This window comes from Leucopleurus acutus (assembly GCF_964270905.1).
Source record: "Leucopleurus acutus genome assembly, chromosome: 5".
Lineage (NCBI taxonomy): Eukaryota > Metazoa > Chordata > Mammalia > Artiodactyla > Delphinidae > Leucopleurus > Leucopleurus acutus.
Genome location: NC_139147.1, coordinates 72,068,211 through 72,170,149, shown reverse-complemented (window position 1 = coordinate 72,170,149; position 101,939 = coordinate 72,068,211). Strand labels below are relative to the sequence as shown.

At 38.6% G+C, this 101,939-nt stretch overlaps 2 protein-coding genes across 3 annotated transcripts; both read left to right on the top strand.

Moving 5' to 3' along the window:
* The first annotated feature begins 14,045 nt into the window (after positions 1-14,045).
* Positions 14,046-82,467, top strand: UBXN7 (UBX domain protein 7). Of its 2 annotated transcripts, none has more exons than XM_082840144.1 (11): positions 14,046-14,142; positions 34,700-34,847; positions 37,540-37,607; positions 43,345-43,410; positions 44,643-44,755; positions 55,393-55,539; positions 56,885-56,975; positions 57,625-57,752; positions 72,080-72,473; positions 72,603-72,682; positions 74,361-82,467. In XM_082840144.1, the coding sequence occupies exons 1-11, from the start codon at positions 14,070-14,072 to the stop codon at positions 74,520-74,522; spliced, it is 1,470 nt and encodes a 489-aa protein (XP_082696270.1). In that variant the 5' UTR covers positions 14,046-14,069; the 3' UTR covers positions 74,523-82,467. The 2 variants fall into 2 exon arrangements, with proteins under 2 accessions (XP_082696270.1, XP_082696269.1); XM_082840143.1 differs by lacking the exon at positions 14,046-14,142 and adding an exon at positions 17,576-18,740.
* Positions 82,468-94,343: 11,876 nt separating this feature from the next.
* Positions 94,344-97,544, top strand: TM4SF19 (transmembrane 4 L six family member 19; the record flags this gene model as incomplete). Its single annotated transcript, XM_082839476.1, has 4 exons — positions 94,344-94,535; positions 94,941-95,018; positions 96,944-97,113; positions 97,364-97,544. The coding sequence occupies exons 1-4, from the start codon at positions 94,356-94,358 to the stop codon at positions 97,542-97,544; spliced, it is 609 nt and encodes a 202-aa protein (XP_082695602.1). The 5' UTR covers positions 94,344-94,355.
* Positions 97,545-101,939: the final 4,395 nt, after the last annotated feature.

The window sequence follows — 101,939 nt, the reverse complement described above, 5'->3', positions numbered from 1 at the left end:
TCAGCCCAAATAAAGACTCTCTGGGCTGGTAGAGGGGCGAAGAAGGAGAAGCATTACAAGTTCAGGTGCAGTATGTGTCCCTAGAGAAGGAGACCCTTTGCCCAGATCTATGCATGTCTCAGAAACATATCCAAAACAACATGAAAATAGAGCAGACAACCTTAGAGCTTGCTTTGCCCCATTGTGGAATAGGAGCAGTAAGGCATTTCCTGTATGCTCAAGAGTGACACAGACATGTAGCCCTGAGGGCCTCTGGACCCGAAGGAATCCTGCAGATGGGCGCAAGGGAGAACCCTACAATGCCTGGGGGCCACTAAGCACCAGACAGGCTGTGCCAATATCTCAAAGATGGTGGTATGAATAGATGACAACCAAGGACCACATATATCCCCTGGGGAACTAATCAAGACACTCTAGAACTTAGGCACAACTTGGGTAAAACATGAGGAAACCAACTTAACTGAAACTTGCCATCCCAGATGACAAGGGCTCAGTAGAAATTAAATTAAATTATAGAAGAGTAAAGATATTGTACAACTACTTCTCATTCAAGATTAGTATCAGGGCTTCCCTGGTGGCGTAGTGGTTGCGAGTCCACCTGCCGATGCAGGGGACGCGGGTTCGTGCCCCGGTCCGGGAAGATCCCACATGCCGCAGAGCGGCTGGGCCCGTGAGCCATGGCCGCTGAACCTGCGCGTCCGGAGCCTGTGCTCTGCAATGGGAGAGGCCACAACAGTGAGAGGCCCGCATACTGCAAAGAAAAAAAAAAAAAAAAGATTAGTATCAGCTTAAAAAAAAGATTAGTATCAGCCATTTGTGGGGCTCATCTAGGATGTCTTAGAATTCTGGGGTAACCCGTATCTGCTTAAAGACTGAGTACTAACCCTAGACTAGGATTAGAGCTGAGCCATCCTGAGACAAAGACCATGATCTGGTTGGAAACTTGGTGTGTAGAACTGATGTGACCCCTCAGAAGTCTCTGCTGATTTCAGAAATACCAGTGGACAGTGATGAGACCAAGTATGAAAGAGGCCTACAGAATGATTAAATTCCTTGACAGACACAGGGTGATTGATAAAAGAGGGCTCCTTGTTAGAGTTTGCATTTATGATTAAATTTCCTAAATCAGAGAGGAGTGAGGTCATTGTTATGGATTGAATTACATGCCCCTAAAACATACATATATGTTGGAAGTCCTAACCCCCAGTACCTCAGAATGTGACCTTATTTGGAAATAGGGTCATTGCAGATATAATTAGTTAAGATGAGATCATACTGGATTATTTCAAGCCCCTAATCCAATATCACTGGTTTCTTTACAAGAAAACGGCCATTTGAAAATGCAGAGACACACAGAAGAACGCTGTGTGATGGGAGAGGCAGACATTGGAGTTATACAGCTCTAAACCAAGTGCCAAGGATTGATGGTGAAACCAGAAGCTAAGAGATAAGCAAGGAATAAATTCTGCCTTAGAGTCTTCAAGAGAGCATGATCCTGCTGACATCTTAGACTTCTAGCCTCCAAAACTGTGGGAGAATACACTTCTGTTGTTTTAAGCCTCCCACTTTGTGGTAATTTGCTGCAGCCCTAGGAAACTATTACAGTTATTATAATGCCCTTGTCCCAGGGGGAATTTCTAAAAGACTGAGCCTCTTTTTAGGAAAGGAATAGTAATTTCAATGGCACTAACCCCAGTTGCCAAAGTAGAGAGGCACTCAAAACCCTTCCAGAACTGGTGTACCTCTTAATCTGCTGTAAAATTGGTGGCCTGGATAGGTGGTGAGAAACTGAGTTTTGGAGGATGAAGCTAGTCTCTACAGTACTGTCTAGCCCCTGGCACCCAGGGGAGGAATTATTTAGGACCTTAAGATTGCTGCTAAGAGTTTAGGGAAGTGCAAACATTTCTCTCCCTGGCCCCCACCACTACTACTTTGTGGTAAAAATGGACAATTCCTAAATTCACAAAGAGAACCTACAGCTATTAATGCAGAAGCTAAGCGTTATCAGGCCTGACTTCACTGAACCAGTACCAGCCTGCTTACCCCTGGACATCTTGTTATGTAAGAGAAACAACTTGCTATTACTTAAGCCACTTGTAGTCAAGCTTTGTTATTGATAACTTTTCCTAACTAATGCCAATGACAAAGTAGGAAACAGGATAAACAAAACCACAAACAACCTCAGGGTATGAGCAATACGTTTGGGAGATTAAATGATGGCTACCCAACCCCTAGACCACATAAATATTCCCTGGTCTGGAAATAATAAAAGTTAAACTGAGTTATGGAAAAAATAAAATTGCATTTTTCGTTACATGAGTTTGTACACTAAGATTTATACTTACCAAATGGTAGGGAATTCCCTGCTGGTGCAGTGGTTAAGAATCCGCCTGCCAATTCAGGGGACATGGGTTCGAGCCCTGGTCTGGGAAGATCCCACGTGCCGTGGAGCAACTAAGCCCGTGAGCCACAGCTACTGAGCCTGTGAGCCACAACTACTGAGCCCGTGTGCCACAACTACTGAAGCCTGCACGCCTAGAGCCCGTGCTCCGCAACAAGAGAAGCCACCACAATGAGAAGCCCGCGCACCGCAACAAAGCGTAGCCCCGGCTCACTGCAATTAGAGAAAGCCTGTGCGCAGCAGTGAAGACCCAACGCAGCCAAAAAAAAAAGATTTATACTTACCATGTGGTAACTGTCATCTGACTGAAAATGTTATTCCTGTCTTACCCTTTGAAGTCTTACTACCACTCTAAACAGTACTCATGGTCATTCTCGGAAAATTCACTTCTATTCTACATTTCTTGATAGAAATCACCATTCTTTCTCCTCCCAAACTTGAAGGCTTGAGGTTGTCCTTCACTTTTCCCTCTTTTGCATCTCCTTCCCTCTTTTGACATCTGATCTATTATTTCTTGCTTTTCTTTCATATCTCTCTCCTCTCCCACTCTCTCCCCACCCTCTTTGTCCACTTGCCTCCCTCTCTTTCCCCCTTTCCTTCTTGAAGCCTTCCATTATTGGGACTGTTGACATTTTTAGTACATTAACTCCTCCCCACAATGGAGCTGCAGCTCCATCATACCTGATCTGTGGAGGGAGGTGTTTGGACAGACTGTCCCAGAGAAAACGACTAAAAATGCTGGATACTATTTTAAAACAAACACAACTTCTTAAAACCATCAAAGAGATGACAAGATAGTGAGGAATTACTGGGCCAAAGCCAAAGAGAATGTGGAATCTCAGAAAGGAAGAGGGAGCTCTGAAGTCTCCTCTTTTCGAGGGCATATGCCAGATGTGGCAAACATGAGCTGCAATTTCACAGCCGCTTGGGGTCTAGAGTAAAGAAGTCAAAGGTCAGGGTCATGCAACGTGGGAAGTGGTATTAGTTTGCTCAGCCTTCCATAACAAAATGCCACAGACTGGGTGGCTTAAACAACAGAAATTTATTTTCCCTGCAGTTCTGGAGGCTAGAAGTCTAAGATCAAGGTGCCCATAGGTTTGGTTTAATTCTGAGGCCTCTCTCCTTGGCTTATAGCTGGCCACCTTTTCTCTGTGTCTTCGCACGGTCTTTCCTCTGTGCACGTGCATCCCTGGTGTCTTCTTTTGTGTCCACATTTCCTCTTAATAAAGACACCAGGCAGATTGTATTACAGCCACCCTAAGGACTTAGTTTTAACTAAACATCTCTTTAAAGTCCCTATCTCCAAATGCAGTCACATTCTAAGGTGCTTGGTGTTAGACTTCCAACACACAAATCTGAAGGTGACTCAGTTTAGCCCAGGAGTATAGTATAAAACACTCCCATAACACCAGGACCCCTCTGATGAGGGAGAACCAGAAGTAAATAACCCTTCCACCCCATGTCACCGTGGGGCTGCCTGCGTGGAAGTTTGCCTGAGTGATGGGTAATGGGGTGTAGGAACTGTCTCTGAGAAGCCATAGCCCCAGGCCTGCTCTCACATGTTGATTAGCAGCCCCAGTTCATATCATCTGCATGGTTCAGAAAGCCTCATGAGCTTAGTTTAAATTGTTCCTGGGGCTTCCTTGGTGGTGCAGTGGTTGAGAATCCGCCTGCCAATGCAGGGGACACGGGTTCGAGCCCTGGTCCGGGAAGATCCCACATGCCATGGAGCAACTAAGCCCGTGCTCCACAACTACTGAGCCTGTGCTCTAGAGCCTGTGAGCCACAACTATTGAGCCCATGTGCCACAACTACTGAAGCCCACGTGCCTAGAGCCCATGCTCCGCAACAAGAGAAGCCACTGCAGTGAGAAACCTGCGCACTGCAACGAAGAGTAGCCCCCGTTCACCGCAACTAGAGAAAGCCCACACACAGCAATGAAGACCCAACACAGCCAAAAATAAATAAATAAAATTAATTAATTAATTTTTAAAAAAGAGTTATAAATTGTTCCTGGCATGGTAGTGTTGACGTAAAGCAAATAGACTGCCAGATATTTCTCCAACAAAGATGGGTTTATTCAGGATCACCAGAGAACTGCTACTGGGGGCCTATGAATATGGTGAGCCATGTGTAAGTTCCCACACAGCAAGGGAAGGAAAAGCTTTTATAGAGAGGAAAAGGAAGTTGGAAGAGCTAGAGTAAACAAGGAGTCCATGGCTTTTCATTGGCTGAGTCATAGCTAGGAAAGAAATCTTTCCTCTTCCTGTTGGGCTCTGCTATGGACACAGTAAATGAGAGCTCCCCCTTCTGGTCTCAAGATTCTTATTTAATTGAGGTTTCTATTTATTAATTTTTTACAGTAGTGCCTCTAAATGGTTGGCAGGAACAAAGGTAAATCTTCTTTAGAGAAATGTGATTTCATCTTAAACTTCAAAGAATTCCCATAAGTCATTTTGCAAAAAATAAGCACCTCACATTAAAAAAAAAATCTAAGCATACACAGAGAAATCCAGTCACAGTGGATGAGAAACAGGATAAATAACAGACAGAATGAACAGACGTGCAAAGTCTTCAGATATTGGAATTACCAGACAAGGATTAAAAAATAACTATGATTATCATGTTTAGAGAAATAAAATACTAGCTTGAAAGCACCTGCAAGGAACAAGAAATGCTTTTTAAAAAAAATACCTAACTGGGAATTCCCTGGCGGTCCACTGGTTGGAACTCAGCGCTTTCATTACCAGGGCCCTGAGTTCCATCCCTGGTCGGGGAGCTGGGAATCCCACAAGCTGCACGGCGTGGCCAAGGAAAAAAAAAACCTAACCAGATTTGAAATATAAATAGAACTTATAGAAATAAAAAATACAATAATTAGATTTTTTAAGGTATTTCATGTTTTAAACATACAGAAAATTTGAAAGAACACCTGTATACTACTACCTAGATTCAACAATTGTTAACATTTTGTCATAGCTCTGTTATAGTTTTTAAATTTGCTGAACCATTTAAAAGTAAATTGCAGACATCATAATATTTTACCCCTAAATATGTTAGAATGCATCTCTGAGAAATAAAAACCACTTTTTCATAACTACAATGTTATCTCATCTAAGAAAATTAATAATTGCCTAATGTCATCTCATATTGAGTCTGTATTAAAATTTTCAGTTTGCAGAAAAAAAGTTTTCTTTTTAAAAAATATCTCTACCTTTATTTCCCAAAGATGCCTTAAACTTATTTTATTTTATTTTACTTTTTGGCTGAGCTGCGTGGCATGCGGGATCTTCCCTGACCAGGGATGGAACCCGAGCCCCCTGCAGTGGAAGTGCAGAGTTTTAACCATTGGACCACCAGGGAAGTCCAAGAAAAAGGTTTTTATAGCTGTTTTCTTTTCGTTTTTTGTTTTTTTATAACTAGGATCCAATGAAGACATTGATTTTGGTGTTTTCCTTTTCACTCCCTTTTCATCTAGAACAATCCCCTTGCCTTCTCCCTCTTCCACTACCTGCCTGCCCCCGCCCATGACATGACATTTTGAAGAGACCAGTATGGTTGTCTTGTGAATGCCCATATTCCGGATTTGCCTAAGTGCTTCCTTATAGAGTCCTTTAACTTATTTCTTGATCTTTCTTGTAGTCTGGAAATTAGGCCTAGAAGTTTGCTTAACAATTTTGTCAAGAATGTGTCATAGGTGACGCTGTGTATTTCCTAAGATATCACACTAGGAATATAAAATATCAGGCTGCCCCATTCTTAGTAATATTAATTAACTTTGATCTCTCGGTTGAGGTGATGATTGCCAGACATCTTCCCCAAAATGAAATTTAAAAATCCCTGGACAGTTTATCAGCTTCTTATAAAGTCAAACATGCACTATACAATCCAGCAATTCTACACCCAGGTATTTTCCCAAGAGAAGTGAAAACTTAAGTTCACACAAAAACTTGTACATGAGTTGATAGTAGTTTTATTCATAATGGCCCCTAGCCGGAAACAACCCAAATGCCCTTCAACTGATGAGTGCAAAAATGATTGTGGTACATGCTTACAACTGAATTATATTCAGCAATAAAAAGGAATGAAATACTGATACAGGCAACAACATGGATGAATTTTAAATGCATTATGCTAAGTGCAAGAAGCCAGACTCAAAAGGCTCTACCCTGTATATTCTATTTACATAACATTCTGGAAATAGCAAAAAACATAGGAACAGAAAACTCTAACCCTAAACCAAAATACCAGTTTTTTTTTTGTTGTTGTTGTTGTTGTTTTTTTGCTGTACGCGGGCCTCTCACTCCGGACGCGCAGACTCAGTAGCCATGGCTCACGGGCCCAGCCGCTCCGCGGCAAGTGGGATCTTCCCGGACCGGGGCATGAACCCATGTCCCCTGCATCGGCAGGCGGACTCTCAACCATTGTGCCATCAGGGAAGCCCCAAAATACCAGTTTTTAAATCTCATATTGAGAGACAGAAGTTTCCAATGACCAACATATTCCTACACCACTCTCCTTGTATGAAGGAACCTGGAAAGTTTAAGTATCACTCAGAAGGATTCTAGGTAAAGGTAAAATCAGAACAAAGGAAGTAGAAGAATATTTCATCATGCTCAGAGTAAAGCTTTATGAATGAAGCAGATTCTGACAATTACCTAATTAACACCCGTTCCCTTCCTTCTTCCTAAAAGCACCAGACTTTAGGGAGGTGTCCACCTTCCTCCACAAAGCCATATGCTTTACTAAACCAGTTATGTTTATCTCATATCCCTTGGCAGGGACAGCTTCAGGAACAGAATTGTGACTCAATTCAGACCGATAAATTTTGAAGGAAAGTCTCTCAGGGGACTTCTAGGAAATGTTTTCTTTCTAAATTAAAAAAAAGAAAAAAAAGGAAGAAGAGATAAGTTGGCTCTTCTTCCTCTGGATGTTATTGTATCTGGATGTGATGCTTGGAACTGCCGCAGCTTTCCTGCCTACAGCTTAAGACAAAGCTCAGACAGATGAGGGAAAGTCAAGAGAGAAGCAGACCTGGAGCCCTGTGGTACTGGGCATAGACACTGCCCTAACTTTTATTATTTAAGCCAGCTGAGTAGGAATTTCCTGATAGAATACATACTACTTAATGCCTGTCCCACAACGTAATATACCTTTTTTGGTGACAGTAACACTCAGCCCACCTGAAAGATGAAAAAAATAACTAGATATTTTTATTCTTTGGATTTTCTTTTTATATTTGCAGTATACACCACTCCTCAACCTTCTTGTCAGCTCCTTTTGTTTAGGTTCAAATCTCATCCCTTACATTACAGACAGTTCTAGTTTAAATGTAGTCAAATTCATCACTTTTTTGCCTTTATGGTTTGTGATTTTATGTTTTCTTTAAGAAAATTTTTCCCTTCCTTGATCAGAACCTCCTGCTCCACAACTTCAGGGCTTTCCAATCACCTTCTGGCCTATGTGAATGGCACCCCCTGGAGTACTAAGTGCATGGCATCCCCTCCTTGAGTTGTGCAAAGCAGTTGGACTTAAAGTCATTAAGAGAAGGCCCTATACATATGCTATTATGAAAATTGCAAAGTTTTGCTCTTCTTACTTGATCTTGAATAAATCTGTAATTTATTTTTGTATCTGATATAGGGTTAGGATCTAATTTTATTTGGTCCCAGGGTCATTGATTGTTTAGTCCATCTTTCCCTCACTGATCTGTAATGTTGCTTCTGTCACAGTGTCCATATACGTTTGTGTCTGTGTCTGGAATCTCTATTCTGTACTCTATTTGTCTATTCCCCACCAATACCACACAGTCTTAGTTACTGTACCTTTATAATAATTCTTGATATCAAGATAATATCTTGATAATATATAATATTATCAAGATAATATATCTTGATATCAAGATAATAATTCTTGATATCTCGTAGGCAAAACTTCCACCTTGTTCTTCTACTTTAAAAGTGTCTTGACTATTGTTGATCCTTTGTTTTTGAATTTTAAAATCATCTTCTCCCACTGGAGAAATCCTGTGGGATTTTGATTGGAATTACATTGAATTTATTGATTAATGTATAGAAAATTGGTATCTTTATAACATTGGGTCTTCCTATACATGAATATAATTTAATTATTTAATTATATAGACATTTAATGCCTATCAATAAAGTTTATTATTTTCTTTATAAGACCTTGTGATTTTTTCTTGATCTATACTTAACGTATTTTATATTTTTAGTTGCTATTGTGAATGGGATTTTTTTTTTAATTTGTTTTTGACTGCGTTGGGTCTTTGTTGCTGCGTGTGGGCTTTCTCTAATTGCGGTGAGCAGGGGCTACTCTTCGTTGTGGTGCACATGCTTCTCATTGCGGTGGCTTCTCTCATTGGGGGGCACGGGTGCTAGGCTTGCGGGCTTCTGTAGTTGTGGCACGCAGCCTCAGTAGTTGTGGCATGCGGGCTCCAGAGAGCAGGCTCAGTAGTTGTTGCGCATGGGCTTAGTTGCTCTGTGGCATGTGGGATCTCCCTGAACCTGGGTTCTAAGCCGTGTCCCTTGCATTGGCAGGTGGATTCTTAACCACTGCACCACCAGGGAAGTCCCGTGAATGGGATATTTTAAAAATTACAGTTCCAAACTATTTGCTGCTCATCTTTAGGAACACAGTTTTAAAATATGCATTTTAGTTTTATATCCAGAAATGTCCCTGAACTCTTTTATTGGTTCAAAAATTTGTCTGTTTGCTTAGATTTTTCTATGTAAATAGTCATAGAGTATATAATAACAATTTTTTTCTACTTTAAAAATTTTTAATATATTCTTTCTTGTCTTACTGCTAAGGCTAGGACTTCTAGTATATCACTGAATAGAAATAGTGATAGAGTGCATACTTATCTTGGTTTTTTTTTTTCTTTTTGTGGTACACGGGCCTCTCACTGTTGTGGCCTCTCCCATTGCAGAGCACAGGCTCCGAACGCGCAGGCTCAGCGGCCATGGCTCACGGGCCCAGCCACTCCGCAGCATGTGGGATCTTCCCAGACCGGGGCATGAACCCGTGTCCCCTGCATCGGCAGGCGGACTCTCAACCACTGCGCCACCAGGGAAGCCCACTTATCTTTTTTTTGACTTTAAATGTTTTATTATTAACTATAAAGCTGTTTACTCTGTGTTTTTAGTAAATATACTTTATTAGGTTAAGCAAGTTTTTTTCTCTACCTAGAGCATTAAGGATTTTTTTGGTTTTGTTTTGTGAAAGGATATTGATTTATACCAATGTTTTTCTGTATCTGATCACATGGATCAAATGGTTTCTCATATTTAATTTATTCTACTATCGTGATTGCATTGAAAGATCTTTTTACTGTAAAATTATACCTTCATTCCTGAATAAATCTGATTAAAAACTAAATGTGTACATGTATGTACATATGTGTCTGTGTTATTGGATTTCTAAATTTTGGTTCAGTATAACATTTTTATCTCAGTTAATCATAAGTGAGGCTGAGCTTTCATTTACTGCTTTGTTTTCAGAAAGAGCTATTTGTCCCTTTTGTTTCTTTTTCTGGAATAATTTGCATAAGTTTGGGATCATCTGTTTCTTTTCTTCTTCTTCTTCTTTTTTCTGTTTTCTTGGTAGAAGTCACCTGTAAAGTCATCTGGGCCTCGTTGTTTATTTGTGTGGTGAAGTCAATTTTGTTAATTGTTATAAGTCTACTCATAGTTGAGTCAATTTTGGTAAATTTTATTTTTCCAGGAAACTGCCATTTATCTGTTTCCTAATTTATTGGCATAATGTTCATAATATTCTCTTAGTTTAAAAATCACTGCTGTATCTGCTATGTTCCTTTTTTCTTAATCTAATTTGTAAAAGGATTTAAATTTTACTTGTTGTTTCAGAGAACCAGCTTTTGTATTTTGTTTTCTATTTTATTTATTTCTGCATTTTCCCCTTCAAATTTCCCTAGGTTAACTCTGCTGTTTCTTTATTAACTTCTTGATTAGTTATTGAGCTGTTCATTTTCTAGCCTTCTCTAATATAACCAGTTAAGGTTATAAACTTTTACTTTAGGCACTGTTAAAACTGCATTCCACAAATTCTGATATGTATTTCCATGACAATTCAGTTTTAAATATTTCTCACTTTCCATTTGTTTCTATCAACTTCCCTTTGCCCCTCCAGACCCACTCACTTCCTCCCCTCTCCACCCTGCTCTCTGCCCCACGGGCTGTTGTGTCCTCTGTCTTCCAGCTGGGTTCTGCTAGTGGGAATTCCTGGCAAGAGATGGTAGAGGAGAAGGAAAACGAGGTCAGGGTATTTATTTTCCTGGTCTCTTCTCTGTGAGATTGCTGGTTACATCCCTTGACAGAAGGTCACTGCTTCTTAAAAGATGGCCTGTTCTGCAAATAAGATTCTTTTTTGGTATTCCAGTAACTTCTCTATCTCTTGTCCCTTTGGACCTAGAGGTTGTGACTGTTCCACTGTTTCTAGTCCCAGATCCTCCATTGTCCCTTGATTCCCATATATCCTGCCCACATCTTTAAAATTTGTTTTTTAAAAATTGAGTGACCATCTGTTATCTGTTGGAACCCTGAATGATACACCACTTTTATTTTGTCTTTGGTCCATGACTTATTTAGAATTTTATTTTTAATTTCCAAGTATGTGAGTTTTTTAAAAGTTATTCTTTTAAAACTAACTTCTAATTTTTAACTGATCAATATTTAGAGAACATGTTCTATATCATCATAATTCTTTGGCATTTGTTGAGAATTGCTTTGTGGTCAATTTTTATTTTGTTCCACAGGTGCTTGAATAGAATAATTATTTTCTGTATCTTTACTACTTTTGCCTGATAGATGGGGGTTGTATAATTGTATGTTTGTCATTTCTTCTTTAAAAATTAATTTTTCTTTATACACACTTGAGATCATGTTACTAGATGCATACAGATTTAGAATTATTTTATCTTCCTGGTGATTTGTTCTTTTTGTCATTGACCGCCCCCCCCTTATCTCTAATGATACATTTTGCTTTAAAGCCTATTTTGTCTGAAATGAATATAGTTACTCCACCTTTCATTTCCTTAATAGTACTTCTGCATGTCTTTTTTACTTTTCCCTTAATTTTTCTTTATCCTTATGTTTTAGGTATATCTTGTATCAACAGCATATAGTTGGATTTTTTTTAAGCTACATAATCTAATTATCTGGTTTTTAAATAAAAGAAATATTGTCATTTTAGCTTACAATCAAAGTATAGTACATTTAGGATTCAAGGGATTTGGATTCCAGTCTCTACCCCACCGTTGTGTGACCTTGAGCAACTCTTTCAAACTCTCTCTCAGGACAGTAGTGATAAAATAGAAGTGTTGAATCAGATTATCTTGAATATCCCCTCTAGCTCATTTACTGTCATTCCCTTCACTTACAGTAACATGTTACAAATTGATTTGCGACAGGGACTCTTAAAACCAGACCTAAAAATAAAAACAAAATCCTAGTGTAATTTGGTGAAAGAATTCAAATAGTAACTGATGTTTAGCTTTGGGTATTTGCTCTTTGTCATCTAAAACTTTAATTTTCCGTCATTCAATGTATAATACTTTTGCAGTTCAATTTTCTGAGGATAATCCATGTTTTTTAAAGAACATATTTTCCATGATTTGGGGGATATATATAAATATATTTTCTTGTGATTCTAAAGGTCTTTCATATTCTTTTCTTTTTTTATAAATTTATTTATTTATTTTTGGCTGTGTTGGGTCTTCGTTGCTGCCCACGGGCTTTCTCTAGTTGTGGAGAGCAGGGGCTACTCTTCGTTGCGGTGCACGGGCTTCTCATTGCAGTGGCTTCTTTTGTTGCGGATCACAGGCTCTAGGTGCGCAGGCTTCAGTAGCTGTGGCTTGCAGGCTCAGTAGTTGTGGCTCACGGGCCCAGTTGCTCTGCAGCACGTGGGATCCTCCTGGACCAGGGCTGGAACCCATGTTCCCTGCACCGGCAGGTGTATTCTTAACCACTGTACCACCAGGGAAGTCCCTCTTTCATATTCTTTAACAATCCAAAACTGATCTTCAAGGTTTTGTTATTAGTTTCCTGCCTCCTTTTCTTTTAGGCTACATTTTAATTTCTACAAAATCTTTTCTAGAGTTGTGGATACCACAATCTTTACCAGTTTTTCAAAAGATTAATCTAAAAATGACATTACTATATCTGAACCCTAAAACCTTGGAAATAAACCTACAGATCTCATTGTTAGTCTCTCCATTTAATGGAGGTACAGAAATAACTGCATCTAGTTTTTGTAGAGAGACTATTTTATTTGGAACCCCATTTTGCATGGTTGGCTATAGTGACACAGACTTTAGGATTAAGGCCTTTAGGAAGGAAAAGGTCACACTGTTTCTTGCTTTGGTTTTCACCTCCATTTTTGCACCTTTGTGTTAATGTGAACCAAACAGCTTCCCAAATCTACAACTGGTTCCTGGGCTTCCTCAACCCACCTAGAAAACTGCAGCAACCTAGGAGGTTGTCATTTAACTGACAATACTCTTGGTTAGGAGTCTGCTTTCTTATACACCAATCATATAACCCTATGGTTACTTTGATTTAACTTGGTTATTTTTTAATTCATCCCAATAGCGCATTTACAGACTCTTAGGATGGGTCAATTCTCCAGATGACTCATCTCATCTTTTATTGGGCCATTTTTCTGTGTAGATGCAAAATATGTGGGTGGGAGGTGGGAGGCTAGAACCTAAACTGAGTCTCTTTATGTTCAAGGTGGGTGGATCACCAGATTTGAGTGTACTCCTGTAATTGTTTTTTAAAGTACTTTAAATCATATAGTTAACATACTAATATCACCTCTGTTTAAAAATAAAGGATAAAAAACCCCTCAAGGTCCGCTTTCACCATGCCCTCCATTGCTTCCCTCTCTTAGAGGTAACCATTATTGTTTTGAGGACACCTTTCCAGTGACCTTTCTATACATTTCTTTCCTATACTGTATATACATATACACATTTTTTTCCTTACATAAATGACACCTTCTCATTTTATAGGTGAGGAAACTGAGACCTTGAGGGAAGATGTGTTGCAAATTTATTGAAGGAAAGTGGACTGGACCACGGGTTCTGGTATTTTATTTCTGATGCATGGGCTGCCGCACTAATCAATTAGTTTAGAGGCTGGGGAGCAGGTGCGAAAGTCGCTTTAGTGCAACGATGTAGGATTTGTATTTTGATAGGAGTTGCAGGAAACCTAGCAGAGGGCTCTGGAGTTGCAAAAACAAAAAATATACTGTCATCGGCAGTTGGGTCTGTTAATAAAGCTTGTGAAGCTGAAACGCAAATAGCCTACTACCTACCAAGCCCTTCGGAAACTTAGGAAGCAATTTCGCGTCTCTGAGACTAGCCTTAGAGCTTGGAGAGGAAGGCACCAGAGGTTGCAATGAAGGATGCGGTGGCGGACAGCAACCGAGCAGCCAACCCAGAGAGCAGAAAGCTCTCCCTGACCGATCTGGAAGTGCGCCTGCGCAGGCCGCCACGGGGGGCCGGGGTGGGCGGGGCGGAGCTTGGGGGCGGTCAATGAGCCTGCGCAAACCGTGCGGCGAGGTGGGGGAGGGCGTTCCGTGTGTGTCTGTGTTGTTGTTCGGCGGCAGCGGCGGCGGCGGTAAGATGGCTGCCCACGGGGGCTCCGCGGCGTCCTCGGCGCTGAAGGGGTTAATTCAGCAGTTCACCGCCATCACCGGTAAGAGACGCGGTTACCGGAAGGTGGAGAGTGGGGTCTGGAGCGGGCGGCCGGTCTGCCCTGGGCTTCCCTTTACCTTCATGCATTCCTCCCTCGGGCTTTACCCACAGCTCTCGTCCTCCCTCCTGAGGAAGAGGCGACGACGGCGTCGGGTCTCCGGGTTCAGGCGGGAGACACCCCCTTACCCCCCGCGCACCCCATACCCTCGTTCTTGGTCTTCTCGCAGTGTGGAGGGAAACCTCCCCACCCCCTTTCAGCCCAGACCCGGGGAATGGGCCGAGCTCATCCTCCCCCGCCGGCCCGGGGACCTGGGGGCGGGAGAGGTGGGGGGCCGCACCCGGGCCACCGCCCTCCTCCTTCATCATCATCGCCTCTTCTCTGTGCAGCCTTGGGGTGCAGTGCATCCCCTCACCTCCTTATTCCGTTTTTCCTTGGCCAGGTCATTCTCCCCCCCGTCCCTGGCCTGCCCTTCCCCTTTCTGGGCCCCTCGGAGCCATCGCTGTGGCCCTGGCGTGTTCGGGCCCTCCCGCCTTAACGGCGAGGCTGGTGGGTTCGGCAGCGCCTTTACCGATCTCGGGGGATAGGCCGCCAGAAAGGGGGGGCGTGCTGAGGAGTACCCTCCAGACTGAGGTTTTAAGAGAAGAATGAGGGGGAACCCCCCCAGACCTTAATAGGAAAGGCCTGGAGGAATCCTCGGTGGCGTTTCCCACCTCCCCATTAAAAAATAATAAAGACTGAGACGATGGCGCCAGGGCCTCCTGCTGATAAAATAGGAATGACGGCAGAAACTTCTTTGAGACAAAATCAGTTTCTGGATGTCAGTATACCCCAAACCCACGGTTTTTCTTTTCCTTTGGACCCCTGCGAAGGGCACACGCAGATCCTCTTACTGCCTGGAGGAAAGGCCCTAAGCCGTTCTATGAATTCTCTCTGTCTTGTTCTCTGTGATGGTGCTGAACTTTTTTTGCATGAGTTATTAGAGGGCGGAGCAAATGATGAAGTTCTCTGTGGAGTGATTTGAGAGAAGAGTACTACATGTGCCTGAGTGTAATTTTGCCGTTCTAGTTTGTCATTTTGTAAGGAGGTCAGAATGTTAGCAGATCTATACATTATTTGGTAGTTTGTTAGATGCAGAGAACATTTCCATTTTCAATGTATCCAGAGTTTGACGTGCAAGATCTGGTTAAGTGAAATTTTATATTTTAACCACTGCCGGTTGTTTGCGAGTTGTCGTTTTATAGTTAAAGGTATTTTTATTTTTTACTTTGCAGCGATAACTATATGTTTGATGCATTGTCTAGCTTGTGGGCATGAAACATCGAGTCAAAGTTGATAAAGTAAAATTTGTAACAAAATTGGGGTGAGAACTGGAATAACTTTTCTTAATATTTAAAAATTGTGATTGGACTATTATATTAGAGATGTAATGCATTTCCCAGTGTCTAAGCAGATCATTATTGGGAAAATCAGAAAATTATTGTGTATATAAGTTAATACTGCTGTATTATGTTTATATAGAAAAATCTTTGTAGTGAATTACATATAGAAGTGATTATCATTATCTTTTCTTTAGATTTTCTAGAGGTGGTTTAAGATGCCACCTATTTCATTCCAGTTTTTTTATGCTAACTACCACTTTAGGAACTCGGATTGTTTTAGTCTCACATTATTCCTTCTAATGCAACATTTTTGGTAGGTGTAGACAAAACCCAAAATGTGGTGAGATGAAGTGACTCACTTAATTGTTTTAATTCTGTTTCTGTGTGCTAGTCTTCATGGCTTGTTTCCTGGTCACAGGCCCTTCTATTCCTGAATCAAGTTGGAGACCCTCAGTAGACAGTGGTATCTGGAGGTCTGTAAAAGCGAAAATACCTTAGATTCTTCTTAATGTATTATGGATTTATAATAATGATTTTTTTACAAGATAGTAATTAAATATTAGAAACACATGATTGACCTCTTTATTCCCTTTCATATATCCTAAAAAAATTTGTGTGTGTGTGTGTATATATATATATATGTATATATATATGTATACGTATATATATATTTTTGGCCGTGTGGCATATGGTATCTTAATTCCCCGACCAGGGATGGAACCCGTGCCCCCTGCAATGGAAGCGCAGAGTCTTAACCACTGGACCACCAGGGAAGTCCCCACTAATATTTTAAATTGTAGTATTTATGACAAAAAGGTATTTGAAATTTATTTATTGCTAGATGAATGAAACTGACCTTAAGAGTTTATGCTCTCATTTCAAAAAGATTTTACTTACTTGGAAGCCCAACATTGTGGTAAAAGCAATGCATTTTCAAAAATGTGAGTCTTACCTTTTCTGTGGCATTTAGAAGTAGAAGAGAAAATTGAAAGAATTTTAACTTTTATTTCTCACTAAATAGAACAGATCTCTCTCACACTCTCTCTCTATATGTGAGTATGAAGTGATGACTCTGACTTTTAAAAAACATTAAAAAGATATCACATGAAATAATTTTGAAAAAAACACTAATTCATTCTCAGAATAGCAATATTATTTATTTCACATATTATCTTCCAGTTCTTGTTTACATACTTATTTTTATTTTTTAAATTACTTTAAAATTATTTTTACATTGTGGATCATAATGTACATAATTTAGAATTCTGAAATTTTCAATTAACGTTACATCGTAAACATTTTTCCTATGATTAAACCCTTTGATAAGCAGATAGCCAAGGGAAGTGATGGTCTTTGAAGTGGTCACACTGAGAAGCTATGTACCTTTACCATTGATGCCATTAGCATTATTTCAAGCTACATAGAAATCCAGTCCTGTTATTTTATAGTCTACCACATTTTACAGTATTACTCAGTTTGATCTCCCTTGATGCTCTCATACATGGCTTAGACTGCTGATTGCTTTCAGAAGTTATATCAGTTCTCAAAACCTGAGGAAAGAATGTGCCACTGGATCTGAAGGTAATTCCAAAAGAGCAGTTTTTTAAAATGTTTTGAACCACGGCAGTATCCCATTAACACCAACTTGGACTGACATCCAGCCACATGTATACAAAATGCATAGATGTAATCAGAATAATTCATGAGATGAGGGATATATAGATGCTATAGAATAGGTAGAAGTAAATACACAATCAGAAGGTAAGGCCAAAAAGTGAGGGAATAGAAAGTGAGGCTGAGAAGAGTACAAGTGGTTGCTAGTGTAGCATTCCATAAAGCTTTGTGTATAGTAGGCATTCACGGACTTAATGAAATTATAGAACCCCTTTAGTTTAATCTTTTTTAAAATTGTTGAATGAATGCATATTTGTTAAATTAGAAACTCTTGGTGTTTGTTGTATTTGGATTTGTAGTCAACTTCCATTTTCTTTCTACAATACATTTTTCTTGGGTTAGTATTAAAGTGTATTTAAGTTCTCTGTGTCAAGAAAGGTAGTTGCAAGTGATCTAGTTATTAAAACTCTTCTGGAATTTTAAGAACTATTTCAAAAGGTGTTAATGAAGTTTGAGCAGAAATTAGGGAGGGAATAAATTTTTTTGAGTTGCGAGTAGACTCTTACTAGTAAACTCAGTATTTATTAATAGACTACTATGTGCCAGGCATGGTTCAGATCTTGGGGATACTACCATGAGCAAGACATGGTGTCTGTCCTCAAAAAGCTTAAAGGTTAATGGGAATACAGACACATAAATGGGTATTGTAATACATTGGGATAATGGTAAGGAGCTGTTACTGTAGCATAAATGAGGGAGGTCAAGAAAAGCTTCCCAGAAGAAATAATTTCTTAGCTAAAACCTGGAGGGGAGCTGTTTCTGGCAGGAGAAACATGTTCAGAGACCTGGAGGAAAGAGGGACAGGCATACATATGGAGACAAGAAAGGAGAGACAGTAGGCTGAGGGAATTGATGATAATTCCAAATGAAGAGAGCATAGCTTGTGTGAGATGCAATAAATGGGGCTGAAGAGATAAGAGGGTACCAGATTAGGAAGGGCCTTGTAACTCATGTTAAGAAATCTTGGCTTTATTCTGAATGTAGTGGGGAGTCAGTGAAAAGTTTTAATTAGGGGAGTGACACAATCATACTTGGTTTTTTCAGAAAGAGCTACTTGGCCATAGGTGAGAAGAGGTAGGCATAGACATCTATAGAAGACTGTTGCAATAATTGAAGAAGCTGATGTCCTGAAATAAGTTAGTGGCAGAGAAGTGGACTCTGAAAGGTAAGGGGAGAATTCAGAGGAGTCAGAATGAAGCTTAGGATTCTGTTTTGGATGTCTTAAGTGTATAATAATACAATTTGTGAAGGTATGGAATAGTAGCAGAGGTTTGGGGAGATCATTAGTTCAGCTTAGGTAAGTTGCTGCCTGTGGGACTTCCAAATGGAGCTGTTCAGTAGGGAAATGAATATTTGGGTCTAGAAAGAAGAGTGACATCTGATGAGTCATACTGATGGCAGTTGAAGCTATAAAAGTGGATGTGTCCTTTGTTCCAGGACACAAAGCTGAAGGAACACTAACATCTAACAGACGGTAAAGAAGAAAGTACAGAGAAGGATCGGAAGAAACCAAAGATGTAGGAGGAAAACCAGGAGAATGTGATGGTACTTCAAACATTAGGAGTAGGGTAATATGTCAGATATTATATAGGCACTTTAGGAAACCAGAAATCATTGAATATTCACAGATTTTTCTTGGTTAGGGTTGGAAGACATCTTAGAAACCATATTGACCCATTTCTGAGTTAAAATGAGAAATTGAAGGCCCAGAGAAGTAAAGTGAGTTAGGGTTATATGTATAGGTCAGTGCTTCTCAAATTTATTTGTAGGAAAGGACCGCCCCCCCCTTAAAAAAAAATCTTCATAGACCAATACTTTTAATTTTTCTTTTTTTGGGGGGGTGCTACGCCACACGTGGCTTGTGGGATCTTAGTTCCCCAACTAGGGATCGAACCTGGGTCCTCAGCAGTGAAAGGAGAGAATTCCCCAGAGACTAATGCTTTAGTAAAAATGCAATAAAAATTAATTGTTTTAAAAAATGAAATAAAAAGAACACATACAAAATGTAAACCCAAATTCTGTAAAATAAAGGGTATAATTTGCATACAGTAAAATTTAACCTTTTTAGTGTAGAGTTAAAGTTTTCATAAGTGCATACAGTCGTAAAACCACAATAAAGATGCAGAACAGTTCTTTTTTTTTTTAAAATAAACTTATTTATTTATTTTTGGCTGCATTGGGTCTTGCTGTGTGCAGGCTTTCTTTAGTTGCGGCGAGCAGTGGCTACTCTTCGTTGCAGTGCGTGGGCTTCTCATTGCGGTGGCTTCTCTTGTTGCGGAGCTCGGGCTCTAGGCATGCAGGCTTCAGTAGTTGTGGCACATGGGCTCAGCAGTTGTGGCTCACAGGCTCTAGAGCTCAGGCTCAGTAGTTAGGGCACATGTGCTTAGTTGCTCCGCAGCATGTGGAATCTTCCTGGACCAGGGTTGGAACACATATCCCCTGTATTGGCAGGCAGATTCTTAACCACTGCACCACCAGGGAAGTCCCCAAGATGCAGAACAGTTCTATCCTCAAAAATGTCCCCCCGCCCCTTTGTAGTCAATCCCTCCTCTCACCTGTAGCCTAATCTTTTTGTCTATTCTTTTCCAGAATGTCATATAAATGGAATCACAGTATGTAGTCGGGCTTCTTTTGAGTCTGGCTTCTTTTACTTAGCATACTGCATTTGAGATTCATTCATGATGTTGTGGTATGAGTAGTTCCTTTTTATTGGTGAATAATATTCCATTGTATGGATATACTACAATTTGTTTATCCATTAAATGAATGGATAATTGTGTTGTTTCTTGTTTGGGAGATTATAAATAAAGCTGCCCAAAACATTAATGTACAAGTGTGTGAATATATGTTTTCATTTCCTTTGGATAAATAGTTAGGAGTGGGATCATATGATAGGTGTGTGACTTTAAGAAAGTCATACTATTTTCCTAAGTTACTATTGATACATACACCATTTTGCATTTTGTCTTTCTCTGACTGACTTACTTCACTTGGTGTGATAATCTCTAGGTTCATCCATGTTGCTGCAAATGGCATTATTTCATCCTTTTTTATGGCTGAGTAATATTCCATTGTGTGTATATACCACATCTCCTTTATCTGTTCCTCTGTCGATGGACATTGCTTCCCTGTCTTGGCTATTGTCAGTAGTGCTGCAGTGAACAGTGGGGTGCATGTATCCTTTCAAATTATGGTTTTATCCGGATATATGCCCAGGAGTGGGATTGCTGGATCATATGGTAGTTCTATTTTTAGTTTTTTAAGGAACTTCCATAGTGTTCTCCATAGTGCTTGTATATAAATTTTTAAAAAAATATTTTCTATTCCTCAATACTTAAAAACTCCAGGATGGGAGACCAGTGAGGAGGTTGAACTTTCATCTTACTTCTTGCAACTGTCACCGACTCTCATTTCCTTGGTGGATAGTCTGGCTGGCTTTATTATCATTTCTAGGGGAAGTGTAGAACCAAAAAGTAACCACTTTGTGTCCCTGTCATTTCTGTGCTCTATCCCTGTGGGGCAAGAAAGGGTCTGTAGAGGGATTTTTTTCTTTTTAAAAAAAATCTCTGTGACTACCATACTTAGGTTCCTTGATAATAGTGAAGAGACTGTTCTTTCAGCATTGAAAATAGTGTAGAGAATAGGTATAAAGGACTGCTAAAGTTTGAAATGTCTCTTGATTCTTCTTTCCAGCTGTGGTGGAAACAGGCATTACAGGTTTGGGGCTATTTTCTATATGAAGTCATTAAAGGAGAAAGAGTGTGAACTAAGAGGCAGCAGCAAGAAGATGGCCACTGATAAATTGGGTGCCACAAGCTGGCTTAATGCCTTTGGTGCCATTAGCAAGCTAAAGCAGATGGAAGAAAAGGTAGTGGATAAATAAAAAGTGCATGTGGTGAGAAACAGTAAAGTGGGACTTTGGCCATAGATATGGATTATGGGGTGTTATGGACTGAATTTTTGTGTCCTTCCCAAAATCTGATATTTTGAAATCCTGAGCCCCCAGTGTGCTGTTATTAGGAGGTGGGGCCTTTGGGAGGTGGTTAGGTCATGAGGGTGGAGTCCTTATGAATGGGATTAGTGTACTTAAAAAGGAGACCCCAGAGAGCTATCTGGGCCCTTCCACCATGTGAGTACACACGGAGAAGACAACTGTCTTATCAACCAGGAAGTGGGCCTGCATCACACACCAAATCTACTGGAGCCTGATCTTTGATTTCCCAACCTGCAGAACTGTGAGAGATAAATGTTCATTGTTTAAGCCACCCAGTCTATTGTATTTTTGTTACAGCAGCCTGAACAAACTAAGACCCTGGGTTAGATTAAGCTATCCTGCTGCTACCTATAATATTGAGACCTCAAAATAAGCCCATGAACAGGTTTACAGGTAGTTTAAACCTGCAAGTTTCTTTTAAAGGCCCCCCTCCCCCTTTTAAAAAGATTTGTTCTTCATTCTGAATATAATAAGAGAGAAGTTCAAATTTTTTACGGCTGACTCATCAAAAATTGTTATTACCTCTAAGTAAATAGGTAAAACTTGTAACTTGTTTAAATTTGTGTATCACTGTTCCTGTCCTCTATATCATTTAGCCCTCCTTACTTTTCCTTTGCCCTCTCAGTTAACCTTCTGTTCCTCTGTTTAGCTAAGTGGAAGTGTTATTGGCATTTTGGCTAGGACAGTTTCTTGTTCTGTAGGACTGTTCTGTTCATTGCAGAAGATTTAACACTTGTATGAGTTTCCTGTGGCTGCTGTAACAAATTACCACAAACTGCATTGCTTAACACAGTTATTCTCTCAGTTCTGGAGGCCAGAAGTCTGAAATGAAGGTGTGAGAAATCTTTAGGGGAGGGGAGACATTTTCCAAGCTACTAAGGCACCCCTGGCTTCTCTCCACTAAATGCCAGTAGTGCTCCTATCCCCTAATAATGAAACACTAAAAATGGTGTCTCACATTTCTAGATGCCTCTACTACTTCCTGACATTAAGAACCACTGGAACCTTTAATTATCCTTCAGTGATCTTCTGTTTCTAAAACGATACACTTGGGACGTCCCTGGTGGTGCAGTGGTTAAGACTCTGTGCTCCCAATGCAAGGGGTCCGGGTTTGATCCCTGGTCAGGGAACTAGATCCCACATGCATGCTGCAACTGAGAGTTCACATGCCACAACTAAGGAGCCCATGTGCCGCAACTAAGGAGCTGGTGAGCCATAACAAAGGAGCCCGCGAACCACAACTAAGGAGCGCTCCTGCTGCAACTAAGACCCAGCACATCCAAATAAATAAATAAATGTTTTAAAAAATGGCATATTCCTGGGCCCTACCCAGACCCTTCCAATTGGAGTGGGGGCAGGATCTACGTTTTAAAAGAGAAAAAAGATACACTAAGTGATAAAACAAGTGATAAACTAAGAATGCCTGATTATACAAGCACAGATAACTCAGATAATTTGGCTTTATTTAAGAAAGTGAATGGTGTATTTTGCTTCTTGGGCCCCTCTCTAATACTGCCTTCTTCAGTCTTGCCAGGATTTAGCATGTGCTTCTTTTTTAAAAAATCTCATAAGTAGAGACCCCTTTTATGGAAAGCTCTTAGGTCACTATACTGACAAGCTCCAATGATGGAAGTTATCCTGTCAGATTGTCAACAGATATATGATACGCTGCCTATAGTTTAGATTCTAGCACTAAATGGTTAAGTGAGGATTATAGATAAGAATGGCAGTTCTCACTTTGTTATACAGCAGAAACTAACACACCATTGTAAAGCAATTATACTCCAATAAAGATGTTAAAAAGAGCAATTCTGAGCCTTGAGTGTTGACACCTTCTGCCCCCCAAAATATCACAGTTATTATTTCCTTTATTATAGCTTTATTTTTGTCTTAAAGTCATTCTCGGTATAATCCCTTTTAATAAATTCTATTTTAATCTATAGTTCAGTAGATCTCTGGAATACTCACCTATACTTTTTTTACATTTTCCTGTGTTTCTACATCAGCTCTTTTTTGGGGGGGCCACTTGCAGCACCTTAGTTCCCCCACCAGGGATTGAACCTGGGACTTGCAGTGCAAGGGCCAAGTCCTAACCACTGGACTGTCAGGGAATTCCCAGCAGTGGTCATTTTTAAGTTGAATTTCCTTATGAACAAATTTCAAAAGGAGTGAAGCAGCTGGGATTGGTTGCTATTATAGCAGAAGGGAGTTTCGATCCTGCATCAGCATGTTCTTTTTTTTTTTTTAATATTTATTTATTTATTTGGTTGTACTAAGTCTTAGTTGCAGCAGTCGAACTCCTTAGTTGCAGCATGTGGGCTCCTTAGTTGCAGCTTGCTGGCTCCTTTGTTGCAGCACACGGGCTCCTTAGTTGTGGCATGTGAATTCTTAGTTGTGGCATGCATATGGGATCTAGTTCCCCGACCAGGGATCGAACGTGGGCCCCCTGCATTGGGAGCGCGTGGAGTCTTAACCACTATGCCACCAGGGAAGTCCCAGCATGTTGTTTGTCCCTTTTGTGGTGCTTTAGTGCAGTGTGGTGAGCACCTAGAGAGACAAGAGCCCAAATGGTATAAACTCAGCCATTTAATTCTCTGAAAAGAAAAAGATCAGTAGGTGTCATTCAGAAGCTAGTTTTAGGGTTTATTATGGGGCAAAGATAATAGTTCATGTATCTCTTGCTGGAATAAGTAGCCAGAGTAGTTTACATACAGGAACCTTTTAATTTTCAGAAGGCTGCTGTGTAGATAAATTAAAATGGTGGAGTACAATAGACACTGAACTTTTAGACTAGCATTTAAGAAATACAGTAATGTAACCAGTATAACTGGACACAATGTAAAAATATTAGAAAAGCACTGAAAACTTCAGGTTTTATGAGTAATGATATGGAAAATTTTCATCAAATTTGTGCTGGTTTTGCCCCAAGAGTCTGTATTTAATTACCTAACATACAGTTGGCTACTGGGATATTTGAACAACTCCTTTCCCTCAAAAAGTTGAATTTGTTTTTATTTTTGTGTGTTGGGTCTTTGTTGCTGCGTGAGGGCCCCCTCTAGTTGCGGCAAGCAGGGGCTACTCTTCGTTGTTGTGCACAGGCTTCTCATTGCGGTGGCTTCTCTTGTTGCAGAGCACAGGCTCTAGGCACATGGGCTTCAGTAGTTGTGGCACACGGGCTCAGTAGTTGTGGCTCACGGGCTCTAGAGTGCAGGCTCAGTGATTGTGGCGCCTGGGCTTAGTTGCTCCGCGGCGTGTGGGATCTTCCCAGACCAGGGCTCGGACCCATGTTCTCTGCATTGGCAGGCGGATCCTTAACCACTGCACCACAAGGAAGTCTGAGATTTCACTTTATTAAAGTGTTTCCTAATGGTGAGAATGTAAGTCTGTATATACTAGAACTTGAGAACTTTTTATTTTTTTAATTATTTTATTTTTATTGAAGTATAGTTTTTACAATGTTGTGTTAGTTTCTGGTGTACAGCAAAGTGATTCAGTTATACATACGTATATATATATATATTTTCTTATTCTTTTCCATGATAGTTTATTATAAGATATTGAATATAGTTCCTTATGCTATATAGTAGGACCTTATTGCTTATTTTATATATAGTATAGAATTTGAGAACTTTTGGTTCAGCTTGACTGAGGACTTATGGAGAGAGAACTGGTTTGAGAAAAGTGAGAACTGGCCAGTTCAGTGAGTTTTTAAAGTCTGTAAGATAGAAGAGCTAGCAGAGACAAGGATAGAGATAAGGCCCTGTGGAAAAGTAGTATCTGTTCCTGTATATACTTTAGGGTGAGGAGGGAGGGGGAAGGTCCACAACTTAACAGGTGGGTATTTGGTGTGTTGTCAAGAAAAATGAGGGGACTGGGACTTCCCTGGTGGTGCAGTGGTTAAGAATCCACCTGCCAGTGCAGGGGACACGGGTTCAAGCCCTGGTCCGGGAAGATTCCACATGCCGCGGAGCAGCTGAGCCTGTGCACCACAACTGCTGAAGCCCACACCCCCCGGAGCCTGTGCTCTGGAAAGAGAAGCCACCGCAGTGAGAAGCCCACGCACCGCAACTAGAGAAAGCCTGCATGCAGCAACGAGGACCCAACCCCAACGCAGCCAAAAATAAATAAATAAATAAAATTTTAAAAAAAAAAGAGAAGAAGAATGATGGGACTGATTTTACTGCTGTCACTCTCCATATCGTACAGAGGCATGGCATTGTAAAGTACCACCAAGTGATCTGCCTAGGTTACAAAAACATCTGCACCTGGAGGGAGTGGTACAGAGGTGAGATGAAAGCAGAAGGGTATAAAATAGGAGCAGTTTATAAGGGCCAAATCTTGTGTGCAGCTCAAGAGAGATGAAAAGTTTTCCAGTCAGCAGTGCAGAACTGTTGAAACAGGGAGATAATCAAATTTACATTCTTTTGCAATATAGAAGGTATATCAAAAGGAGCATGACCAAGAGCAAAGAAATGTGATAGTTCATGTAAGAGATGTTGAAGGCATGAACAAAGAGTATAGCAGTGGACATAGAATAGTATGGATAGGGATGTTGTTAATTAGATGGAAGCTGTAGGATTTGTTGGTTGACTGATGGGCTGTTTGCAGTTGAAGAGAGAATAGTGGAGGAAAGTTTCTCAATTTTGAGTAATATATGAAGCCCTTTTTTTTTTTGCGGTACGCGGGCCTCTCACTGTTGTGGCCTCTCCCGCTGCGGAGCACAGGCTCCGGACGCACAGGCCCAGCGGCCATGGCTCACAGGCCCAGCTGCTCCGCGGCATGTGGGATCTTCCCGGACCGGGGCACGAACCTGTGTCCCCTGCATCGGTAGGTGGACTCTCAACCACTGCGCCACCAGGGAAGCCCATATGAAGCCCTGGCCCTATGTAACTTAAATTACCATATATACCCAGATATATATATATATATATATATATATATATATATATATATATATACACACACCCAGATATATATATAAATTACCAGTGTCCCCTGCATCGGTAGGCGGACTCTCAACCACTGCGCCACCAGGGAAGCCCATATGAAGCCCTGGCCCTATGTAACTTAAATTACCATATATACCCAGATATATATATATATATATATATATATATACCCAGATATATATATATATATATATATATATACCCAGATATATATATATATATATACACCCAGATATATATATATATATATATACACCCAGATATATATATAAATTACCATATATACCCAGATATAAGGCACACCCCAAATAAAAGGCAATTCTGTATTTGTCCAGTTCCCAAAAAAGATTTTTGAGTAACATAAATATGTAAATTTCTGGAGATTTAAGTGAAATGATTGATGCTTTTTTATAATGTTACTTATTGAGTTAACATTGAATCACAACATTATATATTAATGCTTTTTTCCTGTCATGTTCCATGAAATAATTTTGTTCTGTTTTTGTTTTTTACTAGCATTTAGATATGTCTTTGTCAGCTTTCTGACAAAGCTGTAGCTGCTCAATATCATCTGAGAGTTTTTTGGAGCGTGTGATTTTCACTTTATGTTGTTTGAGATATAGCACATTTAAAATTTGTATATGATGCTTTCACTGGACATTTTATCTTAAGTTCATTTATCCTAAATACCCATTTGCTATTTGTGATTTCCACAGTGTAACCATATTGCTTTGTAAATGAAATTTAAAACATAAATATATGCGGTTTAAAATTCAAAGGATAGGGGAATTCCCTGGTGGTCCAGTGGTTAGGACTCGGCGCTTTCACTGCCAGGGCCCGGATTCAATCCCTGGTCAGAGAACTAAGATCCCACAAACGTGTGGCGCAGCCAAGAGGAAAAAAATTCAAAGGATATAGAAGGGTTGTTTTGGCTGAAGTCTGGCCTTTCTTTCCCCAGTGTACTAACTGGTTAGCTGAAGTACTATGAGATAGTTTTAGATCAGTTTATTAGATATTGATCACATGCAAGCGAACATGACATTAGATGCTGGGGTACCAAGACAAAAATCAACCCCAGTGTTCAAGAAGCTCCTGCTCTTTTGGAGGAGCTAGAAAGTAAACAAGTATTTACTGCTTAGTAGTATGTCCATGTATGTAATAGAAGAGTATCACAGTGGTGTGAGTGGGGAGGAGGTAGTGTAGAGAATGCTTAGCACAGGAATTGAAAAAAGTAACACTTATGGTGATTCTTGAGCATGCATGAACTAGACGAAGGGAGAGATAAGGGGAATAAGGACTTTCCAAGCGTGTAATTTGGTGTGACTGTACTGAATTGCATAGGATGGAGAAGAGGAGAGGAAAAGCCAGAGAGATAAGCTGACGTCTGATCACAGAGGACTCGCCAGATCATAAGAACTTTGGAATTTATACTGTGGGTGTCAGAGAGCTATTAACTTAAACTGTGTGTGTGTGTTTGTATTTGTGTGTTATAAGCACACTTGTATTTTGGAACATAACTTCAGCAGCAAAGTGGAAGATAGAATGATGATCAGTTAGGAGCCTATTGTAGTAATCCAGGTAAGAAGAATTAAGGACTTGATTTTAAAGTCTTAGAGATAATAATAGAGAAGAGAAAACAAATGAAAGATATTAAGAGTCGAGTCAGCAGTTCATTTCTGGCAGTAGGACTAAACTAGAGAGATACCATGAATAACCCTCCCAAGTGAGGAAAATCCTGAATAAAATATTTTAAAAAATCTTTCAAAATGTATCATTGGGCTGGCAAGAAAGTAAAGAATATTCAGAAGCTAAAAATGAAATGAAATTGGAAATGAGATGTTAGCATGGTTTAAAGTAAGCTTTCACCCTGGTTGAATCTGCCCGAACTGGATGGCTTTGAACTTCTCTTTTGATGGCATCAGAGGGCACAGGAAACAAGCTTGCAGCCTTCCTAAGGAGAGGAATCTGAAAGGAGAACCTTCCCATACATGAAGCGGGGACCTTGGCATTTGGGGTGTGGCAGGAGAAATCTTCACTGAGAATTTATAACAAGGGTCCTTACAGGGTCACATTTCCCATGTGGTTTCATAAAACTTCAAGTAAAGAATGTATTTTATTTTATTTAAAGAAATTTTTTTTAAGAACTAACATTTATTATTTTTGGCTGCATTGGGTCTTCGTTGCTGCTCACAGGCTTTCTCTAGTTGCGGCGAGCGGGGGCTACTCTTCATTGTGGTGCACAGGCTTCTCATTGCGGTGGCTTCTCTTGTGGAGCATGGGCCCTAGGCGCGAGGGCTTCAGTAGTTGTGGCACATGGGCTCAGTAGTTGTGGCGAGCAGGTTCTAGAGTACAGGCTCAGTAGTTGTGGCTCACGGGCTTAGTTGCTCCGTGGCATGTGGGATCTTCCCGCATCCAGGGCTCGAACCCATGTCCCCTGCATTGGTAGGCAGATTCTTAACCACTGCACCACCAGGGAAGCCCCAAGAATGTATTTTAAATAGTCTCTGTTTGGTGATGCCATCAGGTACCTTACAAAATCTCTCAAGTTACCTTCTCTTAGGAGGGATGTACCTTCCCCAGCCTTCAAAAATCTACAGATTAAAATTCCAAGCCACTTGAGATCATAGTCAAAAAAAAATCACAAAGTGCACAAAAAAACATTGCATAGTGAGCAAGAGCCAGCAGAAATGAGACAGTGACCTCTAGAGACTGCAGAAAGTTTATATTTTGTCTTAGTAATTCCAGTAAGTTTGATTAATATATTAGAAGAAATGAAAAGAAATGTGAGTATGAAGTAAGGGTCTCTGACCAGGCAGATTAGGAAACAAAAACCCCAGAACTTCTAGTTATAAAAAATTAACTAAAATTAAAAGCTCATGAACAGGTAAAAAACAAATTGGCACAGCATAGAATGAAGAGTTCTAACATACATCTAATTGGAGTTCCAGAAGGACATAAGTGTGAATGAAGGAGTAAGGCAATTTTTATTTATTTATTTTTAACATCTTCATTGGAGTATAACTGCTTTACAGTGGTGTGTTACTTTCGCTGTATAACAAAGTGAATCAGCTATACGTATACATATATCCACATATCTCCTCCCTCTTGGGTCTCCCTCCCACCCTCCCTATCCCACCCCTCTAGGTGGTCCCAAAGCACTGAGCTGATTTCCCTGTGCTATGCGGCTGCTTCCCACCAGCTATCTGTTTTACATTTGGTAGTGTATATATGTCCATGCCACTCTCTCACTTCGTCCCAGCTTAACCTTCCCCTTCCCCGTGTCCTGCTTAACCTTCCCCTTCTCCGTGTCCTCAAGTCCATTCTCTACATCTGCATCTTTATTCCTGTCCTGCCCCTAGGTTCTTCAGAACAGTTTTTTTTTTAGATTCCATATATATGTGTCAGCATACGGTATTTGTTTTTCTCTTTCTGACTTACTTCACTCTGTATGACAGACTCTAGGTCCATCCACCTCACTACATATAACTCAATTTCGTTTCTTTTTATGGCTCAGTAATATTCCATTTTTTATATGTGCCACATCTTCTTTATCCATTCATCTGTCAGTGGACACTTAGGTTGCTTCCATGTCCTGGCTATTGTAAATAGAGCTGCAATGAACATTGTGGTACATGACTCTTTGAATTATGGTTTTCTCAGGGTATATGCCCAGTAGTGGGATTGCTGGGTCATGTGATAGTTCTATTTTTAGTTTTTTAAGGAACCTCCATACTGTTCTCCATAGTGGTTGTGTCAGTTTACATTCCCACAAGCAGTGCAAGAGGGTTCCCTTTTCTCCGCACCCTCTCCAGCATTTATTGTTTGTAGATTTTTTGATGATGGCCATTCTGACCCGTGTGAGGTGATACCTTATTGTAGTTTTGATTTGCATCTTTCTGATGATTAGTGATGTTGAGCATCCTTTCATGTGTTTGTTGGCAATCTGTATATCTTCTTTGGAGAAATGCCTCTTTAGGTCTTCTACCCATTTTTGGATTGGGTTGTTTGCGTTTTTTTGATACTGAGCTGCATGAGCTGTCTGTATATTTTGGAGATTAATCCTTTGTCAGTTGCTTCGTTTGCAAATATTTTCTCCCATTCTGAGAGTTGGCTTTTCGTCTTGTTTATGGTTTCCTTTCGTGTGGAAAAGCTTTTAAGTTTCATTAGGTTCCATCTGTTTATTTTTGTTTTTATTTCCAGTTTTCTAGGAGGTGGGTCAAAAAGGATCTTGATGTGATGTATGTCGTAGAGTGTTCTGCCTATGTTTTCCTCTAAGAGGTTTATAGTGTCTGGCCTTACATTAGGTCTTTAATCCATTTTGAGTTTGTTTATTTATTATTTATTTATTTATTTATTTTTGCGGTATGCAGGCCTCTCACTGTTGTGGCCTCTCCTGTTGCGGAGCACAGGACCCGGACATGCAGGCCCAGCGGCCACGGCTTGCAGGCCCAGCTGCTCCGTGGCATGTGGGATCTTCCTGGACCGGGACACGAACCTGTGTCCCCTGCATTGGCAGGCGGACTCTCAACCACTGCGCCACCAGGGAAGCCCGAGTTTATTTTTGTGTATGGTTTTAGGGAGTGTTCTAATTTCATTCTTTTACATGTAGGTGTCCAGTTTTCCCAGCACCACTTACTGAAGAGGTTGTCTTTTCTCCATTGTATATTCTTGCCTCCTTTATCAAAGATAAGGTGACCATAGGCATGTGGGTTTATCTCTGGGCTTTCTATCCTGTTCCATTGATCTATATTTCTGTTTCTGTGCCAGTACCATACTATCTTGATTACGGTAGCTTTGTAGTATAGTTTGAAGGCAGGAAGCCTGATTCCTCTAGCTCCGTTTTTCTTTCTCAAGATTGCTTTGGCTATTTGGAGTCTTTTGTGTTTCCATACAAACTGTGAAATTTTTTTGTTCTAGTTCTTTGAAAAATGCCATTGGTAGTTTGATAGGGATTGCATTGAATCTGTAGATTGCTTTCGGTAGTATAGTCATTTTCACAGTGTTGATTCTTCCAATCTAAGAACATGGTATATCTCTCCATCTGTTGGTATCATCTTTAATTTCTTTCATCAGTGTCTTATAGTTTTCTGCATACAGGTCTTTTGTCTCCTTAGTTAGGTTTATTCTTAGGTATTTTATTCTTTTTGTTCCAGTGGTAAATGGGAGTGTTTCCTTAATTTCTCTTTCAGATTTTTCATCATTAGTGTATAGGAATGCTAGAGATTTCTGTGCATTAACTTTATATCCTGCTACTTTACCAAATTCACTGGTTAGCTCTAGTAGTTTTCTGGTAGCAGCTTTGGGATTCTCTGTATAGTATCATGTCATCTGCAAACAGTGACAGTTTTACTTCTTCTTTTCTGATTTGGATTCCTTTTATTTCTTTTTCTTCTCTGATTGCTATGGCTAAAACTTCCAAAACTGTATTGAATAATAGTGGTTAGAGTGGGCAGCCTTGTCTTGTTCCTGATCTTAGTGGAAATGGTTTCAGTTTTTCACCATTGAGAACGATGTTGGCTGTGGGTTTGTCATATATGGCCTTTATTATGTTGAGGTAAGTTCCCTCTATGCCTACTTTCTGCAGGGTTTTTATCATAAATGGGTGTTGAATTTTGTTGAAAACTTTTTCTGTATCGAGTTGAGTATATGGTATTTCTCCTTCAATTTGTTAATATGGTTTATCACATTGATTGATTTGCATATATTGAAGGATCCTTGCATTCCTGGGATAAACCCCATTTAATCATGGTGTATGATCCTTTTAATGTGCTGTTAGATTCTGTTTGCTAGTATTTTGTTGAGGAGTTTTGCATGTGTGTTCATCAGTGATATTGATCTGTAGTTTTCTGTGACCTCTTCATCTGGTTTTGGTATCAGGGTGACGGTGGCCTCATAGAATGAGTTTGGGAGTGTTCCTCCCTGTGCTATATTTTGGAAGAGTTTGAGAAGGACAGGTGTTAGCTCTTCTCTAAATGTTTGATAGAATTTGCCTGTGAATCCATCTGATCCTGGACTTTTGTTTGTTGGAAGATTTGTAATCATAGTTTCAATTTCAGTGCTTGTGATTGGTCTGTTTATATTTTCTATTTCTTCCTGGTCCAGTCTCGGAAGGTTGTGCTTTTCTAAGAATTTGTCCATTTCTTCCAGGTTGGCCATTTTATTGGCATATAGTTGCTTGTAGTAATCTCTCATGGTCTTTTATATTTCTGCCATGTCAGTTGTCACTTCTCCTTTTTCATTTCTAATTCTAGTGATTTGAGTCTTCTCCGTTTTTTTCTTGATGAGTCTGGCTAGTGGTTTATCAATTTTGTTTATCTTCGCAAAGAACCAGCTTTTAGTTTTATTAATCTTAGCTGTTGTTTCCTTCATTTCTTTTTCTTTTATTTCTGATCTGATCTTTATGATTTCTTTTCTTCTGCTAACTTTGGGGGTTTTTTGTTCTTCTTTACTCTAATTGCTTTAGGTGTAAGTTTAGTTTGTTTATCTGAGATGTTTCTTGTGTCTTGCGGTAAGATTGTATTGCTATAAACTTCCTCTTAGAACTGCTTTTGCTGCATCCCATAGGTTTTGGGTCATTGTATTTTCATTGTCATTTGTTTCTAGGTATTTTTTGATTTCCTCATTGATCTCTTGGTTATTTAGTAGTGTACTGTTTAGCCTCCATGTGTTTGTAATTTTCACAGATTTTTTTCCTGTAATTGATATCTAGTCTCATAGCATTATGGTTGGAAAAGATACTTGATACGATTTCAATTTTCTTAAATTTACCAAGGCTTGAATTGTGACCCAGGATAAGATCTATCCTGCAGAATGTTCCATGAGCACTTGAGAAGACAGTGTATGCTGTTGTTTTTGGGTGGAATGTCCTATAAATATCAATTAAGTCCATCTTGTTTAATGTATCATTTAAAGCTTGTGTGGTAATTTTTAAATAGAAATGTCTGAGAATTTTTCAGAACTGATAAATGAAAACAGTCCTTATGGTGGAAGTCCAGTGAATCCCAAGGAGGATAAATAAAATCAGCCCCAGGAAATAGAGTGAAACTGCAGAAGACCAAAGACAGAGAAGATCTTAAAAGCAACTAGAGAGAAACAACAGATTGGTGTAAAAATGTTCTTCTTTAGTCTGGCAACTTACTTCTCAGAAGCAACAACAGAAGACACTGGAATGCTGTCTTCAATGTACTGAGAGAAAATAGCTGTCAGCCTTAGAAACGAATATCCAGTGGTGAAACTGTCTTTCAGGAACAATAGCAAAACAAAGGCGTTGTCAGACCAAAAAAACAAACAAAAAACCACACCCACACCCACAGCCTTCACTGCAGGAGACTCTTAAGGGACACAGTTGAGGCAGAAGGAAGGTCATCCCAAGTGGAAAGCCCAAGATGGTTTTTTTTTTCCCTTTTTATTTATTTTTTCTTTTTCATTGTGGTTTATTACAGGATATTGAATATAGTTTCTTGTGACCTGAGATGCTTTTTTTTTTTTTTTTTTTGGCGGTACGCGGGCCTCTCAGTGTTGTGGCCTCTCCCGTTGCAGAGCACAGGCTCCGGACGCGCAGGCTCAGCGGCCATGGCTCACGGGCCCAGCCGCTCCGCAGCATGTGGGATCTTCCCGGACGGGGGCACGAACCTGTGTCCCCTGCATTGGCAGGCAGACTCTCAACCACAGTGCCACCAGGGAAGCCCCTGAGATGCTTTTTAATGCCCACAAAATGTCCCACCAAATAGATTTACAATTTAGACTCTACTACTATTAGACATTTATGTTATCTATAATTTTTCAGTTTTAACTGAAGCTATACTGGACATGTGTATAGATATGTTTATGCATGTGTTTTATATAGGTTTATTTAGACTAGATTTATGTAGATTTATTTAGACTTTATATAGATTTATATAGATTTATTTAGACCACACGCCCAAATTATTGGGTCAAAAAATTAACAGGCATTATGTTTCTTGATACATGTTATAAAATTGATTTGTTAAAGGGCTTTACCAGTTTACATTGCATCAAACAGATTATGCTTGCTTTACTGTACAAGTGAGTGTATGATAGGGCCAGTTTTAAATGATGAAGATTGACATTTCTTACCAAATTTTGACTTAGTTATATCTTTGACAAAAAGTCCCATCTCCCTTCTCTCCCGTTGTTATTAAAGTGTTTCCTTTCTTATAGAAGTAGAAATCGGTAACTGAATGCATTCTTTCTAACAAAATATTTCTAACTTTCTAGAGCATAGTCTTTCATTTTCTTTTTTAGTTTATTAACAAATATATAGTCGGCCCATATAAAGAAATGGCAAATAATGCTTTATTTAGTTTTTGTTTTATTATGAAGGAAGACTACTATTTTTAATGCTGCTGCTTTCTTTTCTAACTCTGTATATTTCACAGTAGTCAGCCAACAAGCATAGAAGTAAACAGTTTTTGTTTTAAAAATCATTCATTCTAGAGAGGGAAAAGTACTATTTGCTTGGGAATTCTGTATTCTAATGTGAACTGAATGTAAGAAGGTGTCTTTTTTTAAACTTTTTTCTTGTTTTTATACTATTTCAGGTGCAAGTGAAAGTGTAGGGAAACATATGCTTGAAGCCTGCAACAATAATCTGGAGATGGCAGTCACTATGTTTTTGGATGGTGGAGGAATCGCTGAAGAGCCAAGTACCAGTTCAGCAAGTGTCTCCACTGTCAGACCACACACAGAGTATGAATTTATTATTTATTATTGGGAGCTACCCCCTGCCAAAATTGAGCAGTTACATTTTTACATGTTAGGTTAATTCTCTGTTTTGAACAAATTAAAAGTTGAAAGTATCTGAAAGTGTCAGGTGAAAATTTTTATACTTATATGCTTTAAGTTCTCTACAGCACTGTCAAGTCCGTTATTTAATCCTCAGAAGAACCCTATAGGGTGGCATTATTATCCACATTTTACAGAGGAAGCAGAAGGATAGCCATTTCCCCAAGCTATACAGCAATTAAGTAGCAGATATGGAAGGAAAGCCCAATAAAGCTCAGATTTCGCAATTCTGGATTTTCCTACATTGTCCCAGGAAAGTTTTGAGTTGTCATGAAAAAATTTTTGAAGAAAATTTATGCCCTAAATAGCTACATGTTGCTAATCTTTAGAGGCACCTTCAGCATATAGAACTGTAATATATAGAGCATAGTAACATGATAAATACATTTGGTGTTTACTGCCCTTTACATTTGATACCAATGAGAGTTTGAAATGAGTATCTGTTAAGCAAAATTCCAGTAGTCTTTGGAAAATATTAGAGATAAATTTTACTCAAATGAAAAACACTGATTTTTGAGTCAAAATTTCAAAGATCCTTAAATAAGATTTTAATACTCATAGCCATTTATAACTTTTCAGTGTTTACAACATGAGATACTAAAAAAGAAGAATCCCCTTAAATAGGAATAGGCAAAAACATGGATTTTATTTTTACTAAATTAGATTTAAAAAGCTAAATAAACATTCAGGACATGATTGCCTCTTTTTTTTTTTATCTAGTTCCAGATTCTAGAGTAATATTGTTTCCCCACAAAGTGTGAACTCTAGAGGTTATATAAGTTTTCTCCTATCGATGTTGGCTGTGTATTTCAAGTTTGATAGCCCATTCTCCACCAACATAACTCAAATCTTTAATGGAAATTAATATGAAAACATGATTTAGTTTACATTCACTTGAATAACAGGTATTCATAGCTGATTTCTGGGGACATATCAGTCCTCACTGTTTAAAACATGTTTTCTTAATTGTACTTAAAAATAGTTTTGATTAATGAATGTCTTTTCCTGCTGAATTACATTATAATTTTACTTAGATTATTTGTATTACTAATTGATTAACATTTGATAGTGGCACCTACTTCCTAAACTAAAATTTTCTTTCTTTACAGTTCACCTTCTGTTCCATTCTTCCATTTTGCTGGGTAGCTAGCAGTCTTGGAATAGATGACCTCAAATATGTAGTAATCAAGTCTTTCTGTATAGGGACTACTAATTAAGCCATCACCCTAATTGATGTATTTCATCAGATTAAGGCTTGTTTTTTGAGTAATTAAATTGCCTTAGATTGAGATAACTTTGTACACACACACACACACACACACACACACACACACACACACAGTAAGGTGAATTATACCAATAATGGAAAGATCTATTCAGGTAAAAGATGTGTTTGAAGTTTTTAGTTTTGCTAAGATAATGGCCTGTTTCTCTTTGGTGAAAGAGATTTAATAGAGCTTCCTCTTAGAGACACATTGTCTGTTTCTTTAGAGTATTGCAGTTCTGTGTGTGAGCAGTGACTGAAATCCAGTAGGAAAGAGTGCTTAACATAATTTTGAATTATCCTTTATCCTTCACTCATTTGGCTTATTGTAGATTTCTTTGTTTAACTAGTTCTTTGATTACAGGATGTTAGTTTTTGTTGACAAATTAGTATTGATACTGTATTAAATAAAGTATGTTTTGAAGTTTCAACTTTCAGGTGTCAAAAACAGGGCCTTAAGCTCAGTTATTAGTATTAGAAACACCTGAATGAAAAACATTAGGCCTAACATAAATTAATATTTATTATAAGGGGAGCATATTAAATTTGAAACTTACTCTTACTTGCTATGAGCATTAATCAGCAGAATTTCGTATTTGAGTTAAAACTAAAATAATTAAACTGATTTATAAAGGGATATACACCATTTTTACAGCATATTTTAAATGAGAATTGTTCACTGGAAGAGATGGATTATTAGTAAACCCTCTGGAGGTAAACTTTGAAGAGTTTTTAGGCTTTTAAAAGAGTATTTTTTCTGTTTTATATATGTTAGTGTCTATTTAATAAATAATTCAAGGGTACTACCTTTGTTAGCCAGCTTCATAACTAGCATAAAATTAATTGCCTGTTTAAGCTTATTTTAATATATCTGATTTAATTATCTATTATTTGATGTAGTGTTGATGTAATATTGTTTTTATTAAGCTCATATTTTCCATTAATTTTTTGCCTGAATTGTGTGTGTGTGTGTGTGTGTGTGTGTGTGTGTGTGTGTGTGTGTATTTGTAAATTTCCTATCTTCTTTTTTTTCTAAAGAATTTAGGGCAGGGAACTTAGAGGAGAGGAGAAATATTTTTTATTTTTCTGTTTGTTCTCTTTCTTTATGAACCCATTTGCACTATCTATGCCAGGTACTTTATTCCAGTTCATCTCTATATGGAAATCATCTGACAGTCATTTATCATAATTTAATGTGGTTCCTATAAGTCACTAAATCTATTGTTCATTTTATATGTTAATTTGAATGTGTTCACAATAGTTACGGTAAGAATAGGTAGCAGAAAACAGTTTTCATTTGGATATTTTCCCACTTTTTTTTTTTTTTAATAGAGAGGAAGTCCGTGCCCCAATTCCTCAAAAGCAGGAAATATTGGTGGAACCAGAACCTTTGTTTGGTGGTAAGTTTACCTTTTTTCCTTAGCTTTATTTGACTTTATTGTTGTCTTCGGGATTTTAGTGAAGCTATCAAAAGATATGAAGGCTTGCTCAGAGATTGTTACTTCAAGTAGAGTTGATTCTTATCTTGTAATTCTGTACTCCCCTCAGGAAAGTTGCACAATTGGCTCTTTCCGAGGAGTGAGCCAGATTAAAAAGTTGATAGTTGTTGCAGAATGCCAAAAGGAGGAAAATAAGCAAAAAGAACTGCTGCCTTAAAATGGAAACAAATCTATCATTAGATAAAAGACTATGATTATATTTTGTTTTTTGGGTACCCACTTGACTGCCATATCCTTACTGTCTTGATATGCTGTACCTTCACTCTTTTTTAATTTCTAGAAGTGCTGTTCTTGTATTGAAAAAAGGAAGAAGTAATCCCTAATCCATGCAAAAAATTGTGATATCAATCTGGGGTGCATAGAGAAGATAGTAGAAAATGGAACATTTAATCAAATTTAAAGAAAATTTATAGTTTTATTTTAATAAGCACTTATTTACCTTTTGTGAGCCAGATATTTTAGGCATTAATAGGTATATTAAATAACAGAAGAGGGCTTCCCTGGTGGTGCAGTGGTTGAGAGTCCGCCTGCCGATGCAGGGGACATGGGTTCCTGCCCCGGTCCGGGAAAATCCCACATGCCGCGGAGCGGCTGGGCCCGTGAGCCATGGCCGCTGAGCCTGCACGTCAGAGCCTGTGCTCCGCAACGGGAGAGGCCACCACAGTGAGAGGCCCACGTACCGCAAAAAAAAAAACAAACAAAAACTGAAGATAGGGGACTTCCCTGGCGGTCCAGTGGTTAAGACTCTGCGTTTCCAGTGCAATGGGCAGGGGTTCAATCCCTGGCTGGGGAACTAAGAGCCCGCATGTCATGCGGCATGGGCAAAAAAAAAAATTTAAAAAACAAAAAAACCCCCCAGCAGATGAAGTTATGATTTGGTTGGGTAGACAGAGACATAGAAATGTATATTGTATATATTGAGAACAGCAGTGCAGAGAAATAGGCCTATAAAAAGTTACGTAGGTAAACTAAAATAAAGAAGAAATAAATTGTAAGAAAAGGATGAAGAAAATTACATAAACCATATCTTTTGATTTGAAAAAGCAACTTAGTTGAGAGTTATAAGATTGATTTTTAACTTGGGAGCTTTGGAGTTTACTGTAGAAAGGAATAAAGAATATACTTTCCAGTTTCAGAAATAAAGATGGGAGGAAGAAAACAATAAGGTCTAAATATTGAAATATGTGTGCTTTCTGAACTGTTCAATTTAGCTAGTCATTGTGCCTTTAATATACCAGAGGTAATAAAGCATTGTTCATGTTTTTTTTTTTTCATATAAATGTTATAGATTTTGGAGCTGAGGAATGCCCTTGGAAGCTTTTTCTTTCTTTTATTGCAAGGAATAAAGGCAAGATCTTTGAGTGGGGAAGACTACAGCAAATGGATTCTGTGCTATTTTACTGTTTAACAGAGGCAAAAGAGTTCCCATTTGAAACTCCACTTTCTTCCTTCTACATCTGGTTTGGTGAGGGGGGTGAGAATGACTTTATACAGTTAGGGAGTCATTCCTAACTTTCATTATTAGACCTTATTGTAACTTTGAAAAGGTTTTTGGAGAACTATTTTCTTCTTTGGGATAGTATCGATTTTTAAAAAATTAATTAATTAATTAATTTTGGCTGCGCTGGGTCTTCGTGTGGCGTGCAGGCTCTAGAGCATGCGGGCTTAGTAGTTGTGGCATGCGGGCTCTCTAGTAGTGGTATGTGGGATCTTAGTTCCCTGACCAGGGATCGAACCCAGGTCCCCTGCATTGGGAGAGCGGAGTCTTAACCACTGGACCACCAGGGAAGTCCCAGGGATAGTATTGATTTAAAGTGTGATTCTCAAAGTGTGGTCAGGGAGTCCCTGATGCCCTTTCAGTGGGTCTGTAAGATCAAAACTGTTTTCATAATAATACTAACAAGTTATTTGCCTTTTTCACTGTGTTGACATTTGGGCTGATAATTCAGAAGCAGTGATGGGTCATACTGCTGCATCTTAATTGAATCAGGACAGTGGCACCAAACTGCTACTATTTGTTGAATTCTTCACTGACACACACTTGCAGTTTAAAAAAAAAAAACCCAAAGCAATAAAAATTAATTTCATTTGATCTTGATCCACATTTTTAAACTATTCTGTTTGATGACATAGGATGTGTGCATAAAGCACTTCTGCATACTGAAGTACTCTGGTTACTTTTTTTTTTTTTTTTTTTGGTCTCTGGTTACTTTAAGGTGAAACACTTGTACAGTTGTTTGAGGTGAAAGCAAAACTAGCTGCTTTTTTTATGGAACATTATTTTCCTTGAAAGATTACTGACAAACTATAGTTATTTAGACTTAAACATTTGGCAGACATTTTCTTGAATGTGAACGAAGCCTGTTAACTGTTTCAAGGCAAACAACTAACGTTATTTGTTGCCAGTGATTTAAGAAAAGAAAAAAAGGCTTTCAGGCAGAGCTTAGAATTTTAGAAAGTTTATGTGCATGATTGTGAGCTTGATAGCTTCCCAGTACTTAAAGGCTTTCTGATGAGGTTAGCAGTGACATTAACAGATGGTGATTTTTTTTTTAATATCATATGATGAAATGGTCAGTATTTGGAATATTTGCATAACTCAGTGAACAAGTATTTTCAAATGACCAAAGCAGAATATTACAAAATTGTGCATGGGTGAAAGATCTATTCGGATCTATATGTAAGTATCTGTATATGCAATATAGGTTAGATATCTATTGCTGTTTAACAAATCGCTTCAAAATTTAGCTTCCTGAAACAAACATTTGTTATATCACCATTTCTGTGGGTCAGGAATCCAGGTGTGGCTTAGTTGGGTGCCTCTGTTTAGGGTCTCTCACAGGGTATAATCAAGGTGTCAGCCAGGGCTACAATCATCTCAGAGCATGACTAGAGGAAGATCTAAGTTTACTCACGTGGCTGCTGGTTGGCTGGAGACATCAGTTCCTTACTGCAGAGCAAATGAGAGAGCCAGAGAGGGCAGCCCAAGATGGATGGAAGCCACCATCTTTTTGTATAAGTACCGTGCGCTAACAGATTGCACCACTAGAGCTCCATCCACTATCTTTTTGTAACCTAACTGTTGGAAGTGACCTCCCATCACCTCTGCCACATTCTATTTGATCCTGCCCATACTCAAGATGTTCACACACAGGTTATGAATCCCGGGAGATAGGGATAATCGGGGGTCATCACAGAGCCTGCGTAGCACATAAGACTAATGGATTTTAATGGAGCAGAATATGAAAAGTTCATTGATAAGATTTCAGATTCCATGTTGCAGCCAACCTTTAAGAAATTACCACTGGTTGAGCTTTGGTGTAGTAGCAGGGGAGAATGTTCACAATTATCTTAAAACACTATTAAAATACTCTTCCCTTTTACAACTACATGTCTGTGTGAAATTGAATTTTAATTTTCTTCATATACATGAACTAAAGGAATAGCAGCAGATTGAATGCAGAAGCAGATCTAAAAATTCAGGTGTCTTCTCTTATACCAGTTATTAACAGAGATTTGTGAAAATGTGAAACAGTGTCGCTCTGCTCATTAAATTTTGTTCTCTGTTCCTCCCCTATTCTGACTATGAAGCTCCTTTTTGAATATCTTTTAGCTCTTTGTAGCTTAGTCTCTTTGACCTCAGTGAGCAGCACTCCTATTATGTGGACAGTGGAGTGAGAGTACAGAGGACTGATGTTTACTTATAGCGTATGGTTTGGAAGAGTGAGGAAACCACATATTGAAGAGGCAGGCAGGAGTAATAATGATCCTAGAGCTAGAGGTGTTGTGGCTTGAGGAGAGATTCTTGGTTAGACTTAGGATATATAAGGGGGAAACAAATGGGAGCAGGTGATGAGCCCAAGAAATAAAAGAGAGTGGTTGGAAAGCTAGCAATAAGAGGAGCTAGTATGAATCTCCAGGAGATCAAGTGTTTAATAGAGAAAGGCTAAATTGGGGGGTGGGGTGGGGGCAGGGAGTGAGAGAGAGAGAGAGAGAGAGAAGAATGTAGAATATTGACCGGCCTGCCTTTGGCAGTTTAAAAGTAGAAGAAAAGTACCTTTTATATACTATGTACTACCTCCCCAATAATAATATGCTTTCTTAGGCAGCTGTTTTATGTCTTATCCTAAGATAACCTTACTTTCTTAATTGTTATGGTTAAGTAATATCTGGTAATGAGTTTTAAGAAAGCATTATTTGAGCAGTTAATATTATTGCTGCTAGAAACATGTACATTTAAGATGGGAACTCTTGATTAAAAATAGTTCCAAGATTGAAAAGAATAACATTTCTTGCTTCGTGTTTATAAAGGGAGGGAGGAAAAATAATGCAGTATTTAAATTTTATAAGTTTAAATAATAAAATTTAAAATTAATAATTTATATAATTATTTAAATAAAACAATTTATATGTAAAATTCAGTACAAAGCTAAAATATGGAAGTCTCTGATTTTTACCAAATTTCCTTTTCCTAGAGATAATATTGTGATTCTTTAATATAAATGCTGATACACATATGTGCATAAATGATATACTGACCTGATAATGCTTTAAGCAAATGTGGGATTTTTTTAACATGTGGTTCTGCATTCTTTTGTTATTTTTTTGTTTGTTTTTTACTCAGTAGTTCTTAGATTAAAAGAATTACCCTATATAATGGCAAACACAGGCTGTTGGGAAAGATGCTTTGACATGGGATGGGAGACTTTTATAGTTTCTGTCTAATCTTACTATGTAATCATCATCTGTTAATGTGTAGCACTGTTCTGGTTACATGCTGGCAGTGCTCGTGGGGCTTGCCATAAACCAACTGAATAACTGTTACCCATATTGAAAGAATCATTAAATTTCCTTATTTACTGTGATGTATATAAATGACCTGATAACTTTTTTTTTTTATTGGAGTATAGTTGGTTTACAATGTTGTGTTAGTTTCAGGTGTACAGCAAAGTAATTCAGCTATACTTATACATATATCTATTCTTTTTCAGATTCTTTTCCCATTTAAGACCTGGTAAAATTTTTGTGTTTAAGAACATACAGGAAGATAACGTGTTGATGATTGCTTTTTCAGCTTTATCTGTACAATACTTAAGGACTGGGTAATAGACGCTATACAAGGGTATCAAAGGACGTTGGTTCTGTTCATTTTTCTGTTCACTGTAGGAAAAATTTTTCTTCCGAAATTACAGTTTTTTGGTGTTTATAATTCTGCATGTGTATGCACTTACTAAGAGGTAGTTCTTAAATATTATGGTTTAGAACTTACTCAAGTATTATACTATAGGGTAGGCAGATCATTTAGGCTAACCTGAATTATGTATTTGCAGCATGTATGTAGCTTCATCGCCATGGGAAGTCATCCTCAAAATCTTTCTTCCTATCTTTTTACACAAGTTTGGCCAAGTTTTTTAACTGGGCCTTAATTTTCTTTTTTGTATAATATGATTGGGCTCAAGATGGTTAATTATATATGAATGCCTTGAAGGTTTTTGAAGTATTTTATATTTTGAAGGAGGGCACCATTATGAATCTGAGTGTCTTAATATAAGAAATTGCTATAGATAAGGACATTTTTAGAATTGTTACAAAATTAATGTTTAACTTTTTGTATCAATTCTATTTTTTCCTCCTATAGCTCCTAAAAGACGACGGCCTGCACGTTCAATATTTGATGGTTTCCGGGATTTCCAAACTGAAACTAGTAAGTATCTATGAACCAGTTTATCATCTCTTTTTCCCTCCCTCTCCCTCTCTCATTGTCTTTCTCCCCTGTCTCCTCTCCCACAGATTAAAACCACAAGGTGGAAAAGCACCCACACACTCCCCTTCAGGTCAAGATCCTAGTTTGTTTTATATAAGTTTTTTTCTTAAGAAGATGATTAATATTAGGCCTAGTAACTTTGAGAATTCATCTTATTTAAAAACTAAATTATGAATTCAGTCTGTGATTGTTATTAACTCCCCCTTGAGCTGAATTGTTCCAGATTCTAACCTACTTGGTTATAGAAGAATAAGGGAGATGGATATAATGTGAGAAATATGGTAATTTACAAACTTAGTCTGTTTCTGAATGAGCACTTAAATGCTGACTATAATAAAATAAAAAACTGATTTTCCTCAGGATCCTGATATATGTCAGTTAAAGGAATGACCACAATGAAAATGGTTATTATAGGGATTGGAAAATAGAAGAAGAAAAGGCCATACTACCCAAAGCAGCCACTATTAACATTGTGGCAACAGTTGTTTGGAATAGGTTTATATCTTTCTGTTGAATAAGAATGAGTCTTGGCCTTCTCCTTTTAGTGGAATTAGTACTGATTTAGCAATGGAATCCTAGAGAAAAGACAGTTATGTTTAGAGAATATATGAGAAACTCTTGAACCATATTTGATTTTGTAATAATTTATAATGAGCTCATTGAAGCACAGATAGGTCTTGTAACTTGAGAGTTGATGTGGAATCCAGACTGACTCAGGTCATCCAGGGAATCCTGTGCCCTTCCAGGAGAAGATGACAGCAGTAGTCATTCTGTCTCACTGCCATAATCTTTCAAGATTGGGAATGTAGCTAGAAACAACTAGAATGTAGCTAGATAAATTAGGATGAGTTTCAGAAATAGATAAATGAAGATGAAAGTTTTCTCCTGTGCTAAAGTTAGTTTTGAGTATGTGAAGGAAATATTTTGAATAAGTGACTCTTACATAATTTCCATTTTTATCCTTATCTTTGGATAGAGAGCGCCACGTCTTAAGACTCCCGCCCCACCTGGCTTTGTATTTTTTTTCAGAGTCAGCCTTAGATCTTTGCATTTGCATTTGAGGTCAAGCACATTGTTCGTTAGTTCTTGCAACTGATACATTTTTTTTAAAATGCAAGATTCATGACTTATTTTATGGCTAATTGAAACTTTCTCATCCTCCTGTGTTGCAGTTCGGCAAGAACAGGAATTAAGAAATGGAGGAGCAATAGATAAGAAACTAACTACCCTTGCAGATCTCTTCCGGCCACCCATTGATTTGATGCATAAAGGCAGCTTTGAAACAGTAAGTTGTTGGAGATTCTAAGCCTGAGCTATGAATCTTCTTGCATTTTTAGTGGCGTTTTTCTTTCTAAGAGCAAAAAAAAGTTTTCAGCATATAGAGAATTGGCGTCATAGTAAGTATGAAATACCTAGAAGGTTACATTGATTTATATTTCTTAAAAGTTTATATATTTTTAATTACTACTTACTGCTGAGAATATTGTGTGTGTGTGTGTGTGTGTGTGTGTGTTTTGGCCATTTGTGAGTTGTTTGTAGGTATCTTTTACCCATATTTTTATGAGGATCCTAGTGTGTTTTAAAAGAATATCCCTATGGTTGCGGAGTATGTTCTCCCTTAGTTCTTGTTTTAATTTAGCTGAAGCCAAAGGAAAACTTTCCGGAGCAGGTTTATATGATTGTCTGCTAAATTATAAGCTTACTGAGGGCAGGGGAACCATGTTTCTTTTTATTTTGGTGATCCGTGGGACCCAGTCTCTAGCATTTAATAGGAACACGGTATTTGGTAAATGAATGCGTTTAGTTAGGATTTTAAATATTCTTCTGTTGAAGTGTTCAAACAACTTGCTTTTGTGTGTTGACTATCATGTTAACTCTCTTTTGAATCAGAAGAGCATTTCTGTAGATGTAAATCACTGAAATTTCAGGTAAGTCTTTTCTGTTAGGATAAAGTAGGCCAAACAATAACTGTAAAAATGACGTTAGTAGCTACATATTTAGAAGTGAATTTTGATTGTTTTTTAAAAAAAATTTTGTCCTTAGACATACTCTTAAACTAGCCTAAATGAAATATTTAGGTTAAGAAATTTAACTGTAAGCTTTTTCCTTCTGAATTCTTTAATTTTCTGAATTGTAATTTCTGAATTTCTGTAATTTCTGAAAGTGTTTGGCCACGTGTAACAAAATCCAGATGATGGAGATTTGATTAAATGTGTTTCTTTTTGTTGTGTAAATAAAGTTCAGGGAGTCTGGTGTTCATTTATCAGCTCAAAGATGTCAGGTTAGATGTCTCCTCAGTTTTCTTCATCTTTCGTTCATGATCTTTAACATGGTAACTGCCTATCCTTTCTACTGTTCTGGTGATAATATAACCATTGACAGAATAGCGCAATATGTAAGACAAAAAGGAACTGAGTTTGTTTTGATGTGCTTTCTGTTTTCATTAGCTTCTGTGTTGCTCTGGGGCTTAACTAAATAACTCTGAGCTTGATTTAATTTTGTCACTTTGGGCTCATAAAAAGCAGTTACTCTGCTGCTTGTTATTAAGGGAAAATGTGAATCTTTTTTTTTTTTTTTTTTTTTTGCGGTACACGGGCCTCTCTCTGCTGTGGCCTCTCCCTTTGCGGAGCACAGGCTCCATGGCCATAGCTTATGGGCCCAGCCGCTCCGCGGCATGTGGGATCTTCCCGCACCAGGGCACGAACCCATGTCCCCTGCATTGGCAGGTGGACTCTCAACCACTATGCCACCAGGGAAACCCATGAATCTTTTTTGATACTGTCATCTGAAGTTTGATTCATTTTGTTAAGTGTCACCTTTTTTCTTTGAATTTTGTGACCTATGTTGTTTTCAACAATCTTCATTTTTTTCACTAATAATACTCAACTTTATCATTTACAAGCCTTTAAATGATATAAACATTCCCAGAAAAAGTAGGCATTTCATTATGACTAATGATATATCCATTAGTTTTATAGAAATTAGGGAAGTAATATACAAAATTAAGTTCACTGAAATTTAGAGAGGTGAATATTAAAAATTAAAGGAATAGTCTGGCTGCTCAGGCAGGACCCACAGGTTTGAATTAGATATAGATCTGAGCCACAGTTTTATAGGTGTAGAAACTAGACTTCCTTCTTTCTTTTTTTTTTAAATTTAATTTAATTTATTTTATTTTTGGCTGCGTTGGGTCTTCCTGGCTGCACGCAGGGGCTAATCTTTGTTGCGGTGCAGTGGCTTCTCTTGTGGAGCACTGCTCTAGGTGCATGGGCTTCAGTAGTTGTGGCACACGGGCTCAGTAGTTGTGGCTCACAGGCTGTAGAGCGCAGGCTCAGTAGTTGTGGCGCATGGGCTTAGTTGCTCCATGGCATGTGGGATCTTCCCAGACCAGGGCTCGAACCCATGTCCCCTGCATTGGCAGGTGGATTCTTAACCACTGTGCCACCAGGGAAGCTCATAGACTTTATTATTTCTTAATGTAACTAGAGGTAGACCATGTTCAAGGGTTCTGGCTTATGCTAACCAGATGAGAGATTGATTAGTTCACTTGTTCATTCAGTAAATATTTAGTGAGGCCTCCTGTTGCAAGGCCTTGTTCTAGGGGATGGGGATTATGTGTATTGGGATAAAGATTTAACTAAGTGTGAGAGAGACCAGGAATAAAACAAACATTAACTTAAACAAGATAGAAGTCCATGCTGTTAGGATGGTTCTGCTCTATGAAGTTATTAGGAATGCAGTTTTTTTCTGTCCTATTCTGCAAGGTCTTGCTTGCCCTTGTCTACATGATTCAAGGTGGCTTACTACCATGTTTGCTTTTCAGTTAGCATGAAGGAAGGGAGTGACCGAGAAGGGTACACCTTTTCCCTTTAAAGGCACAACCTAGAGGTAATACACATCACTTCTCACATTCCATTGACCAGAATTGTAACAGGGAAGAGCCAAATCTGACTACATGTTGAATCTGTTGCTTTTACTTTAATCGTTGCTTTCTGCTGCTTTTGCTCACTAAAAGGATACTGTTTATATATAATGGCCTGCCTCAGGGAACCGTGCCCCTCTGTCTGAAAGCTAAACCAAAGTGCCTTTGTTCAGGGAAGCATCCTAACCCTGTCCACCTGTGGATGGCTGCAAGAAAGAAGAAATTAACACATCCCCTCCCCAAGGCTGGCCATTCCAGGGGATATTTGCAAAAATTAACGGCCTTTTTACTTTACTTCCTCATCTCCTCCCCCTTTCTGTTCTATAAAAGAAACTGGCATCCAAACCACGATAAGGTGGTTCTTTTGAGACACTAGTCTGCCGTCCTCATGGTCCACCGGCTTTCTGAATAAAGTCCCTTGCCTCAACACCTCATCTCTGGATTTATTGGCCTGTCGTGCGGCGAGCAGAGCAAGCTTGGACTTGGTAACAGAACTTAGCAATGTGGCCACACCTACTTGCAAAGGACACTGGGAAATCAAGATGCTTAGCTGAAAATTGGAGATTCTATTTTATTTTATTTTATTTTTTTGGTACACGGGCCTCTCACTGCTGCGGCCTCTCCCGTTGCGGAGCACAGGCTCTGGACCCGCAGGCTCAGCAGCCATGGCTCACAGGCCCAGCCGCTCCGCGGCATGTGGGATCCTCCTGGACCGGGGCACGAACCCATGTCCCCTGCATCGGCAGGCGGACTCTCAGCCACTGCACCACCAGGAAAGCCCTCTATTTTTTTTTTTAATTTTTAAATTTTATTTATTTTTTTATACAGCAGGTTATTACTCATCAGTTTTATACACATCAGTGTATACATGTCAATCCCAGTCACCCAATTCATCACACAACCACCAACACCCCCGCACCGCTTTCCCTGCTTTGTGTCCATACGTTTTTTCTCTACATCTGTGTCTCATTTTCTGCCCTGAAAACTGGTTCATCTGTACCATTTTTCTAGGTTCCAAATATATGCGTTAATATACGATATTTGTTTTTCTCTTTCTGACTTACTTCACTCTGTATGACAGTCTCTAGATCCATCCACGTCTCAACAAATGACCCAGTTTTGTTCCTTTTTATGGCTGAGTAATATTCCATTGTATATATGTACCACATCTTCTTTATCCATTCGTCTGTCGATGGGCATTTAGGTTGCTTCCATGACCTGGCTATTGTAAATAGTGCTGCAATGAACATTGGGGTGCATGTGTCTTTTTGAATTGTGGTTTTCTCTGGGTATATGCCCAGTAGTGGGATTGCTGGATCATATGGTAATTCTATTTTTAGTTTTTTAAGGAACCTCCATACTGTTCTCCATAGTGGCTGTATCAATTTACATTCCCACCAACAGTGCAAGAGGGTTCCCTTTTCTCCACACCCTCTCCAGCATTTGTTTTTTGTAGATTTTCCGATGATGCCCATTCTAACTGGTGTGAGGTGATACCTCATTGTAATTTTGATTTGCATTTGTCTAAATTTGCATTTCTCAACAATTAGTGATGTTGAGCAGCTTTTCATGTGCTTCTGGCCGTCTGTCTGTCTTCTTTGGAGAAATGTGTATTTAGGTCTTCTGCCCATTTTTGCATTGGCTTGTTTGTTTTTTTAATATTGAGCTGCATGAGCTGTTTATATATTTTGGAGATTAATCCTTTGTCCGTTGATTCATTTGCAAATATTTTCTCCAGTTCTGAGGGTTGTCTTTTCATCTTGTTTATGGTTTCCTTTGCTGTGCAAAAGCTTTCATGTTTCATTAGGTCCCATTTGTTTATTTTTGCTTTTATTTCCATTACTCTAGGAGGTGGATCAAAAAAGATCTTTCTGGGATTTATGTCAAAGAGTGTTCTTCCTATGTTTTCCTCTAAGAGTTTTATAGTGTCCGGTCTTACATTTATGTCTCTAATCCATTTTGAGTTTATTTTTGTGTATGGTGTTAGGGAGTGTTCTAATTTCATTCTTTTACATGTAGCTGTCCAGTTCTCCTAGCACCACTTATTGAAGAGACTGTCTTTTCTCCATTGTATATCCTTGCCTCCTTTATCATAGATTAGTTGACCATAGGTGCATGGGTTTATCTCTGGGCTTTCTATTTTGTTCCATTGATCTGTGTTTCTGTTTTTGTGCCGTACCATATTGTCTTGATTATGGTAGCTTTATAGTATAGTCTGAAGTCAGGGAGTCTGATTCCTCCAGCTCTGTTTTTTTCCCTCAAGACTGCTTTGGTTAATCGGGTTCTTTTCTGTCTCCATATAAATTTTAAGAGTTTTTGTTCTAGTTCTGTAAAAAATGCCATTGGTAATTTGATAGGGATTGCATTGAATCTGTAGATTGCTTTGGGTAGTATAGTCAGTTTCACAATGTTGATTCTTTCAATCCAAGAACATGGTATATCTCTCCATCTGTTGGTATCATGTTTAATTTCTTTCATCATTGTCTGATAGTTTTCTGCATACAGTTCTTTTGTCTCCCTAGGTAGATTTATTCCTAGGTATTCTTTTTGTTGCAGTGGTAAATGGGAGTGTTTCCTTAATTTCTCTTTCAGAATTTTCATCGTTACTGTGTAGGAATGCAAGAGATTTTTGTGCATTAATTTTGTATCCTACAATTTTACCAAATTCATTGATTAGCTCTAGTAGTTTTCTGGTGGCATCTTTAGGATTCTCTACGTATAGTATCGTGTTATCTGCAAACAGTGACAGTTTTACTTCTTCTTTTCCAATTTGTATTCCTTTTATTTCTTTTTCCTTGGAGATTCTATTAAGGAGTAGGGAAAAATAGATATTTGTTACTTATAAGCAGTTTCTGCCACAGGGAGGTTGTGGTAAACAAATTATACAAAGTCCTTTGCCATCAAAAAATTTATAATCTAGAGGGAGAAACAGACTACCAGCAAATAAAAAACAATACCTATATAACATATTTAGTGTATATATATGTATATATTTTTGTATGTATGTGTTTGACACAGAGAAATTTCAGGTTACAGTAGTTGCTGGGAGAAAGAATAAAATAGAATAAGGGAAGGACAAAGAGAGGACTATTCTGTTTGGGGACATTAAGGTGCATGTGCTCTTATAGGCAAATGAAAAGCAAGGTTGATTTCATAGGTTTCACACACTTTTATAATTGTGATGAGAGAGGACTGATTCAGATAGGAAGATGAGGATATATTTCTGAAAGAATGAGATTTGAGTAGAAACCTGAAAGAAGTGAGGGAATGTAAACCATAGAAGGGTCTCAGGGAAGAGCAGAAAAACAGTTAAGTATATAGGCACTGGTGTTGGAAAGAGCTTGGACAAATTTCTGGTACAGCCCAGGAAACCAGTGTAGCTGGAGCTGAGTGAGCATGGGACTTAGGATGAATAATCTGACCCGGGCAAGGGAACATTTCTTAGGTTTTCTTCTTTCCCATTAGCATGTAAGTTCCATGAACACAGGGATTTTGTTTTATTTATTGTTGTATATTCACAGTGCATAGAGGGGTGTCTGGCACACAGTTGTCCCTCATTAAGTTTTTGTTAAATGATTGAGTGGTATAATCTAGCGTATATTGTACAGAAAGAATCAGAACAATTTCCATAATATTCCTTATTTTCATAAGAAATACATGTTTATTTGTTAAAATTGCCATTCAGGGCTTCCCTGGTGGTGCAGTGGTTAAGAATCCGCCTGCCAGTGCAGGAGATGCAGGTTCAAGCCCTGGTCCAGGAAGATCCCACATGCTGCGGTACAACTAAGCCCATGCTCCACAACTACTGAGCCTGCACTCTAGAGCCTGCAAGCCACAACTACTGAAGCCTGTGTGCCTAGAGCTTGTGCTCCGCAACAAGAGAAGCCACCTTAATGAGAAGGCTGCGCACCACAACGAAGAGTAGCCCCCACTTGCCGCAACTAGAGAAAGCCCGCATGCAGCAACAAAGAGGAAATGCAGCCAAAAATAAAATAAGTTTATAAAATATGAAAATAAAATATAAAAATTGCCATTCAATTGCACATGCTCCTAGTCCTACTAAGAGTACTTTGTTAACTTCAAAAGTACTTGCTATAAATACAAGTAAAAACATTTTAGTTAAAATATAAAGAACTGATTCAGAAACAAAATACATAAGATGAAGTTTTTTTAAATAAACTATACATAGCTTATATTTTTATTCAAATTAGGCAAAAATTATAGAAAAAAACAGCAAGGAAAAATAATAGTAGTTTCCATTTACATAAGAAAGTATTGTGCATATTTTAATATATTTCCTTTTTGACTTTATGCATATATATTTATTCAAGCAAATTATCTTTTCCTCTGTATCCTCTTTTCATACTTTCCTGATCTGTTTGGGACTGGGAGAGACGTTACTCTCTCACTGTTCTCCCATTATCACAGATAGACCCTGTCACATACCTCTCTATTTGGTATAGCCACACTTGCTCTTGGGTTTCTCTATAATGGCTTTTGAATATTGATTCAGAACAACCTAATGAATTCCAAGAGGAAAGGTTCATCATTTGTCCCATGGCCCACTCTCACCTCTCGTCCTTGACTCATATAACTAGTATACTTAGTGAGATTATATAAGATTCTCTTATGTTCCCTCCAGACATTGCTGCTTTGCATGAAATTTGTGTCTTTTTTGGGGCCCTTCTTTCTAGAAGTAATTTCTTTTTTTTTCTAAATTTAATTGAAGGATAGTTGATTTATAATGTGTTAATTTCTGCTGCACAGCAAAGTGATTCAGTTACACATATTTATACATCCTTTTTCATATTCTTTTCTATTATGGTTTATCACAGGATATTAAATATAGTTCCCTGTGCTATACAGTAGGACCTTATTGTTTATCCATTCTATATATAATAGTTTGCATCTGTTAATCCTAAACTCCCAGTCCATCCCTCCCTCACCCACTCTCCCCCTTGGCAACCACAAGTCTGTTCTCTATGTCTGTGAGCCTGTTCCTGTTTCCTAGATTAGGTTATTTGTGTCATATTTTAGATTCCACATATAAGTAGTATCATACGGTATTTGTCTTTCTCTATCGGACTTACTTCACTTAGTATGATAATCTCTAGTTGCATCCATGTTGCTGTAAATGGCATTATTTTGTTCTTTTTTATGGCTGAGTAGTATTCCTTTGTATATATGTACCACATCTTCTTTATCCATTCACCTGTTGATGGACATTTAGCTTGTTTCCATGTCTTGGCTATTGTGAATAGTGCTGCTATGAACATACGGGTTCATATATCTTTTTGAATTATAGTTTTATTGGGATATATGCCCGGGAGTGGGATTGCTGGATCATATGGTAGCTCTATTTTTAGTGTTTTTTTTTTTTTTTTTTGCGGTACTTGGGCCCCTCACCGTTGTGGCCTCTCCCATTGTGGAGCACAGGCTCCAGACGCACACGCTCAGCAGCCGTGGCTCATGGGCCTAGCTGCTCCGTGGCATGTGGGGTCTTCCCGGACTGGGGCACGAACCCGCGTCCCCTGCATCGGCAGGTGGACTCTCAGCCATTGCGCCACCAGGGAAGCCCTATTTTTAGTTTTTTAAGGAACCTACATACTGTCTTCCATAGTGGCTGCACCAGTTTACCTTCCTACCAACAGTGTAGGAGGGTTCCCTCTTCTCCACACCCTCTCCAGATTTGTAGATTTTTTAATGTGGCCATTTTGACTGGTGTGAGGTGGTACCTCATTGTAGTTTTGATTTATATTAGAAGTACTTCCTTAACAACATCTTCCAGTTTCTTTTGCTTGTATAAGGTTTCTCCCAATGTAAGCTTCATGAAGTCAGGGGTTTTTTGTTTTGGTAACTGCTATAAATCCAGCATCTATAACTGTACCTGAAACATGATAGATCCTCAAATATTTGTCAAATGAATGAATCTGAATGAATGAAAGTGTGAATGTGAATAAATGAATTTTTAAAAACAATAGCAAATGACTCTCCATTGTTTTTGAATTCTGGACTTTTATTATTCTTCAGTGTTATCCTTTTTTTTAAAAAAAATATTTATTTATTTGGCTGTACCGCGTCTTAGTTGCGGCATGTGGGATCATTGTGGCGGCATGCGGGATCTTTAGTTGCGGCTTGCAGGATCTTTAGTTGCGACATGTGGGATCTAGTTCCCTGACCAGGGATCGAACCTGGGTCCCCTGCATTGAGAGTGTGGAGTCTTAGCCATGGGATCACCAGGGAAGTTCGTTATACTTTTTTTTGGTCAGTGTTGTAGTTGAGGCAGACTTAATAAATTTACTTTATTATAGGGATTATGTACTCTTCAATCTGTCTCTCTAGAGTGTGTTTTTTTTTCTTCATTCTCAAATACTTTTTCTTCAGTTAAAGCAATATAATTACTCATTTATCTCCCATTTATCAAATCTATGTGCTTACTATAGGCAAGGAATTAACTGGAATACTATTACTTTCTAGAAGCAGAGAGTTATTTTATTAAATTTGTATACTTAAAAATAAGCTTTTGACCAGTTAATTGTAGCTTTCTGGCTCAATATAGGACTATTTCCTTTTAGAACTTGGGTTTTCACCTGTGGAATCAGTAATGAATATTATAAAATTATTTTCTCTGGCGGATTTGTACAGAAAAATAGGATAACAATTTTTGTAAGACTGTGTAAACTTTGTTATAAAACAAGATATTCTTATATTCTCCAGTACCTTGAAAATGATGTATGTTCTTCAATTGTTGTTAACCTGAGTTAATTGATTCTTAAGATTTTCCCATGTCAAACTGATTTGGAAAAAAATATTGTTCCAGGACAAAATTATTCAAAACTATAGCTTTCATTTCATTGTTTCTGTGCAAAGGTTTGAGGTAGCATTTGTTCATTTGCTTTTCTGCCATTCTTTTCCAGTTCAGCAATATTTCTTAGGTCATTATGGTGATGAGGAAATGTGAGGCAAAAAAGAAAGTGTACACTCACGCACTCGTGATTGATAATTGTGCTATAAATTGGGGAGTCTTTTGGAGATTATTCTGAAACATTCTTTGATCTGTAATCTCAATTTGACATATGAAGAATTTGAAATCTCAATTTTGAAATACACTCCTAGGAAAACAACCCTGAGAGAAAAAATCCTCAGCAGCTTTTACTGAAAGATTTAGAGTGATTCTATGAAATACCACATGCCTAATAATCGAGATGAATATATTTGGAAATGTTTATAAAAAATGATATTGAAGAAAATAAAATAACATAAACTAATATGCACATACTAGTTACAACTATTAAAAAGGAGAGATATATTTGTGGATAGGGGTTGACAGCACAATAGAATTATGTGACTTGTTGTCCTTGTTTGTGGAATCTTTTTCAGGTAAAGATGTTTACATGTACAATAAAAATCCAGCTACTATAACAAATAACAGTGAATAAAAGGAAAACAGTTCATTTAAATTTGAGAAATGCTTGCAAATGGACAATATAACTATATACATATAAGCAAAATAATGTAATTAATTTTTTTTAATTTTAAATTTTATTTATTTTATTTTTGGCCGCTTTGGGTCTTCGTTGCTGCGCGTGGGCTTTCTCTAGTTGCGGCGAGCGGGGGCTACTCTTTGTTGCAGTGCGTGGGCTTCTCGTTGCAGTGGCTTCTCTTGCTGTGGAGCACGGGCTCTAGGTGTGCAGGCTTCAGTAGTTTTGGCACATGGGCTCAGTAGTTGTGGCTCGTGGGCTTAGTTGCTTCGCGGCACATGGGATCTTCCCAGGCCAGGGCATGAACCCGTGTCCCCTGTGTTGGCAGGTGGATTCTTAACCACTGAACCACCAGGGAAGCCTGTAATTAATGTTTAGACACTGAAAGCTATAGATGCCATACTTGGGGAAAAAAACTTAGTATTTATATGGAAAAAGGACAGCTTCTGAATTCTGAAACATACCAGTTACCAAGTAGAAAATCTTTCTAACAATTGTTATGTAACTTTACTCTTACAGGCCAAAGAGTGTGGCCAGATGCAGAATAAGTGGCTGATGATAAACATTCAGAATGTACAAGACTTTGCATGCCAGTGCCTCAACCGTGACGTATGGAGCAATGAAGCTGTGAAGAATATTATCCGAGAACATTTCATTTTCTGGCAGGTGGGGAGAGTTCATTAAAAATTTTGTAGTATTTTACTTTGGTACATGGGATGTCGGGGAAGAGGAATTGGGTTATAAACTGGAAATAATTCATAACTGGGTTAAATTTTGACATATGAAGAAGTAAAACCACCCATAATGGCTGAAATAGTAAGGATAAGTGAAAGGGCAGCAATGAAGGGAAGGAGGAAAAAAGGAACCAAGCCGTGTAAACCGTATAGTATTCATATCTCAGAAGAGTTTGAACGTCTTGATAGAGTGTGCAGCTGTACTGTTCAATAGAAATGTAATGTGATTCAAAATTTTCTAGTAGCCACATTTAAAAAGGTCAAAAGAAACAGGCAATTGATTTTAATATATTTTAAAGATCAGTATCTCTAATATAAAACTAATATTAAAATATTGATGAGGTGTTTTGATTTTTTTTTTTGGTGTTAAGCCTTCAGGATCTGGTATGTATTTTACACTTACAGTACAGCTGTTAGGACTAGTCACATTTCAAATGCTTTAGTAGCACATGTTCTAGTGGCTACTATAATTGATAGTGGGAACTGTAGAAGATCTTGAAGTAATCAAAAAACATTTGACTAAGACGTGGATTTTAGCTTGAGTTTGATAGTCTTTAATTGTATGTCCTTAAACTTGTCACTTAGTCTTACTGGCTCTGGTTTCTTTTTATATAAATTACCAAGCTAAGGGTAGATGATTGTGCTCCAATTGTTTATATTATGAAAAATTATAGGGAATTCCCTGGCAGTCCAGTGGTTAGGACTCTGTGCTTCCACAGGGGGCATGGGTTTGATCCCTGGTCAGGGAACTAAGATTCTTTATGCTGTGTGACACAGCCAAAAACTTTTTTTTTATAAAATCAATACTTCTGAATGAACTTAATCTTTTCCCCACTGTAAGACATGCTATTAATGTTAGTAATTTGCCTGTTCATGTTTTACAGGCCCCTAAATTCAGTAAATTTTTTTCTGAATGGTAACCTTTTATTCAGCGACTGTTGATTGAGCATCTCTTTGCCTAGCAGTATGCTATGCACTTGAACTTACAATCTTAATATATTGTGATTTATTAAGATATATGTGGTTGAGAGTCAGGAATGAAATAGGTAGACAGATAACTTGAAAAGGAAGAGCAATACATCTTTGAACTGGGAAATGAGGAAGAATGGATTGCTATATTTATGTAAGTTTCAGAAGTGACTGAGGGCAGGAAGTGGAGGGAGTTCACACTAGGTGGCCTTCATTTTCTCTTTAATTGCTGTTGGTATATAACAAGAATATAGCTAGTACTTTTCTAAGAGGCTGATTTTTTTTTTTCAATATCAATGATTTAACAGGTTTATCATGACAGTGAGGAAGGTCAGAGATACATACAGTTTTATAAGCTAGGGGATTTCCCCTATGTTTCCATCTTGGATCCACGGACAGGTAAGGGTTATTTCAGCTTATGGTCTTTAACCTATTATTTAACTTTCAGTTACCTAAATTATCTTTAGTATTTGACTGGTTTCAAAATTGTTTGTAGTAATTTAGTTGAAGGGTTCTTGTTCATGCCCTTTAGAATTATTTAAACATCTATTGATGTGTGTATTTAGGGAATATGTTTCCAACAACTGTGGGAGATGGTAGTATTTTATGTTTGTGCAGTTCTGTTCTTTCAAAGAATAACTGTTTATCTTCCTTATGATTTGTAAGGAATCCCCTTAGGTCACTAAAATGTTAAGATTGTTCAGGTACTGGTTGTAATCCCACCAAAGAAGCAGAGGGTAGAGCTGGGTTTATTATTAATTGATTGAGTTTTATATAAGTATTGCTTTCTCTGAATCTCTTCTTCCTAAATGGCAATAAATGATATCAGTAGATAAAGTAGTTCCTCCATCATGATGGCTGGGAATCTCTTAGGTTGGTTATAATTAATGTATCCCCTAGGTTATGAAGACACTATGTAACTTAAGCTGGTGTTGGGTGGGGATATGTTCCCAGTAAATTTTAATTATGTATATGCTGAAAGAAATACTTAGTGAGAATTCAGAAAGAGTGTTGATTTTATTTCTATATCCTGGTTTTTAATCTTTAGGTCAGAAGCTAGTAGAGTGGCACCAGTTAGACGTATCTTCTTTCTTGGATCAAGTAACAGGATTTCTGGGTGAACACGGGCAACTGGATGGACTTTCTAGCAGTCCCCCCAAAAAATGTGCCCGTTCAGTAAGTATGACTAAAAAGTGGTGATGGGCAGTTAACTGTCACTGTGTAGAAGTGTCTTGTGTGAAATGTTTCAGGTAAAGATGGTAAAGATAATAATGTAAGTGGTGGACAGTTACAATTTGTGGCTGCACAACATCTTACATTTTGATAGTTTCCTACGTAAGGGTTCTCTCTTCTCAATGAAATTACAGGATTCATACTTCCCATCTCCTAGGATCAGGCATGTGACCTAAGACCTGGATTTAGAAGTAAACAATATGAATATGTAGCAGTGAGCAGGAAGACTGACCAGCAAGCCTGGTAACAGAAAAACCCACTTCTTCAGGGGCAGCACTGCTTGGACTTTTGGAATCCAGGTCTGAGCAGCAGCGGAAATGGTATTTTTGCTAGAACAACTCTCATGGTGTAATTGGGCATTATTGCTGGTTACATACCTTTAGGACCTGGGTCTCAGGCCCACCCAAAGATTATTTCTATATTTGATTTCTATAATATGCTATTACTAGGCAGACCTGTTTGATAATTGATAGCAAGATTATTTGCAAGTAGGAGACCTTCAGAGGTGTGGGAATCTCACATTGGTTGTAGCAACTGTTTGGGTTTGATGGCAGTGAGGATAAAATTAGTTACAGAGGATGTGACTTTAGCAGTCCAATATCATGCAGTGATGAAACAGTTCCTTAAGTTATTACCTAGAATAAAGTGCCCACTTAAGGAGAGGCTATGGGTGCTTGCCAAGGATTTGTATAGAATTCTTTTTCCCCCCCTCCATTACTTAGAAATTTTACTTAAGTAGAATTCTTTCTTAAGGCATTAAAAAACCCAGGAAGTTTCTGTGATTTCCCTAAGAGAGTTTTCTCATCTTTTACAGTCATAGGCTGATACTGTCAAAACACAGAGCCTGAGCTTGTGAGTTGATGAATTACAACATAAATTGAGTTTAAAATCTCACTAGATCTCTTATAAAAGTTAAGGGACTTAGTAGGGAAAAGAGTGGGACCATAAAATTGGACAGTGACATAGGGCTGATTTGGGTGACTAGTACCTCAGACCCCACTTCTGAACTAAATTCTCTGAATGTTACAAATTTTGATCAACTATGTACAAGAGACACAGCAACAAATAATGGCTTAAACAAGGAAGACATCTTTTCTCAACAAGAAGTTCAGAGGCAAGCAGTCTAGGACTTGACTCATGTGGATGTCATCAAGGAACCAGGTTCCTCCCCGTTTTTTCCCCCCTCCATCCTTAGTATTGGCTTGTGTCCTCGTGGTCACAGTACAGATGCTGCACTCCCGTATTCCAGCATGGACAAGGAGGGAAGGGGGTGGCGTCTCTATTACAAAGGTAAAACAGCCACAGATAAAGAGTTCTGCTTGTTTTAGCTGGACATATTTTCTTGTACACAGTTGAGGTTCTTTTAATAAGGAAGCAAAGAAGACTGGGTATAAAATAGGAAACTAACAGAGTCCATCATAATGTCATTCTTTAAAATCAGCCTTCATGATACACAGTGTTATTATCTGTAGTCAGTCCAAGCCATTGCATGTCACGTGAGCACATCTGTTTGCTTTCTTGTGAGTGCTATTTAAGTTTATTTTGAAAATTTCAAAATAGCTTTGTTGAAGTATAATTAATGTCTAGTAACTGAGTATATTTAAAATTTGCAGTTTGACAAGTTTAGATATGAGCATCTTTTCATGTGCTTTTTTACCTTCTGTCTCTTTTGGTAAAGAGCCTATTCAGATCTCAGGCTCATTTTTCTCTTACTGGGTTGTATATCTCTTTTTTTGTGGGGGGGTGGGGCCCGTGCTGTGCAGCGTGTGGAATCTTAGTTCCCTGACCAGGAATGAAACCCGTGCCCTTTGCAGTGGAAGTGTGGAGTCTTAACCACTGGACCGCCAGGGAAGGCCCCTGGGTTGTATATCTTTTAATTGAGTTGTAAGGACTTAAGATATAAGTCCTTTGTTGGATATATGGTTTGCAGATATTTTTTTTCAGTTTGTTGCTTGCTTATTCATTTCACGATGGTGTTTTTGAAGAGCAAATTTTAAAATGTTGATGAAATCCAATTTATCAACTTTCTTTTTTATTTTAACGTTTTTATTGGAGTATAATTGCTTTACAGTGGTGTGTTAGTTTCTGCTTTATAACAAACTGAATCAGTTGTACATCTATCCCCATATCTCTTCCCTCTTGCGTCTCCCTCCCACCCTCCTTATCCCACCCTTCTATCTGGTCACAAAGCACCGAGCTGATCTCCCTGTGCTATGTGACTGCTTCCCACTAGCTATCTATTTTACATTTGGTAGTGTTTATATGTCCATATATAACCTACCACTCTCTCACTTTGTCCCAGCTTACCCTTCCCCTACCCCGTGTCCTCAAGTCCATTCTCTAGTAGGTCTGCGTCTTTATTCCCATCTTTCCCTGGGTTCTTCATGACCAGTTTTTTTTTTTTTTAGATTCCATATATATGTGTTAGCATACGGTATTTGTTTTTCTCTTTCTGAATTACTTCACTCTGTATGACAGACTCTAGGTCCATCCACCTCACTACAAATAACTCAATTTTGTTTCTTTTTATGGCTGAGTAATATTCCATTTTTTATATGTGCCACATCTTCTTTATCCATTCATCTGTCAGTGGACACTTAGGTTGCTTCCATGTCCTGGCTATTGTAAATAGAGCTGCAGTGAACATTGTGGTACATGACTCTTTTTGAATTATGGTTTTCTCAGGGTAAATGCGCAGTAGTGCAATTGCTGGGTCATGTGGTAGTTCTATTTTTAGTTTTTTAAGGAACCTCCATACTGTTCTCCATAGTGGCTGTATCAGTTTACATTCCCACCAACAGTGTATGAGGGTTTCCTTTTCTCCACACCCTCTCCAGCATTTATTGTTTGTAGATTTTTTGATGATGGCCATTCTGACTGGTGTGAGATGATATTGCATTGTAGTTTTGATTTGCATTTCTCTAATGATTAATGATGTTGAGCATTCTTTCATGTGTTTGTTGGCAATCTGTGTATCTTCTTTGGAGAAATGTCTGTTTAGGTCTTCTGCCCATTTTTGGATTGGGTTGGTTGTTTTTTTGATATTGAGCTGCTTGTAAAGTTTGGAAATTAATCCTTTGTCAGTTGCTTCATTTGCAAATATTTTCTCCCATTCTGAGGGTTGTCATTTCATCTTGTTTATGGTTTCCTTTGCTGTGCAAAAGCTTTCAAGTTTCATTAGGTCCCATTTGTTTATTTTTGTTTTTATTTCCATTTCTCTAAGAGGTGGGTCAAAAAGGATCTTGCTGTGATTTATGTCATAGAGTGTTCTGCCTGTGTTTTCCTCTAAGAGTTTGATAGTGTCTGGCCTTACATTTAGGTCTTTAATCCATTTTGAGTTTATTTTTGTGTATGGTGTTAGGAAGCGTTCTAATTTCATTCTTTTGCATGTAGCTGTCCAGTTTTCCCAGCACCACTTATTGAAGAGGCTGTCTTTTCTCCATTGTATATTCTTGCCTCCTTTATCAAAGATAGAGTGACCATATATGCATGGGTTTATCTCTGGGCTTTCTATCCTGTTCCATTGCTCTATATTTCTGTTTTTGTCCCACTACCATACGGTCTTGATTACTGTAGCTTTGTAGTATAGTCTGAAGTCAGGGAGCCTGATTTCTCCAGCTCCGTTTTTCTTTCTCAAGATTGCTTTGGCTATTCCAGGTCATTTGTGTTTCCATACAAATTGTGAAATATTTTGTTCTAGTTCTGTGAAAAACGCCATTGGTAGTTTGATAGGGATTGCATTGACTCTGTAGATTGCTTTGGGTAGTATAGTCATTTCCTTTTTCTTTTTGTTTTTTTTTAACGTGGTACAAACGTTTTTTTCTAATTTAATTTAATTTATTTTTTTATACAGCAGGTCCTTATTAGTCATCAGTTTTATACACATCAGTGTATACATGTCAATCCCAATCGCCCAATTCATTACACGACCACCCCCGCTGCTTTCCCCCCTTGGTGTCCATATGTTTGTTCTCTACATCTGTGTCTCAATTTATGCCCTGCAAACAGGTTCATCTGTACCATTTTTCTAGGTTCCACATATATGTGTTAATATACGATATTTGTTTTTCTCTTTCTGACTTACTTCACTCTGTATGACAGTCTCTAGATCCATCCACGTCTCTACAGGTGACTCAATTTCGTTCCTTTTTATGGCTGAGTAATATTATGTTGTATATGTGTACCACATTTTCTTTATCCATTCGTCTGTCAGTGGGCATTTAGGTTGCTTCCATTACCTGGCTATTGTAAATGGTGCTGCAATGAACATTGAGATGCATGTGTCTTTTTGAATTACGGTTTTCTCTGGGTATATGCCCAGTAGTGGGATTGCTGGATCATATGGTAATTCTATTTTTAGTTTTTTAAGGAACCTCCATACTGTTCTCCATAGTGGCTGTATCAATTTACATTCCCACCAACCGTGCAAGAGGGTTCCCTTTCTCCACACCCTCTCCAGCATTTGTTGTTTGTAGATTTTCCCATGATGCCTGTTCTAACTGGTATGAGGTGATACCTCATTGTAGTTTCGATTGGCATTTCTGTAATAATTAGTGATGTTGAGCAGCTTTTCGTTTGCTTCTTGGCCATCTGTATGTCTTCTTTGGAGAAATGTGTATTTAGGTCTTCTGCCCATTTTTGCATTGGCTTGTTTGTTTTTTTAATATTGAGCTGCATGAGCTGTTTATATATTTTGGAGATTAATCCTTTGTCCGTTTATTTGTTTGCAAATATTTTCTCCCATTCTGAGGGTTGTCTTTTCGGCTTGCTTACAGTTTCCTTTGCTGTGCAAAAGGTTTCACGTTTCATTAGGTCCCATTTGTTTATTTTTGCTTTTATTTCCATTACTCTAGGAGGTGGATCAAAAAAGATCTTGCTGTGATTTATGTCAAAGAGTGTTCTTCCTATGTTTTCCTCTAAGAGTTTTATAGTGTCCGGTCTTACATTTATGTCTCTAATCCATTTTGAGTTTATTTTTGTGTATGGTGTTAGGGAGTGTTCTAATTTCATTCTTTTACATGTAGCTGTATAATTTTCCCAGCACCACTTATTAAAAAGACTGTCTTTTCTCCATTGTATATCCTTGCCTCCTTTGTCATAGATTAGTTGACCATAGGTGCTTGGGTTTATCTCTGGGCTTTCTATTTTGTTCCATTGATCTATGTTTCTGTTTTTGTGCCAGTGCCATATTGTCTTGATTACTGTAGCTTTGTAGTATAGTCTGAAGTCAGGAAGTCTGATTCCGCCAGATCCGTTTTTTTCCCTCAAGACTGCTTTGGCTATTCGGGGTCTTTTGTGTCTTCATACACATTTTAAGGGTTTTTGTTCTAGTTCTGTAAAAAATGCCATTGGTAATTTGATAGGGATTGCATTGAATCTGTAGATTGCTTTGGGTAGTATAGTCATTTTCACATGATTGATTCTTCCAATGCAAGAACGTGGTATATCTCTCTGTCTGTTGGTATCATCTTTAATTTCTTTCATCAGTGTCTTATAGTCTTCTGCCTACAGGTCTTTTGTCTCCTTAGGTAGGTTTATTCCTAGGTCTTTGATTCTTTTTGTTGCAATGGTAAATGGGAGTGTTTCCTTAATTTCTCTTTCAGAATTTTCATCATTAGTATATAGGAATGCAAGAGAGTTCTGTGCATTAATTTTGTATTCTGCAGCTTTACCAAATTCATTGTTTAGCTGTAGTAGTTTTCTGGTGGCATCTTTAAGATTCTATAAGTATAGTATCATGTCATCTGCAAACAGTGACAGCTTTACTTCTTCTTTTCCGATTCGGCTTCCTTTTATTTCTTTTTCTTCTCTGATTGCCGTGCCTAGAACTTCCAAAACTATGTTGAATAACAGTGGTGAGAGTGGACATCCTTGTCGTGTTCCTGATCTTAGAGGAAATGCTTTCAGTTTTTCACCATTGAGAATGATGTTTGCCTGGGTTTGTCATATATTGCCTTTATTATGTTGAGGTAGGTTCCCTGTATGCCCACTTTCTTGAGAGTTTTTATCATAAACGGCTGTTGAATTGTGTCAAAAGCTTTTTCTGCATCTATTGAGATGATCATATGGTTTTTATTCTTCAGTTTGTTAATAGGGTGTATCACATGGATTGATTTATGTATATTGAAGAAACCTTGCATCCCTGGGATAAATCCCACTTGATCATGGTGTATGATCCTTGTAATGTGTTGTTGGATTCTATTTGCTAGTATTTTGTTGAGGATTTTTGTATCTATATTCATGAGTGATATTGGTCTGTAATTTTCTTTTTTTGTAGTATCTTTGTCTGGTTTTGGTATCAGGGTGATGGTCGCCTCATAGAATGAGTTTGGGGGTGTTCCTGCCTCCACAGTTTTTTGTAAGAGTTTGAGAAGGATGGGTGTTAGCTCTTCTCTAAATGTTTGATAGAATTCACCTGTGAAGCCATCCGGTCCTGGACTTTTGTTTGTTGGAAGATTTTTAATCACAGTTTCAAATTCATTACTTGTGATTGGTCTGTTCATATTTTCTATTTCTTCCTGGTTCAGTCTTGGAAGGTTATACCTTTCTAACAATTTGTCCATTTCTTCCAGGTTGCCCATTTTATTGGCATAGAGTTGCTTGTAGTAGTCTCTTAGCATGCTTTGTATTTCTGCAGTGTCTGTTGTAACTTCTCGTTTTTAATTTCTAATTTTATTGATTTGAGTCTTCTCCTGCTTTTTCTTGATGAGTCTGGGTAATGGTTTATCACTTTTGTTTGTCTTCTCAAAGAACCAGCTTTTAGTTTTACTGATGTTTGCTATTGTTTTCTATTTCATTTATTTCTGCTGTGATCTTTATGATTTCTTTCCTTCCACTAACTTTGGGTTTTGTTTGTTCTTATTTCTCTAGTTCTTTTAGGTGCAAGGTTAGATTTTTTTATTTGAGATTTTTCTTATTTCTTGAAGTAGGCTTATATAGCTATAATCTTCCCTCTTAGAACTGCTTTTGCTGCATCCCATATGTTTTGGATTGTCGTGTTTTCATTGTCAGTTGTCTCTAGGTATTTTTTGATTTCCTCTTTGATTTCTTCAGTGATCTCTTAGTTATTTAGTACCGTATTGTTTAGCCTCCACGTGTTTGTGTTTTTTACGTTTTTTTCCCTGTAATTGATTTCTAATCTCATAGCGTCATGGTCACAAAAGATGCTTGATATGATTTCAATTATCTTAAATTTACTGTGGCTTGATTTGTGACCCAAGATGTGATCTATCCTGGAGAATGTTCCGTGCGCACTTGAGAATAAAGTATAATCTGCTGTTTTTGGATGGAATGTCCTATAAATATCAATTAAGTCCATCTTGTTTAATGTGTCATTTAAAGCTTGTGTTTCCTTATTTTCATTTTGGATGATCTGTCTGCTGGTGAAAGTGGGGTTTTGAAGTACCCTGCTGTGATTGTGTTACTGTCAATTTCCCCTTTTGTGGCTGTTAGTATTTGCCTTATGTATTGAGGTACTCCTGTGTTGGGTTCATAAATATTTACAATTGTTATATCTTCTTCTTGGATTGATCTCTTGATCATTATATAGTATCCTTCTTTGTCTCTTGGAATAGTGTTTGATTTAAAGTCTATTTTGTCTGATATGAGAATTACTACTCCAGCTTCCTTTTGATTTCCATTTGCATGGAATATCTTTTTCCATCCCCTCACTTTCAGTCTGTATGTGTCCCTAGGTCTGAAGTGGGTCTTTTGTAGACAGCATATATACAGGTCTTGTTTTTGTATCCATTCAGCCAGTCTATGTCTTTTGGTTGGAGCATTTAATCCATTACATTTAAGGTAATTATCGATATGTATATTCCTATTACCATTTTTCTATTTGTTTGTGTTTGTTATTGTAGGTCTTTTCCTTCTCTTGTGTTTCCTGCCTAGAGAAGTTCCTTTAGCATTTGTTGAAGCGCTGGTTTGGTTGTGCTGAATTGTCTTAGGTTTTGCTTGTCTGTAAAGGTTTTAATTTCTCCGTCAAATCTGATTGAGATCCTTGCTGGATAGAGTAATCTTGGTTGTAGGTTTTTCCCTTTCATCACTTTAAATATGTCCTGCCACTCCCTTCTGGCTTGCAGAGGTTCTCCTGAAAGATCAGCTGTTAACCTTATGGGGATTCCCTTGTATGTTATTTGTTGTTTTTCCCTTGCTGCTTTTAATATTTTTTCTTTGTATTTAATTTTTGATAGTTTGATTAATATGTGCCTTGGTGTGTTTCTCCTTGGATTTATCCTGTATGGGACTCTCTGTGCTTTTGGACTTGATTAACTATTTCCTTACCCATATTAGGGAAGTTTTCAACTATAATCTCTTCAAATATTTTCTCAGTCCCTTTTGTTTTCGCTTCTTCTTCTGGGACCCCTATAATTCGAATGCTGGTGCGTTTAATGTTGTCCCAGAGGCCTCTGAGACTGTCCTCAGTTCTTTTCATTCTTTTTTCTTTATTCTGCTCTGAAGTAGTTATTTCCACTATTTTATCTTCCAGGTCACTTATCCATTCTTCTGCCTCAGTTATTCTGTTATTGTTCCCTTCTAGAGAATTTTTAATTTCATTTATTGTGTTGTTTATGATTGTTTGTTTGCTCTTTAGTTCTTCTAGGTCCTTGTTAAATGTTTCTTATATTTTCTCCATTCTATTTCCAAGAGTTTGGATCATCTTTACTATCATTATTCTGAATTCTTTTTCAGGCAGACTGCCTATTTTCTCTTCATTTGTTAGGTCTGGTGGGTTTTTACCTTGCTCCTTCATCTGCTGTGTGTTTCTTTGTCTTCTCATTTTGCTTAACTTACTGTGTTTGGGGTCTCCTTTTTTCAGGCTGCAGGTTCTTAGTTCCCGTTGTTTTTGGTGTCTGTCCCCAGTGGCTAAGGTTGGTTCAGTGGGTTGTGTAGCCTTCCTGGTAGAGGCGACTAGTGCCTGTATTCTGGTGGATGAGGCTGGATCTTATCTTTCTGGTGGGCAGGTCCACGTCTGCTGGTGTGTTTTGGGGTGTCTGTGACCTTATTATGATTTTAGGCAGCCTCTCTGCTAATGGGTGGGGTTGTGTTCCTGTCTTGCTAGTTGTTTGGCATAGCGTGTCCAGCACTGTATCTTGCTGGTCGTTGAGTGGAGCTGGTCTTGGCCTTGAGATGGAGATCTCTGGGAGATTTTCGCCATTTGGTATTACGTGGGGCTGGGAGGTCTGTCGTGAACCAGTGTCCTGAATTTGGCTCTCCCACCTCAGAGGCACAGCCCTGATGCCTGGCTGGAGCACCAAGAGCCTGTCATCCCTATGGCTCAGAATAAAAGAGAGAAAGAAAGAAAAAGAGAGAGAGAGAGAGAGAGAGAGAGAGAGAGAGAGAAAGGAAGGAAGGAAAGAAAGAAAGGAAGAAAAGAAAGAAAAGAGAAAGAAAGAAGGGAGGGAGGAAGGAAGAAAGAAAAAGATAAAATTAAAAAGTTATTAAAATAAAAAACAAAAAATTATTATTAAAAATTTTTTAAGTAGTTAAAAACAGAAAGAATGAAGAGAACAACCAAACCAAAAAACAAATCCCCTAATGATAACAAGCACTGAAAACCATACTGAAAAAACAGAAAAAAACCAGATAGAACCCTTGGACAAGTGCTAAAAGCAAAGCTGTACAGACAAAACCACACACAGAAGCATACACATACGTACAGAAAGAGAAAAAGGGGGGAAAATATATATCATTGCCCCCAAAGTCCACCTCCTCAATTTGGAATGATTTGTTGTCTATTCAGATATTCCAGAGATGCAGGGTACATTAAGTTGACTGTGGAGATTTAATCCGCTGCTCCTGAGGCTGCTGGGAGAGATTTCCTTTTCTTTTCTTTGTTCGCACAGCTCCCGGGGTTCAGCTTTAGGTTTGGCCCCGCCTCTGCGTGTAGGTCGCCTGAGGGCGTCTGTTCTTCACTCAGACAGGACAGGGTTAAAGGAGCAGCTGTTTTGGGGTCTCTGGCTCACTCAGGCCGGGGGGAGGGAGGAGTATGGAGTGCCGGGTGAGCCTGTGGCGGCAGAGGCCGGCGTGATGTTGCACCAGTCTGAGGCGCACTGTGCATTCTCCCGGGGGAGTTGTCCCTGCATCACGGAACCCTGGCAGTGGTGGGCTGCACAGCCTCCCAGGAGGGGAGGTGTGGATAGTGACCTGTGCCTGCACACAGGCTTCTTGGTGGCTACGGCAGCAGCCTTAGCGTCTCATGCCCATCTCTGGGGTCCACGCTGATAGCCACGGCTCGCGCCCGTCTGTGGAGCTCCTTTAAGCAGCGCTCTTAATCCCCACTCCTCGTGCACCAGGAAACAGAGGCAAGAAAAAGTCTCTTGCCTATTCTGCAGTTCCAGACCTTTTCCCAGACTCCCTCCTGGCTAGCCGTGGCACACTAGCCCCCTTCAGGCTGTGTTCACGCGGCGAACCCCAGTCCTCTCCCTGGGATCCGACCGAAGCCGGAGCCTCAGCTCCCAGCCCCCGCCCACCCTGGCGGGTGAGCAGCCAAGCCTCTCGGGCTGGTGAGTGCTGACCAGCACCGATCCTCTGTGCGGGAATCTCTCCGCTTTGCCCTCTGCACCCCTATTGCTGCGCTCTCCTCCTTGGCTCTGAAGCTTTCCCCCTCCGCCACCCTCAGTCTTCGCCCATGAAGGGGCTTGTAAGCCTCGTGTGTGGAAACCTTTCCTCCTTCACAGCTCCCTCCCAGAGGTGCAGGTCCTGTCCCTATTCTTTTGTCTCTGTTTTTTTTTTTTTTTCTTTTGCCCTACCCAGGTACTTGGGGAGTTTCTTGCCTTTTGGGAGGTCTGAGGTCTTCTACCAGTGTTCAGTAGGTGTTCTGTAGGAATTGTTCCACATGTAGATGTATTTCTGATGTATTTGTGGAGTGGAAGGTGATCTCCATGTCTTACTCGTCTGCCTTCTTGAAGCCTCTCTCAGCTTTCTTTTATACTTCATGCTTTTTGTGTCTTATTTGAGAAATCTTAGCCTAACCCAAGATTTTATCTCATATTTTTTATAGTTTTGGCTCTTCAGTCAGTGATCCACTTTGAATTAATTTTTGTATATGGTATTAGGGTGGGGTTGAGTTGGGGTTTTTTGTTTATTTGCCTATGCCTGTATGCTTGTCCCAGCACTATTTGTTGAAAAGATTATCCTTTTCCCATTGAATTGCCTTTGTACCTTTGTCAGAAATTGATCATGGATGTGTGGGTTTATGGCATCTATTCTTTCCAGTGATTGATTTGTCTACCTTTATGTCATTATTTTACTGTCTTAATGATTACTATAGCTTTGTAATAAGTCTTGAAATTGCATGGTGTAAGCCCTTCAACTTTGTTCTTTATAGTTGTTCTGGCTATTTCAGGTCCTTTGCATTTCAGTATAAGTTTTAGAATCAGCTTGTCACTTTCTTCGAGGAAAGCTGCTGGGACTTTGATTGGAATTACATTAGCTCTATGGATCATTTTGGAGAGAATTGACATCTTAGCAGCATTGAGTCTTCATATCCATGGACATGGCATATATCTCTCCATTTATTTAAGCCTTGAATTTCTCTCAGCAATGTTTTGTAGCTTTTGTATATTGACCTTGTAGCCTGCAGCCTTGCTACACTCACTTATTAGGTCTAGTAACTTTTTTGTAGATTTCTTAGAATTTTCTATATACATGGTCATGTTGTCAGCAAATAAAGACTGATGTACTTCTTCCTTTACAATCTCTATTCCTTTTATTTCTTTTTCTTTTTCTTTCCAGTACAAAGTTAAATAGAAGTAGTGAGATTAGACATCCTTAACTTGTTTCTGGTGTTGGCGTGAAATTATTCAGTATTTGACCAATAAGTTTGATGTTAGCTATATGTTTCTTATATATATACTTTATCAGATTGAGGAAGTTTCCTTTTATTCCTGATTTGCTGAGGTTTTATGAGAGGTTTTTGTAATGTGATTTTTTGTATCTATTGAAATGATAATATGGTTTTCTTTTTTAGTGAATTCCATTGGTTGGTTTTCTAATGTTAAACCAACCTTACATTCGTGGGCTAAAACCCACTTGGTTATGATGCATTGCTTTTTTATATATTGTTAAGTTTGATATACTAAAATTTTGTCAAGAATTTTTATATCTCTGTTTATGAGGGTTATTGGTTTATAGTTGGTTTTTTTTTTTTTTTTGTCTTTTGTTTTCTGTGTAAGAGCTTGATCTTGTCTGGCTTTGGTATCAGGTTAATGCTGGCCTCACAATGAACTAGGAAGTATTTCTTCCTCTTTGATTTTCTGGAAGAGTTTGTGTAGAATTGGTATTATTTCTTCCTTAATAATTGATGACATTTACACGCGAAGCCACCTGGGCATAGAGTTTTCTTTGTAGGAAGTTTTAAACTACAAATTCAATTTCATTGATAGATATAGGACTATTTGGGTATCTGTTTCTTCTTTAATGAGCTTTAGTAGGTTGTGTCTTTCCAGGGATTTGTCCATTTTACCTGAAGTGTCAAAGATGTAAAGTTGTTTATTGTATTTATTATTCCTTCAATGACTGTGGTATCTGTAGGGATGGCCCTTTTTCCAGTCCTGTAACTGGTAATTTGTGGCTTTTTTTCCCCTGACAGTCTGACTAGAGGCTTATCAAGTTTATTGACTTTTTAAAAACCCAGCTTTGGGTTTCATTGATTTTTCTTTTGTTTCCTAAGTTATTGGTTGATTTCTGTCCTTTTTCCTTCTGCATAGTTTGAGTTTAATTTAATTTTTTTCGTATGGGGTACTTTTTAATTTAAGATGGAAATTTAGTTATTAATTTGAGACTTTCTTTTCTAATGTAGGCATTTAGTTCTATACTTTCTCTGTAAGTGCTGCTTTAGTTCCATTCCACAATTTTTTTTAGCTGCAAGGGGAACTGGTAAATAGAATTTTTTAGTAGGACATATTTCATTTATAGATATAATTAGGATTCTGTAAGTAAGGATTCAGAGGAGAAAGAATGTTGGGTAGGAAGCCAGCAGTGTCTACCATGGCAGCAATCTTTAAAAATCAAGCTACACGTTATGCAATATCATTATTATAAACCTACAGTTCACCTAAGCCATTGCAGGTCACATGGGCACATCTACTTGCTTTTTGTTTTTGTTTTTTTTGGTGGTAAATTAGCCTTAAGTTTCTTTAAAATTTAAAAAAGTTTTTTTGCTATATGATTGGCAGATAGGGAAAGCCAAATTGAGGGTCCTTTAGTTTTTTGTTAGCAACCTAAACTTTTTATGGTGGAAAATTTTTAAGTACAAGGAATTTATTGAGCTTCTGTGTATCCATTAACTGATTTCAATAATTAACAACATGTGGCCAGTCTTATTACAGTTATACCCCATCCTTTGAGCATTATTTTGAAGCAAATCTCAGAATTCATTGTTTCATTCATTAAATACTTTGGCATGTATCTTTAAAAGATAAAGGTTCTTTTTATTTTTAAAAAACAGTCACAGTACCATTAACATAACCTCTAAAAATTAACAATAGTTCCTTTATATTATAAGGTATCCAGTGTTCAATTTTTGGCTATCATAAAAAATTTTTTTTGTATAATTTGTTTTGAGTTAGGATCTAAATGAGTTCCATTCAAGCAATTCATATTTTGTGACTCAATAAGTTTAGTGAAACCTGTGACATTAGAACTTTTCCAAGGCAAAAGCTATTGAAAATTGTTTTTCATGATCACAGTGAAAACCTTCATTGAAATTAAGCTTGGGAAAATATAGTTGTTTTTTCATATTTTTTTTTGCGGTGTTTTGTTTTGAATGTTAAAGATCTGACTGTTAGATTTTTTGAAAAATGATCATTACTGAGTTATTGATTGATTGATACCCTTCTGTGCGCCAAAGCAGTGCTAGTTGAAGTATACAATGGTAAGCAAGATAGACATCTTTCTCTGTGTTTAGTCATTTTAAATACTGATGTTTTGGTTTTATATTTGAAATCTTAATTCATGTCTTGTTCTGGGCAAGGAATAAATTGTTTTCTTGATTCCTCTCCCCTACCACCAAATCTTGTGCTTGCAATCATTGTGCCAGATGGTATGACAGTTTTTATTTTTGTTTTTAAAATTCCATTCCAACTTGGCTGTGTAAGACAAAGTTGTTGCCCTCAAATAGCTTAAAATTTAATAGGAGAGATACATCCAGCAGAAAATAATAATGGCAAGCTGTTACATTTCCTGTGCCCTATTTGACTTGATTATTTTTTGGTTTAACTGTTTTCTTTTTCTTTCTACCCATGTTTTATGACTGCATCTTGCAGGAGAGTCTTATAGATGCAAGTGAAGACAGCCAGCTAGAAGCTGCCATCAGAGCCTCCTTGCAGGAGACACATTTTGATTCCACACAGACAAAACAGGATAGCCGCTCAGATGAAGAATCTGAATCTGAACTTTTTTCTGGCAGTGAGGAGTTCATATCCGTTTGTGGCTCTGATGAGGAGGAGGAGATAGAGAATCTTGCCAAGTCTAGAAAGTCTCCCCACAAAGATTTGGGGCATAGAAAAGAGGAGAACAGAAGGTCACTGACTGAGCCCCCTGCCAGAACTGAGCCTGGAACAGCCACAAACCACCAAGGATTGCCAGCGATGGATTCAGAAATATTGGAGATGTCACCTGAAAAATCAGATGGAATAGTGGAGGGCATTGATGTAAATGGTGGGTTACATTTTAGATTTCCTTTACTTAATACTTGAATATTACTGAAGGGATTTGTTTATTTGTTTAAATTAGTCTTCTATCTTAAGCAGCTATATCTCTCTCTATATTTTTTAACCCTTCCTTTAGGACCAAAAGCACAGCTGATGTTGCGGTATCCAGATGGAAAAAGGGAACAAATCACTCTTCCAGAGCAAGCTAAACTACTAGTAAGTATATCTAATTGGAAGCATTTACTCGAAGCAGAAAAACTAATTGGCATAATTAGCTTGATGATTCTTTGAAATATGTGTTAGGTCTGACCTCTAACTGGAAACTTCACTGTGGTGAATCTTAATTCCAACTGCTTTATTTCCTTCCCAAATTATCTTGGGCAACTCACATAGTCCATTGTAGCCAAGGCATTTCTGTTCCATGGCTGCATGTAATAGAAACCCAACTGAAATTATTACCTGGAAAAGGGGAGTGGGGTTATTTGAAGACTGTAGAGGGGCCTCCTGGGTTTCCTAGTAGCTGGAACTGCAAAGTAGTTAAGAACCAAGACTATTTTCCTGTGTGTTTCTCTTGTGGGGCCTGTTGGGTTTTCCCCTTGTGATTCTCTACTTCATACCATTCTTCTCTCTGTATTCTGGTGGCTTTTGTTTGCAAAACAGCTTGTACATAGTCTGTCATACCGGTGCTTTGAGGGCCTTTTCCTCCAGAGTCCACAGCTGATGGGCCCTCCCTCCATATTTTTCAACTTCTAGAAAAGAGAATGAGTCTGACTTGCTTAGATTAGCCTATGAATGGATCCTCCTTGAGTCAGGTGTTCATACCTGGCCATTTGCTGTGGCTAAAAATAATTAGAATCTTGAAGACTGTGACTTGAATGCAAGTAGGCTCTGGCCTCTGGTGCTAATATCCAGACTGTCTCCCTAGTCTAGTAATTGGAAAGGAATGGGAGATGAGACAATGAATACAACAAGTATAGACCACTTTTTTGAGAAGGTTGGTTGTGAAGCTAGAGTGGGGAGTGAGCAGTAATCAGAGGGGAAAAGATGATCAAAGGAGAGACTGAGCATGTTTAAGTCTTATGGGAGGTATCTGCAGAGAAGATGTTGAAGATACCTGTAAAAGAGTGGTATTCCGTGGTGGCAGTTTCTGAGATGACAAGAAGGGATTCAATGCACAGGTGACAAGATAGGATGAACGACATATCTTCCCTGATAAATAGAAAGAAGGAAAACTGATAAAATGTTTAAAAATTAGGACAATAGTTTTTTTGGTTTTTTTTAAGGGAACTTTATTTTTATTTATTTATTTATTTATGGCTGCTTTGGGTCTTCATTGCTGCACAGGCTTTCTCTAGTTGTGGTGAGCGGGGGCTACTCTTCATTGTGGTGCGTGGGCTTCTCATTGTGATGGATTCTCTTGTTGCGGAGCACGGGCTCTAGGCACATGGCTTCAGTTGTTGTGGCACAAGGGCTCAGTAGTTGTGGCTTGCGGACTCTAGAGTACAGGCTCAGTAGTTGTGGCGCACAGGTTTAGTTGCTCCGCGGCATGTGGGATCTTCCTGGACCAGGGTTCGAACCCGTGTCCCCTGCATTGTCAGGCAGCTTCTTAACCACTGCACCACCAGGGAAGAAATTGGGTTTGTTTATTGGAGAGACAGTAATAACCCTGTATATTTCAGTATCACTTAATGGCTCTAAATTATTGGGTGCAGGTTTAGTATCTCCCCATCCAGAGGGTTATATTGGCCCTTCCATAAGAGTAAGCTTCAATTATCTGAAAGAATAACTTAAACTTTTATCTGATTTTAAAATGAATGTTATATTTTTAACTCTTCAATATGCTCTTTCTTTTTGTTTCCATCTAACAGCTTTGTCTTTCTGTTATTTTTCATAGGCTTTGGTGAAGCATGTCCAATCTAAAGGATATCCAAATGAACGTTTTGAACTTCTCACCAACTTTCCTCGAAGGAAACTCTCTCATCTGGACTATGATATTACATTACAGGAGGCAGGCCTTTGTCCTCAAGAGACTGTCTTTGTACAGGAAAGAAATTAACATCATGGCCTGACCTCTCTCAGCTTACCCCTTTTTTTCCCTTTTTCTGTGAGATACCATGTCACTGAGTATGTATTTTGGCTCATAGGACCATAGAGCCAAAGTTGGGCAAGCAAGTCACCTGCCTTCTCTTTTATTTCTTGTTCTCTCCTATAATCAGTCTCACATACCCCACCCCACCCCTCTTTTTCTCTCTTCTCCCATTTTCTTCTTTTTCCTACTTTTCTCTCTTTCTTACCTAATCTGGTGACCAAATGGAAGTGTTAGGATAAGACCTCCTAGTACTGGCAGCAGGAAATGTATGTTCCAATAAGTGGTCTCTTACACAGCACTTTTTTGGGATCAAATGATAATGTTACTCCTCAGACTCCTTTGGTAAAGGAATGGCTAGATTCAGAATAAGAGCAGCCTCCTTTTTTTGTAAGCCCCATGTTTAGTAGGGAGAAGAAATTCTCTAACACATGTTTTGTTTTATTATTCATGTAGGAAATAATCGTGTAACAGTGTCCAGGGTTTTGTTTACATGGAAAAAGCGTCCTTTATAATTATTGCTCATCATATTTAAAATTTTTTTCAAAGGATTCCCATCTTCCCAGCTAGAATTGTTTCCATGATATGTGTTATTGACAGAAAGAATGTTAAACTAGGGTGAGTAGCATGGGGTGGCTTTCAATATCCTAGCCTGAGACAGCTTTCTTTATTACTCTATAAACTATCTTGATCCTGCTAGTCCTGGAATGGACATTTCGTGAGCATATTGTGGTGACTGGGATAGGAAGGTGCTTGCTGTTCTTGCCAGTGCAGCATAATAGTTCCTTTGGCCCTTCCATTGTTTGGGTCCACAAGTGATCTGTAGGAAGGCAGATGTTCAATAATCATGAGTACAGTGGCTTGTAGTTGTAACCACTATGGTTATTGATTGTCCTATGTACTTTAAGGCATACTTAATGTATGCCCCAGGGGAAAAAGAAAAGATGCAGCTGAGAGTTGCTAACCATGTTCCTTTGGTTAGAAATAATGATTCATTTTTTACCCTTGGTTGGAACAGTCTCTAAAAGGCTCTGGTGACTGAATGAGCCTAATTCCTCATGCTGTTTCTTGCAAAAGGTATCAAAACTGAAAACCTCTCTAAGTAGAAGACCTTTAAAATCAATTCATAAGACAGCATTTAGTAAGGGAGGTGGGGAAGATTACCAGTAATCTTCAGATGTGGGTTTTTTCTGCCAACAAAAGCCACATTCAAATTGTAGTTGATGAATGCTTTTTTCAGTATTATTTAGAAGAGGCCATCTTGAATCTATATAATATGATTTGATTTATCAGCTTCACATTCTGCTCGATTCTTATTTTGAGCTTTAGAGTCCTCTGAAGGGGTAGTAGTAACTCTGGTGGCAAAAATCAGAACTTTAACTTGTTATAAAACCATAATACAGAATGAACGTATTTTGTCAATTGGGGTTTAGATTGACTGATTCTTCTGCTTGAGGAACATAAATTGCTATTGCTCAGAGACCTTTAGGTTCCCATCTACTTTAAGATCACTCTCTTGGCAACTAGGGGATTAAAAAAAAAAAAACATGCTTGTTTTTGCTGGTACACAATTAGCGAATACAGTTTCTAATGGTTGGACTTTGAGGGACCCTCTCTAAAGAATGAGTTATGTATCTCCTCAAGGAAATCATGGAAAATTCTGTTTATTCTTCAGTGAGTCCTATTGAATTAATGTTCTTACATTTTTTTCTAAGTCTGTGTAAGTGCTTATGTATAAGTATATAATTGTATAAATATTTATAAATATATTTATATAATTACAATTTCATTTATACCTTGAGTCAAAGTTCTCTCTTTAGATTGGTGACTGAGTAATACCACTTCGGTGTTTTTTTCATAGGCTCTCGAGGCTAACTAGCAGCTTCTGATTTAGTGAGGAGGCATGGTTTTCATGTTAATTCCTCAGTTGTATCTCTGAAATTGGATAATATACTTGCTATCTGAAGGAAAGAGCTATATACAAAGGTGCATTAGAGGGTAAAAAAATTGTTGGTTGTAGACAAGGTCAGAAATCTAGAAATTCAGGGAGGCACAGGGTAAGAAATGAGGTTATGCTCAGTGTTGGTGCTGTCATGGCACCTATCTCCACTCGGCAAAGTCACAGCTAAAGTCCAAATCTGTCAAAAATATGAAGTCAAGAATTTTCCCCATAGGATTCTGTTTCATTCTTTTACCTACTAGTTTCTTTTTATAAAACATATCTAGAGAACTTGAGACAACATGTTCGTTAATGATAAGATGTAGTTCTTTCTGATAAGCTCAGCCCTGGCATATCCATTTATGAGAAACCAAAGTGACTTTTTCAACTTCGATTACTGTGAGATGACCACATCAAAGTGATATAAGTAAGCATATCAAAGAGATAGGGCGTGAGATACTGATCCAACTTAGATAAAACTGGAGTGTTTAGAGTATAAGATTAGAGGATTTTATTTTATTTTGAGGCAGGAGTGTAATTATCCTGGCCTTGATATAGAGGCCCATGGGGGAGGCATTATGGATTGTACCCAAGAAGAGTATGGATTGTGCTTTGTTCAAGAACTTAATCCACTTAGGTAGTATGTCTTATTTCTTCTGCAAATTCCTTAGCTCTTTGGAGGAGAGGTTTTATTGAATAGATAAAATGAAGTTAGTAAGATAGGTAAAAATAGTCATTCCTTGTAGGTATTGGAAACAGCTTGAGAGAGATCTTAAAAGGTAAGGAGGAAAAGAACAAGATAGACTTTGAGAGTAAATGACAGGAGACAAATATAAAGAGATGAAATGAAAACTAGCAGGGGAAAGGTAACAGGAAGTCTTTTGAATTTGATTTAGGAAGGAACCAGAGAAGAGAACAGCCAAATGAGGGAAGAACAGGGAACTAATTTTGAGTAACTAACGTGCAAAGTACTTTATGTGCATTTTCTCCTTTAATCTCCCTAAGAACGCTACCAAATGGATATTTCCCCCATTTTATAGATAAGGAAGAAAATTGAAGTGCAGAGAACTTGTTCAGGATGTCACAGCTAGTAAGTAAGTGGCAAAATCAAAATTGGCATTCATGCTTTTTTCACTCCCATGCTGTAGTCTCCTGCAATAGGAATCAATTTGCTCAAAAGGTTATCTTCGCATTGTTTGGCTCTGTAAGTTATCATTTGATTTTTTTCCTTAAAGCTTGTGAGATTTGTGCTATGCCTATAAATTCTTATTTACACTGTTATTTTGAGGGGCAGGTTACTGATTGCTTTTTTAAAATGATGCAGTGATGAAAATGTAAGAGGAAAATAACTATGGCATTATTTGCCAAGAAAAAATGGAAAGGATAAAAAAGAATTTTATCAAATTTTTAACCATTTCTCAGAAAAGATACAATTATCTTTTCTATATCCCATCTGTATTAGATTATTGAAACTTCTATGTGTATATTTTTAAATCTCCTATAAAATTCTACTTCCTTGATTCTATAAGTTAACAATTATTTGAGTGCTTAATCAAAGTTGGAAAAATCTTGAAATCCAAGATCTGGTTCCTGCCTGTTTTATCCAGTTGGAGAGACACACTACACTTGAGATAATAGGAGAATATGTAAATGCTTACCTTTTTGAGACTGAACCATAATTACAATAGAAGTTTAGAAAGGGTAAAGAATAGTGTAGGCTTTAGTTAGGAAAATAAAACTGGAAAGTGGCAAACACTGTGGCTCAGATTTTCTTTTGACTTACCTGTATTCTTTAGTTCCACCTTTTGTAACTACTAGATTTAGGGCATGATGTTTTAACAGTAAGGCATAACTAGTACCCAAGTAGGAAAGAATTATTGATTCCAGGATTAAAGATTTTAGCTAGCAGGGATCTCACTTGGATACTTAGGAAAATACCAGAGGGAGCCACTTGCTACTGAAAAGTGAAGGAAAGATTTAATTTCTATACCCAGGTACAAATTAAATGTATAGTACAATATATTATATATGATATGCAGAAAGGGCACTATATGTAGGCAATAAGTGTACTTGGGTAACAGCTCTGCTTCTAATTAACAGAGAACTGGACTAGATCAATAGTTCTTAGTCTGTTCAAGTAAAAGGGCTTGTAATTTTAAAATTCAGCAGTGGTGGGGAGTTGTGGGGTTAAGTATAAATATCATTAATTCCATAAGTGGAGAAAATGTAAATGTGCATATGGAATTGCAGACCTTTTGCAGAAACTCTTGGAACCTACAGATTGTAGACCACTGAATTAGATTATCTCTGAATCCTTTCCACTCCAAAATTTAATGCTTTTAGTCTCTTACCTTTATTTTATATATTATCCCTAGAGTAATTAAAAGTATACTTGTTAATCAGTTCTTGCTTTTTTTTTTCCTGTGTCCAGGTTTCATTTGCCCAGTAACTTGCTCTACCCTACTGTGATGACTGTAATCTCCAGAAAGGAGAGTATAATAGTTACAGATCTAGTAATGATCTTTTAAACACAATTCATTACTTTTAAAACTTAATGCTGTGTTCCTAAATAGTGTTGAGTATGACTAAAATTTAATGAGAACCAAATATTTCACTGACACCAGAGCTAAATTTTATTTTGTATGTGTGCTTAAACAAAGCACTTTACTGGCTGAGCAGTTGTTAGGAAATTGATTTGTGTAAGCTATAGAAGTCACACTTGGTTTTGACAGAAACAAGTGTTTCAAGATCCAATTAGGCCGACTTTTTAAAATATTTCTTATCCCATAGAGTGTATCTCCATGGTGTCATTCTCTCTCTGGCCCTCTTTCATTTGGAGCCAGAGAGAGAGAGTAAATAGTATTCAGTAGTACTACTCAATAGTAAATCGTGGGATGGGGGTTGATGAATAAGTAATGTCTTGTGTAAAACTAAATGAGAGTAAGAAGAACCCACCCTTCTGGTGAACATGGCAGTTTTCCAGTAGGACCACTTAAAGACAGCTGTGTACTATGAATATTCAACTTCATTGATTTGCCTTGCTTAGCATTTTAGTTACTGCCTCACCATGCAGTTGAGTATTGCACTGTACACATTTTAGAATGGTGGTAAGAATGTTCTTTAGTACTGAAAATAACCAACAGAGAACACCAAGCCTGACATTGATTTCTCCTGACATGTAGAAATTTGGTATTTCAGTGATGGCTATTTTGGTCTTTGATTCACCTATGTATCAATCCTGCTAGAGAGAAAGCTTAGAATCTAGCTTTTTTCAGTAGAGATTATGATGACCTTGGTAGTTTTCCCATGAAGTGATCTCGTGGTTAAATTATTGGATATAATGAGACCCTTAAATTAGAAAATCTTTTAATATAATTTTCTATTTTATTTTTCCATTCTCTTCTTGATTTTTGACATCTGTTCTCAGAAAATGTCTTGATTTTTAATGAAAATTGGCTGTGTTTAAGAAATTCCATTTCTAAATTTTAACATTTTTCATTTTTCATAAATTAATATACAAGGAAAGAATTTGAGGCAAACATCATTTTTATAACTCATTTTCTCTCTACCTAAGAATCCTTATTCCAAATATAGAATAGCTAGCTCCATGATACCCCTCCGCCCTTTTTTGGCCTTTGGAATGCAGTTGTATTGCTTAGAATCTCAGTCATTCTCATAAACATGATAGTGTTTGGTACAGGCCTTGCTTTGACATATGATCTCAAAGTAGAGTTGAGCAATCTAATATGAACTACTTTAATAAAACATAATTTAGCATTTCTGTATTTTCAAAAGATAACCAGATTTATTTGTAGGATTAGAGATACAAATACCAATGGTAGTATTTTGCCTAAGAACAATCAAATATTAATCTATAAATATGGAAAGCTGCCTTGTTGTATTTAATTCTCTTGCAACAAACAGCAAATTTTTGTTGTTTGCCTAATAATATTTCCTCTACAGAGATCAAAATGCCCTAAGATTTTATATCCCTTATAAGGTCACTTGGGTTTACAAATTGGAAGAATAAGCTGGACTTAACATAAGAAAAATTTTACCTCCATTAAAAGAAGTTGTTAATCTAACTGGGCCACCATGAATCACTCATTTATTAGACATGGTAAATAAAATGGGAAACATTTCAAATAATTAGATAAATTCTGACCTGGAATTGAATTCTCCCTTCCTTAAAATCTTTTCTATTTGCTTTTTTCATAAACTCAATATGGGCATCTTATCTGATAAGGGAGAAATTCTTGATATGGAGCCATTCCCTGCCATTGTGCTTTTTTCCCCCTCTGTCAAGGTCACTGACTTTAAGTACATGTCACCGGGATATATTTCAAGTTAATGGCATTGGAATGTTGATGCTCAGTTGGATATCTTTCTGTTTTCAACAAAATGGCTTTATAGTATGCTTTTCTCAAAGCTTCTGTGTTCTTAATAATGGAAAATACCAATAAATGGTGTGATTCAAAATATAAATAGGTTTTTGACACTGATAATCAGATGCTCTTAACAGTAGCTTTTTGATAATTCATTGCCCTGTAAGTTAAACCTCATATGGAGTGACCATTGCCACCAGAAAATCCCCTCTTACATGCTAATTAGAATGAAAGGAGTATGTGACCTCCACTTTTCACTTAATGGGTAAGAAGTTTGTAGGGGCTGTTTATCTTACCTGTTGGGGGACTTGGGCCTTGTTACTTTCCTAGGTTTGTCACTTCGGTTTGGAAAGGGTATTTAAAACTTGCTGGGAAACAGACAGTAAAGCTATGAGATAATCCTCTAGTCTTAAATGTAGAGAAATGAGTACCAGTTGATGCTACCACAATACTTAGACTTTGAGGGGCTTCCAGCCAAGCTTTGGCATGAATTTTAGACACAATTTTATTCACTCTTAAGAATCTTTCTTTCTAGAATGGTTTTCCGTTTGATTGTTAACAACTTCTAAGCATCTGGTGTCTTTTTTTTTTTAACCCTTTAAGAAACAAAGTAGGTATTGATTGTTCCATGGAAACACTCAGGAGTGTTTGTAGGCTTCTGTGCATGCTTTGTATGAATTTAGTTTGAACAATGCGTTCTGAATCATCTGGGATGTCCAATTCTGGCATGTCATCACTAACTGTGTTCTTTAAACATTTTCCATGTCATTTTCCAAACCTCACTTCCCATCTTATTCAGAGAAGTTTAACCAAGGAATGAAATTTGGGGATAGGGATGGGGGTGGGTTGGGGGCTTGAGTGAAGTCAACTTAGGGTATTTGCTTTAGTGTTCTCAAGCAGTTTCTCACAGTGTTTAGAAATTCCCTGGGATGTTTGTGTACTCACCTTATTCTGGATAAAGTGGTGGTCTTAGTGAGATTTGCATTCTTAATGCAGGACAGGCTCTAAATTTAATCTGTAGTGTAACTTTGTTATTGAATCCAAGAAGATAATGGACAGAGACAGTGCTTCTATTGTAATGTTTCTGGCAAGTGTTCCCTAAAATGCACATATGTATAGTTCTCAGTTTTCTGGGCTTTAATCCCGTGGTGCTAGGAGATATCATTTATTTCTGCAGTTCTTCTCAAGAGTGGGAAGAAGGCTTTGGGCCGTGTGAGAAAGGGGCAACTGGATCATCCACTAAATTTTTTTGTTCAAGACACACTAGAGACCCTCCTGTATTTCTAGTAAGTGATAATAAAGGTGCTAGGGAAAGCCTTAAATCTGAAGACATATGGAGGCCGTAGAAAATCTAAACTTGTAGGAGGAGAAAAACAAGCCGTTAGATAAAGCAGAGCTGTAACTGCTGGCTAAGACTCAATGGAACTTCCACTTGCTCTAAAACCAGGGAAATCTTAGATAACTGGGTGTGATATATCTATAGATACACATAGTCTATAGGTAAATAATTTCTAAAATGAGGATCTTTCTCTCAGTTGGTGATCCTCTGGTTTTGGCTGTACCAAATTGTGAATATTCTTGCTGTGTTGTACCCAGTTGCTTTATATTGATATTGCAACTTGAATTGGGGAGGGGGGCGGTGGGACATTTGGGGTTGGGGAGGGAGGGAAGTCTTTTGAAGACATCAGCTCACTGTGCTGAGAGAGGGACCAAACTCAAGGAAACCTCTGATCTATAAATTCAACTGCTGCATTTTTTTATAAATACATGTAAATGTCCTGTTGTAATATTTGATCTTGGAAATAAAATCAAAAACTTTTCAGTATTAGTTTTCTTGCATTATTGTTTTTGTGAGGTAAGACTCTGGATACTACTTTTGTTAATACAATTCAGGTTTGCTTGCTTTCATATTCTCATGTTTAGCACACTGTAGTATTTATTGAAAAAGGTTAGTTCATAGTCCGGTTGTCAAGGGTAAATGTTTGTTAGCTTCTTCTCTGCTCTTAGTTAACATGTTGAACGTTCATGATAAATGCTCTATAAATGTTGGTTGAACTATTCATGAAATCACTGGGTTAGCTAGCCTTGTAAGGAAAGTAAGATTCTGTATTTGACATAATGGCAGTTCAAGCAGTGTCTAGTCTTTCAGATCAGCAGTGACTAATGACTAAGGACTCAGCTTAAACAAGTGAAGGAAAAAAAGTAATTACTAAATTAATGGGAGAAAAACCAGGAGTTATGAGAGACCATGATGAGCAAAACAGACACAGCCCCTGCCCTCAAAGAACTTTCTTTTTAGTTAGGAATACAGATAGTAAACAAATAAAAAAATATAGATTTGATTCAAACACTATGAACAAAACTGGAAAAGGAGCCAGTAGAGAATTCTGCTTTAAATAGGATGTTGGGGAGTTAACATTTAGACTGACACCTGAAGGATGAAAAGAAGGTGTCCCATACTAAGAGTAGGAGGAAAACTTCCAAGGAGAACAACAAATGCAAAGGCTGTGGAGCAGGAAAGTTTTTGATGTATCCGAGGTATTGAGAGAAGGCCAACGTGTCTTGCATGTAGTGAGCAAAGGGAGTGGCATAAAATGTGTAAAAGCCAGATCATACAACACCTTATTAGGCCCAGTAAGGAGTTCATATAGTGTTCATATAGAGTATAACAAGAAGCCATTATTGTGTGGAGGGTGGATTGCAAAAGAGCAAGAGTAGAGACTATTGCAATGATCAGGGTACAAAACGGAAATTGCCTGGACCAGCGTCATGGCAATGGAACTGGGAAGTAGTATACAGATTAGAGATGCATTTTAAGGTAGAAATTTAAAGACTTAACTGTTGGATTAGATGTGGGGCAATGAGGGAAGGAGAAATCAAGAATGACTCAAGTTTCATGCAATGAGTAGGTATTAGTGTCATTCCTGAGGCAGGAATGGGGGATCAAGCAGATTTGGTGGGATAGAAATCATTTTGGATGTGTTAATTGCAGCACTTCCAAGTGCAGGTGTAGTATAGCAAGTTGGACACGTGATTCTGAAGCTAGGAAGAGAGGTGAACTGGACTTAGAGATTTGAGAAATCATCAGCGCTGTAGATGGAGTTCAGTGCCATGAGAAAGAATGAGGTGACTCAGAAGAAAGTTAAAGAAGAGGGCCCAGAACCCAGGCCTGGAGATCACCAACAGGAAGAGGCCCCGTCTAGGAGGTGAGGCCAGTGAGGGAGAAGAAACACCAGAGTGGGTTGTCAAGGGAGCCAAGAGAGAATGTTCAAAAAGCATCTAGTGGCCGACTCTCTAATTCTTCCTAGGGGCCAAGTGTTCATTAGACACAAGAAATCATTGGAGACCAAGAACAGTTTCAATGTGATGTTGGAGATGGAAGCCTAACTTGAGTGGGTTGAAGTTCGTAATGTTTTTATACTAATGAAGAAAAAAGGAAAAAATCCCAAACTTCCTCTTCAGTGGACTGGTATAAATGGCAACTCTTTCAACATCACTTATCTTCCTTTTTTTCCGCTCTCCAATTGAGGAAAATGTGCACTCTTGTTTAGTCAGCTGTCAGTCAAAGTTGAAGCCCACCCACGAGGAAGCTGATTAGTCTGTCACTCTTATTTGGGAAACACTGGCCTGATTGTCCTTATCTTTTCCCTTTCCCTCTACCAGTGAATTCCATTTTCTCAACTTCCTCTATTCCTTGCTCAAATCCCACCTCCAAACCTCTCAATATCCCCCAGAATGGGACATCTGTCTATCCTGTTTTCGCAAGCCTTTCGGCCATGGGAAGCCTTTTATGGCATTAGGCAAATTGTTTTCCCACCCAGGCCCCATTCTTAATTTGTGCCCACCCTAGACTCCCATTTACTTTCCCCTAGAAATGTCACCAACCAAGTGATAACTAGTAGCTGTGTCTCCAATAGAGCCAAATTCTGATATTATTAACATATCTGTAAGAAGGTAATGTTTAGTTCTTTCATGGCAGTGACCAGGCCTCTGTGGCCATAGAGGGCTTACCACATGGGAATGAAGAATTTGACCTAAGCTGGCCTTACTTAGTAAAACTTTATTGCAAGCATATAGTTTCTAAAAGAAGGCTCTTGTTCATCAGATTAATCATTGAATTAATTGTCACAAATTTACCCTAAGGAACAAGGACTTAAAGTTGCCCTCACCAGCCCCAACTAAGTTTGGCACTTTAAGGTGTTAAAGCCAAATTCCATCATTTTCCTTTGCTGGGTTATACCTCAGATTGGAATTGCTGGGTCATAGGATAGGTGAATATTTAATTTTGGTAAATGATATTGCCAAACATTTAACCAAAGGGGTCCTACTAACTTACACTCCCACCAGCAATGTTCCAATTGCTTTACATTCTCATCAACATTTTTAATTTAAGCCATTCGGTTATGTGTTTGGTAGTATCTCGCTGTGGTTTTAATTTGCATTTTCATGATGAGTTAGAGCTTTTCATATACTTATTGGCCATTTGAGAAGTGCCTGCTCAAGTTGTCTTGCCCAGTTTTTACTGGTTCTTTGTCTTCTTCACTGGTTTGTAGACATTCTTAATTCCAGGCATGAGACGCTTGTCAGATATATGTATTATAAATGTTTTCTCCTGTCTATAGTTTGCTTTTTCACTCTCTTAATGTCTTTTGATGAAGAGTGGCTCTTGATTTTAAGTTCCATTTATCAATCTTTTTCTTTATGGTCCCTGCTTTTTGTGTCCTGTTTGAAAAAATCTTTGCCCACTTCCCACTGCATTTTTATTTACCTATGCTATTTACATGCCTCTTCCCCACAACTGTGAGATCCTTGAGGGTAGAGGCTGCTGTATCTTATTCTGCTCTGTATACTCAGAATCTAGCATAGAGCTTAGAACATGGTAGGAATTCAGGAATCACTTGATTAATGAATTAATTCATGCACTGGATGGAGTAGCACACATCATCTCTGTGCACAGAGATTTTACTAATGATGCAAACAATACTGAGAAAACCCTTGATGCATATATATGAGGAATAATTATGTTATTAATATTCTTTTAAACTGTATGCGAGCTGCTTTCTATGTGTGAAATTTCTATGTATGCAGATGTATATGTGCCTGACACAAAAGCTGGTAAACCACTATTGAAAAGTTCATTAAATAGGATCCAGTACAATGAGATATTACCTCACACCAGTTAGAATGGGCATCATCAGAAAATCTACAAACAATAAATGCTAGAGAGAGTATGGAGAAAATGGAGCCCTCTTGCACTGTGGGTGGGAATGTAAATTGATACAACCACTATGGAGGTTCCTTAAAAAACTAAAAATAGAATTACCATATGACCCACTACTGGGCATATACCCAGAGAAAACCGTAATTCAAAAAGACACGCACCCCAATGTTCATTGCAGCACTATTTACAATAGCCAGGTTATGGAAGCAACCTAAATGCCCATCGACAGATGAATGGATAAAGAAGATGTGGTACATATATACAATGGAATATTACTCAGCCATAAAAAGGAACGAAATTGGGTCATTTGTAGAGACGTGGATGGATCTAGAGACTGCCATACAGTGTGAAGTAAGTCAGAAAGAGAAAAAACAAATATTGTATATTAACGCATATATGTGGAACCTAGAAAAATGGTACAGATGAACTGGTTTTCAGGGCAGAAATAGAGACACAGATGTAGAGAACAAACGTATGGACACCAAGGGGGGAAAGTGGCAGGAGGGGTGGTGGTGGTGTGATGAATTGGGAGGTTGGGATTGACATGTATACACTGATGTGTATAAAATGGGTGACTAATAAGAACCTGCTGTATAAAAAATAAATAAAATGAAATTCAAAAAAAAATACGATCCAGTTTCCATTTTCATCGTAAAAAAAAGGGAATCATTTAGAGCCCAATTGAATTCTTGTATCTCCCCAGAGAATTGAATTTTGATAGAGGATACTAGGCGAGGGCTCACAAGCTTTATATTAAGAAGAAACATTTATTCACCTTATAAAACACATTTACAAACTATCTCATTAGATCCTTACAACAGACCTAAAGCAAGTAACATAAATACTAGGTTAGCTTCATCATGCAGATAAAGAGATTATAGCCCAGAGAAATTTGACTTGCTCAGAGTAACAGTGAGTGAGGTTGAAGGAAAATGATCCTATGTCATCTAACTCTACACTCTATACAGCCCCACATATTGATGCTTGAGATATTTTTTTTCCCAGCCCAGATTCCAACTATCTGTTTGGAGGCAGTACTATGGTGCTTTGGCACCTAAGAGACCTGGGTCTCAATTTCTGCTACAAATACCTATTAGCTATGTGAACTTGGGTAGTTCACTGAGCCTCAGTAATAATAATCTGCTCATTTGTAAAATAATGCCTACCTCACAAGTTTATTTTGAGAATTAAATAATATGCTAGATGCCTCTCCTGGGTTAGTCCTCTCTTTTATTTCTTCTCAGCTTAGCAAAAAGGATTTTATTTGCAGTGTCTGTTAGAACAGTTCTTAATTAGGCAATTAGAATGGTTTGATGACAGAATGCCAGATATCACTCAGATTTTAGAAGGTATTTCTGTTCCCAACTCAGTGGCTTATCTAACAGCAGACACTCTCATATCAGTATCATTAAAACGGTGGTACAGATGATGGTGGCCTAGAGCTTGAAAAAAAAAGTTAGAAAGCTATTAAAGGAGCTACAGCTAAGAGCAAAATAAGGAAGGTGATAAGGAAAAAGTGATGGCCGCCCTGCTTAGTGCTGTTTTTCCAAGGAGCCCAAACACTGCAGTGAGTGAAACAGATACGGGCCGGTAGTGTGTGAAAAAGTGTTGCTGCTTGGGAAAGAAAGGAGGATGTATTTCTCATGGGTGCATCCTCTGACTCATTAAGGCATTTTAGCTCACGAGGCCATGCCTCCTGGTTCCTTTCTTAGGGTCACATGAAAATGAGTAGAGGGTGGGTCATCAGGAGAGGGCTCTTCAGGAAGAGGAAAGCTCCTTTGTTGCAGGCCTGTGGGCAGTGGTGTGCGGGCATGCATGCCCCCCCCCCACACACACACGCCTGAGTGACTTCCACATATAAATAGCGCCTCTCTGACCCTCTGTAGGAGTCCTGAAAGAGGAGCCTCCAGTCCAAACCTGCAGGAGTTCCAGCTGAGGCCACAGGAGTTCAGACCCACTCTGAACACGGAGCCCTTCACCAGGTTCTTTCTCTCCCATCCTGATTCTTGCCACTGGATGCAGGTAAGCAGAAATGGAAGGGCCCAGTGAGGGGATGGCCAGGGAATAGTTTGGTCTAGCAGTTAAGAGCACAAGCTTCCAACTCAAAGGAGATCTATCTGGCTCAACCACTGAGCAGCTGTGTGACTTCAGGCAATTTGTTTAACATCTCTTTGCCTCAGTCTATCAATTTCAGGCCTTTACACATGCTTAGAATACTTTTCCCTTCCCAACTTTGCCCGTCTAATGCCTCGTTGTCAAGTTTTAGCTCGTACAACACTCCTTCCAGGAGGCTCTGCCTTGCTTCTGCAGATAGGATTAGGCAATTCTCTAGTGCTTCCATCACACCTTCAGCTGGACTGTTCTGCTCCACACTTTCTCATTGCCTGGTTAGTGTCCCCACCAGACTTTAAGTTCCTCAAGAGAAGAGTCTGTCTCTGGTTCACCAGAGTGAATAGTGCCTGGCAGATAGTGGTCACAATACATATTTGACTGGTGAAAGAATGATAAAAGTCTGGCTAGGTGATGATATAGGTTGAGAGACACACAGAATTTAAAGTCTCTTCCTCTATATGACGCAGCTGATCACTTAAACTGTTGCCCAGACATCTAGGTAGTGATTTGTTCACCCAGCCAGGATCTCAGGTTAGAACAGGGCGCCCCTAAAGCCTGGTTGTGAGGTTTTACCTTATGATCCTGCTTGTCTCTTCAGATATCAAATTAGCCAAACTCTTTGCTAATCTCCTGGCTCACATTTGTGGAAGCATTTCTCAGAATGTTGTGATTTCTAGGGGAACAAATCAAGGGGAGGACGTGAAACTCCAGCTGAGCCACAGCCCTCCTAGATGCAGCAGCATAGCAAGTGCTTTTAGCAGGTTAGTAGGACAGCCAGGATTCTCTGAATCCCACTCATCCCAAAGGCCATGCTCAACTTAGTTTTCCCTCTGCACGTTCATATCTTTTAGCTTCCCTTCTAAAACTTTCCTGATAAGAAAAATTTCCAAAGAAGAGATTGTCGGGGTGGGGAGGTTCATGTCGGTGATCTATTGTCTAGACAGGCCTTACTCATAGGTGGAATGATTCAAAGGAGGCTGAAGGCATTCCTGAACAAAAGGTTCTTCCAGCCGGTGGTCTAGAGTGTGCCTCAATGTCCGACCACACACCAGTCCTTTCTTGGGCCCCTGACAAAATGTCAGTCATCTGAGAGGCACGTGGGTTAAAGTCGTTACTTGCCAACACCCTGGACACACACTGAGAGCGCGGCTCTCAATGGCAGGAAGGTCTGGGGAGGGAGGCTGCATCACAAACTGTTTGGGTGGGTTGTGATCATACAGATGCCCTGCCCGCTGACAGCGGAGCAGGCTTCTCACCCTGAGGACCCGTGGAGAAAGCAGCCAGTACCATACCAGCTTGGAGGACACTTCAGGAAAAGAGGTCTCTGTGGTGGGCCCCTGGGGGAGGGGGCAGGGGAAGGGACAGACCATCCCTCCTGATTCCTGGTGCCCCCTCTTCCCTCCAGGTCCCTTGTATCCTTGGAGTAAGGGCCACTGTTCCTCCGTATCCTACCCCCAACTCCTCCAGCGTGTGCCCCCCTCCACAGAGATCCGAACTTCCTTTCATCAGGGATGAGTTATTTTACTCACCGTTTGAGAAACATGGCTTAGAGAGCAAATACCCTGTGGAGAGGGCACATGGTGAAGGCAACTCATCCCACTAAAATATTAGCAATTGCATCAGAAAGTTTCCTGCTGGGAGGAGCAGCTGAGATGAGTTTGGGCTCTGAGATTAGGGAAGCAAATGTCACCAAGGGCTGAGGAGGCTGGGGATTGGGGGTATGGGCGGGCAGGACAAGAGCACCCCCTTTCCTGCCCCAACCAAATGGCCTGCTCAGTGCTGTGTCTAACACGAGTCTCTATATAAGCTGAAGTCTGGACAAACAAAAAAAACCTAGGCTAATCAAGTTTGTTTTTTTTTAAATTAAGTTCATAAATTGTAAAACCGTTTTTAAAAATGTATGATAAAATCGAAATTTAGGGTAGTCGTTCCCGGGAAGGAGTACAGGCAGATGATAGAGAGGGCACACCTGGGGCTTCAATAGTATTAGTGGTAAGAATCTATTTTGTAAACCAGTTGTGTTTATATAGGTGTTGTTCAATTATTCCACACAACTAGCAAGAGCAAATATATACATTATGCTTAATTCTTTAACTCTGAAATATTTCATTATATATGTAGGTGTATGTATATATGTAAAAGAGAGATTGGGGTGGAGGCTTTGATCTATACGTATTTTCTGGTTATGGGCAAAGCTGTGTGTTAGGAGGGGAGCGTCAAGAGCCTTAAGCTGAGCCAGACATGTAACTGAATTGCAAAGTGGCAACAAACCACTTCTTGGGGATGTCATGGTACTGACTTTTTTCAGATCCACATTGACATGAGTGTACCCAAATATTACTAGTCCTATTCTAATTCATATTAAAAAAAATAAAAAGTTCACAGATCAGTGAAAATTTAAAAGGGAGAAACGGCTATAAGTAAAGGTGTGGAGGAGGCATTTTACAACCTATCTAGACATGACATTTTAATTTGTAATCAATTTTATTGATATATAATTAAAATATAATAAAATTCACCAATTTTAAGAGTAGTTTGATGAGTTTTGTCAATATATATATAGTTGTATATTCATAAGAATCTAGATATAGAACATTTCTATCACCTCAAAAAGTTTCCTTATGTACGATATTAATCCTCTCTTCTATTCTCAGCCCCTGGAAACAACTGATCTGCTTCCTGTCACTAGTTCTGCCTTTTCTAGTGTTTATAATTTCATATAAACAGAATCACACAGTGAGTAGTCTTTTGTTTCTGGCTTCTTTCATTTAGCATGATTTTGAGATTCATCCATGTTGTTTCATGTATCAGTAGTTTATTGTTTGTTATTGCCTAGTAGTAGTACTAATTGTATGGATATACCACAGTTTATCTATTCACCTATTGATGAGCATTTGAGTTATTTCTCACTTTTTTGTATTTCTCATTTTTAATTGATTTTTTATTGTGGTAAAATATATATAACTTAAAGCTTGTTATTTTAACCATATTAAAGTGTACAACTCAGTGGCATTAATTACATTCACAATGTTGTGTAACTATATATTACCATTACCTGTTTCCAAAACTTTTTCATTACCCCCCAACAGAAACTCTGTAAACATTAAACAATAACTCCCCATTCCCCCTTCCCCTCAGTCCCTAGTAACCTCTAATCTACTTTCCGTCTCTATGAATTTGCCTATTCTGGATATTTCATATAAGTAGAATCATACATACTTGTCCTTTAGTGTCTGGCTTATTTCATTTAGCATAATGTTTTCGTGCTTCATTCATGTTGCAGCATGTAACAGAACTTCATTCTTTTAATGGCTGAATAATATTCCATTGCACATATATATATATTTTGTTTTTTTCATTCATTCATCTGTTGGTAGACACAGGTTGTTTCCATGTTTCTAATTTTTAGTTATTATGAATAAAGCTTCTATGGACATTCAAGTACTAGTCTTTGTGTGGGCATGTGTTTTCATGTCTCTTGGATAAATATATAGAAGTGGAATTACTTGATCATTGGTAAGTGATGGTTTAAGAAACTGCCAAGCTTACTTCCAAAGTGGCTGTACCATTTGCATTCTCACCACATATCTATGAGAGTTCTAGTTGTTCCACATCCTCACCAACACTTGGTATAGTCCAACTTTTTTTTCTTTTTTTTGCGGTACGCGGGCATCTCACTGTTGTGGCCTCTCCCGTTGTGGAGCACAGGCTCCGGACGCGCAGGCCCAGTGGCCATGGCTCACGGGCCCAGCCGCTCCGCAGCATGTGGGATCTTCCCAGACCGGGGCACGAACCCGTGTCCCCTGCATTGGCAGGCGGACTGTCAACCACTGCGCCACCAGGGAAACCCCTAGTCCAACTTTTTAACTGTAACAATTCCAGTGGGTATGTAGTAGGATCTTATTTTGGTTTTAATTTGCACTCCCCTATGTTAATGATGTTGAGTGTCTTTTCATGTTCTTAGTTGTCATCCATATAGCTTTTCTTTTGTGAGATGAAATGAAGTGTCTGTTCACATCGTTTTCCCATTTTTAAAAACCATTGTTTGCCTTTTTTTTTTTTTACATTATTTTATTTATTTGGTTACGCTGGGTCTTAGTTGCGGCAGGTGTGCTCCTTAGTCACAGCTCGCGGGCTCCTTAGTTGCAGCATGCATGTGAGATCTAGTTCCCTGACCAGGGATTGAACCTGGGCCCCCTGCACTGGGAGCGTGGCGTCTTAACCACTGCACCACCAGTGAAGTCCCTCAGTTGTTTGTCTTCTTATGGTAGAGTCTTAAGAATTCTTTATGTATTCTAGATACAAATCCTTTGTCCGATGTATATGAGGTCACATTCACATACATATTTACAAAATATGTATTGTGAATATTTACTCCCAGCCTGTGTTTTGTCTCTTCATTTCCTTAATGGTGTCTTTTGAAGAGCAAAATTTTAATTTTGGAGTAGTTTAATTTATCACTTTTTATAGGTTGTACTTTTTGTGTTCTATATAATAAATCTTTATCTAACCAAAAATCCCAATGATTTTCTCTGTTGTTTTCTTGTAAAATTTTTATTAGGTTTAGATCCATGGTCCATTTCGAGTTAATTATTGAATAGGGTTTGCAGTAATAGGAAAAGTATATATTTTTGTTTTGCATATGGATTGTTCCAGCATCATTTGTTGAAGAGACTCTCCTTTTCCTACTAAAATACCATCTTTTTCAAAAATCATTTGATCATATTTGTATAGCTCTATTTCTGAATTCTCTAGTCTGTTCCAGTGGTCTGCATGTCTGTATACACCATTACTTTGCTGTCTTGATTACCGTAGCTTTATAATGTCTTAACATCACATGATGTAAGCCCTCCAACTTTGGTCTTCTTTTCCACATTGTTTTGAAAAATCTAGGTCTTTTGCATTTCCATGTAAATGTAGATTCAGCTTGTCAGTTTCTATGACAGAACCCTGCTAGGATTTTGACTGAGATTGCACTGATACTAAGCCTTTTGATTCCTGAACATGGTATATCTCTCCATTTATTTGGGTCATCTTTAATTTTTCTCAGTAATGTTTTATAATTTTTAGTGTACAGGTCTTACACAGATTTTGTAAAATTTATCCATAAGTATTTTCTATTTGTATGTTATTGTAAATGATGTTGTTTTTTAACTTTTATAATTTATCGTTGCTTGTATATAGAAATACAATAGAATTTTTGTGTATTTAATTTTTTATTCGGTAACCTTGCTAAACTCACCTATTAACTTTTTGATAGATTCCTTACAATTTTCTACACAGATAATCATGTTACTGTGAATAATGATATTCTTACTTCTTTCTTTCATACCTGTGGCTTTTGCCGCTTTTTATTTTCTTATTGCACTGGAAAGGACCTCCTGTACAATGTTGAATGGAAGTGGTAACAGCGGACATCTTTAAAATGACGTCTTTTAAAGCAAGAGGATGACACCTTTAAAATTTTGTTTTTTGGGCTTCCCTGGTGGCGCAGTGGTTGAGAATCTGCCTGCTAATGCAGGGGACACGGGTTCGAGCCCTGGTCTGGGAGGATCCCACATGCCGCAGAGCAACTAGGCCTGTGAGCCACAGCTACTGAGCCTGCACGTCTGGAGCCTGTGCTCCGCAACAAGAGAGGCCGCGATAGTGAGAGGCCCGTGCACCGCGATGAAGAGTGGCCCCCGCTTGCCACAACTAGAGAAAGCCCTCGCACAGAAACGAAGACCCAACACAGCAAAAATAAATTAATTAATAATGAACTCCTACCCCCAACATCTTCAAAAAAATTTTTTTTTGCTTTTCTGTATCAAGTAGAAATAATCACTGGCTTTAATAGAGGTACAAGCAAATTATGATGGGATGAGGAGTGTGTGTGTGTGTGTGTGTGTGTGTGTGTGTGTGAGTGGGAGCTGGCAGAAAATGGAGCAATTAAATTCTATCCATTGGGAAATATTTATAAGACGCAGAGTTTTTAAGCAAGTTCCTTGGCTCTTCTTGATCTGACCCTAGGAGGTGACAGTGCCTCTGGTCTCTTTCCCCCTCCCCACCCTATGCTCCTGGGGTTTCCCCTAGCCACCAGCTCCCAGTAACACAGCTACCCTGACCCTCTTTCCATTGGTTCCAGGACAGTGTCCTCTCTCTGTGTGATGGCATGCTCACGGACCTGCTCCCAAATACTGGGGCTGAGCCTCGGGACTACCGCCCTGTTTGCTGCTGCAGCCAACACAGTGCTCCTCTTTCCTAACTGGGATGTGACCTACCTGTTGAGGGGCCTCATTGGCAGGCATGCCATGCTGGGCTCTGGGCTCTGGGGAGGAGGCCTCATGGTGAGTGTCTGGGGTTCCCTGGGTGTGAACTCCCAAAGTGCCCCTTAGGGGTGGGGCAGCGAGGTGGGGGTGGGGGTAGTGTTTTGATTCCTTGAAAAAAACTTGAACTAACAAGCTGACTGTGGGGTCTATAGCAGCTCCAAGGGATAGAAGACTCTAGGAAGACTGGTCAAATGTTGCTGAATTTTGGACTAGGCAGGCTTGGTGTGAACGCTGCCATTCACAGAGTCACATTAGGCTAGTCATCCCAAACTGGGTCCTGACAGTCAAAGCTAAGCCCTCTGGGAAAGGTAGGGTAATTAAGTCCATGTGAGATGTCTAACCACTCTATTTCAGCAGCCACAGGTGGCAGCTAGAGATGTAAATTACCCAATCTCTTTTTAACACTCTTCCCTCTTCCCCCAGGTTCTCACTGCAGCTACCCTCATCTCCTTGACGGGCTGGAGATATGGCTGCTTCAGTAAGAGTGGGCCCTGCCAAAGTGTAAGCACCCGATTCCACTCCTCTAATACCTAGAATGTCCCCACATTCTATTACTTTAGAGGCAGAGTGATAAAGAGACAATTTAAGTCTTGGGGTTTGAAGTCAGGTCCTGACCGTACCTCTCTAAGGGTCTAAAAACCCTAAGCTTTTGGGCAAGTTTTCTGAATCTCGGATCCTTCTGTAAAATGAAAGTTAACAGGATCAAGTCCAGGGAGGAAGTGCTTAATGAACCATAAATGTCTACACACATGTGAGGAACTGTTCTTTTTTATTTTATTGATGTATAGTTTACAATGTCCTGTTAATTTCTGCTATATAGCAAAGCGATTCAGCTATACATGAACTGTTCTTATTAGTTTTAGCCTATTGAACAATATGGACATGAGTTATGTACATTGTAGTCATGTGTCATTGAAAGAAAATTTCCTGGCTATTTTTCTTAATTTTTCTTGGAGCTGAAAGATTCTCCAGAGATCATCTGATGACTAGATTCTAGTCTAACCTCTCCATTTTACAGATAATGAAGCTGAGGCCCAGAATAAATTTGCACTGTATTAATTACAGCAACATCTATATATATTTGAAAAATCTCAGTACATAAATGTATAAGATATATTGCTCATTCAGTCTCAGACACATGAATTTGTGGCCTTTTAACAGTAACTCTGCATCCTGCTTTGATATCTACAGCCCACATGTTGGGAACCCTGCTGATTCAGAATTATATGTTAAAGAATTAAGTATAAACACCCATACATTTCATTCACTATCTGTTCTCAGTCATGTCTGGTTTTTCCCTAGGCAAGTGGTTCTCGACTTGAATGTGTGCATCAGAATCCCTGCAGCGTTTGTTAAAACACAGATTGCTGGGCCCCACGCCCAGAGTTTCTGACTCTGTAGGTCTGGGGTGGAGCAAGATGGGGAGGGGGGGAAATTTGCATTTCTAACAAGTTTCCAGGTGATGTGCTGTTGCTGGGACAGGGACCACATTTTTAGAACCTCTGTCCTAGGCTTATGTCAGACTGATTCATCTTGAATCTTTTAACTTAGTGTCAAAACTTACTACACTGCTTTCTGCGGCCCCTCTCGAGTTCTAAACCAGTTTGACATCAGCGGGAAAACGACTCTGATTCTGTATAAAAACTATATATATATATATATATATATGCACACACACACACACACACATATATATATATATGTTTTATTTAAAATTTTAAAATATGTGTTTTTTGAGAAGGAGAAAAAAAAAATCTGGTATCCTGAGAAAGAAACCAATCTGGAAGTTAGAATCCTGCCAAGGAAATAAACACATTGCTATCTTTTGGGAAGGAAATGAGTGGTGCACAGACCAGAAAAGTACAATGACAGAACTCGAGTTATTTCAGAGTTGACTGTAATTTCTCTCTGTCTCTGCCTCCCTCCCTCCCTCCTTTTCTTCCTTCTTTCCCCTCTTCCTCCCTTCCTTCCTTTCATGCTTGATCTGAGAAAGAGAGGAATCAGGGATGGCAGCTTGGAACTTTTGAAAAAATACAGCTTTCTTTTAAAAGGGTCAGAGGGGGGCTTGCGATAACCAATCTGACCCTTTAAGCCAGAGACTGAATGACTGCAGTGTGAGTGACAAAGTTTTTGATGCCACTCTGCTGAGAAGCTCTGAAGAGCCTGCTGAATCTGGCTGAACCTGCTGCTGGGACCAGGTGCCAGTGTTTCCCCCTTCTCCATTCCTTCTTTCCCACCCCCTCCCGGCTCTACCCAGTGACCTCATCAGCCAGCCCTACCTTGGCTATGTTTTAAAGGAGGTGCTGTGGGTAGGATTATCCCCATGACTGGGGAAGGCCTGAGCACCAGAGAAGTTAGATTTGTCCAGATCAGCCCACAAGTCACGACCCCCTCTCAGGTTCACTGTTTCTTCTCTCCTTCTGCAGATGCTTACTGCTCTGTTGTCAAGTGGCCTGGCTTTTCTTGGGGCCTTGATTTGCTTTATCACTTCTGGAGTAGCCCTGAAAGATGGTCCTTTTTGCATGTTCGATGTTTCGTCCTTCAATCAGACACAGGCTTGGAAACATGGTTACCCATTCAAAGACCTGCAAAACAGGTAAATGGATGGAAACTTGGATTTGCAGTCTCTTCAGAGAAAGAAAGACACAGAAAGGGACTACAAACTCCTTTTAGTCAGCATTCTAGCATCTTGCTTCTCTGATGCTCAGAAAATTGCAAATGCAACAATAGTCACCTTCAAAAGTCTAGTCCTACGACCTGAGCTGAGGGAGAACCCAGGTTTCTATCAAGGTTGCTGGGATTTTCTTACTTATTCCAACCCCTGATCTCCTTATTTTTGGGGATAGGAATTATTTGTATGACCATTCACTCTGGAATTCTGTCTGCCTGGAGCCTTCTAAAGCTGTCATTTGGCACGTGTGCTTCTTCTCTGCCCTTCTGTGCATCAGCCTCCTCCAGATTCTCCTGGTGGTCATTCATTTCATCAACAGCTTCCTGGGCCTTTTCTGCAGCCTCTGTGAGAAGTGACAGGTAACGCCCTCTTTTTTAAAAATTAATTTGTTTTTGGCTGAGTTGGGTCTTCATTGCTGCACAGGTTTTCTCTAGTTGTGGCGAGTGGGGGCTACTCTTCGTTGTGGTGCGCGGGCTTCTCACTGTGGTGGCTTCTCTTGGTGTGGAGCACGGGCTCTAGGCGCACGGGCTTTTGGTAGTTGTAGCTCGCGGGCTCTAGAGCGCAGGCTCAGTAGTTGTGGCACATGGGCTTAGCTGTCGCGAGGCATGTGGGATCTTCCTGGACCAGGGCTCGAACCCGTGTCCCCTGCATTGGCAGGCAGTTTCTTAACCAATGTGCCACCAAGGAAGTCCCGGTAATTCCCTCTTAAACATGAGTGTTTTCATCATGAGCTGCCTTGAATCTTTTCTGCAAGAGTGGGTATGAATTATAAACAAATTTCCCTTTTAGGTAGTCATGTAGTAATAATAACAATAATAATTCCTTGCATGTATGTTGAATGATACAATGCATTTTAAATCACATTGTAGGGACTTCCAGTGGTTAAGAATCTGCCTTCTAATGCAGGGGACAAGGGTTTGATCCCTGGTCAGGGAACTAAGATCCTACACACCGTGGAGCAACTAAGCCCGCTCTCTCTAGAACCTGTGCACCACAACTAGAGAGCCTGTGTACTGCAACTACTGACCCCGCGCACTCTGGAGCCCACGCACCACAACTAGAGAAGCCCGCGCGCTGCAACAAAGAGCTGGTGCACTGCAACAAAAAGATCCCGCGTGCCGCAACAAGACATGATGCAGCCAAATAAATAAATTAATTTTTAAAAAATCACATTGTAAACTGCAAGATGATATAGTAGTAGAAGAAATAATTATCATTATTATTGTGTAGGAACTTATAGTCCATAAAATGTCCTCCAGCCATGATCTCATTTCAGCCTCTCAAAAGCCCCATAAAATTGGCCGCATGTTACAGATGAAGTTGAGGCTCCTAGAGGATAATGGACTTGCTGCCCAAAAGCAGTCAGTTAGGTTCAGGTAAAGTCAATACCTGACCCCCTACTTTCTAAATTCAAGTTCACTAGCTTAATGGACTGAATTATGTGCTCCCCAAATTCATAGGTTGAAGCTCTAGCCCTCAACGTGACTTTGGAGATAGGACCTTTAAGAAGCTAATTTAGGTTAGATGGGGTCATAAGAGTGGGACACTAATCAAATAAGACTGGCATCCTTATGAGAAGAGGATGAGACAACAAGTACATGAAAAGATGCTTAATATCACTAATCATCGGGGAAATGCAACTCCAAACCATAATGAGATATCACCTTATACTTGTTAGAATGGCTATTATCAAAAAGGAAAGAAATAACAAATGTTGATGAGGATACGGAGAAAAAGGAACCCTTGTGCACTGTTGGTGGGAATGTAAACTGGTGCAACCAGTATGGCAGGCAGTATGGAGGTTCCTCAAAAAATTAAAAAAGAACTACCATATGATCCAGCAATTCTACTTCTGGGTATTTATTTGACGCAAACAAAAACACTAGTTCAAAAAGGTATCTGCACCCTCATGTTCACTGTAGCATTATTTTCAATAACCAAGACATGGAAACAACCCAAGTGTCCACCAATGGATTAATGGATAAAGAAGATATGGTACACACACATACACACACACACACACACACACACTCGCACACACAATGGAATACTCTTCAGCCATAAGAAAAATGAAATCTTGCCATTTGTGACAACATGGATGGACCTAGAAGGTATTATGCTAAGTGAAATAAGTCAGAGAAAGCCAAATACCATATGATATCACTTACATGTGGAATTTAAAGCAACAACAATAGCAACAAAACCAAGTTCACAGATACAGTGACAGACTAGTGGTTGCCAGAGCTGGGGCTGGGGAGTGAGAGAAATGGGTGAAGAGAGTCAAAGGTACAAACTTCTACTTATAAAATAGTTAAGTCATGGGGATATAATGTACAACAAGGTGACTATAGTTAATAGTACTGTATTGCATATTTAAAAGTTGCTAAGAGAATAAATCTTAAAAGTCCTTACTACAAGAAAAAAAATTTTTTTTGTAACTAATGTATGGTGCCAGATGTTAATGAGACTTATTGTGGTGATCATTTTGCAATATATATAAAAATCAAATCATATTGTACACCTGAAATAAATCTAATGTTATATGTCAATCATACCTAGAGAAATGACACTGTAAGAGTGTATTTCCAGCATAAAAGCATGATTAAGTTTCAGAAAGTTTATTCACCTATATTAATAGATTTAAGGAGGAAAAAATCCTAATGATTTTCTTCATAAATGCTGAAAAGGCATTTGATAAAATTCAACATATATTCTTAATAAAACTCTTTAAGAAAATGAGAAAAGACAGGTCATTCCTTATCATAATACAACATATCTATCTCAACTCAAAAGTCAGCATCATGCTTAATGAAGGAATACTAGAAACAATCTCATTAAGGTTGCAAATAAGATGATGACACTCACTATTGTCACTATCATTTAATATTGTTCTTGAGGTATTAGCCCAAGCAAGTATTCAAAAGGAAATTAACAGATATAAAATAGGAAAGAAGGTAAAGTTATCATTATATTCAGACAATATGATTACACATCTAGAGCACCCAAATAAATTATATTACAAACAATAAGAGAATTTCATACAATGTCTGGGTACAAAATAAATGTACAGAATCAAAAATCTTCATGTATACAAACAACAAGCAGTTAACAGGTATGCAGATGGGGAACTCCCATTTACATTAGAAACAAAAAAGGAAAAAAAGAAAAAACCTAGTTACCAACAAAACAAGAATGTGAAATACTTATTGAAGAAAACTAAAATATTACTAAAGGATAAAAAATAAACTTGAACAAATATAAAGGCATGCCATGAACTTGGATCATAAGATATAAATGCCCTTAAGCTAATCTATAAATTTAACATGATGAATAAAATCACCAAGATTTGGTGGAAGAGGATATGGAATAAGCTGGTTTTAAAGTTCACATGAAAAATGAACAAGCTTGGACAGCCAGGAAATTTCTGAAGAAGGTAGTGAGGTGGGACTAACTCTACTAGATATTAAAAGCTAATATAAAACTACAATAATTCAAACAGTGCAGTACATTAAATGGACAAATTTATGCATCAGACTAGGGAGCTCAGAGATAGAAATAAATATTTGTGAGAATTTAGTATATGCTAAAGAGATGTGGGGAAAAAGAAAGTGGATGATATACCAGATCTGTCTCTCCATGAGAGCCCAGAGGAAAAGGCCATGTGAAGACACAGCCAGAAGGTAGCCATCTGCAAGCCAAGGAGAGAGGCCTCAGTAGAAACCAACCTTGTTGGCACCTCGATCTTGGATTTCTAGCCTCCAGAAAATAAATTTCCATTGTTTAAACCACACAGCAGCCAGCAGCCAGTCTGTGGTATTTTGTTATGGCAGCCTGAGCTGACTAATCCACCAGTGTTCAGTGCCGTTCAATAAGTGGTATATACTGAGTGCCCACTGTGTGCTCAGCACTGCCATGCATGCTGTGAATTCAAAAATGACTGAGACATGGTCCTTGCCCTTGGGCCCTGCCCTGTCCTTGAAGAGCTCATGGTCATGTTAGGGAAACTCATCTACTAATAATGTAGGGACCATGTTAGAGGTCAAGCCAGGATGTAACGAGAGCTTGAAGGAACCAGGAACCTCTAAGGAGAGGATCTGTGAGAGATGAAGGAAGGCATCAGTCATGTCTGAACTGATTCTTGAAATGGTTAGCCCAGCAAAGAGGGAAGGAAGCGTTTTTCCATCAGAGGAAATAGAAGCTCAAAAGGGGAGACACAGGATGCTGTGGGTGGAGAACTGTGATGCCACAGCTCCTTCATTGTGAAATGTGGAAAGCAGAGCACCTCCCTCTCTCCTGTTTTGGGATCTTTGTTCAGGATGCATATTGGGGGAATTTCTTCTCAGTTTTTGAAGCTGGCAGGATAATACAGCTTTCTAAAATAGGACCAGGACTGGTGCTCATAAGCAGGAAATGCATCCTAAGTTTGCTCCTTCCTGACTTTTGCCCTGGAGCAGGAGTGTGGTGAGGCTGGGGGAACTGCAGGTTGGCAATTATGGATTAGATCAGTACACCACAAACTTTTTCTGTAAAGGCCCAGATTATATATTTTTTCACTTAGTTATCTTTTTTTTTATAGTTTTGCCTGGCCAAATAATATTTCAGACTTTGAGAGCCATATGGTCTCTTTTTGCAACTGCTCGATTCTGCCAATATTGCGGAATGCTAATCTACTGATGCTGGGTTGTGGTGAAGGAAAGTACAGCGTTTATTGCAGGGTGACAAACAAGGAGAATGGGGAGCTAGTGTTCAAA

Excerpts from the sequence above, each read along its gene's own strand:
- UBXN7 (XM_082840144.1), top strand. The coding sequence starts at position 14,070 with ATGGCTGCCCACGGGGGCTCCGCGGCGTCCTCGGCGCTGAAGGGGTTA. Across the intron at positions 14,143-34,699 it reads GCAGTTCACCGCCATCACCG|GTGCAAGTGAAAGTGTAGGG; the intron begins GTAAGAGACGCG and ends ATACTATTTCAG. Across the intron at positions 72,683-74,360 it reads CAGAGCAAGCTAAACTACTA|GCTTTGGTGAAGCATGTCCA; the intron begins GTAAGTATATCT and ends TATTTTTCATAG.